Genomic DNA, 127,038 nt, shown 5'->3' on the forward strand with positions numbered 1-127,038 from the left:
GCTGGTACTCTGCTGCAACCACGGAGGCCAATTAAAATAATACTGTAACACACAGGAGTGATACATCCAGTTCCCAGGTTCCAGATAAGAGCAGTCATGCCCATATAGGAGGGGATCACCCATCCCCATTGGGTAAGGCCTTCGGTTTGTTGCCCTCAGAGTAGAATAAAACACTGTGTTCCCACGGACAAGGAACTCCACAAGAACCCATGGTCTACTTTTGGACACGGACTTTAAGGACCACACGTGCCAGGCACTTCTAGAAACAGGACTGGCCTACGGCGGTCACACTTGGAGATGCTTCTGTTTTGGCAGCACAAACTAAAAACTTCTTAGTGTATTCTGGTTTTAGTCTCCTCTCTTGAGTGAAGCAGCCAGCGACTGCCAAGTTCCACAAGCCCTCAGTCTAATGCTCAGCATTAATTTTCTCCATGGTCTTCTTACAGCCAGGCTACAATTTTCCCTTCCCGTCCAGCGATGGCATCATCATCGTGGAAAGCCTCCTCCTTGACAGTGCCAAACTCGGGATCCAGTGCTTTGATGTGATACCGATGATTTCTCTCCCGGTCAACAGCTGCTTTAAAATCCTTCAGTGTCACCTCCCTCAACCTCTTCGGTATATTGACCATGAAGGGCGTAAGTGGTCGGTCAGTGAAATAGAGCACCTTCGTGCAGGCGCTGCTGACAGCTGGAGAGCTCTGTGGGTGAGGCAGCTTTGAATGCGGGGGCCAGGACTCCCGGCATTCACTACCTGCTTGAGTTCTGGGTGACTTGCCCCGAACCCTTCTGTCCTGTTTCCTCTGGGTCTCCATGGCGCGCGGGCGCTCCATGAGGCTGGAGATGCCCTGCTCCAAGCTGTCGATGGTGTGGTGCTGAGGGTCGTGGCCACTGTTGCGTAGGCTGCGGAGGGCAACCCGAACGAGCTGCAGGTCGCTGCTCCCTCTGTGAGCGACGGAAGCAGAGCCTTTTCCTGCCACTGGAAGGAGAAAACCGTTGCTTTGAGGGCTGTGACTGCTGCAGTGGGTCACCTCCTCTGCCTCTCTTCATACAGTGAGTCAAAAGCATGTCTTTGTGTTCCAGCTCCCGCTTCAGATCCACCTGCTGGTAAATGGCCTCAGAGAGTTTCCGAAGTGCTTCCTCCAGCTTGGCCTGGTACTGCTTCAGGAGGCGGTCCTTCTGCCCCAGTTCTTTTTTATATTCTCCCGAGAGCCGATTCCTCTCGTCTAGCTTCCTCTGCAGATCCACGTTCTGGTTGTGCAGCTCATCTTCTTCCACATTTGCCCTCAGCAGTTCTTGTCTGAGCTGAAGGACGGACGTGTCCCGCTGAGTCAGCCTCTGCTGCAAGGCATCCTTTACCCCCTGTAAGTTTCTGGCTTCTTGTTTATACTTCAGCAGCTCCTTCTTTAGGTCCTGATTCTCCTCCATACTCTGATCCAGACGACTTTGGATTGTAATCAGTTGTTCCTCGGGATTGACTCCTGGTTCACAGAGGGCCAAGGGCCTCTCCCGTTCATCTTCGGGTAAGGATCCGTTGAGCAGTAAGGCCTGTAATCCTGATATCATTCTCCCGGCTTCCTCCATTTCTTTTTCCAAATGTTCTTGTTGTTCCAACAGCTGTTCTTCCCATGAAGTCTCCAGATAGGGCCGGGGGCTGCCTGGTCTCCAGTCCCGGGATAATGAAGAGTCTGTCTCCTCTGTTTTGTTCTCTATTCCTTCAGAGGGAATAATCACGAAATCTGCCTTCTCCTCCGACGGGGTTATAATGGAGTCGCTCTTTGCACTGTGGGTAGGACTGGGGGAAGTCAGGCATTTGACTTGCGTCCCTCCCATGGTCCCCCTTGTGGCTCCGGCTTCAGCAAGTCGGCTTCCCGGGGTGAAGTGGGAGGCTGAAAGTCACAGCGCTCCCGAATTAGGGCATGTCTCCCCGCGCTGAGGCCCGAAGAACGACTCCATGGGCAGGCCAACTACCAGAGCCGCTCGCCCCGGTCCCGAGAGGGAGGAGGGAGGACAGAGAAGCAGGCATCTCGGCCCCAGGGACGGGGATGCTCCCAGCTCTGAGGCGCGCTGTCCTGGCAACTCAGACACTGCAGCAGCCCGGCCTCGGCGGAAGCCGCCTCCCCTCGCAGGCTGCGGTCCCCGGCAGCGGCATCGTGGTCTCCGTGGCCGCGCGGCTCCGGTCGTGCCCACGGGCACAGGCATTTAAACCTATCTCCGGAGAAAACCAACATTCAATATTTTAACTACACTATGCACATCCCCCGTGCCTGGCTTCTTATCGCTAGGAGCCATTGCTTCTTTGAAGCTGGGAACTTACTGGTTTCTAAGGGCATCTAACTATGGCTTACCCATCTCTCAGTAACTAAACACACTCCAGACATTCACATACAACACGTGATTTGGGATGAGCTGCCTCAGAGAGCCTTTGCAGGTGGAAAAATGGAGGGAAGTTGTGTGGTGATGGGACTTATCTCTGCCACCTAGACATGCAATAAAAAGTCCATTAAATCTCTCTCTCTCTCTCTCTCTCTCACACACACACACACACACAGAGAGAGAGAGAGAGAGAGAGAGAGAGAGAGAGAGAGAGAGAGAGAGAGAAACAAAGCATTCACTGAACACTGGCTGTGGCCCAGCCCTTATTAGGGACTGGGAAAGAGTGGATAAAACAGTGCCACTTGAGGCTGACTTTGCACAGCTCTCGCCTATAGCAGCTCATATTCACACAGAGGAGATATGCATCGACAAACATTTATTTCTTTTCCATTCTTGAAATTTGCAGAACTCTCTCAGGGAAAACACTAAACCTATTAAAATATGCAAAAAATGAAGCAGCAACTTTGCTGGGTAGCAAAAACCCCAAACCTCACAATCCCTCAGTGACTGGAGGCTGGGACACCTGCTTCAAAGGCAGCCCTTTCCTGGTTACCCTGTCTACTGCACCAGCAGGGTCCTGCCCACTGCTGCTGGGGACACCACACTGGAGAATGGCATAGAGGTCCAAGGACAACAAAGTTTGGTGACTTTTTATGGATTAAATATATATTTATTGGGACTTCCCTGGTGGTGCAGTGGTTAAGAATCCGCCTGCCAATGCAGGGGACACAGGTTCAATCCCTGGTGTGGGACAATCCCACATGCCACAGAGCAACGAAGCCTGTGCGCCACAACTACTGAGCCTGTGCTCTAGAGCCCGCGAGCCACAGCTACTGAGCCCGTGTGCTACAACTACTGAAGTCCACGCGCCTAGAGCCCGTGCTCCACAACAAGAGAAGCCACCGCAATAAGAAGCCCACGCACCGCAATGAAGAGTAGCCCCTGCTCACTGCAACTAGAGAAAGCCCGCATGCAGCAACGAAGACCCAATGCAGCCAAAAATAAATAATAAATAAAATAAATAAAATTGAAAAAAAAAAGCACTTTGTGGAAAGACACTTTGGGACCATGTAAGTATCCTGATCCTCACCAAACTTCCTCCACGAGCATCATTGATGTTTCTTGGTTTAATTATTACCATGATGGTTGACAAATCCAGGATTACTTCTACATTTATTAGTTGGCATCTTCTGTAGGGGAAAAAAAAACCCTTTCTCTACTCCACATTTATTTATTTATCTATCTATCTATCTATTTATTTATTTATTTATATTAGTATAGACTCAGGGATCCCTATTTTATTTATTACTTATTTATTTATATTAGTATAGACTTGGGGATCCCTATTTTATTTATTATTTATTTATTTGTTTATATTAGTATAGACTCAGGGATCCCTATTTTATTTATTATTTATCTTGAGGCTCAGATTATCTCAGCTTTGGCCAGTGGGAACCCCTTCAAGCTGGCTTCTGTGTCCTTTTGATATAGTCCCTCCATCCTTTAAGCACTTCCCAACTTTCTGGAACAAGATGGTCCTGACTCATCTTGTGATTTATCTGTCCCAGCCCTAGAATTTGTCATTTCTCAGAGGCAAATTAGTTTCTTTTAGTGGAGGATGGTATCTAGAAACCAAGATCTGGGCAGTAGTTATGCTTACAGCTTTTGAAACGTTGTCAGTGATTTTCTGACTCTTAAGCCAGGAACAGAATGTTACCTTCAAGCTTTAACTTTCTGGACTAGTGACTGCAAAACCTGTTCAGGTGGTGGGCAACGTGGACATAATGAGACTTTTTTTTTTTTTGCGGTACGCGGGCCTCTCACTGCTGTGGCCTCTCCCGTTGCGGAGCACAGGCTCCGGATGCGCAGGCTCCGCGGCCATGGCTCACGGGCCCAGCCGCTCCGCGGCATGTGGGATCTTCCCGGACCGGGGCACGAACCCGTGTCCCCTGCATCGGCAGGCGGACTCTCAACCACTGCGCCACCAGGGAAGCCCCTGGCTCTTTCTTGACAGGTTTCAAATAAGAAGTGTCTAGCTAGGCTGAGGAATTGCTGACCGGAGAAATTCCAGCTAGAATGTTTGGCTGCTGTATGTTCCATGAAGTTAAGGGCATCTCCTGGAGATGGGAATCTATTTTAAATAGTGTGTCTTCATAAATTCACACAAATATTTTGTCTGTTTGATGCATTAAATGGCCAAAGAACAACTTTCATTGGAACTCTATTAAACCAACATCAGTGAGCACCCACTGAGGGTCAGATGCTGGATTAGACAGTGGGGAAATTTGACAGAGTATCACCTGTCCTTACTCCGGCAGGTCCCACTGTCTACTTGGGGGAGTCACCTGTGGAAAGAAATAAATATGGCAGATTGAACACACATATTTACTCTCCAAAACTCACAAAAACTGCAGTGAAGTTTGTTTGGATAAAAATACAGTTGGTTGTTTTGAAAATGAGAATTCATTTCAACATGATTGATATATTATGGAACGATTTGAGCCTAATGTGAATTTCACATTTGCTTTTGCACAATTTTATATGTAAGGCACATGGGTGAATGTGGATAACTGAGCCACGTAGAAATACACAAAACGCACACAACTCAAACAACTACCACCTGCCTCAGTTCACAACCCACACCCATCCACATTAGCTGTTACAACTTTCCATCAAATTTCAGGTAACCCTCCTCCTGCTAATAACATACAACTCACAAGAACTTCACAATAACTCAAGCTGCAACCCTTCCGATGCCCATGTCCACAAGCAAATGTCAAGTCTTTTTCCAGGTAAAATGCTTTATTTATTGTAGTTGTTATGTATTTCTTAGCCATTTAATATGTGTAAAACTGTGCTACTGTTTTTATTAGGCTCCTATCTTTTTATCGAGTCACTGATGACCTTTTTGAGTATTGTGTCCCTAACCCCTTTTCCCCTCCATGATTTTGCACAGTATGGTGATAAAAAAAACCTTTTGTTTAAATTGACGTATGGTTGATGTACACATAGTACTGTGATTTTCAGGAATGTGTATATCATGTTATAGCAGAACTGTTGTGTGTAAGACAAAGAAAACAGCAAGGGTTAAGGCAGAACACTTCTGGAAGCTAGAAAGTAGAACAAGTTGTAACTAACTGTGAGCTAATAGAAAAATAAATATATTGATCTCTGCCCCCCAACCTCCCATTCCTGGCACAGAGCTCCTAAAACCCTCATAATTCCCTAAGTGATAATAGCCTTAGGAGCATCTTTTGTTCTAATATTTGGTCTTTGACGCTGTCTCTGACACAGGGCTGCTAAAACCCTTGTAAATTCCTAAGTGGTAAGAGCCTTAGGAGCATCTTTTGTTCTTTTCAGGAGGCTCTGGGTGAGCTCCACGATGGCAAGCCATGAATAGAAGCTTGGAATTTTTATCTCCACCCCTGCATCTTCCAGAGAGGGGAGAGGGGTTGGAAATGGAGTTAATAATTGATCACACCTATGTGAGGAAGCCTCCATAAAATCCCAAGAGAAGGGGGTTTGGAGAGCTTCTAAATTGCTGAAAACATCCATGGATGGGGCTGGGGGAGTGATGCAACCCAACTCCATGGGGACAGAAGCCCTTGCTCCTGGGACCCTCCCACCCCTTGCCCCATGTATTTCTCATCTGGCTGTCCACTGTATCCTTTATCACATCCTTTAATAAACTGGTTAACATAAATGTTTCCCTGAGTTCTGTGAGTCACTCTAGCAAATTAATGGAACCTGAGGAAGGGGTCGTGGGAACCTCAGATTTATGGCAAATCAATCAGAAGCACACCTGACCACCTGGAATGTGACTGGTGGCTGAAGGGAGGGGGCAATTTTGTGGGACTGAGCCCTTAATCTGTGGTACCTGACCCTATCTCTAGGTGGATAAGTGCCAGAGTGGAGTAAATTGTAGGACATCTGGATGGTATTGCAGAATTGCTTGGTGTGGGGAAAACTTCCCGTACATTTGGCCACCAGAAGTGTCAGAAGTGAAGTGTTCTGTGTGAGTAGTAAAGGAGACACATGGGAGGAGAACTCTAGGTTTTTAAATACACTATCTTAGACCCAAGAAAGTTGACTCTTAAGCCAGCTGGGAGAAAGAAGGCATCTACAGAGAGAGAGCTTCAGAAATCTGCATGCATTCTCCTTGGGTCCATGGTTGAGTAACCAGTCTTGTATGCGTAGAGTGATGCTCCATGAGGTTAGGCAAAGAATGACTGGGGAGTTGTAAGCTGAACGATTTTCAGAGCTCATTCAAGTTAGAACCAATCAGAGAGGAGAGTCCTTAATAAACACCCGGGGCACTCAGCAGAGACCCCAGAAGGATCATGTGCTAGTGGAAAGCCCAAGGTAGTCCAGAGTAAAGACTACTCTGAACTTACCTTAACAGAGCTTAACGCTGGGGCACTTAAGATACCTAATTCCAAGACTTAATATAAAGCTACTGTAATTAAGACAGTATGATATTGGCAAAAGGATAGACACATAGACCAATGGAATGGAATAGAATCTAAAAATAGACCCACACATATATGGTCAATTGATATTTGACAAAGACAAAAAGGCAATTCCATGGAGAAAGAATAGTCTTTTCACCACAGGGTCCTGGAAGAACTGGGTATCCATTAAAAAAAAAAAATGATGCAGTGCACAAGAATGAACTATAAATGGATCATAGACATTAACATGAAAGGTAAAACTATATAACTTCCAAAAGAAAACATAAGAGAAAATCTTTACAATTTTGGGGTAGACGGAGAGTTCTTTGCTAAGACACAAAAAGCATGAAGCATAAAAGAAAACATTTGATAAACCGGACTCCATCAAAATAAAACCTTTTGCTTTTCAAAAGACATCATTAAGTAAATGAAAAGTCAAGTCAGCCTGGTAGAAAATATTCATAGTTTATATATTTGACAATAGACTCGAATGTAGAACACAGAAAGAACACTTACAACTTGGTAAGAAGACAAATAGCCCAGTTTAAAATTAGATTATTTGATCATACACATCACAGAATAAGATGCATGAATGGCTGGTAAGCACATGAAAATATGCTTAATGTTATTAATTATTAGGGAAATCAAATTAAAACCACAGTGAGATCCACCAAACCCCCATTAGAATTATTGATAATATCAAGTATTAGTGAGTGTGTACAGCAACTAGAATGCTCATGTGTTGCTGGTAGAAAAGTAAAATTGCATAACCACTTTGGAAAATCACATTGCAGTTTCTTATAAAGTTAAACATATATTTACTTATGACCCAGCAACTCCACTTCTAGGTATTTATTTACACAAGAGAAATGAAAATGTATGTCCATAAAAACTGCATGTAGAAGAGCTTTCATATCAGGTATTCAATATAGCCCCAAATGGGAAAGAACTCAAATGTCCATAAAAGGCATGGATTGTGCTCTATTCATGTGATGGGGTGCTACTCAGCGATAAAAAGAAATGAAGGCTTACCCATGCAACAGCATGGATGAATCTCAAAAAATTTATGTTGAGCAAAAAAGCTAGACACTAAAGAGTACTTACTGTATAATTCTATTTATATGAAATTCTAGAAGAGACATCTATTCTGTAGTGACAGAAAGGAGATGAGTGTCTGCTTGGGGACTAGGGTTGTGGGCATTGATTATAAAGAGGCACGAGGAGATCCTTTGCGGGTAACGGGTATGTTCTATATCTTTATTTTGGTGGTGGCTACCCGAGTGTATACCTTTATCAAAACAGATCCAACTGTACACTTAAAATGGATGCATTTTATTGTATGCAAATTGTACTTCAATAAAATTGATTTAAAAAATCTAGAAGATTGGTTGAAATCTATTTATGAGCCATTGGACCTTGGAATCCCCTCCCCTCCTCAGAACAGCCAGACACTGTTCCTCCCCACCTCCACAGAGGACTTCAGTTTTATTCTCTGGAGTTGGTTAGACAGAGGGTCCTTATAACAAGGCACAGTGGGGCATAGACACCTTACTGAAAAGATGGTGAATGAAGTAAAGTTTACAAGCAAGTGCTGAGACCCCCAGCCCTCTTCTCTCATTTGGTTTCCAGAATGATAGAAGTCAGACTTACAGATTCCAGGAAGGGGTTTGGAAGATTTTTCTGACCAGCTGCAAAGGAAAGACCCAAAACACTGTTACTGGAATCTTTCCATGTGAATAGCTTAGCTAGCTCACTCTACAGAGAGCTTAGCATTGACATGCTTCATGCATGCTCATGGAGCTGTTAGTGCTGCCTCTGGAAATGTGAGTAATCAGTCACGGACCGATAGTCATCTGAGAAGAGCCTCCAACATAAAAACTGAAGCTCAGAAAACAAACAGGAAAAAAAATCTGGAGGAAGCAGAGACTAACTAGGGAGATGAAAATATTAAAAATAAAAATCTCCCTTTTATTAATATTTTCAAAGAAAAAGAGAAGATAGATTATTCTTGAAACAAGAACAGGATACAATAAAAAATGCCTAGTTAGAAAAAAAAATCAGCCCTTGGAAATATAAAAACTATGATAGCAGAAATGAAAACTTGTGTAAATTATTTTGAAAAGAATATGAAGGAAGTCTAGAAAATAGAGAAAAAGGGTAAAGATAAGGGAAATAGGACATCAAAGATAAGAAAGTTAGGGAACCAGTTCAAAGAGGTCCAGCATTTAAGTAAGAAGAGTCCCAGAAAGAGAGAACAAGGAAAATATAAGGGGAGGAAAGAAAAAGAAAGAATCCCAGAAAAACTTCCAGAACTGAAGGACATAAGTTTGCAGGTTGAAATGGACCACTAAATCTCCAACAGATAACAAATCATTTTACTGGGAACAGAGAAGACTCTACAAACTTACAGAGAGGAGAAAAAAGTTTCATATACAGAATCTAGAATCAGAATGACTTCAAACTCATCAGCAGTAATATTAGCAGCCAGAAGACAATGAAAACCGTAAAAATTTTGAGGGAAAACATTTTCCAACTCAGAATTCTATAGCTGTACAAACTATGAATTAGTTTGAGCCCATGTCCCCTGCATCGGCAGGCGGACTCTCAACCACTGCGCCACCAGGGAAGCCCTCAATTACTTTTGAGTATAAAGAATATTCAGACATGCATTTTATCAACACATTTACCTCACCTTTCTCAGAAAGCTGGAGGATATGCTCTATCAAAACTAAGGGGTAAACTAAGAAAGAGGAAGAGATAGAATGCAGGAAACAGGGATTCAAGTGCAAGAGAGAAAATAAGGGGTCCATCCATCTTTCGATCTATCTATATCTGGGGCATACTGGGAAAATGGTGGCTGAAGTGGGGAAGGGAGACTTTCTTTTTCCCATTGTCCTGCTGGGATACTCAACCAATAGGATGAAAAGCTAACCAGCTAGGGCTTGCCTGGTGGCACAGTGCTTGAGAGTCCGCCTGCCGATGCAGGGGACACGGGTTCGTGCCCCGGTCCGGGAAGATCCCACATGCCACGGAGCGGCTGGGCCTGTGAGCCATGGCCGCTGAGCCTGCGCGTCCGGAGCCTGTGCTCCGCAACGGGAGAGGCCACAACAGTGAGAGGCCAGCGTACCGGGGAAAAAAAAAAAAAAAAAAAGTTAACCAGCTAATGAGTGGTTGGGGGAAGTTTGGTTTCTTGCTGGACCCCAGAGGAGATACATCAGAAGCTTTGAGTTCTTTGAGTTCTTAGAACACTAGACCCTGGTGAAATTTCAGAACTTAAAAAAAAAAAAAAAGAGTGAACATCCTAAAAACGCCCAGACATAAAACAATCAACAACAAAAACAGGCTATCTGAAAGGAAAGAGAATTATACTGGCACTGAAGTTATCATCTGCAACTTGGAAAGCCCGAGGGCCATGGAAAAGACTCACAGCTTCCAGGGGGAAGGAATCTTGGCCAAAATATTGTTAAAGTATTAGGGTAGGAGGCAGACATTTTCAGATCTGCAAGATCCGTGAACCATTTCTCAGGAACCTATTCAAGAAGGTAGTTAAGACAAATGAAAATTAAATTTGAATGAAAACAGAGACATCTCAAGATAAAAGAAGACCAAAAGCCTATCAAGCAGTGGAGAGCAATAAATCTAGTAAAATCTATAGCAAGTAAATGGATGACGATAAACTGACTTTTAACTATGTTATAAATTAGAAAAGATCTTTGAAATAGAAGACAAGGGGAAAAATCCTTAGCGGAAAGTTGAAATTAAAATGACAGATTATTTCAACCAACCCCAGGAGATGGGATGGAGAGATGATGGTGTTGAGAGGAAAGAGGGGATGAGGATTTGGAAATAAAAAACAAAATAGGTGGAGGGTGTCACATGACTATATACTTTTGGTATGTCGATGGGGAAGTACTGGTTCAAATATAACTTGAAATCCGAAAGTAATTATTAGTAAACTTGAGATAGACAGAAAAACTGCCAAACACCAGAGAGAACAAACATGAATTAAAAGAAGAAACAACCATAAGGACACCCACTAACATAGTGACTTACAGGGACAGGTAAGGGGACTGGGATTTAAGGAAGTGAAGGGAGAACTTTCATTTTTCCCTCTATGTTCTTCTTGAATTTTTGAATTCTTTTAAACAGGTAAGACACATTGATTAATTGCCTTTATAATTAAAGACAATGACGTAAGGAACTCTGAAAAGTTAACGGAGGTCAAAAATCAAGGTGATACCATCTGCAATGTCGTTGGAGAACTGCTCTGCCCTGACTCTCCCTTTCTTTCCCAGCATAGTTGTTCATTTTCTACAAATGATTAATGCCTGTTGCTTGAGGAAAGGGCTAGAGAATGGTATGTAGATAACTCCTGAGGCCCCAAGGTGAAAAATGAAGAATATATGCTATAAATGAAGATGGCTATCTGCGCACTTAACGCGTTCTCATTTGTTGCAGAAGGGAGACGCTCTGGCAGCCCTCCGGGAGATTCAGTGTTCTCATCGTTAGAAAATTGGAGTCTGTGATGGGACTTAGGTGACCCCAGGTTGGAAGCCACTAGAGGGATGGCTTGGTGAGATCTCTGGCCTAGGTCTTCTTAACCTAGAAGTTAGGGCACCTGGATTTTTGTTGTGTCTCTGCCATTTTTATGAGCCATCTGTCTTTGTGCGAGTCATTTAACCTCTCTGAGGCTCATTTCTCACCCCGGAAAGACAGTGCTGCTACAGAGTCAGCATTCTTTAAATGTTTGTTGAATAGATCAATGATCAAAGGAATGAATGAAGTGGCTTGTCTAAGGCCCATGGGAGCCGTACCTGAAGCCCACAGGCGTCTATGCAGCCCGATGCTCTAGCGGCTTAACACGCAGTGAAGGTGGTCTCTCCCTACTCACGCCCTGCACTCACCGGCCTCCATACTCTGCACACGTCCTGGAGGATCCGCTCCTGGTTCTTCACGGAGCACAGGACCAGTGTGCAGACCACCACATCCACGGAGTCGTCGGCCACCTGGTGCAGGTCCTCCCCGGCAGCCACCAGGAAGTGCTCAAACTGCAGGTGTCGGTTCTCAGCAATGCTCTTGATCAAGAACTTCTCAAAGTTGGGGTTGGGATCAATGCAGGTCACCCGGCATCCAGGCGGGTAGAACTTGAAGTTGGGCCCTGTGCCGCAGCCCAGCTCCAGCAGGGAGAGCTTCCCGGAGGGGCCTGCGAACTCCTGTAGATTGCTGAAGAGCTCCTGCTTCTTGCTCGCCATCCGTTCGTTGTACATCACAGTAAACCTTGCCAAGAAGTAGGGGAGCGATTTTTTGCATATCCGGTTCCGCAAGCCCAGGAAGTCCAGCAGGTACATGGGAAATGCCAGGATGCAAACGGAAAGAAAGAGAGGGTGGGTGAGGACTGCCAGGGGCAGCGTGCAGGAAAGAGAGCCATGGGGACGGGGGATGGAGGAATGGGAGCGGGGTGGGGGGTGGCGCCGCCCCCTCGGGGAATGGAACACCCTGTAAGCCCCCCAGTAGCACCGAGTCGTCAAATGAAGGACACATCAAGGGGAGTGCTGTCTCAAGTCTCAACCTCCTTGGGCTCCTACCAGAAAAGACACGGTAGGAACCGCCACGGGCAGGTGCTCCAACTCCCGCTTACTGAGCCCTTAAGTACATTTTCCACATTATCTTCTTCAATGCTTGAAAGGACTCATGAGACAGACACTCTTAATCCCCCATTTTACAGAAGGAGGAACTGAGTCTCACAGAAGGTAGCTGCAAGGTCGTGTGGCTGGGAAGCGCAGCGAGTCAGAGTCCCCACCTTTCACCTGGAGCTGCCTGCTTTCCTTGGAGACTGCTGATCTCCTTCAGGGAGAGTCACTGTCACGCGGACTGAGATCAGAGAAAGTGCGTGCATAGGATGATTGGGTAGAGCATTTGGTGAGAAGAGCCCCACAGAATGTTCTGGAAGCAGAAATAGCCATTCTCTTAGAGTCTAGAAACGTCTCTGAACTAGCCTGCTCTGCCCACACCTTGGAATATCTAGATCCTTGTCCACCCTTAGCCGATTCCTGCCATAGACGAGGGCGTTTGTCCTCTACGCCAGGGCGGGATACCGCGCAGCCCACTCTTAAATCCATCTTCCACCTCCACCCGCCCCGCTCCCTTAATTAGCTCCGCCCCCCTCTCATACTTAACATCTCTCTTTGCGGCCCTTCTCCTTCTCCTCTGCCAGTCTGCCTGCTCAAGTCTCTTATCCTACAATAATCCTTTCCTTGAGTTTTCTTTCCTTTCAAGCTAATTTCCCGTCTCGCTTCCTCTCACTGCCAGGCTCCGTTAGAAATTGTGTTCAGCACTCACAGTTTCCGCGTCCTTACCTCATTCAGACCTCAGCCCACTGACATTCGGCTTCTACCCCTACAGCGCCAATGAACGTGCATGCAGACAAATGGAAGGCCGTCAGAGGGAGGGGAGGGACAGGGGAGAAGGAGAGGGTGACTGTGCTAGGGAGTGGTGGCCACGGAATGGAAGCCTGTATCTGAGGAGGTGCGGGACGCTGGCATCCAGGGCGCAGGTGGAGAGACAATCTGTCCTCAGAGCCTGGAGGCAGAGAGAAAAGATGGGTGGAGGTAAGTTCAGGTGGGGGAAAGAAGGTAAGAGAGTTCCTTTTGTTTGTTTGTTTGTTTTTTTACATCTTTATTGGAGTATAATTGCTTTACAATGTGTGTTAGTTTCTGCTTTATAACAAAGTGAATCAGTTATACATATACATATGTTCCCATATCGCCTCCCTCTTGCATCTCCTTCCCTCCCACCCTCCCTATCCCACCCCTCTAGGTGGTTACAAAGCACCGAGCTGATCTCCCTGTGCTATGCGGCTGCTTCCCACTAGCTATCTATTTTACGTTTGGTAGTGTATATATGTCCATGCCACTCTCTCGCTTTGTCACAGCTTACCCTTCCCCCCCCCACATCCTCAAGTCCATTCTCTAATAGGTCTGTGTCTTTATTCCCGTATATATGGTAAGAGAGTTTTTAACCAGAGGGCTTTGATTTTCTCAGTGAAGAAGAAGGCTATGATCTATTGCTGAGAACGAGGGTGTAGGGTACAGGGTTGGCGATAGGAAGAGAGTAAAGAAACTTTGCAGCAGCAACCAGGGGGACTGGGAGAAATTGCTGACCGAAGGCAGAGAGAAGCCTTTAGTAGCAAAGAGGATGCAGGTGAGCCTGGGGACTGTGAGTCAGTGGTGACACCGGATCTTGAAGATATGGTTTTCTTCACGAGGCATTGCTGTTTAGAGCAGAGAAGGTCAGCATTTAGGCTAAACAGGGCTGGGGGTCTATCCAGGTGAAGGAGACTGAAGGGTAGGGGCCAGAGAAGGAGGGGTACAAGGAGTCCAAGCTGGAAAGAAAGTGTGAAGGAGGGTAGGGGGGTTAGAAAATGGAATGATTGGGTTCAGGACTGGACGAGCTGGTGTGGCTGAAGAACCCAACGGCTGAAAGTGAGAGAGTTTTGAATGGTACCGTGGTGTGAGATCAGAGTTTGAAACTTCAGAGATGAACCAGTTTAGGGTCTAGAGAGGGGACAAGGGCAGAGACAAGAGAAAAAGGATGAACGTGAAAGTCACTGGAACTGAGGAGCTAAGGAATGATCAGGCTAAGATGCTGAGTGGGTCACGTGCCTGGAGATGAGGGTGCCAGGGTGAAGAGGATCACACAGGACCAGGTGCCAGAGTCCCTGGTGAGAGTGAGGGAGTGGCCAGGGTATTAGGAGGTGACTGTGGGGCCCGCAGGGACCAGCCACAGGGGAGGGGATGGACGTGGTATAGCATGAGCCTCCTGGGACATTTTAAAAATTACAGTGATTTTGTACAATCAATATACAATGGTAAAATTTCAATCAGTATATAAAGGCTTTTTTTTTCAATAGATAGCATTCCTCTGAATGTATGTAGCCCAATGCATTGAATCACATCCCACTGATGGGCATTTATGCTGTTTCCTGTTTTTCTCTAGTATAAAATAATGGAGGTACAGACCACATGTATGTGTGCACTTTTGGTGAGAACATCTGTAGGATAAGCTCCTGGCAGTGAATGTACTTGATCAAGGACAAGTGTATTCATTTTATTTGTTTTGTTTATTGAGGTAAAGGCAAATGTCTTTAATTTTGATAGCTACTGCCAACTTGCCCTCTAACGAAGGTGCGCCAATAGATGACCCCGCGCACAAAGGACAGAACGCTCTGTTACCCGCACACTTTCCAGCACTGTTAGCAAACTAGTCTTTGATAATCTGACAGGTGCACATGGCTTTTTATTGCTATTCTGTGGCATTTCTTTAATTTGAATGGAGTATTTTTTTTCATATTTACTATTTGATTTTGTTTCTTTCTTTTCTTTTTTAATAAGTGACCTAGTAGTTCAAACTGCCAATGTTCAAATCCGGCTTTTCTACGTACTAGCTGTGTGACCACGGGCCATTTCCTTAAATTCGTTGTGTTTCAATTTCTTCTTAAAATGAGATAATAACATACACTATGCGAAGTGCTTAGAACAGGGCCAGGCACATGCTAGGTAAGTACTCTATAAGCATTGGCTGATAATATCCACGTCTGTTGCCCACTTTTCTGCTGCGTTGTCTTTTCCTTATGGATTTGTCTCTTCTGGAAAGCCTGTTGGCTGTCATATATGTGTTTTGGCATTTGACTTTATTTTTTTTTAATTTTTTTGTGGTATGCGGGCCTCTCACTGCTGTGGCCTCTCCCATTGCGGAGCACAGGCTCCGGACGCGCAGGCTCAGCGGCCATGGCTCACGGGCCCAGCCGCTCCGCGGCATGTGGGATCTTCCCGGACCGGGGCACGAACCCGTGTCCCCTGCATCGGCAGGCGGACTCTCAACCACTGCGCCACCAGGGAAGCCCCCTTGACTTTATTTTTAAGATATTACATTCCATGAGAAAATATTACATGGCTTTTGTTATGATTGCAATCACTGGAATTCCAAGACAATGAAAACACATTATGCCTTAAATATTTTATACTTTAGGAATTTGAGGAGGTGTTTTGAGGGGTTGGACAACGAGTAATGGAGCCAGAAAGAATGTCTCCCCCACCTCTCCAGAGAGGACCAGCCACTTCCAGCTTTGAGGGCTGCAGGACCGTGGTATCTGGACAGGTTTAGTGACACCAAGCAGGGCTGCGGAACTTGGGCTGCTTGTTTGTTCACAGCTGGGTCCAGAGGTGCAGGGGAGGCCAGGCGGGCAGTGGGAGGACAAGTGATGTGCATGGCGGGTGTGTGTGTGTGTGTGTGTGTGTGTGTGTGTCTGTGTGACAGAACACTACAGAGATGGAAGCGAGCCTCTGGATTACGGAAGGACAACTGCGAAAGGCTTTGGAAATGAATTCAGCTCAAGATTATGCCCGGAATCTCCTAACAGGGTCTCTGTGAGGCCAGCAGAGGCATGAGCTGGTGGGAGACTGGGTTTAGATGAACCAATGGACGGGGCAGTCTTGTGGGGCAGGAATTTGATCCTCGGCCTCTTGGTGTTGACACTCCTCGTGAAGCCCTCCAGAGGGCGTTTCTGTGAGCAGCCTGGCACCCAGTGGGCTCATGGCGTTGGCCTAGGAATGGAGAGACAGGAAGAGACTGGTGAGGGCTGGAGCCACCAGGAACGCTTGGGGGAGGGGATGGGGAGGCGATGGGCGGATCCTGGGTGGGTCTGGAATGGGGAAATGTGGCCGGAGGCGAGGCTGCATCCTGGGCCTGAAAAGCCCACAGACCGTTTCCCCTTTGTAGTGTCCTCCCAGCTCCCTCTCCCCACGAACCTGAGGATTTCGTCTCTGGTGAAGAAGCTGTGGCCCAGGGTGGGGCAGCGACTTATTCAGGGTCACCAACATTGCCCTGCCAGAGTTCCCAGGCCAGGCTCTAGGGAAGCAATGGGGTGGCGGGGAAGGGAGGGATTCCTGGCATGGGCAGGGCATAGCCTCCAGAGGGCAGATCCAGGTTGGGGGGGGGGGGCAGCTGTGGAACTTGGGTGGGTTTAGGGGGTGGAGGGCTAGGGGGCTGGGGTAGGAGGTAGTGGGGAAAAGAGGATGAGCGCTGAAGGGTAAGGACTTTGGAGTGTATGAGTGTGTGTGTGTGTGTGTGTGTGATGTGGTATATATGTGTGTATGTGTTCATGTGAGTGATGTGGTGTGTGTGTGTGTAAGTGATATGGTGTGTATGTGTATGAATGTGTGGGAGTGTTTATGTATGCATATATGTATGTGTTCATGTGTGTGATGTGGTGTGTGTGTGTCTCTCTCTTTCTCTCTCCCTCTCTCTCTCACACACACACACCCTGCAGCAGACACACTGAAAGGTCTCCTTGGGCATCCCTCAGCCTCTGGCCTGAGCTGTCCCAACACCAATATGGAAGAGAGGGAGGGGAAGGGGCCTGGGTCTCCACTGTGATCCCTGAGAAGGGGCTTCTGTGCGTTAGTCCTCCTTGTCTAACTGAAATGGAAACCAGGAAGGGCATTCCATCCCCAGCCTCCTCCACTCAAGCCCCAAGGGCTTGGTCTGAAGTGACAACCTGGCGAGCTCACTGGGCGGGACTAGAGGTGGACTAAGGGTGACAACAGTCCTGTTGGCTGTCTTTTCCAAAGGCTCCTCAGGCTGCCCCTCTAGCAGAGCTAACAGCACATTTATCCCCATCTTGGGCTGGGTTTGAAACTGCTGGGAATTGTTTGGTGGTGGCTTCAGGTGGGGGAGATGACGAGAGCTGGGGACGTTTAAACAGGCAAGTGGCAGGGGTGGGGAATGGGGAGGAGTGTCTGAGGGCAAATACAAGCACGTTGCACAGACATTCGTACAAAGGCGTGCAAGCGTGTATTCACAGACACACCTATCCCCCTGCCCCCCACCCGAACATAGAAGCCCACTTGTATAAGTACATTCACAAACATGCAGACACATATGTAAACACACATGCCTAGGGTGTGCACACAGCCAAGCCCAGGGCAGGTGCGTACACACAAAAGTGTACAGACATTCACACAAAGTGTCTCAAATACACACAGGTGTCCCCTTCCTCTCCAGGGACAAATAAACTAAGTGGACAGGAACGTGATCTGGGGCGGGGGCAAGTGCAGGCCCAGAGTAACCACCACCAGAAGATGTCTCTACTGGAGTGCGGAGGAGAGGGGCGAGAGTGGGGTCATGCCCCACTTGGCCTGGTCTCTGTATGCAGAGGAGGCGTGGGGACACGTGGCCAGGGAAACCAGTTCACCCAGGCCCACCTTGGGGTCAGCTTACTCAGGAGCCGAGCTCTCTCAAGGAGGAGCTGGACTTGGGACGGAGGCTGTCGGGGAACGCCTTTCTGGCTCTCAGTAGCTTGGGGAGGGGACTGGGGGCTGACTCCTGGGCTAGAGCGTTTTGACTACCCCTTCCCCCAATCTTTTACCGCTTGATCTTTCTGCTCTTGTCTCAGGAATCTGGATCTTCTTCACTCCATCCACAAGCCTCCTCCAGGGAGCCTTCCCTGACTGAGCCCGTTGCAGATCGACTGGGACCGCTGTCTTTCACGGCTCTCTGCGTCCGCCTGCATCAAGGGGTCTGAGCCTCTACGGCCCTCCTCCCCACTCTGGACGGTACAGGCTTGGACCAAAAGCCTGGGCCTCGGAGGGGTGGACGGCGCGATGGCGGAAGCGCGGCCCCGAGAGGAGCTGGCGGGCAGAGAAAGGTGGCCGGCGGCCAGCCCCGCCCCTACCTGTGTTAGCCTATCCGCCCGCGCCTAGAGGATAAAAGCGGCCAAGTCGCCCGGAGGTCAGCGAATTCGGCCCCCTGTCCCTCGCCGCTCGGTCCAGCCCGGCCCAGCCAGCATGTCCATCCACTTCAGCTCCCAGGTCTTCAGCTCGCGCTCCTCCGCCTTCCCGGGGCGCGGCACCCAGGTGCGCCTGAACTCGGTGCGCCCCGGCGGCTTCGGCGGCAGCAGCAGCAGCCTCTACGGCCTTGGCGCCTCGCGGCCGCGAGTGGCCGCGCGCTCATCCTACGGGGGCCCAGTGGGCGCCGGCATCCGCGAGGTCACCATCAACCAGAGCCTGCTGACCCCGCTGCAGGTGAACATCGACCCCTCCATCCAGCAGGTGCGCCAGGAGGAGCGCGAGCAGATCAAGACCCTGAACAACAAGTTCGCCTCCTTCATCGACAAGGTGAGTGGCCCGCGCTGCCCCAAGCCAGGATTCAGGCCCCAGCAGCCGCCCCGCAGCGCACGTGGGCCAGGGGCTGGGAGGGCTGCTGCCTGCTCTCTTTCCGCTGATATCTGGGACTGTACCCTCTCCATGAACCCTGTAGCTATTTTTGTCCCCCTCGGCCTCCAAGCCCTCTCTTGCAGGTAGCTACCCAAATCTCCCTGCTTTTTCCTCCGGGAATGTGTGTGTGGGTCTGTCCGGTTGCCCTGGTGAGCTGTGCCTGTGAGTCGCTGGGGTTCTTGGGCAGCTTTTGTCATCCGAGTCAGGTTGGGAGCTCCAGACGCCAAGGCCAGGACTTCTTTCTCTGGGCCCCCTTCTCTGAGAGGGGGCTGTGTGGAGTCAGAGATGGGGCAGGGTGAGATTCTCCCCTCCCGCCCCACTTATTATCTAGCAGATGCTGGAAATAAAGGGCTGGAGGGAGGCAGGCTCCTGGTCCCATCGGCCCCACCTAGCTGGTCCTCCATCCTCCTTTGGGTGGTAGGAGGTGAGGTTATACTTGCCCTTGGAGAGAGCTCATCTGGGGGCACTGAGGGTCACAGGGAAGGGCCATTTAAGAGGTGTTTTTCCTCTTATGTCCCAAAGGCGTGGGGCATAGAGGTGGGGAGAGCGCACTTGTGGGGCTGGACCCAAGAACTAAGGGCTAGCCCCCTGGGCCCCTCTGGCCAGGGCCTCCTCCCTGGGCATAGAGCAGGCTTTCTCTTTCCTGCCTTTGTGTGCCTCTCTGCTTCCCTGGTGCCCCATGTCCTCCTCTCCTTCACCCTTCAGACTGTACACATCCTTCAAGTTCTGGGACAGCCTCCGCAGGAAGCCCCAGGCCCAGGTTCCCCCTGCTGAGGCTCGGCTGCAGCCCCCAGGTCCTGCTGCCTGAGTTGCTGGTTTTGAGGAGGCCTGCTTCCCACACCAGTCATTTTGGTGCTCCTTAGGGACTCATTTTACATTGGCTTGATTATAGCATCCTGTCCTGAAGCCTTGTGGGAGAAAGAGGGAAGGGGAGAGAGGATACTGAGAGAGGAAGGGATGAGGTCCCAGCCTGAAGGGAGGGGGCCCGAGTCGGGCTCAGGACACAGACAGGAAGTGGGCAGCCCTTCAGACAGGGAGATGGAGGCCATCGCCTGTGATGCGAGGGGAAGCAGAGGAGGGAGGAGACTCTAGAGCACAGCACTGGCACATATCAGTGACCTGAGCCCTGGACACACTCTGAGACAGTTGAGACAGAGAGTCCTGGAGGAGAGGCTTGTTCAGGGTGGGCTTCCTGGAGGAGAGAGCCAAGGGCTAGGGGCCCAGGTTGGGGGAAGAGCCAGTGCGAGCGTGGATTCTGCTGGATGGCTGGAGACCCTCTCAACCGCACTGTGGGTGGCACGGTCTGCCTCTCCTGAGTTTCCTCCTCCCGCCCCTTCTAGGTGCGGTTTCTGGAGCAGCAGAACAAATTGCTGGAGACCAAGTGGGCACTGCTGCAGGAGCAGAAGTCGACCAAGAGGAGCTGCCTCCCGGGCATCTTTGAGGCCCAGACTGCTGGCCTGCGGAAGCAGCTTGAGGCCCTGCAGCTGGACGGGGGCCGCCTGGAGGTGGAGCTTCGGAACATGCAGGACGTCGTGGAAGACTTCAAGAATAAGTACTGCCCCGCAGTACGGCCTGCCGGGATCCATGCCCTGGGCCCATGCGCCCCTCTCAGCTCACCCTCTGCAAATCCTCTCTGGGTCAGGGGTCAGGGGGTACAGCTGCTCAGTACAACAACTCCCAGAAGGGAAGACCTTGATTAACACGTTCCCTGCTTCCCCTCTCTCCTATTTGTCTCTGGGGGCCGTTTCCAAGTCGCTCTGGTCCTGTCTTCTGACTTACTCCCAGTGAAATATCTCAGCCCAGCCCTGATCTGCACTGCTCCCTTCAGAAGCCTTACCAAGGCCCAGGAAAGGGCAGGGCAAGAGACGATGTGCTTCAGAACTTGCACGGCCCTCAGATTATTCTAGAACAACTCTGTTTTGTTCCCGTGAGGAATTAGAGTCCAGAAAGTTTCAGGGGCTTGTTCAAAATCGCATAGTAGGTCATTGGGAGAGCTGGGGCTTGTTTTCGGGCCCCTGACTCCCAGGAGGAGACCTGGAACCAAGCTGGGAAGGAAAGAAGCAGAGAGCATGATCATCGTGAGCGATGGAAGGGGCTGCGGAGGCTGCGGGTGGGTGCGGCCAGGGCAGGAACCAGAAAGGAGGCTGTGAGGAGGGGCAGGGAGTGGGAGGCTGGAGGCCGGGAAGGCTGGGTCTTGAGGACAGGCCTTTGAGGTGCCTGCTGAACTCTGTTCACATTGAATAGAAACCAAAGCCAGAGGCTGGGCCGGGCATCCCTGCCCAGTGGGCACTCGGGGTAATGAGTGAGTTCTGTGCTCTGCCTGGGGGCGGGTGTATGACTAAGCCGGAGCAGGGACACTGCCTTTGACTGGACGTAGAACAAACAAAGGCCTCTGCAGGGAGTGTCTCTCCATTCCCATCCCCCATCCCCACCCCCAACTTCCCTAGGGCAACAGTCAACAGGATGAATCCCACAGCAGGTGGAAGGCAGGTGGAAGCAGACGGGTGCAGGACAGGGAAGGCCTGGGACAGCCCGCGAGCCCCTGCTGTCAGGTGTGCATGTGTGCACACGTACTCCCCCAGCCCAGAACCCACAGGGCACTTCCCTGGGGAGCCAGGCTGAGCTCCAGGCTGGGGCTGAAGGAGGAACCGGAAGGGGTCCTGAGTGCAGCTGCCCGGGGAGCTCCTATCTGTACATCCTCTGGGCCCAGTGGCGCAGCAGGGGTGGAGAGACGGCCTCGCAGATATTTTCCTAACTATTCTAGAGGCCCTGGGGGAGTGGGACATTGGGGGTCTGGGCTCCTGGAGGGCCTCTGCCTGCCTGAGTATCCTGCTCCCCACTAAAGTTGCCCCACATTGTTCCTGCTGTTCTCCAGAAGCTCGTGGACACTGCTGGCTTTCTGTTTCTGACACCTATTTTTTTTTTGCGGTACGCGGGCCTCTCACTGCCGTGGCCTCTCCCGTTGCGGAGCACAGGCTCTGGACGCGCAGGCTCAGCGGCCATGGCTCACGGGCCCAGCCGCTCCGCGGCATGTGGGATCTTCCCGGACCGGGGCACGAACCCACGTCCCCTGCATCGGCAGGCGGACTCTCAACCACTGCGCCACCAGGGAAGCCCTCTGACACCTATTTTGAATCCTCAAGTAAATACTGGGTCAGGCCCACCTGCCCTCTTGCTCTGTGCCCTGCTTTGCCGGCATCCTCTTACGGGCAGGGGGCTGGCTCCTTGGGAGAAAGAGGATGGAGGGGGGTACTCTGGGAGTAGCGATGGGGGCTTGTCACCTAGTTGGGGGCTGGTTCTTCCTCCTTCCTGAGTCCACAAGGTTCCTCCTCTTCGGGCCCCTTCTTCACCCTCAGCAGGTGGGGTTAAGCAGGTTAAGGTGTGAGCTCAGGCGTCAGATGGCCAGGCTTCAAGTCCGGGCTTTGCCACTTAGCGGCTTGGTGACTGGACAGAGTACTCAGCCTCTCTGTGCCTCTGTTCCTTTCCCTGAGAATCATAGCACCATTGTTACAGGATTGTTGTAGGGATTAACTGAGAGAATACATGGGAAGCACATAACAGGGCAGGCCCCGTACAGAGTGGTCCAGAAGCAAGGCTGCTATTCGTCTTCTCACTCCCAGTATATGCAGCCTTTGTCCTTTGATCCACGTATGTTCCCTGCTCCCTCACCCCCACGCCTGCCAAGACTCAAAGCCCTAGGAACAGCTGTATGGAAGAGTCAGGGACATTTTGTTTCATAGCTGACACCTGTGTTTTCAGGTGTGTCATTAAGGAGGGGTAAAGGAGATGCACGGCAGACTTTCACACCTGGATTTGGGGGGATGGAGGCAGAGCTGCAGCAACACCGTGCTCCCCTCCTTTACTGCAGGTATGAAGACGAAATTAACCGTCACACGGCTGCTGAGAATGAGTTTGTAGTGCTGAAGAAGGTGAGGGGGTCAGACAGGTAGGGTGGGTGGCATTGTAGGAAGCACAGGGGACAGGGGACCACATGCCTCTCACCTGAGCAGCCAGTAGGGACCTGTGGTCAGGGTCTGGCTGGGTCTATAAGAAGAGAGCGATGGGCTTGGAGAAGGTGAGATATGGAAGCCAGCCATTTATAAGCCTGCTTCGTGTACGTATGTGCACACATGTGTCTGCACGTCTGTGTGTGTGTATTTGTGTGTAGGTGTGTCTGGCGAGTCACTACACTTGTTTCTGGGCTTTTGGAGGGGTTAGAATTTTGACTACAGGATGGAGGTTAGAAGGGACGATTTCAACCCCAAATAAGGAAGTGCTCTATCAGTCAGAACATTGAATTACAGATGAGGGTGGCACATGGCATGCCTGAAATATTTGCTGAATGAATGGGATGGGGTGCCTTGAGGCAAAGTGAACTCCCTGTCCCTGGAGGTGTGCAAGTAAGGTCAGAAGGCCTTAGGAATATCTTAGAGGGGATTGACTTAATCTGATTCAAAACACACTCACTCACTGTTCCAGGCGCATCCACAGAAGTGTAACCTGCCCTGGAGTGCTGGGCCCTTGGAGATTCAGGGATGAGTGGAAGGGAGCCCTTTCCACAGGAGCTTAACCACAGCAAAGGATGGCTCTCAGGGGACCAGACTTGCAGTGTTATCTGTTGCCCCCCTGCCTCATATCACCCATGCTGCTAGCTACATATTTAGGCTAGGGATTTGCCATCCCTGGGAGCGCTGTCCTGGAGTCTGAATGATTTCATGCTCTCCCGTTGACTGATGAGAAGCTGGGGCCCATAAAGTTGAGGTGATTTGCTCAAGGTCACGTAGCTAGTAGGTGGCAGGGCCGGGGGTGTGTCTAAACCACTAAGGCCTTTAGGAACTGGTAAAGCGCTAGGTTTGGGGCTCCAGGCTGCTGTGGGCTATCAGCGCTGCGTAGGCACCTCCAGTCCTGGGGGTGCGTGGAGACGATGTTCTCCTCGAGCCTGGATGGGTCCAGTGGAGGGAACTTCCCACCGTGGGCGTGTCAGGCAGCCTGGAGGAGCTGTATGTTTCTTGGTAGGGGAGCGGTGATTGGTCCTGGGGGTTGGACAGTACTGGCTTGCTCCCACGCCTGCTAAGTGTTTCGTGAACTGAGGACATGGTGTCCCTCTACCCCTTCTCACCACCACCTCTCCCAGGATGTGGATGTCACCTACATGAACAAGGTGGAGTTGGAGGCTAAGGTGGACACCCTGAAGGATGAGATCAACTTCCTCAGGACCCTCTATGAGGAGGTGAGGACCTCAGGGGTGGGAGATATGCCACAACCTGCATGTCCTAGCCAGGGGGCTATCTGGTCCACCCCCTGCCTCTGGGTCAGCTGGGGTGTGTGTTGGGTGCATGTAGGGGAGTTGACCCCTGAATAAAGACCCCTGCTTGTTATTCTTTCTGGATTCAGGAATCCAGGGTGGGTGAGGAGCTCAGTAGGAGCTGGGGCAGCACACCAGGGTGGAGTCAGTCAAAACTGGCCTTCCAGAGATGTGGGATGGTCATTTGTCAGGAAGGGGGATTGGGAGGGGCTGGAAGAAACCAGGAGGATGTTGAGGGATCCGGGCCGTGACAGGGTTCACAGGTGGACTGGGTGGGCTGGCAGGGGAGCCTGAGTCAGGAGAGACTGGAGTGCCTGAGGGTTTATACCCACCACTCAGCCACCCTCTCTGCCTGCCCCTCCCATCTCCCCTCCTGCTCAGCTTGCCCTGCCCTGGGCTTCTGGTTCCTTTCCCTCAAGGGGATTTAAAAACCTCTTCATCCCATCTGTGTGAGTCTCTGGCCTTAGGCAGAAGATAGGGTGGTTGATCATCTGGCTAGTCTGGGACATAGGAAAACGTGAGGCAAATTACAGACCGGTTCTCATTTCCCTTCAGTCTGGTCTTTACCTGAACATCCAGCCTCCATTAGCGTCTCCGAGAGAATTTCCACATATGTTAATTTCAGGGGCTGGATCCTTGAGGCTGACTTTGGGTACTTCTGGCCTCAGTGTGGGCCTTCATATGTCTATCACATGTTATATATATGTGTGTGTGTATGTCTATACATGTATATATAATTATTTTCCTCTCATTATGAAATACATACTCATTGCAGAAAATCTAGAAAATTAAGTAAAGCATAAATTGAAAACGAGTTTCCTACACCTACTCTTATCATCTTGATACCTACCTTTTCAGACTTCTTCTCTGCATATACACACATAGAGATATAGAAATACATATATTTAATAAAATAGAATCATACCTTTTTTCATGTAACAGTATACCACAGATATAGTTCCCTGTCCGTAAATATGGCTGTATCAGCGGTGTTAAAGGCTGCAGAGTGTGCGTAATACATGACTTATTCTACCCACCCCCTAGTGATTCCCTTCACAACAGAGCTCAACTCCAGTAGCACCTCGCAGCACCTCACCACACTGTGTCACTTGTTTGTGATCCTGCCAGACTCTTGATTTCAGAAGGTGCTAATGGGCTTTTCTGGGAGCCAGGGCTGATGGAGCTGTTTAGTGGGTGCTGGGTCTGTGCCCCCTGGCTACCTGGTGACTCAATCCCACTCTGGCCTCTTCTCCCTTTTTCTTTCCCTAGTGTGCGGGGAATCCCAGGATGGGCATGGGGACAGGGATGGGTCATGCCCCAAGTCCTGATGTTCTGTCTGGTCCCTACAGGAGTTGAAAGAGCTGCAGTCCAAGGTCTCAGACACGTCTGTGGTCCTGTCCATGGACAACAGCCGCTCCCTGGACCTGGACGGCATCATCGCCGAGGTCAAGGCCCAGTATGAGGAGATCGCCAACCGCAGCCGGGCTGAGGCTGAGGCCTGGTACCAGACCAAGGTGTGTGGCCGCTGGAGGCATATTTTCTCTTCCTGGCAGAGTCCTCCGTGGCGGCTTCCCTTACTCCTCACCCTGTCTCAAGCCTTTGGGGCCTGGGTCCCACTGTGCTGACAGGCACCAGGGATTAAACCTGTGGTGGTCTCCAGTGTCCTGGGAATGAGAGGAGGAGAAGGCTAGGTCCTTGCCCAGGGCAAGATTCCAGCCTGATGTGGGGGGAGAGGGCAGAGGAAATGGACATGGATTAATAATTATTATAGCTAAATCTGGCAAGTAAGCACCATGCTAGGCAAAGTTTCAAAGGTTTTATCTGTATTGACTCATATAGCTCACAGAACAGCCCTGTTAGGTAGGCACTAGTGTTATCCCCCTTTTACAGATGAAGAAACTGAGGCATGGAGAGGTTAAGCGATTTGTCTAGCTCTGCACAGCTAGCAGATAGAAGAGCAGGGACCAGATCCCGGGTCCAAGGGCTCCAGAGCAGGTTTAATCGTTATATGCACTGGGTGTGGGCAGGGCAGCTGACAGTGCAGTGCCGAGGGAATGGGTGGGGAGGGGGTGTGCGGGGGAAACCAGTGATCTGGGGGAGGGAGCCTGAGGGTTTAAAAGCAGCATAGAGCAATGTCTCTTCAGAGACAGGGAGTCATCCATGGTGTATGTGAGGACACATGTACGCCAATAAGGACTTACTGTGTGACACTGGGCCAGTGCCTTCTGTTCTCTGGGACTTATTCACCTCGTCTGTAAAATGGGTGGTGCTGACAAAGGGGTTAATAGGTGAGGATCTCAGACTTCCAGTGATTCTCCAGTGTTAGGACATAATGGGAATGGGCAGAGCCCCGAGATCAGTGGAATGGGCCTGGTGGGCCATTCTTGTCCGCCCACCCCCCGCCCCGTCCTGGCTGGGAGGAAACTGAACCCCTCCCCCACCCCACTGTCCGGGAGTCTGGCCTCCTGGTATTGGGCAAAGTTTGCTGGGAGTCAGACTGTCCCTCCCTGGGAAGACAAGCTGGGAGGGCTTGTCACTCAGAACCTGGGGCCTTCCTTGGGTCGGGAGAAGACAAGTCACCTGTAATCACGGTCCACCCTTGCCATACTCTCCTGTGTGGTCCCTCCAGTTTGAGACCCTCCAGGCCCAGGCTGGGAAGCATGGGGACGACCTCCGGCGTAGCCGGAATGAGATCGCGGAGCTGAACCGGGCCGTCCAGAGGCTGCAGGCTGAGATCGACAGCAACAAGAACCAGGTGGGCGCCAGCCCTCCTCCTTGGGGCATGTGAAGGGCAGCCAGCTGGGACCCTGCCCAGGATGAGCAGCAGGAGGCTGGGGGTGAGGGGGTCACCCCTGCTGCTCTGGGGACCAGGCTGGTGCGGCTCAAGTCTCTCGGGCCCACCTGCGAGCTCTCTAGGACGAAATGTTCTTGGCCAGGTCCTGCTTGACCGAAGGGAGAACAGGAGTCCTAGCTGGGCATGGAGCTTGTGGAAAGAGCCTCGAGCTGGCTGGCTAGACTAGAACCACCATTCGTTACCACATTGGTACTGAGCCCTCTCCTTGCACCTAGCTCTGGGTGCGATGTGTGCCTGGGGGCAGGGGGGAAGGGGGTGGCGGGCCGGAGGTCAGCAGAGTCCCTCACTATGGCTCCCAAGGCCCCGCCCCACCTGCTGACCTCACTCCTCACCACTGCCTCTCCGGCTGTGCTCTTGCTGCTTCCTGGAGCTTATATTTGCCAAGCATCTTCATGCTTCAGGGCCCTTGCACTTGGTGTTCCCTCTACCTGGAATGTGGTTCTCCCAGCTCTGCACATGGCTGCCCCTTTCTCGCCCCTGGGGTTTAGGACAAAAGACCTCTTCTCAGAGATGGCCAGCCACTCTCTCAGCAGTCTGTGTGAGGTTCCTGAAACACCTATCACTCTCTGAAATTTTCTGTCTTATTGATTTAGTATTGACTTATTAGGTAAGTCTTATTAAGTATAAATAAGTATTGTCCCCTACCTCCACTGGGATATTAAAAATGCCTTAAGAGCAGGGGACCCCGTCTGTCTGGTTCACTGTTCCTCCCTTCCCAGCACCTGACACATAGTCAGGGCACAGGTCTCAGATGACAGACTGATGGGAGGAGGTGCTGTGAAGCTGGGGTGGGGGGTATTGATGAGGAAGGGTCCCCCAAGCCCTGACCAAGGCATGGGGGTGCTCGAGGCAGCTAAGCCTGGGCAGGTGTCTGCAGTGGGGAGGGAGGGAAGCTGATGCGTGGTGGCTACTTTCCAGATGAGCCGGGGGATGGGATGTGGGGGTGATCTACCCAGAAATGTCCTCCCCTTGGAGCCCTGCAGGCCTTTTTACATGAGGGTGAGGGTGGAAGCTGCCTCCCGGCACAGATTCAGGGCTGTGAGTCACCGGTGCGGCAAGCCAGCGTCCAGCCCTGGAGGGGAGGCACAGAATAATGAATGGCGGTTTCCCAAACGCCGCAGCTTCTGCCACATCCGGTTCTCCTCTTACCCAACAGGGCAGAGCCAGACCCCGGAGCTGGGGTGTCTATCACCGTCGGGGGGCTCAGAGGCAGTGGCATGGCCTTGCCAAGGGGGCACCAGTGTGACAGGGAGGGGCACTGACCAGTGGATGGGGGCAGAGGGCATCAGCCAGCCTCCTGGGCAGGACTGGGGGTGTTGTGCAGAGAGGAAGAGTGCATGCTCGGAGGGGAGAGGGTCTGAGGGCAGAGCGCGTTTGTGAGAGGGAAGGAGGACCACTGCGCGAGGGGATGGGGATGGTGGCTCTCGGAGCTGAACGAGAAGCGGCTCAGGACTAAATAGGCCCGGCTAGTGAGGGACGGGCCACGAGAGAGGGAACACTAAGGCCAGGCAGGAAGTGGCAGCTGATGGTCACGCCCGTCCTGAATCACGCCACCCCTGCCCAAACCTGGGGTCCGTTGACTCGGAGTCTAGGGGTGCCAAGCAGCGTCTCTGTACTCCAAGTCTCCCTGTTCTGGGCCTGTTCCAAACTGGTTCCTATTTTGACGGTGTTTTTGGTTCTGGTCAGCTGCCTGAAATTTGAGGACTAAACTAGAATCCCATAGCCTTGGAACTCCTCTAGCTAGGGGTCAGGTGTGTGGGCATTTGTAAATCATAATAGCATTTACTCATAATAGTGATCATAATAGCATTTATTAAATGCTTACTGTATACCAGACACTGTGCCAAAGACTTTTGTATGATTTCGTTACTTGCAATAGCTCTCTATACATACTGTGATGACTGCTAGTTTAGAAAAGGGGAGACTTTTGGCTTAGAAGGGTTGATTCATCCAAGATCACATGGCTTGTAAGTGGCAAAGCCAGAAGTGGAAGGTATGCACTGGGTATCAAAACCCATGTTTGAAACCCCTGGGATTCCCTGGTGCTTGGGAGAGGAGGCAGGTGCCAGTGAAGCCACCGTAAGCAAGGTGCCCAGATGCTCACTGCAGCATGGGGAAGCAGGAAGGCAGTGGCTGGTGAGGCCTGCCCCCCCAGCTCAAAGCCCCACTACCCCCCACAGCGTGCCAAGTTGGAGGCTGCCATCTCCGAGGCCGAGGAGAGTGGGAAGCTGGCTGTCAAGGATGCACGGGCCAAGCTGGTGGACCTGGAGGAGGCCCTGCAGAAGGCCAAGCAGGACATGGCCCGGCAGCTCCGGGAGTACCAGGAGCTCATGAGCACCAAACTGGCCCTGGACATCGAGATCGCCACCTACCGCAAGCTGCTGGAGGGCGAGGAGAGCAGGTGAAGACAAAGAATCTGGAAAGGGGATCCTTTGGGGCTCAGTGAGGCCTGGGGCTTGACGTTCATCCATTTGCAAGCATTTCCTGTGCACCCTCTTCTGCAGGGCACTGGGTGTGGGAAGTGCAGGGAGGGTACAGATGATGATTGCTTCTTTGCCCTTGATGAGATGACTTTCGAGAGGGAAAGACCAGATGCTGTAAGCTCAGTGAGAAATTTGAAGTAATAACAGCGCTTTTGCGCGCGCGCGCGTGTGTGTGTGTGTGTGTGTGTGTCTATTAGCAAGCTTATCTTATTTGATCCTCAGAACACATCAGGTAAGCAAGACAGGTATTATTGACTCCTTAGTGTACAGAGGGGAAATTGTGGTTAGTTTTATTAATTGAGGGGACAGGGCCAGTGTGCGGTCAAGCTCTGTTGATTCCTGGTCCAGGCATCTTCCATGGTGACAGGCTGCTTCTCACCACATAATTGAGGGCTAAGTCACGTGGTATTGACTGAGCGTGGTGAGGAGGTAAATTTCCCCTGTCTCCAGAAGTATTTGCATACTCACCTGCAGCCTGAGATGAAGCTGAGTTGGGTTAGTCTTACAGGGAATTCTTCACAAAAAACTCCACATCTATGTCCATGAAGTTGGGTCTTCATTAGTACCTTGATGGCTTGATTGACTCATTCAGTCAACAGACAAGTGGCCTGGAAGCTTTCTAGTGTCCCCATCTCTTGCCCTTGACCTTTGCCCTGCCCCCTGCCAGGATTTGGGGCTGCAGCTGGGCTTCCCTCACTCCCTCCACTAAATTGAGGCCTCTCCTCCTCCCTGCAGAGTAAACTCATTCCCAAGGCCAAGGGCTCGGTGACAGTGAGACTGTGAGTCACAAAGCAAACACCAGCTGTCTCGGATAGATTTTTAATTTCCAGTGTAAGACCTGTTTCAGCCCCACAGCCTGCTTAAAACAACCCCCTCTCCTCCTTCCCCCCTCAGTCCTGGCTGGAGCTGAGTTCACTCAGTCAACGATTCACTAATTATTTCAACACATATTAAATAATTACTGTGTGCCAGACCTCATGCTAAGGACTGGAGATGCAGGAATCAATACAGCCTTCTTTGAGGATTTTATGGTTAAGAGAGGCAGTCATCTATATAAACAACGAGGACAGCTACCATTTACAGACTCCCGTGTGCCCAGGGCTTTAGGTAACTTATGTTATTTAGCCCTCACAAACCACACTGTGAGGTTGGTACTGAGTTAGGCCCCATTATAGGTGAGGAACTGGAGACTCTGAGACATTCCCAAGGTCATGTGGCCAGCAGGCAGGAGGGCCAAAGTGAAAAGGCTGAATGTGCGGGGACAGAGGAAGCAACCTCAGTTCTGCTCGGGGCCTGGACGGAGGGGTGCGGGAGTGCTTCCTCCAGTGCTGAGGAGAGAGCAGCCCTCACAGGTGTCTCCTCTGCCCCAGGATGACCGGAGCTGGAGTGGGAGCCGTGAACATCTGTAAGTCCTTGGCTGCGGGCCCATCGCCTATGCCGTCCAGACTAGGCTGGGTCTATTGGATGGCACATCGGCCTGAAGGCCTGGCCTTCTGGAGGCTGGGAGCCTCCTTCTCTCCAATAGCTTTCAGCAGGGGCCTGCAGCTCCCATCCAGAGAGGCTCAACAGCCCAGGAAAGCCATGCACGAGGACAGGGTGGGTGGGGCCAGTGTGGAGCAGCCCTCACCTCTGTCTGAGGCTCCTTCTGGGTTGGCCCCTGGCTGTTGGGGGGAAGGGAGGTGGGTGGGAGGAGGGAGACGGGCAGCTATGGCAGGAGGGCGGGGGCGTCGGGTAGTGGGCCTCACGCCGATGGAGACCTCCTCCCTTCTCTCTCAGCTGTGGTTGGTTCCACGGGCGGTGCTGGCAGCCGGCTGACCTTCGGGGGAACCATGGGCAGCGATGCCCTGAGATTCTCCAGTGGTGGAGGGCCTGGGGCCCCCAAGGCCTATTCCATTAGGACCACATTTGCCCCCGGCAGGTGCACCCGCAACTGAGCCTCTGGTGTGGGGAGACACATACCCTCTCCTCCCATCGTCACAAGAGGACCTCCATCCCTGGTCCCATCCCTGGTCCCAAGACTGCAAGGCAGTCTGAAAAATGATGTCAGAATAGCTTCCAATAAAGCAGCTGCTTTCTGAGGCTTGGGTGAGCCCATGCCCAGCACCTGGTATCCTGTCTTCATTAGGCTGGGCGGGGAAGGCGGTGGGGAGGGGAGGGCTTGAGAGACCGCAGGGTCTGCCCTGATAACTGGGACAGCACTTTGGTGACATGGGGGTGCTGCTCTATGGAACTTGACTCTTATCCAGAGTGAGGCCTTGACCTCTCCCAGGGCTGGGCCTGATTCCAGCTCCTCTCCTGAAGAAGCCCAGAAGCCCCTGGAAGTTCTGGCTCTGCCAGTGCCCAGGAAGTGGGCACTGGAGTCCTCTCCTGCTGAGGGCGTGGGAGAGCCGTTTGCACCCACTCCCTCCCCCAGCCAATGCCCTGTGCTGTCCGAGAACATTCCTCAGTGGTGAGAAGACCACACGTTTAGCTGCCCTAGGCCTGGGTTTGGGGTGGACCAACCAACTGGCAAATCAGTCCTTCCTGGGAGAGAGAGGGAGTCAGGCGGGGCATAAAATTGTGCCCTGGGAGACGCAACCTCAGTCACTGTGGGAGGGTTTAGGAGGCAGGGGAAGCAGCAGCAGGTCCACACTGGAGGGGCCCTGGGACCAATCTGTCTGTTAGAAGCCACAGGCGTCCAAGCCTCCAGAGCAGCTACAGTCAGGGTTGACTCTTTGCCCAGGGCTGGGGGAAACCAGTCATTCAGACTCTTGGGGATGGAGGGGAGCTGCCAGAGCTGCGGGGGCGAGGAGCCCTCCCTCCCTGGAGGAAGTGAAGAAACAAGCGGGGAGAGAGATGCAGGAGGAGGCAGCAATTGGGCAGGTCAGGCCGGCTGGTTCCTGCAGCCCTTCCACCGCAAGCCCAGGGGCTCTCCGAGCTCTGGGACCCGCCGCCGGAGGCAGGGACGGCTGGCTCGCAGAGCGGTGTATTTACGAAGCAGAAGCCGCCAAGCAAACCACACCAGGTGGCTGCCGCCACCGCTTTGGCCGCAGGGCGAGCACACCGGTGCTCACCCCCAGGTTCCCGCTGCAGCGGGCGCTGCAGACGCTGCCCGTCGCCGGCCGGGAGCCGGACACACAGAGGTCCCTGCAGACGACCCCGCCCCGGGAGCTGCTGACACCTGCGGGGGGCCGGGGAAGGGAGAGAACGGGGCTGAGTCGCCTCGCAAGGTCGTCACCAGCGGCTCCTGCCTAAGGGCCAGAGTCCCCCCACCCCCTCTTCTCTTCCTCAGAGCTCCTTCCCTCTATTTCTATTCCCCCTTCCCCCTCAAACAACCTCACACCTGGGCACTTCTTCCAGTAGTCTAACCTCAAGCATCCCCGATAAACTGTCAGCCCAGGCCCTCCCTATAGGCTGAAATAGCTATTTAAGTTATCATAATCATTCACTGCCACATCCCCCTCCTTCCTTTCAGGGTCTTAAACTGTGCCCCCCGTCCCCACCCCCCGGCCCCCGCCTCCTGTCTTTGTAAATAAAACTTTATTGGAAGCCAGCCACACCTATTCCTGAAGTATTGCTATGGCTGTGTCTGCTTTCACATTACAACAAGCTAAGCAGTTGAGCAGAGACTGCGCGACCCGCAAGCCTAAAATATTTACTATTTGGCCCTTTAAGAAAAAGACGGACCACCAGGAGCCCCAAGCTCTTATTTCAGAACCCACAGTATAGATAACTTACAGACATTTACAGCACCAATGCCCTTAAACAACCTTGTGGGGAGAGAAAAGAGTCAAAAATTAGTTGGGGGGAGCAGAACTTGCAAATTCCCTCCTCCAAGTAATCATGATGAAAATTAGATGCAAATAATATGCAAACATGCTCCTAGCTCTAAGCACAGCTTGGAGGATGAAGAGACACCATCCCCACAGATGTGGTCCTCACCCCTGCCCCTCGCCCTCCAGCAGGCGCCTGTAGGTGGCGATCTCGATGTCCAGGCCCAGTTTGGAGTTCATCACCTCCTGGTACTCCTTGAGCAGGCAGGCCATGTCCCGCTCGGCCTTCTGCAGGGCCTCCTCCAGCCCGGCCAGCTTGCAGCAGGCATCATTAAGGGCCGCCTCGCCCTGCTGCTCCGCCTCGGGCATGGCAGCCTCCAGCTTGGAGTTCTGGGGGACAGGGGAGGGTTATTAAGGCTCCTTCTTCTGGATTTAGGGTCAGAGACCAGGTATCCACTGACCATTGACTATCAGAGGAAGAAGGGGCCTTACTCGTTTGTTAGGTCAGGGGTTGCAAATTAGTGCTCTTGGGGAATGTTGGCAGTGTCCTTAATTTTTGAAATTTAATGTAAAAATCCAAATTCCTGGCTTCTCTTGAAAAACCAGAGGATCCGGCCACACTGTACCTGCATTTCTGTAGGGCCTGCCTCAGTTGGATCTGATCAGCTCTGCCCGTTTGTTTTGTTTTCCAGTTCACCACACCCTAGTGCCTTCGGTACAGGCTGCTTCACTCACTTACTAACCTCTGGGGACATCTAAGTGTGTGGTCAGTGATCTAGAGCAATGGGCCAGAGAGGTGAAATGGCTTCCCCCAAATCACATGGTGAGCTAGTGGCAGGGCTGGTTGGAGAGCCCAGGTTTCCTGCCTCTCAGACTGGTGCTATTTCCTCTGCCCCATTCTGCCCCTGGGACCATGAGAGCCCTGGTCATTCCGTTCCCCTCCATAGCCCCTCCCCTGCGTCCCCCCATTCAGCGGGGACGGAGAGCGTTCTCCGTGGAGAAGACTTGCCTGAAGTTTGACGTTGCTTCTTCCCCCACACTTTGGCAAGGTGTCTGACTTAAATCTCCCTGCTCGTTGATCTCCTCCTTGGTGCGGCACAGGGTCTCCCCAGGCTGGATCACCGTGGCCTTGATCTCCTCGCATTGGGGGAAAGCACAGATGCTCATGGGACACAGGATATGCCATCACATTGAGCCCCACGGTTTGCACATCGGCCACCCCATCCTGAGAGCTGCCTGCCCTTCCCTTACCCATCCCACCTAGACAAAGGCCAAAGCCCTTTTAGCATCCCTCCTGCTAATACTTTCAGCTTTTAGCATCCCTGTTCTGGGAAGGGGGCACTGGACCACTCACCTTGCTGCGGTACCAGGACTCAGCCTCGGCCCGGCTGCGGCTGGCCATGTCATCCTACTGAGCCTTGATCTCGGCGACAATGCAGTCCATGTTCAGGTCCCGGCTGTTGTCCATCTTGACGATGGCTGAGGTGCCTGAGATGTGGGCGTGGAGGACCTGGAGCTCCTGCGGGGAAGTGGGGGAGTGGTAAGAGCTTCCTGGACCATAGTCCCACTCCCCGAAGCCTTCTTTCTCATGGTGCTTCCCTGTCCCCTGCCCTTGCTTCTTCCACAGCCTCACTGTCTGAAGCCCCAGTACAAAGGTGACATCTCCCCTTCGACCCTGGAACCTCTCAGTGCTCCTCAGGACCAACGTCCCAAGGCTGAGAGGAGCCCAGCTCGGAGGCTTACTGCCTGATTTCAGTCAGGGCCTCTGAAATCAGGCAGCAACTTACAATTTGTGCCTGATGTGTGAATATACAATTTGTGATAATTATCACCACAGTAGCCAGGGCAACAGCTTGTTTGGGTTTGGTAGATAAGACAAGAAGCTATACTTTTTCATCTTCTGACAGTAAATCTGCCTCGGGTCCCTCGACTCTGCCCTGTGCTCCCCTCACCAGGGGTTTCAGAAGCCAAGTGGTGGAAAGTCCTTTCCAATGTCCAAATACCATCCTCCTTGCTGCCCCACTGCTCTGTGGCCCCTCACCTCTTTAAACAGCTGCTGCAGGAAGTTGATCTCCTGGGTCAGGGCCTCCGCATTGGCCTCTAGGTCTGACTTTTGCAGGTAGCCGCAGTCCACAACCTAAAGGGAGAGGGTGGCACAGGAGTCTCACTGGGGAGACAGCACAGAGCTCTCCCCACCAGGGAGGGGCACCCCATCAGGCTGGGCACACTCCCTGGGCCCTCTTTAGCTGTTCATTCCAGTGCCTGGTGTCATGGTATTGATGAAGTCCTTTACTCAGTTCAAGGGGTCAGAAGCAGGTCTGGGTAAGGGAGGGGGTCCTGAGGTTTCCAGGCATCTCCTCTGGTACCCACTAGGATGATCGCTCTAGAATGCACAGCTTGCACTATTGTGAAACTTAGGATCTGGTGTAAATGGCTGTTTTTTTTTTTTTTTTGCGGTATGCGGGCCTCTCACTGTTGTGGCCTTTCCCGTTGCAGAGCACAGGCTCCGGACGCGCAGGCTCAGCGGCCATGGCTCACAGGCCCAGCCGCTCCGCGGCATGTGGGATCTTCCCGGACCGGGGCACGAACCCGTGTCCCCTGCATCGGCAGGCGGACTCTCAACCACTGTGCCACCAGGGAAGCCCTATAAAATATATTCCTTATTTTGAGTTGTGGTTATAAAAAAAAGTTTGACAGCCAGTACCCTGAAGAACCTCTTGCCAAAGTACACCAGCAAATATGTACCCCAAAGTTCGGGGCAGCATTGTTTATTATAACCAAAAAAAAAAAAGCACACGTATGTATACCCCTAGGAGAATGGAGAATAATTATACACTGGAATGCTCTACAGCACTGAAAAATAAAGAAAGCTACAGGCATCAAAATGGGTGGATCTCACAAATAGAATGTTGAGGGGGGAAAAGCAAGTCAGAGGAGCGAACATGTAATTCTATTTATAGAAAGCTTAAAGGCAGGCAAAACTAAACAATTGCTTAGGGATTCATACTCATATGATGCAACAATAAAGAAAATCAAAGGAGTGCTTAACACGAAAACCCAAGATAGTGGTTACCTTGGAGATTGGATGGGGTCAGAGGGGGAGGATGCTGTGCTCAGGAAGGGTCCCACAGGGGGCTCTGAAGGTACTGCTGGGTACGCAAGGATTTGTTTTTATTACTGTTGCTATTTAAATCATTAAACGTATGTTGTATATACTCTTGCACGTATGAGAAATTTATAAAACAAAAGAAAATGCCGATCAACTTGTGTTCTCTGATCCCTGTTACTCCTTCAGTTTAGAGTCTTGTCTTACCCCAGATTTCTTACCTAGTCGTGGAAATGGAATCCCCAGCCTCAGTCTCTCTGCCTCCTATCTGTCTTCCACGCTGCTGCCAGACAGGCCTTCCAAATTGCATCATACACCATGCTGCTGGCCTGCTCAAGCACCTTCTGTGGCTCCCATCGCCCACTCCATAAGCCTGAAGTCCTCAGCTCCACACGTTTCCCCCACTTGAAGCACCTTTCCTTCCCCCTCCCCCTCCCCCTCCACCCCTTTCCTTCAAGTCCCTTTCCAGCCCAGAGACCACCACGTTCCCATCTGGGTTCACAGGATGGCTGCTTCCACACCCCCGTCAGAACTCTGCAGTTGTAACAAGATGAGCTCACAAAGCCCCCAGGAAGGAGAGGTGAGCATTCTGGAAGCTCTTTGGGCTAGAGCTGAGGTTCGGTGCCCAGGGAAGGCTTGGAGGAGGTGACAGCTCTGTTCATCATGGTGAGACTTGTCCACACGGCTCATTAGCTCACACAGGATGAGACGTCTTGGACTCCAGATCTGTTGGACCCAGCCAGGCACAAGCTTGTCTGCTGTGTCTTTGTCTTTTGGGAATGAGAGCAGGAAAGTGTAGGCAGTAGGAATAGGGCAGAGATTGGTGGGAGATGGAGTTTTGCGGTCTCTTTATATCCATTCCCCCCCCACCCCATCTGCCTTGGAAGGAAATTTGCAGTGGGCTGGCGTGAACAGTTCCTATTCTCTGGGTTGAAGGGTGTGTGTGACTTTATCTGTCCCTCAGGGTATAGAGCAACATGCATGGACTTAAGATGAAGCCTGGCTTAGCCATTGACCGGCAGGGTCACTCACGTCCCTCTGGGTCCCTCTGCCTTGCACAGTGGATGAGCAGCAGCTTTTGCCAAGGAAAGGTAATGGAGAGAGTAACATCTACGTGGCCTACTTTACAGGTGGTCATGAGCCCCAGTGAGGTGGTGGAGGCATCGTGAAAGCGTCGGTCCCTGTGCCCGGCTGGTTGTGTGTTGGCGTGTGCAGACAGGATGCAGGAAGGGAAAAGGCCCACTGATTTTGTCCCTTGTAGTCCCGTAGTGTTGTCCCAGAGTGGCCTTGGGTTTGGGGAAGGAGCTGGAATCTGGATCTCCTGTCACTGATTAATAGCCTTCATCAAGTTAGGGAAGTTTCCTCATATTCTTAGCCTTTAAAAAGTATTTTTAGAATTAGAAATTATTGTTGAGTTTTATTAAATGCCTTTTGTATTCATTTCGATGATCCTATGTAGCGAAGGAAGATAATTGATCTCCTAGAGTTAACTACCCTTATTCCTGGGATCAACCCTGTGTGATCTCAGTTCAAAGACTCAACAGACTGCCGCCCTGCGTTGTTGCCCTTTGTGGCTGAGTTCACGCTACCTTTGGCATCTCCAGGCCTGGTGGCTCACCCACCATTGTGCCAGCCAAGTGCATTTCATTCTCTCAGCAACCTTTGGGGTTAGGAAAGATGATCATCCCCATCTTACAGATGGAGAGATGGAGGCCCAGAGGAGTTAAATGCTCGGTCTTCCTGGCCTCAGTCGAGTACCCTTGCTGCTCTCCTCATCTCCCTGATCCTCTCCCATGCTTGGCTGCCCCGACTCCACAATGTGAGGAGATAAAGATAACGGTGCAGAAACACAGGCAGAGCTTGCGCCACAGCAAGGAGGAGCTGAACAGGCTTAACTAGGCCATCCAGTGGCCGACAGTGGAGGTGAACAGCACCAAGAGCCAGGTGAGGGGTGGGAGTGGGGGCAGCTGGGTGGTGATGGTGGAAGGGCATTGACTATTTAGGACAACTAGGTCTTCACACGGTCTGGACTCCAGACAAGGCCTGCTTCTGAGCTGTGTGGTGTCACAGCACAGAGGGCTGGTTAGAACAGTTGCATGTTCTGGAACTCTCTGAGGGCTCTGTCCTCAGAATTCCATTGGAGGGTGGAGGGGACACATTGGTTGCCAGGAGACCTGGAGTTAATCCTATCTTTTAAAAGAGCCAGTGTCTTTTCACACCGCTCACTTCTGATCTCTCAATATTATCAATTTATTTCTATCACACTTAGAGGTGGGGATGGGCACTTCCATTTCTGCTATAGTTTCCTGGGCCCGGCACTGGAAGTTTAGAGATTCACTCTGCTGTACAGATGTATGTTCAGGGACTTGCCTTGGCCTATAGTGAAGCTGAGGGGCCATCGCTCCACTCCCACCAGCACTTGTAATATCTTCATCAGTGTGGCGGGGATGGTTTCCTGCGTGAAGGAGCTTGATGGCCTGGAAGACGTGGGGTTTTCTTTCTGTGCTTGCAATCTCTGATCATATAAGTGTAATGAGAGGCTGCCCATGGCCCTGATCCCAGGAGGGATTTCTACTTTGTATTCTGCAAAAGAATACTACTGATGATAAATGAATATTGTGATTATTTCGTGGCAGGCACTAAGTATTTTATGTATACGAAATTCCTTAATCCTCCCAACAACCCTAGGAGGTAAAAGAAAAATGCTCTTTTTCTCATTTTCACTTTAGACATATAGAAACGGAGGCACAGAGAGGGTAGGTAAACGGCCCGAAGTCACTCCGCTAGGAACAGAGTTCAGTTTTGGACCCATGCAGTTTGGCTCCAGGGTCTGTGTGCTCACCTCTACACCACATCATCTTCTTGCCACGTGCTGTTTTCTAGCTTTGAGGCAATTTATCAGCTATGGAAGGTCTCCAAACCCCAAAAGGACTCCATTAAAAAAAGACAGCCATGTCAAAGGCTTTTTGAAAGTTTAAGTCATCTTCATGTATTCACCCCTTAAAGAATTCTTGTAAGTTACTCAGGCTTGAGTCTTCCCCACCAAACAGGAGTGATGTTTCCTTAAGCTTTGAGTGACTGGTGCATCTACCCATAGGTTTACAGATGTGCACAGATACGTTCTCTGGGAGGCAGCTGTGGTTTAGTGAAATGAGCACTAAACATGCTCACGGGGTTCAAACCCCAGCTGTGCCACCGAACTCAGGGTGGGACCCTGCCCTGGCTACTGCGGGTCCCTGAGCTCTGCAAGAGATACTGTGAAGGTGGTATGGATAAAATTACAGGGTGGAGCGGCGTAGCACAATCCTTAGCAAAATCTGAGAGTGCTGTGAGCCCAGGGACAAAAGACTAGTGGAGACCCCACATCTAGGGCTTTTCTGCTCCATGTGACTTTGGGGACCCTCCCAAACCTCGACCCCTGAGGAAGATAGCAGAAGTGCAGACAAGGCCCAGCGTTGGCTATATTGATTTATTGGAAACACAGATCAAGGAGAGGAACACGGCAGAGAAGGAAGGGGTGATGCTGGGACAGAGTGGGAGCGTTGGCTATTGGCCCCATAGCAGCCCAGGTCCTAATCCTGGTCCCCCCTGCCCCGGAGTCCCCTTCCTGTGATGGCCAAAGAGACTTCTTTCTAGGGTAGCCTTTCCCAGCGTGGGCGGCAGAGCCCGGGAAGAGGGGATCACACACAGGCTTGAGACGTTAGGAGTGGGAGGGACCTTTCAAAGAGCCAGCGAAGTAGCCTAGGGCTTGCTCCGCCCAGAGGTGGGCGGGGCGGGGCCAGGCAAGGCGGGCCCTGCCGGGCTGCGCGGAAGGGTTGCCCGGCGCGGGCCTGAGTTGGGGCGCTTAACATTTGCGGCAGCTGCTGGCGCGGGAGCCCACGCCGCAAGACGTGACGGAGCTGCAGGGGCCGTAGGGCCCACACAGGCCGGTGCTCACCGCCAGGTTCCCGCTGCAGGGGACGCTGCAGACGCTGCCAGTCACCGGCCGGGAGCCGGACACGCAGAGGTCCCCGCAGACGACCCCGCCCCGGGAGCTGCTGACACCTGCGAACCCCAAAGGCTTAGTCAAAATTCTGGGGGGCCAAGTCTCCCGCATCCCCGACGATGCACCTCTCCAAGCATCTTTACTTAACAACTCTAGTCCCAACGAAGTGGTCCTTGCTTCTTGTCTAACCCAAATCCCTCCTCCTGTGATGCCAGCCCACTCTTATATTTAGGTCCAGTGGAACTCCTCCTTCCATCCCTTACAGGAAGAGAGTAAATTCATCCACACAGGGCCTAGGTTACTCACAGACATTCACGGCCCCAACGCCTTCACACAGTCTGAGAGGGAAGAGGAAAAAAGCAACATTAGCGACTGAGCCAGAGTTGCCGACAGAGCTCTACAAATTCCTGGGGTGGGGTTCACAAGTGGTCAGGAAGGAGGGGGCAGAGGGTCAAAAGTAATAGTCCTCACAAACCGCCCCCCACCCCAAAGTGATAAATGATAGGTTTGTCCCAGATCCCTGGCCATTGCTCGGCCAGGATCAAGGGTGGTGCTTGTGGAAAGGGTGGGAATGGGCAGCTCAGGGCCAGGCTGGGATGGGCCCCACCTGTGCTCCTCGCCCTCCAGCAGGCGCCTGTAGGTGGCGATCTCGATGTCCAGGCCCAGCTTGGAGTTCATCACCTCCTGGTACTCCTTGAGCAGGCAGGCCATGTCCCGCTTGGCCTTCTGCAGGGCCTCCTCCAGCCCGGCCAGCTTGCAGCGGGCATCATTAAGGGCTGCCTCACCCTGCTGCTCCGCCTGGGTCACAGTGGCCTCCAACTTGGAGTTCTAAAGGCCCAGAAGAGAACAAGGTGAGTTATGGTCCCTGGGTCTCTGTGTCCACTTCCTGGACACATCCAGTCTCTCCTGGCCAGCTGGGATCACCCCAGGAACAGGTCTCTCCTCTTCATCACCTGGGTTTCCTTAAGTGACCACAACCTGGGACTCAGGTCATGCAGATGGGCTGGAGAATGAAAGGTGAGATCCAGTTGGGTGCACACACTGCCTGTGGGACCCTGGGTGGGCCTCAAACGACCCCTACCTGGCACTTGGCATTCTCGACCTCGGCCGTCAGCCTCTGGATCACGCGGTTCAGCTCGTTGATCTCCTCCTTGGTGCGGCGCAGGGTCTCCCCATGCCGGAGCACCGTGGCCTTCATCTCCTCACACTGGAGGGAAGCAGAGAGGCTCATGAAACTCAGGATGGGACATCCCACCCACTCAGGACACCACAGATGATTTGCAGATTGTACAGTACTCAGCCTGTGCAACCATACGTGGCAGCCACGTCCTGCTACTATAACCTGAGAGGGGTCTGCACTTCTTTCACCACCTCTAGGAATCAGAGTCCCCAGGCAAAAGAAGCCTTGTTAATATATACCACCCATCCCTCCCACCGTGTCTAGGAGGCAGGTGCCCTGAGACACTCACGTTGCTGCGGTACCAGCTCTCAGCCTCGGCCCGACTGCGGCCGGCAATGTCGTCATAGTTCGCCTTGATCTCGGCCACAATGCTGTCCATATTCAGGTCCCGGCTGTTGTCCATCTTGATGATGACCGAGGCGTCTGAGATGTGAGTGTGGAGAACTCGGATCTCCTGCAGATGATGGGGTGGGAGGATGCGTGTGGTTTATACCATCCCCTCCCTCACCACAGTGTGTACCCAACCTTCTCAGCCCTCCTTGGTCTCTAGCCCCCGCCCTCTCTGACAGCCTCACGGACTGCAGCTCCTGCCCAAATCCCTGTCCCACTCTGATCCCAGACCAACGCCCTCTCTTCCAGGCCAGCTGCTGGTTTTGTGCCTGGACCACAGCCCCTCACCTCCTCATACAGTCGCCGCAGGAAGTCGATCTCCTGAATCAGGGCCTCTGAGTTGGCCTCCAGGTCTGACTTGCAGAGGTAGGCGCAGTCCACATCCTGGGAAGGTGGGGAATCTTTGAGTTCAGAGGACCTCTGGTGATCACCACCCCACATTCCTCTCTCCCTTCACCCATTACATGGAGGTGAGGGGGAAAGGATTCCCAGTGCTACTATTCCCATGCCATCTCCGTACCCTCTGCCCTTCCCCAGAGGCACCTCACAACCTCCTCCCCTCCTAAGAACAAACGCCTCGTGCCTTGGAGATGGGTCACCAGCCTTTCACTCCTCCTACCTGAGACCTCTTACCTCCCAGCTCTCCTTCTTACCCTCCCCTGTACCAGGAAGCCTGCCAGACTGGCTCCCTCACTCAGCCACCTTGACACTTCCCTGTCCCCCAGCAGTCCTCCAAGACTCCACCTGGCCTCTCCTGGCTCTGCTCCATCCTCCCCGAGATCCTGAGACTGTGCCCCTCTTCCTAATCAGACTTCCTGCAGCAGTAGACAGGACACCGTCCCTCAACAGCGAGACTGGAGCTGCCATGCCTCCATGGGACCCCAGCCACAGACCACCACCTCTGGAGCAGCACAGAACATCCAGAGCTCAACTCAGCCATCCCGCTGCTTCAGGGCAGGGTGCTAGTGTATGCTCCAAGGGTAGTGCCCTTCTCAGAGCCCTACATGGGCCTTTCATGACCTAATCTCTGGGAATTTCCCATCCTGACTTGGCAAGGTCGCTGCACCCCGCACTGAGGTTGAGACCATGGGTCTCCCCAGCAAGAGTCTGTCATTCTGAGATCCCTCGTGTCTCTGCTTCCCGATCCCACGTGACTCACCTTCTTCAGAGCCACAAACTCATTCTCCGCTGTCACTCTCAGAGCGACTTCCGCCTCGTACCTGAGGCAGAAGAGGGCAGAAAGGGAGGTCATGGCAGGGCAGGTCTCCCCAGAACCCCCTCCACTTCATACCAGTGAAGGAGGCAATGTTAGGGACCTGCCAACACAGCCCGCCCCCTGGCAGCCCTGCTGGGGTCCGCTGTGGTTGGATTTGGGATGTGTTTGTGATTCTCTCTCCACTTTGCATTGAGGGGTCCAGGGGGCCACTCTTCTGGGACCTCACAGCCCTGTTCCCAAAGCTGCTCTGAGGTCCTGTCTGGAGAATAAGGACTCAACACCAGCCCCATGCTAGGAGTGGACAGCAGCACATGTGGGGCACTGCAGCCTCCGCTCTCCTGGGTGTCCATCCTAGCTCAGCTGTGGGAGGGCCCATGAGTCCCAGAGGCCCTCAGCACTCCGCACCCTAGACGGTGGGACACCAGCAGCCCCAGGACCTGGCAGCCCTGAGTGACACTGGGACTCATATCACGTCCAGGTGCTACAGGTGGGAGCCTGAGAGGCCGGGAGGAGATGGCTTGGGAGACTGCAGAAGCCCCCTCCCCACAGACCGCAGGGCACAGCTGCTGGGTGATCAGGCTCCAGGAAGTGAAGGCTGAAGGAGCAGAGAGAGACCTCCTGGGGAATCACGGCCCTACTCTTAGGCATCTGATCGATGACTGCCTGATGTGAAGATCCTGCTGCCCAGCGCCCACCTGCCCTGCAAGGGCACTGGCCCTTCTCGGAAAGTCTTCTCCAGTCTCATCCAGTAGGCTTTAACTCAATCCATCCCTGTGCCCAACATCATCCCTGACCGCACTCACTTCTGCTTGTAGCCCTCCAGCACCTCCTGCATGTGGCTGAGCTCCGAGGCCAGCCTCCCGCTGTCGGCCTCCACGCACTCGGCCTCCCTCCTCAGCGTCTGGATGTAGGCCTGGAACAGGGGCTCCAGGTTGCTCTCGCAGCACTGGCGGTTCTGGTAGAACTGCCACTTGGTCTCCAGCAGCTTGTTCTGCTGCTCCAGGAAGCGCACCTGCCATTTGGGGTGGGAGGACGGGTCAGATGGCTCCCACTGCCCCAAAGCCTACTTGGGGCATGTGGGGATGGGGGAGGGCACTGATTGCTTTAAGGTAAACTCCCAAACCAGGAGCTCAGCAGAGATTACACAGGGCGCTGTGGAAGACAAGGCAACTTCTGGATTTTGGGATTGGGATTTATGTTTGGATTTTCCAAGTTAGGGGTGAGAGCAAGGGGCTGGGAACGACCAGTCCCTGCTCAGGTGAACTGAGTTATCCTGATGTGCTGAGCCTAGGTGGCATGTGGTCAGGAGCCAAGTAGAGGTCTTTTTGCCTCTGACTCCCCCATCAGTGCCCAGCCTGAATTGAGCATGGGTGGGGTCAGGAAAGGTGTGATCAAGGACACCCACCCCAAGGCTGACCTGTGGTCCTCTTCCTATATCTTATGTGCATTTCTTGTGTCTTGTTTGCATGTATGGCCTTCTTCCTCCGACATGCGGTTCCCAACCTGTCCTTGTCTGTCTGTGGGGACCCTGCCTGTCTGGACAGAGGTTGTGTATAATAACAATTGCCTCATCAGGAGCCCCTGCTCTAGACTCATCTCTCTGATCTTTCTGTGCCCTGGATATGTGTCCGTCTCCTCCATCAGACTCGGGGCTCACCTGGGCCACATCTCTCCTGCCCCCCGACTACCCCTTCAGTGCCTGCCCAGGAAGGGAGGGTTCAGGAAGGGTGCGATCAAGGACACCCACCTTGTCGATGAAGGCAGCGAACCTGTTGTTGAGACACTTGATCTGCTCCTTCTCCTCGTGCTTCACACACTGCACGTTGGGGTCGATCTCCAGGTTGAGGGGCGCGAGGAGCCTCTCGTTGACCGACACGGTGGTGATGCAGGGCGGGCTGGGGCCGCACACGCCGCCAGAGCGGTACCCGAAGCTGCGGCCGCAGGAGCCGGTGCGGAAGCCCTCGCAGAGGCTGCGGCTGCCGAAGCCCCCGGTGAGGCCGCGGTAGCAGGAGATGCCGCGGTAGGGGGCGGCCGTGATGCTGCAGCGGCTGGGGCGGGTACCGCAGGCTGAGAAGCAGCTGAAGGCGCGGCCGCCGAATCCTGATCCGTAGGTCATGATGCTTCTGGAAGTTTGGCTTGCGTTGTACAGGATGGGAGAGCTGGAGTCTTGTGGGAACTCTAATGTCCTCCTCTAGGAGCCTGGGTCCTATTTATGCTCGGGTAGGAAGTGCTTGGCTATGCAGATGGGGTTTTGCAATTTGTGCTTTATGGGCTTGGGTGGCTAGCTGGGTCCAACGCCTCTCTAGAATGTGCTTTAATAGTGGAGAGGCCCGCACCCTTCTCTGAGTAAAGAATGCCAACCCCTGGGCTGTAGGGGAACTCAGCATGTTTCATCTTCAAAGTGCCTCGACAGCAGGGCACGCACACATCTGAGAGTACTGGAGAGAGAAGGGCAGGGCAGGGGAGGGGAGAATGGGGCCAAGAAAAGGGGAGGAGAAGGGAAGCCAGATGGGGCAGAAGCAGGCAAACTGTATGTGTGTAGGGTGTGAGTGGGGGACCCAGGAAAGACTGCGATATTTACGAATAACTTCTAGAAGTTTCCATCCCAGTAGTGGCCAAGGCCCTACTATAACATAAAGCTGTATTTCCCCCATCTGCAGAAAGTCCAGTTGGCTGCTGAAATACACCTGACTTCCTGTCATGGCAGCAGCCAGCAGATTATTAAATATTTGTGTTTTATGTCTTCTTCCACTTTTATTATGAGAGTTTTCAAACATATAGAAAAGTTGAAGGAATAGTACCTGTGTAACAAACACCCTGATGTGTTCCACCCAGGTACCCAGATTCAAGAGTTGTTAACATTGTGCCGTATCTGCTTTCACATTTGCCCAATTATTTGACGATTACAGAAAGCATAACACGGAGCCCTTAAATACTTAGGCATATGCATTTCTTAAGAATAAGGACAGTACCATTTTCACATGCAAGAAAAAGAACGATAATTCCAAAGAATCATTTACTATCCATTCCATATTAAAATTTCCCAATTGCCCTAATAATTTTTAAAAATAGGTTTTCTTGATTTAACTTATCGCTCTATCTCTTGTATTTTCTGTACACTGAAAATTAACTCTTGAGCTAGGCTGGTCAGTATGGTAGCCAATAGACACAGGTGGTTATTTAAATTAGTTGAAATTAAATAAATTCAAAATCTAGTCCCTCAATTACATGCCACGCATGACTACTGGCTGCCTTATTGAACAGCACAGCTACAGAACAGTTCCACCATCACACCAGCTTCTATTAGATAGTGCTGGTCTGGAGGCTTGACTGGGTTTAACTGAAACATTTTTGGGCAGAATACGTCATAACTGATGCTTTATAACTCTTACTGTATCACCCCAGGAAGCACAAAATGTCAGGTTGTCCTGTTACTGGTGATGCTAAATCGGGTCACTTGAGTACATTTTCCCCTTTACAATTAGAAAGAATTCCATAGGGCAACATAGGTCCTACTTTCTTTTTATTGGCCGCCTACTATGTGACCATCATTGTATGCCATAAATGATCTCTAATTCTCACATCAACCCTATGAAGTATGTATCATTATCCCCATTTTGCAGATGAGGAAACTGAGGCTCAGAGAGGTTAAATAACTCAACCAAAGTCTCCCATCTATTTTTTTTTAAAGATTTTTTTAATGTGGACCATTTTTAAAGTCGTTATTGAATTTGTTACAATATTGCTTCTGTTTTTTAAAAATATATATATATTTATTTATTTATCTATTTTTGGCTGTGTTGGGTCCTCGTTGCTGTGCGCGGGCTTTCTCTAGTTGCGACGGGTGGAGGCTACTCTTCGTTGCGGTGCTCAGGCTTCTCATTGCGGTGGCTTCTTTTGTTGCGGAGCAAGGGCTCTAGGCACAGGGGCTTCAGTAGTTGTGGCACGCAGACTCAGTAGTTGTGGCTCGCTGGCTCTAGAGTGCAGGCTCAGTAGTTGCGGCGCATGGGCTTAGTTGCTCTGCGGCATGTGGGATCTTCCCGGACCACCCCAAATCGAATCACATCAAAAGGATACAACTACTGCTAGTGTTGGAGGGCCTTCTGCAGAGGTGGGGGGTGGCTGTGGCTCACCGGGGGAACAAGGACACTGACAGCAGAAGTTCTGGGAAGTACTCCTTGGTGTGAGCCCTCCCAGAGTCTGCCATTAGCCCCACCAAAGAGCCGGGTAGGCTCCAGTCTCCCATCTATTAAGTAGTGAAGCTCAGGAGATGCAATGCCTTCTCACCTATAGGCTATGGCAACCCCTGGATTTCCTAATCCCTGCAAACTTTCAAGAGGGTGGAGCAGTTGTTAGAGAGAGGATATCTGTGGATATAGGATTGGGGAGAGTCAGTCTAAGGAAGGTGGGCAGAGTCAGAGGAGGCTGGAATGGTTGCAACCAGGAGGGCCAATGGGCATGTATGTGGCACAGGGCAATGAGAGGCTGGGGGCGGGGTGGAGATCTGCAGGACCGTGTGGCTGCGAACTGAAGGAAGGGGATGGAGAACAGCACTTTTAGTTATTTGTTTACCTCTGGTATATTGTAAGTACCTATATAGGTTATACTGTGTTCTATGTACCCGTGAAGCACCCCATTCCAATAGAGCAGGTCTAGAAAAATGATACCATAAAGTACAGGGGTTTGCATTAAATGGAAGGGAAAAAAAGAAGTGAAACGCCGCAGCTAGCAATCTTCCCCGTCCTCCCCGCCGCCCCCATAGCTGCTGTGTCTTAGGGGCAAAGGCAGGCAGATCAGCTTAGGGCAGGAGGGAGGTGGGGGGGTTGGTGGGCAAAGAGAATAGTGTGTCCGTGCAAAACATTCAGGAGTGGGGCTTGTGACAGGACTGACATGGGGGCACGGACTCCTCCTCCCAGAGGAGGGCGTCATTCCTGATACTTTATGTGTTTGGGGAGCTGGGCCAGCTCTTCTGAGGCCCTTTATGCCCTCATCCGCCACTCTGGGCACTGCCCACAAGGCAGCCGTGGTGCTCCCAGCCAGCCAGCTGGCCGGGTGTCCTGAGGAGAAGCGCTGTGAGTCAGGGTGCAGCTCACACACGCTTTGCCTCTTCTACCAGTGTAACTCCCTATAAAAATGCCACGCGTAAACATGAGCTAATTACTAATGGCTGGTCTTTGCTAAGCAATTTGAAAGGAGCAGCAAGCAATTTAAAACAAGATATTAAAAAAAATTCAGATGTAACATTTCATTTAACGTCAGGTATTATTAATGGCTGCTAATTTTGAAGACCTAAAAAGACATTCAATCTGTAGGTTTTCTTAGAGTAAAAAAGCTTGTGGTGGGGGAAGAGAAGAGGGGAGGGGGGAAGAGTTGGCAGAATGACCACTCCGTGGTCTTGGCTCTGCCAATGGCAGCTTTATGGAAGTTAAAATTGCTTTTATGGTGAAATATACCACCCCCAAAAAGAAAGTGTAGGTGGTGTGCCTACCACCTGTAGGAAGAAATAGAACATATGTGTAACTTAGGGGCTTCCTCTGAGCCTCATTCTCACTGTAACCCCTTCCTTCCTGATCCAGGGTTGGCTCCTCTCTGGGATTTTGTGTTGAATCATTCCCTTGCTTTTCTTTACAGTTTAAGGACCAAGGAATGCATCCCTAGACCATATATGATTTAGTTTTCCAGTTTTTGAACTTCGTATAAATGGAATCATAATGTGTGTATTCCATTGTTCAATGTTGCTTCCTATATTGTGTTCATTTTCACTGTGGACTGTATTCTTTGTATGAATATGTCACAGTTTACTCATCTTTCCACCCTGGTAGCCTCATGGTTGCCACCAGAGTTTGTATTATGAACAGAGCTGCCATGAACTTTCTTTTCCATGTCTTCTGGTGTATTTGTGCAAGAGATTTTCTAGGGTATGGGGTTATTTAAAAAAAAAATATTCAGGTAGCATATGCTTAGTGTAGAAAACTATTTTATGAATATTCTTCCAAACTTAATAACAACATCTTTTGATGTTCATCTTACTTCATAGTAGATACTATACTGATTGCCCAACTTTCGTTAATGCGTTTAATTTTTACAATTACCCTCTGAGGCAGGTGTTATTATTCTAGTTTTACAGATGAGGACCCTGAGGCCTAGAGGGTTAAGAGATTGCTCAGGTTGTGTAGTTAGAGGCAGAGCTGGCACTCAGAGCTTGGTGTGTTTGATCCCAGTGGAAGGGATGAGTTTATCTCACTGCATTCCTATCCATCCACCATCTGTCATCACTAAAGCATCACATGGTAGATGGTGTTTGTATAGGACACAATCATACACACTCGCTAATCCCTCCCTCCAGTACCTCTTCAGGGTCCTTCAGTGTGCTCTCAGGGTTCAGGGCCAGAGGATGAACTCACCCTTATTTGATGTGAACTTCCAGTTCTAAGAGAAAAGCTGAACATATACCTAGATCATGAACAAAAATGCAAACCCTGCCGCACACCAATGGGTACAAATGTTTCGTTCATGGCTATATTCCAAGGGCTTGGCACATAGTAGGTGCACAATAAATATTTCTTGAGTGAATGATATGAATACCAGCTGCATATTAAGTGCTGAGTAATGGAGCCATAAAAACTTGATGGTTAATTATGCAAAGCTTTTTGGTAAGATGGGGTGGGGACCAGATGAAGCAGACCCGAGGGCAGCCATTCCTGGGGCTAGGGATGGGGTGGGGAGAGATCCTGGCTGGGGCCTGAAGGAAAGACGCAGTGAGTAGATGTGTTCTTTACCTGAGTCCTTGACCTGAGTGATGATGTGGTGGTAGGGAAAAGCAACCAACAAGGGCAAGAATTCTGAACGCCACAGGTCAGAGTAGAGGTGGGGTAGGGTTGGGGAAAGAAAGAGAGAAGTGGATGGAAGGTAGATTTCTAGATAAAAGGAGGAAGAAGATGCTTGGTGTTAGACTATTACTCTCCAGGGTCCCTTGGAAGAAGGATGGAGACTGGCTGGGGGTTGAGGAGAATGGGAGGGAGGGGAGATTGGGGGAGACAGAGAGGAGGGGAGGGAAGTGGAGGACAGTGGAGGAAAAGAGGGAGAAGACCCATGGGAGAATGGTGGGGAGACACTCCAGGGGTGGAAGAGCAGAGGAGGATGAGGTTGATGGGGGAAGGGGCACAGCACTGAGGACAAGGTGTAGACCTACCTGAAGGGGTGGGCAACCTCGTCTCCAGCTCTAAAGAAATAAACCTTCATGGGGCAGAGACGTGGGCTGGGGGAGGTGCAGGGGCTCAGCCTGGTTAGTGGGAATGGACCTCGCCAAGGGTGGAGCTCCTGAGTCAGGCTTCATCCTCTGCCAGACTCTCCAGATGGCCTTTGGCCCTTCCTCCTCCGGTGAGTTCTCATGGATAATTGGCCACTGTCTCGGGCTGTCTTGGTGAGAAGGCAGAGCTCTGGCATGACCTCTTGGATACTGCGAGCCTAGGGTGCAGTTTTGGTATCTTCCAGATGTAGAGTCCACAGGCTGCTTCCCAGCCTCTAGCCGTGGGGCAGAAGAATGACATAGGCCCTGCTTCTGAGGTCTCTGTCTCAACTGGCTCTCTACTGTCACAGCATCTCATGATCCCTTCCTCTTCTGCAAGGTCCCTCAGCTGCCCCTACCGTCCACTCTCTGAAATAGCTCCATGTACATCTTGTTACCAACACTGTCCCTCCTGCTGCCTTACTGAAGCCAGTCCTCACCCTTTCCAGGGAGCCTTTCTTGCCTTTCTCATCAGACCAGCTGTATTTCACATTGCCTCAGCATGGGCACTCTCAGTAGGCCTTGCGCTCCTGAGCATCTGATGGTGTAGCTAAAACCCAGCCCTCTTCAGACTTCTGGACTTTCTCAGGAACTTCTGGGTCTGTCTTCCTCATCAGATCAGGAGCTCCAGAATCCATGTCTCCTTCCTCTTAGTGTTTTCCTGCCTCCCTCCAAAATTAAGACACGGTTCAGCATATTGCAGGGACACATCAATCGCAGAATCCCCGAATCCCGCAACAAGATGTTACCTTGTTTAAGCCATCATCCATTTTGGGAAATCTGCCTTATAACATCCTCCAGAGGAGCAGGATGGACTGAAGGGAGTCTTGAACAAGAACTTCTCAATGTTAAAACCACCTGATTTACCCCTTCTTTCCAGGCAACCCTTGAAACAAGATCTACTTGGGCTAAAAGAAGAGGCTGTCATCTCCAGATATGAAGGTCTTTTGGTTCGCCCTGTCTCCACAAACGTGATAGCCACTCCAGAATAAACAGTGTTTCTCTTTACATAAAGCTTCCCTAAATGGGAGACATAATGCAAGCTCCTTAGGAAACCATGACTACTTGACCCCCTCCGGCAAGTCTTTCCTCAAATCCAACTTCTGTCTTTCCAGTCGCAGCGAAAGCCTGACTTCTCTTGCTCTCTTCGGAATTCCATTATACTCGGATGGATTATCAATGGCAAATCCCCCACTCTCAACCCCATGGTATCCCTGGGCTACTGACCAATCAGGAGTTTTCAGAATCAGGCAAAAAAGCAAGATGAATGAGCATGTCATTGATTTATGGCTGAGGACTTCCAATAAGGCCAAATAAGACACACACATTTATCAGTTACTACAGAGAACAGACTTTTTGGACTGTCCAAGCTTTTCTTTTCATTCAGTAGTGTGGTTGCCCAAGGATTGGTGACATTTTCCCTTTGCCTAAGAGGAGAGATTCTCATTGGGCCATCCCTGGGGCAGTTGGGTTTGAGGATGGATGTTTGATTTGGGGTTCTTTTCCAGGATAAAGGAAGTGACGATGGTCAAAGGTGTCCAGTCCTCCCTGCCCCTTGGACTGACCTCCATGGTAGAATAATAGTTGATAACATTTATTGAGCACTTGCTATGTGCCAGGTGTTGAGTTAAGCATTGTCCATGTATTTTTAAATTTAATCCTTCTATTAGTCTTTTCAGATAGGCACCATTAGTGGGAATCTTACATAGGTGGTTTAGGAATGTGGGTAGGTATATTCCATCACACCTGCTGATACATCCACGGCAGCAGCAACAATAACACGTATCTCTGTCTCCGCGTCCAACCTGCCACTACAACTACAGCAGCAGCACCAATACCGACCACTAATATGATTACATACTTAGAGTGTGTCAGGCTCTGTTCTAAGTGCTTGACACCGATTAATTCTTTTAATCCTCATAAGAACTTTATGAGGTGGGTACTATGATCCCCATTTTACATATCATGAAATGAGATACGGAGAGGTTAAGTAATTGCCTGAGGTTACACAGCTAGAAAGTGGCAGAGCAGGACTTTGAAACTAGGCAGTTTGGAATCTGGGTCTGTGTTCTTAACTGATAAACCATGTACTTAAACGTTTTAGTTTCAACTATATTAAGAAATAACTTTGCATAATGACTAAGTACACCCATACATACATATCACACGCTATTGAAACAAAAGATCCTGAAATGTTACTTTTACTACAGAAGTTACACTGTAATATTTTCTACCCCATTCTACTCTACTTGATTTTGTCCTAATCTGTCTCATTAAAATTCTGGTCGTTCCTATTGGTGGGTCACAGTGTGAACTCTGAAAACAGAAATGCAGTCCCAGAGCCTGCTGCCTCTTAATGATTACGGTAAACACATCTGCTCTGTGCTCTGGGTCTACTGAGCACGTGCACACTTCTGTAATACTCCACGGCAGCACTAGGAAGAAGAGGCTTAATCCATTTCCCAGAGGAGTGAACTGCTTTGCCCCTAGATCACACAGAGCTATTCACGGCAGAGCCTTGGTTCCTACCCAGCCTTTTACCGTTCAAGGCCCAACCGATCCACGCTGGATGGATGGCACAGACCAAAATGGATGTGTTCTGACGTCTTCCAAGGCTACCGACAAACTGGAAGCTTAGGTCTCTCACTGTGGTGGGGGAGGGGATGGTGTAAACCACACGCATCCTCCCATCCCACCATCTGCAGGAGATCCGAGTTCTCCACACTCACATCTCAGACACCTCGGTCATCGTCACGATGGACAACAGCCTAGACCTGAACATGGACAGCATTGTGGCCGAGATCAAGGCGAACTATGACGACATTGCCGGCCGCAGTCGGGCCGCGGCTGAGAGCTGGTACCGCAGCAACGTGAGTGTCTCAGGGCACCTGCCTCCTAGACACGGTGGGAGGGATGGGTGGTATATATTAACAAGGCTTCTTTTGTCTGGGGACTCTGATTCCTAGAGGTGGTGAAAGAAGTGCAGACCCCTCTCAGGTTATAGTAGCAGGACGTGGCTGCCACGTATGGTTGCACAGGCTGAGTACTGTACAATCTGCAAATCATCTGTGGTGTCCTGAGTGGGTGGGATGTCCCATCCTGAGTTTCATGAGCCTCTCTGCTTCCCTCCAGTGCGAGGAGATGAAGGCCACGGTGCTCCGGCATGGGGAGACCCTGCGCCGCACCAGGGAGGAGATCAACGAGCTGAACCGCGTGATCCAGAGGCTGACGGCCGAGGTTGAGAATGCCAAGTGCCAGGTAGGGGTCGTTTGAGGCCCACCCAGGGTCCCACAGGCAGTGTGTGCACCCAACTGGATCTCACCTTTCATTCTCCAGCCCATCTGCATGACCTGAGTCCCAGGTTGTGGTCACTTAAGGAAACCAGGTGATGAAGAGGAGAGACCTGTTCCTGGGGTGATCCCAGCTGGCCAGGAGAGACTGGATGCGTCCATGAAGTGGACACAGAGACCCAGGGACCATAACCCATCTTGTTCTCTTCTGGGCCTTTAGAACTCCAAGTTGGAGGCCACTGTGACCCAGGCGGAGCAGCAGGGCGAGGCGGCCCTTAATGATGCCCGCTGCAAGCTGGCCGGGCTGGAGGAGGCCCTGCAGAAGGCCAAGCGGGACATGGCCTGCCTGCTCAAGGAGTACCAGGAGGTGATGAACTCCAAGCTGGGCCTGGACATCGAGATCGCCACCTACAGGCGCCTGCTGGAGGGCGAGGAGCACAGGTGGGTACAGTAGCCAAATTTCTCTCTCAGCCCTGCCTGTGTTCTCAGTGTGCTGTCCCTCACATTCCTACTTGACTCCTGTTTCCAAACCTCCCCATCCTGCAACTGGAAAGGTAATTTGAGTTATTCATTAGGTATGTTTCTAGCCCCATTTGAGTCTCTCATGCCCACTTAGGTGCCCATCTGAGATTGGTGCCTTTTGCAAATCTGTTTCTCAGAGCCCGGAGTCAAGGCCATAGTCGTTGCTTTTCCTGAGAAGCCCTGTCTGGGCTGGACCACCTTCCCTCTATAGTGCCTCTTCCGTCCCGGGCCCTCGTTGCAGATGCCCCTCAGGGTTCCAGCTCTCTTTTCAAGCCTGGTCCTGGCCCCAGCCCTGGGAGTTCAGATTTCTCCCCAAATGACAGCTTCAATAGGGGGTTTTATTAACACACACTTATATATTTTAACCACAGTGAGCACCCCTAAGTGGTCGTTCATTGCAGCAAGCGGGACTAAGGATAGACAGACACAGGGACTGGTCTCTTGAAGCAGCTGCCCTGGTCTGGGCATTTTTGCTTGTTGCTTGTTTTGGGGGCATGGGGAGACCCACTGGGCTTCAGCCTTCTATGTTCAGCTGGACGGGGGCGGCTGAGCAGCTCCTATGAGGACAAGAGTCCCGGGGTGTTGCCCTTTGGTTCTTTCCCCAGGTTAGTCAGGTGCTCTTACCCTGAGCCTTCCTCTTCTCACATCCAGCCAGGCCCTTGGTCCTGGGCAGAGTCGAGTGAGGAGGCAGAGGGAGCGTCCTGTGTATTGGGGAAATGAGGACACAGGTTTGGTAGCTGGAATCAAAGCGATCACATGTGAGACCCGCAACAGACTCAAGTAATTGCCTTGGAGATTTCAGAGGCACTGGGGCTCTCTGGGCCTGGGTAGGTTCATTGGGGCAGAATTCTAGGAGGGAGAATTTTTCAAGACTGAGTTTGAATGCTGGAGAGACACTGGAAACAGTAGCACCGGAAACAGAGGTCCACCCCTTTGCCACAAAGCGCTCTTGGAATGAACTCCGAAGCTTTGGTGTGGGTTCCCTAGGAAACCTGGGCATGGGACGGTAGATGGTGGGCTGCGGATTCTCCACATTTCTGAAGCTGATATTGACAACCCTTTGCCACGGTCCCTCAGAGGGACTCTGTGTGTTTTCCTTAAGGAGAGAGCGTTGTGTGGGAAGGAAACACGGGCTGGGTGGAGTTAGGTGGCAGGAGCGATATCCCTGCCTCCGGCACTGGTTATTTCCTCTCTCTGGGCCTCAGTTTCTCCATCTGTTAAGTGAGGGAATTGGTGTAGCTAGTCTCTGAGCCTGCTCTCAGTGGGTTCTAACATCCCATTCATTCATGCAAGTTAGTTATCGAGCCAAGCATCGTTTGGGGCACTGTCTGCAATGGGGAAAAGAATAGACAAAAAATTCTGTCTTCCCGAGACTCACATTTTAGTGACACCAATCAGACCAGATTCAGGAATTTTAATTTGCTGCACCTCAGTTGCATTTACAAGTCCATAAGAACCGAAACAAAGAGGAGCAGCTACCGTTTTTGAAGTGCTTACTCTGTGGCAGGCATTGTGCACTTGTAGGCATATTCTGAGTTCATTCTCACAACAGACTAGGGAGTAGATTTTCCCCAGGAGGAGTCAGGCTGAGGGAGGGCATTTCTGAGGTTGCTCAGCTAATAAGGGGTGGAGAGCCAGCACACCAGGTGATCTGTTTCCAGAACCCGTACAGTGACCCGGCTACCGCTAAATCGCCCCTTCCCCTGGGCAAGTGCTCAGAAGGAAGGTGGGGGACCTCACCTTTCACCTTGGCTGTGTGTGGTCCAGCGGCTTTTCAGGGCACTGACCTTTCTCTTTTCCTTTCCCCGCAGGCTGTGCGAGGGCGTCGGGGCTGTGAATGTCTGTAAGTAGCCGCCCCGCCCCCTTCTCCAGCTGGGTGGTCACAGTGCCTTTGGGGAGGGGGCATTTTCGCTGCCCCAAGCCGCCTGGCTGTGGCAGTGCCTGACCCGCGTCTCTGCCTGTTCTCCCCCCATCCAGGCGTCAGCAGCTGCCGCGGTGGCGTCGTCTGTGGCGATCTCTGCGCCTCCGGCACTGCCCCTGCTGTCACCACCAGCGTCTGCAGCGCCCCCTGCAGCGACAACGTGGTGGTGGGCACCGCCGACGCCTACGGCCCCTGCTCCGGGCTGGGCTGCAGCATCGTGGGCTCTAAGAGGTGCTAGGGTCGCCCTCCGCCCAGCCAGGACCTCTTGCAAGCGGAACGCCCCTTCCGTGGCCCCACGCGCCGCCGGCTGCTGGCCTCCCGAGAACAGGCTCCAGATGTGTACCTTTTGCCTCTCCTGCTCCCTAGCTGCTCCCTCTGTGTGCCATCCCCCGGCACCTGAGCCCCACTGAGGCTGGGGCGCACCTTGGCTTCTTTCTGTAGTCTTTCCTAGTAGTCGTTTTGTTGTTCTGAGGATTCATCCTTTCTCCTGCCTTCTGTTTTTTGCTGGATTCATTGATCTTGCCTGATCCCTTCATCTAAGCTTGGAGGAACAGGACAGGCCCCAGAATCTCCCCATCTGTGCACCCTGGGGAATCTGCCAGTGTGCTTGTACCTATGGAATGGAGGTAAAGAACACTGATGGTGGTTTTCCTGTAACTCTGTGAGGGATGCGACCCATTGGAGGGGAGACCATCACCTTCCAGGGATGCCTGCAGAGGCGTCTATAAAAGCCGGTGAGTCAACTGCCTGCAAGTTTGTTTGCCTTTATTTCACTCTTTGTTTCCAATAAACTAATTGTAACTAATCCAACCTGGTGCCTCAGAATCTTGCAAACGCCAGGGCCCTCCTGTGATAGGTGCTCCCTGCCAGAAATTTCTTCAGGACCTCTCATGCACTTAGTTATTTTTCAGTAGGTGAAAATGACTGCAGTAGAAGCTGCCCACCTGGCCTTGAGCAACCTGAGGCTTGGAAGAACAAGGGAAGACCCAGGGAGGCAGGGAATCCCTCCCTGCCTTGTGTGGTTATGGGTTTCTATAGACCAAGGTTTCTCAACTTCAACACTATTGACATTTTGGGCTGGAGACTTCTTTGTTGGGGGGTGAACGTCCTGTGCATTGTAGGATGTTTAGCAGTAGCAATGGCCTCTACCCACTAGAAGCCAGTAGTACTCCTCACCTCCAATTGTGACAACCAAAGGTGTCCCTAGACATGGCCAGATGTGCCCTAGGGCTTCTCAACCAGGGTGATCGTCCTCTCCACCCTGCTGGGGACATTCCTGGAGGGGGAAAGTACATGAGGAAATGGGTGAAGGAAGGCATGTGGGACGACAGTGTGAGGGAGACGAAGAGCTTTGGGTCAGGAGAACCAGGCTTCTAGTTCAGAGTCCCGATTCTGCCATTTCTTAAGTGGGTGACTTTGGGCAAATTGCTTCCACCTTCTGAGCTTCAGTTTCTTTGGCTATAGAATGAGGGATGTTGGACATTATTCCTAAGGTCCCTTCTGGCCGCCTAAGTGAGATTATGTATTTAAAAGAGTTTGGTTAATACAAACCTATGTTTGAATGTTGGTTCAGCCACTTACTAGTTCTGTAATTGTGGGCAAGTCATTGATCCTCACTGAGCTTTAGCTCAGTGGAATAATGGAATAATGATACCTCCTGGGGTGTAGGGAGGTTTCAGATATCTATTGCACATAACGAATCACTCCAAAGTTTAGAGGCTTGAAACAATAATGCTTTATTATTTCTCATGATTTGATGGGCTTACTGGGCAGCTCTTCTACTTTATGTGATGTTGTTTGGGATGCTAGGATGTCTGGATGGTCCAAAATGACCTCATTCCATGGAGCTGGACTTGGTACTAGCCACCAGCTATGAGTTCAGCTGGAGCTATTGGCCAGGACGTGTCAGTCAGGGCCTAATCAGGAGACGATAATTTGAACAGATGAAGTTTAATATAAATAATCATTAACTATAACAGGGGATTGAGTAATGAGAGACTGGCTAGTAAGAAGCAAAAAATCTAAAGCATACAGGAGCTGCTGGACTTCCCTGGTGGCGCAGTGGTTAAGAAGCCGCCTGCCATTGCAGGGGACACGGGTTCGAGCCCTGGTCTGGCAAGATCCCACATGCCGCGGAGCAACTAAGCCCGTGCGCCACAACTACTGAGCCTGCGCTCTAGAGCCTGCAAGCCACAACTACTGAAGCCCGCGTGCCTAGAGCCCGTGCTCCACAACAACAGAAGCCACAGCAATGAGAAGCCTGCGCACCGCAACGAAGAGTAGCCCCCACTCGCCACAACTAGAGAAAGCCCGCATGCAGCAACAAAGGCCCAATGCAGCCAAAAATAAATAAATAAAATAAATAAATTTATTAAGAAAAAATAAAGCATACAGGAGCTGCAGATATAAGGAGCAGCCCCTACCCCTAGGCCTGAGAGAGTGCACCCAAGGAAGTGGACCCCCTGTGGCCAAGATCTGGACCTCAGATCCAGGGAAAGCTAGGGAAACCTGTTCAAGAAGACATGTCTGCACCTCAAAACCACCTGAGAAGGATATTGGAAGCTGCTGGCCCCAGGATACTGCTGACTACTGTGCACTGCAGCAGTGAAGCCACTGCACGGCAGGAGCAGTTCTGGAGAAACTGTGGGTGCGGCCAGAATCTGCCAGGAGGAACCTGGAACGAGGAAGGAAAGCCCCTTCCTCCTGCAATATCTCTCCAGCGTCCTCTACTGACAAAGCTTAATATTGTGCCAGCGAACAAAGGAAAATGTTGAAAGGGCCCCTCTAAACGTTCACAGAGCCGGCAATGACGGGTGAGGCCGGAGCTGAGAGAAAATACATTGACCATTGGCATCCAGAGACTTGGTTGTCCTCCATATGAGCCTTTCTCATGTAGCTGCTTGGGCTTCCTCACAGCCTGGTGGCTGGGTTCCAAGAAGAAGGAAGGTGGGAAGCAGAAGCAGCCAGTCCTCCTTAGGCCTGAGCTCAGACGTTCACTTCCACCATATTCTATTGGGCAGAGCACAGGGCCGGCTCAGATTCAAGGGGAGAGGAAACAGGCTCCTCCTTGTGATGTGCAGAGAGGGAAGGAATTGATGGGGCCACGTGTGGAGACTAGATCCCACAGTGCACTCTCTGGTCACAACAATTCATGTCCCTCCCACAAACAACATACGCTCACCCTTCCAGAGATCCCCCCAGATTTCTCCCCGTTATTATACCAGCTTGAATTTCAGGATCTTGCTATTTGGATTCAATCCAGTTACACGTGAGGCTCGTGGGATAGGGTTCTTTTGTTGCAGCTCCCCCATGATGGTCTACCTCAGTCTGAAGTCCTGTGAGTTAAATGGAAATTATCTATGTCCACCACACCTATCATGCAATGGTGAGATGGGATAGGATAGCCATAGTCTGCACTCTCATTTATTTTTAAAATGTTTACTTTTATTTGGGCTGCGCCACATGGCTTGTGGGATCTTAGTTCCTTGACCAGGGATTGAATCCGGACCCACGACAGTGAAAGTGCTGAGTCCTAACCACTGGATAGCCAGGGAATTCCCGCACTCCCGTTTAGAAAGAGGAAAAGCTCGAGGCACTTGGAAGTCCCTGATTCATAACAACTCTAAGTATAGTCAGGCACCCACTGCAAACTCCTCCTGTTGTAGTGGCAGAGGGACTATATCTGATTCACACATGCCTCTTATGTGGGGATCCAGAATTAAAACTCAGACTTCTGGTGGGAGGACATGTGCCCTGATGGCCTGGACAGAGACAGTTGATTGGGGACCTCTGTCTCCGGCATATTCTTGAATTGACAGTCCTCAAGAAGTCCCACCAGGGAAGTCTGTTCAGAGTCCCCTCAGATGCAAAGGGTGTCCCCCCTGGATGTGATAAGATGGAGAGAGGGGTTTCTGGTGGACAACATTCTTTCACTTGTTTTATAGGAAAAACTCTTACTTCTCTCACCTTATGTTATTTGGGATTTATAAAAAGGGATAGCACAGGGAGATCAGCTCGGTGCTTTGTGACCGCCTGGAGGGGTGGTATAGGGAGGGTGGGAGGGAGGGAGACACAGAGGGAAGAGATATGGGAACATATGTATATGTATAACTGATTCACTTTGTTATAAAGCAGAAACTAACACACCATTGTAAAGCAATTATACTCCAATAAAGATGTAAAAAAAAAAAGGCCTGATTTGGTAGAAGATATTTTGTCACAAGAATACATATTTGATCTGAAGATATAGAAAAACCTTTGAGTAGTTCTCCCTGGCAATGCCAGGGTTGACTTCAGAAGGTGTCCCCAAGGGGCACATTGGTCCCCTGGGACTCTGGGATCTTTCTCCAGATCTTTCTTCATGTGGTGTCCACCTAGTCTCTGCCTCCTGGGCTTAGAGGGTCCTGCAGGGGCTGCATCTTGGGCATAGCATGGTCTGGATTCCACCAAGTTTGAGCTGGGGAGAAAATCAGGTTCAAAAGGCCGCTAGATCTGCTCTGCGGAGGGAAAGATGTTGTACCAGGATGGAGCTGGGGAAGGGGGGGGGGGTAGAAATGGGGGAGGGTCTACCTCTCCTTTCTGATGGTGGTGGTGGAGGGTGTGTATATGCATGTTTGTGCCGCTAGTGTTTCCTCCATATTTAATGCAAAAGCTCACCTTCTGAATGCTCCCTTGACCCGCTCCCTTCCCTGGCTACTTGCCTGTCACCACCGCTCTTCAGTCGCACCAAGGGTATAAGAGCGGGGTAGCCAGACAAGAGGTGATTCCCAGACGGTCATTTCCAATGTCCCTGTCCATTCCAAAGAGGGTTACACTTTGTGATTTCCTTGATCACGTGATTACCCTGCATTTCTCACCATGCTTGGTTCCGGTGGGTAACGGCTCCAGTCTGTAATTCCCGAGATCCCGAGGACTGAAGCAGGGAACAGTTGGCAACAGCAGGGCCGGGAGAAGGAGAAGCCTGGGTGTGGGTGTTTGTGAGGATGGTCCAAAGCAGAGGGCATTTGAGACTTGCTGGAAGAGCACTTGTGGCCTCCGAAAGGAGCAAAGAAGACCCCAAAGCCCGAGCTTACCCGATTTTTTGAAAGCACTATAATCCACACTTCTTTATCCTTTGCAGATCCTGTGTATTTTGGGGAGGGGCATTGAATGTTTGCATAGGAGTAGAATGTGGATAGAAGGTCTGATTTTCTCTCGATGGGGGTCTCAGCTTGGTTTGTGGAGTTTCAAAAAAAAGAGCCCAGGAAAGAGCCCTGGAGCCACCAACGTGGGCCTCATTGTCTGGGCCCCTCGCTCTCCTGGCCTGTTCTTGACTGAGAGATTCAGACCACTTGTCTTCTCCTTAAAATTTTTGTTTTTCCTAATGAAACTTTAATCCTCAGTTACTCTCGGAGCGTGCCCTTGGCTTTCTGCAGGGAATAGCTCTTTTCTAAGGAGAGAGCTGTGGGAGACCCAGAATCCTTTGCAAAGAGAAGAGCTTGCTCTGCATTTTTGCTGTTGGCTGCAAGGAGGGTGGTGGGGAGAGGTTTCATCTTCATAAGTCGATGGCACCTTGGGCTGCCGTGCACGCAAAACATGGAAACTTATTAAAAAGCTTATCGATATCTCCCAGCTCCTGGTTGTTTGACTTTTCCATGCACGGTGTCATATTTTTGGATATCAGATTTGGCATTTTAGTTATGCTTGGCCCAGACCCAAGGTAACATCAAGGTGTTTTCCCCAAGCACAGACTCACTGCACAGGCCCCCAGGCTGACGCCCAGAGCATGGAGGCCACTTCCTGCCCAGCGTCTCTCTGAGACATGGCAGAGCTGATGCTCAAATTCTGATCTCCTGACGTTTCAGCCCTGGAGACTTAACCTTTCCTGTGGATGAATGATGTGCCTTAAACTGAACGTTGGCCTATTGTGAGTGTGACCATGCCCTTGAAGCCCAGAGAGATGGTAGAAAGAAGGAGAGGGGGCCAGAAACTTGGAGGAGGCCTGTCTGGTGTCAGCTGGCAAACCTCAGACAGCAGCAGACTGAGCACTCGGGAGAGGCCTCCAGTGGAGTCACAGTTCTTTGGGTCTGAGATGAGGATTCATCAGAATGCACAGGCCCTTAACATCGCCTCCCAGGGACAGGCTGGGGGATGGGGCAGCAGAGGAGGCCGGCAGGGGGACATCTGCCTGGAATAGCGATGGCCAGTCTGTTCTCCTAATGGAGAAATGGAGGCGAGCCCAAGAAGGCTGATGTCTACACCTCCTGCCCTACCAGCTGCCTGAGTTCATCCAACCATCTCAGGCCTGACACGTTCTGGAGCCCCATCCTGGGACTTGGTTGGGGGTCAAAGCCAGGGGGAGACACTTCCTACTCTCCAGGAACTTCCAGCTTGATCCAGTGTCCAGACATACGCAGTGACATCCCTGGCCACGAGCCACAAAGAAAGAACCAGAGATCCTCAGGGTCTGAGACACTGTGGGGCAGGAAGCGGGGGATGTGTGTGTGTGGGGAGGGAGGGGAGGGAAGGGGGGCAGAGGGAGTGCTGAGCAAAGGCAAATGGGAGGAGGGGTGTGGGGTAGCCTATGTGTCCACGTGGGATAGAACTGGGAGGCCTCAGGCGGCGGACTTGTCTCCATCGGGTAGAGCCTGCATCTGGGAAGGTGAGCGTCTGGGTGGAGGGGTTGCACAGGGCTGACGAGCAGCTGGGGAAAGAGGAGATGGAGGAGCCTGTGTCTGACATAAGGAGCGCATGCATATGCTGGGAAGTGGTGTGAACCAGGCAGTGGGGGATGAGAGCTATGAGTCTGGGATTCTGGCTGCTGGGGAGGGGGTTTGTGGGGTGGGGAGAAAGAGGTCATGTGGGGATCTGGAGCTGTGGTCCAGGCCTGAGGGGTCTGAGCTGGAATCAGGCTATGGAAGTGGACAGGAAGAGGCAGAATCACTGGAGGGCTGGGAAACACTGCATGGGGTTGGAAAGGACTGGCCAGCTGGAGATGGGGCCAGAGGGCTCCGAGTGTCGGACTTGTTGCAGGTATAGAGACAGTGTTGTTCACAAGATCCCATGTCTTTGCATAGCAGCAGCATTTATTGAAACAAGGCTTGAGACAACCCAGAAGGCAAGGCATCCAGAGACAGTCATAGCAAGAGGGAGACCCAGGTAGTGGCCTCACCTGCTCCATCCCACCCACTCAGCACTGGACAGATCCCTCCTGCACCGGCAGGGGGTGACCTTGGAGCAACCATGGTGTTTTCTTTGAAATGTATAAAGGTGTATTGAATAGCAAGACCTGTCCGAAGTCAGAAGAATTTCCCCCATAATGGGCCTCTCAACTGGGAGGTCACAGGAGGAGTTTGGCTGGAACAGGTTAACCCAGAAGAAGGCAGTTGGTTAGAGAGACAAGCAAAACACAAACAAAAATGACCAAGGGGCAATTCTTTCCTGCAGAGACCTTCCCGGCCAGGAGAGGGGAGCTGCTGGAAGTGGTGGGGTGCTGCTTCCTCTCTGATTCTCAGGCTGTGGGAGACCAGGCTGTATAGTTAGGCTTATTCCTTGTGCCAGGAGAAGGTCAAATTTTCACAATGTCCAGCAGCCCTGGGTGATGGGTAGGGTCCCAGAGAGCCTGGTGAATAATACAAATTGGCCACTGGTATTTAGGAGTCAAATCGGAATTGAGTAAAAGGGCTGGGAATGACTCTCTCTAACGGAAGCCTGTTGGAGAACCAGGAAACAACTCCCTAAAATGAGAAGGTGGTGGAGAGCAGTGGAGGGTCTTTCCCTTGGAGGAACACGTGGAGGATTCTGGCAGCAAGCACACATTTTCCATTCACACACCATTCCGTGCCCGGGGGACGCAGGCGGGGCCTCGGACTCTAGGGAAAGCGGATGGACCTGCTCCCGCAGCGGAAGCTGGAGACGCGGGGCTGACGGGGGCGCAGGACTCGGGCGCCATCACTGTGATGCTGCCCCCAGTGGCCACGGGGCCAGAGGCAATCTGGCAGCCCGGGGTGGTGCTATACATGAGGCCCCCCAGGTGACTCCACCACGGGAGCTGCTGACGCCTGTGGGAAGAGAGGGGACAGGAAGGGCTGAGTGGCCTGTTGTGATGTCACCAACCCCAGGACAGGCCCTAAGGGCTTCTGCACCGCAGGAGCTTCCTCCTCCTCAAAGGGGTTTAGTGGTTCATAACTCAGATCCTGTTCTCCTCAGCATCTCAGCCTTCTAGGGCAGGGGTCCCCAACCCCTAGGAACCGGGCCACACAGCAGGAGGTGAGCCGTGGGTGAGCAAGCGATGTTTCATCTGCTGCTCCCCACATCACTCCACCATCATCCCCCCGCACCCCGCCTCCATGGAAACATTGTCTTCCACAAAACTGGTCCCTGGTGCAAAAAGGTTGGGGACCGCTGTTCTTGGGCACCTGGGTGAGAAGGAATCGAGGACCCCTACACTCAGAGGGGCAAAGCTTCTGTGCCCTTATTACCCTGGCCTGCAGTGGCCTCGCCACCAGTGGATGGCGCTCAACTATGCCTTCGTTTAGTGCCTCCAGGGAAGAGTGGGGCGGGAGGGGGGCATGAAAGTCCCCCTCCCTCCCAGGCCCGGAACATTCCGGGTTTAGTGGGTTAGGCTGTCAGGTTCAGATCTGCCCATCCACAAAGCCATTTTTCTAGGGGTGCTTCAAGCGGGTACTTACAGATATTCACAGAGCCCACACCTTCGCACAGCCTAAGGGGAAAGAAAACTCCGTTAATTCTGGGCACTGAGCTGGATTCCTTGAGGCAGATGGTTGCTTGGCCACAGAGAGGGCCTTCCTCTCTGTACAGATCCAACCCCCAAGAGGCAGGAAGTGCTCCCCCAAAGTCTCTATTAAATGCTCACTCTCTTTAACTATTCTCTGACCACAGAGACAAGGCCTTCTGATTTTCAGCAGAGGTGAGTGAGTTTACGAACTCCACCCGTGGCCTCCAGTCTGAATGGCGTGGCCCACCCTGGGTAGTGCCGATCAGGCTCAGAGAAAGGAGAGTCGAATTGAATGCAGCAGCGTGTGTGAAAGGGCTTGATGCCAAGGAAGAGCTACAGCCACAGGGTGCGTCATCCTTATAATGCACCCGCCTCCGGGGCAGGCCAAGCTTCAGTCTCCTTTAGGAAGCTACTGGAAGACAGTGGATTTTAGAGCCACGTGTCTTGGGTGCAGGTCCTGGCTCTTGTGCTTGTTAACCGTGTGGCCACGAGAAAGTCACTGAACGCTGGGCCTTCTTTCCTTATCTTTCGATGGGAAAAATGATACCTACCTCACTGGACTGGGAGGATTAAAAGGAGCACCTAGCACAGGCCTAATAAGCATTCAGTAAATTATCATTATTATTGAAGCTTGAGCTGTGCTAGCAGTGGGCAGAGATACAGCTCACATTTGGGCTCAGCGGAATTCACTGCCAGAGGACCAGGGCCTCCCCCTTCTAGACCCCGAGGTCTCCCTTAGCCCCACCTGTGCTCCTCGCCCTCCAGCAGGCGCCTGTAGGTGGCGATCTCGATGTCCAGGCCCAGCTTGGAGTTCATCACCTCCTGGTACTCCTTGAGCAGGCAGGCCATGTCCCGCTTGGCCTTCTGCAGGGCCTCCTCCAGCCCGGCCAGCTTGCAGCGGGCATCATTAAGGGCCGCCTCGCCCTGCTGCTCTGCCTTGGGCATGGCAGCCTCCAGCTTGGCCCGCTGTGGGGAAGGAGATGTGAGGACGAGCAGGAGAGAGAGAGAAGGTGCAACTTGGCTCCCCTGAGCGGAGGGAGCTGGGGCAAGGGTCCCAGAGAAAAGGTAGGTTAACTACCTATAAACAGGTAGTTAATGGGACTATGAACACGAGGGAGGAATGGGCACTTTTCACCACCTCTCCTTTGGTGGTGTTGCAGGGTGGACAGGGAGGGGGAACATCAGTGATACGGCTCATGCCAGCTCCGGTGCTGTGTGATGTGCCAGGGGCCCTGCCCTCTCTCTGGACCCCTGCTTCCTCACGGGCACACTCTGAGGCCTGATTAGGGCCAGGCCTTCGCTCTCCTGCTGGCAAAGGGCCCGGTGCTGCAGTCTGCCTGTGCTGGGTATTCAAGCTCTCCCGGAACCCCTACCTGGCACTTGGCGTTTTCAACCTCGGCCGCCAGCCTCTGGATCATGCGGTTCAGCTCGCCGATCTCCTCCTTGGTGCGGCGCAGGGTCTCCCTGTGCCGGAGCACCGTGGCCTTCATCTCCTCGCACTTGGGGGAAGCAGAGAGGCTCCTGAGGCTCAGGATGGGACATCCCATCCATTCAGGACAACACGGATGATCGTGCAGGTTGTACAGTGCTCAGCCTGTGCAGCCAGACATGGCAGCCCCACCCTGACGCCCAAATTGAGATCTGTCGGTCCTTTTCTTACCATCCCTAAAGATCAAAATCCCCAGACAAAAGAATCCTTTTCTAATATACACCTCGCATCCTTCCCAGTGCCGTGTCTAGGAGGCAGGTGTCCTGGGCCACTCACCTTGCTGCGGTACCAGGACTCAGCCTCGGCCCGGCTGCGGCTGGCAACATCATCGTACTGAGCCTTGATCTCGGCGACGAAACAGTCCATGTTCAGGTCCCGGCTGTTGTCCATCTTGACGAAGACTGAGGTGTCTGAGATGTGGGCGTGGAGGACCTGGAGCTCCTGGGGGGCCGAGAGCCAACGCATTTGGTTCTGGTGCCTTGTCTGGGCCACGTGCTCCACCCCTGGGGGCCATGTCCACTCCCTGGAGTGGGCGCTGGTCATGTATGATACATGACTCCCACTCCCTTTCATTCACACACAGGTACATCATAAGACAGTAAAGCTGGGAGGGGCTTTGGGGGTCAGCTGGGGGCAGCCCACGACTTAACAAAGGGGAAACTGAGGCCCAGCATTTGAAAAAGGCCTGACTCAAAGTCATTCAGCGAGAGAGCTGGGGTCTGAATGCCGGGACTAGTGATCTGTCCGGGAATTAAGACTCTCTCTCTAACTGGAAACCCATCCTTCCCCCCTCCCACATACACTCTTTCATATCCATGTAGAGACCAACACGCACAAAGGCCAGCACACAGGCACACACGCTGCAGCACCCAGGGGCTCACCGGCACAGACAGGCCCAAGCACACTCGAGCGCCGCCGTCCTTGGGGCTTACCTGCTCGTGTCTGTGACAGCTCCACGACAGGCCCCTCTTGCCTGTGCGTGCACGTTCATTACATGCTTCCATCACTCAGGGGGCAAATGTGCACACAACACCTCCCCCCAGTCCTCACGCCTTCCCTCCCTGCTTCCTGGCTGGTTGGCAAGGGCCTCCTCACCTCGTCATAGAGGCACTTCAGGAAGCTAGACTCCTCCACCAGAGCCTCCACGTTGGCCTCCAGGTCTGACTTCCGCAGGTAGGCGCAGTCCACGTCCTGGCAGTGGGCCGAAGAGGAGGGGGTGTGCATGTGGGAAGAGGCCCCCGGAAGGTGCCTCTGGGTCGGTGTGGTGACCCACCACGGTGCAGGCTGCACAGAGGGTGCCCCTCCCTCCCTGCCCTGTGACCAGCCCCTCACCTTCTTTAGAACCATGAACTCGTTCTCTGCTGTGGCCCTCAGAGCCCCCTCCTCTTCATACCTGGGGGTGGGGGAGACAGGGGCTGGAGGTGAGGGGTCGGGGCTTGGCAACCATCTCAGCTCCTGGCCAAGCTCTTCCGGGGCTCAGAAGGGATGAATTGCAAATGTCATCCTGTCCTCTCCTTGGTCTATTTGGGGCATTGTTCGTGGGCTAGCCCTGTCCCAGCCTGGCTTATTCCACCCTGCTCCTGCTGCCTCTGGATGAGTAACACTCCATCCCCCAAATCTAAAATCATCTGTGCATCCTAGATCCAAAGAGAGGCGGTGCCGCGGGCAGGAAGGGCATGGAGCCCGTGTCATGAAGGTGAGCGGGAGTGGAGGAACGAGAAAGCTGTAGAACCCCAGAGTGGGTTTCCTTCCTCCCCTGAAAACGGCTCTGAGACTCACGGGCCTCCACGGGGTTGAGGTGGAGACAAAGAATCTGAAAAAACCTAGGCTCCTCCTGACCATCCCCTTGGGTCCCAGGCAGCCCCTGTTGACAGACAGGCAGGAACCTTAATGAGGCTGCTTCAAGAGGCTTGTGGGTGGAGCTTTCCCACTGCCCCTGTTATTCTGGGTCGGGCGCACTCACTTCTCCTTGTAGCCTTCCAGCACCTCCTGCACGTGGCTGAGCTCCGAGGCCAGCCTCCCGCTCTCGGCCTCCACGCGCTCGGCCTCCCGCCTCAGCGTCTCGATGTAGCCCTGGAACAGGGGCTCCAGGTTGCTCTCGCAGCACTGGAGGTTCTGGTGGAACCGCCACTTGGTCTCCAGCAGCTTGTTCTGCTGCTCCAGGAAGCGCACCTGCCGCCCAGGGTGGGAGAAAGAGACTCAGGAGGAGGCTGGGGAGATGCCTGCCTCCCCAGAGCTCTCTCTCCCTCTGCTCTGATGTTCTCTGAACAGCCAGGGCCAGGCGAGGGCTGAGCCGTGGAGTGTCTGCGACTCAGCGGGCCTTGCTCCCAGCCCCCAAGGGAGGCACTGTGGGTGTGAGTGCCCCCGGCTTGAGGCTAAGGGTCTGATTCAGCTCCCAGGTCTGCCACTGTAACAGCAAGTTGTCTAACCTCTGGATGCTTGGTTTTCTCATTTCCAAAACAGAGATGATAATAGTACCTTCCTTAAAGTTGTAAAAATTGAACAAGTTACTATATGTAAAGTGCTTAGAACAGTTTCTGACACACAGTAAGTGCTCAGTCAGTTGAACTATGACTTGTTAATTACAGTCATTCTTCATGTATTCATTTATGCAACAAACATTTATTGAATATTTACTATGTGGTGCCAGGACTTGTGCTAAGATACACACACACACACACACACACACACATCTTTGTCTATGTCTGTACCTATCAATCAATTTTATTCAATTCTCACGACGCTTTGGGGGCAGATCTTATTTCTCCTATAGTACAAAAGCGGAAACAGAGACCCCAAGGTATGAAGTGACTAACTGATTGTCTCATAATTAGTAAGGAGTCAGGATCTCATGTCCCTTGAGTCCCCTTCACTTGCCTGTCACCATAGTCTGTCTAAGCTGCTCACTAAACTCTCAGCTTCAATTTGTTATTCAAAAAATGAAGATGATAATATCTACTCCATTGAGTCATGTTGAGGATTAACTGAGATCACTAAAGAGAAAGGGATAATAAGAAGGTACCCCTGTTGCCCCCGATCCCAGACCCCAGAGCCGGGTCCTCCTTCCTCAGCTGGAGTAAGGCCTCAACGACACAGTAGGAGCCGACATGAGGGGAGATGCAGAGGTGGCCTTTCTGAGAGGCAGCCTCAGGGCAGTTCCGGGTTTCTCACACTCTGCACTGGTGGGCCTCCTCCCGCCATCCTGGCGGCCTTGCCTTCCCCATTCCCAGCTCTGCATCCACGAAGGAGGCTGCCAAGCCTGCTTGGTTAACTGTTACACCTCCTCGCCCACTACTGTCCTTGGAAAAGAATGCTAACAGCTAACGTTTATCAAGCACTTATTGTGTGCCAGCACTGTCCCTGCATGAACCCCGTGAATCCTCACACCAAGCATGTGAGGCCAGACAAGCAGCCCGCATGAGGACTCGCACGGCGGAGGGGCAGAGCGAGGGTGGGGAGGCAGTGTGGCTCCGAGCAGCACCCTAACCACTTCCGGAGCTGCAGCACCCTAACCACTTCCGGAGCTGCAGCACCCTAACCACTTCCGGAGCTGCAGCACCCTAACCACTTCCGGAGCGGCCCCACCGCAGGAGTCTCCTCTCCCCACTGTCTCCCGCTCTTCCGGTACCCAGTGCCCTGTGTTTCAGCAGCAGCTCTGATATTCCCATGCTGTCTTGTCTCGGGAAACACACACACTTTAGACTATAGGCTCAATTTCTGGACCACAATGGGTGTCCGATATACTTTGCAGGAATTAAACGAGAAGACGGATCCTTCCGCGCATTTTGGTCTGCATTTCTCTCCCGCTGCTGGCTGCCATGCTGGCTCCCCTACAGATCCTCCCGAGGGGAGGGCAGGGCTGGGGCCGTCTCTGGACCATCCCAGGCCTCACTGACCTTGTCGATGAAGGCAGCGAACCTGCTGTTGAGACACTTGATCTGCTCCTTCTCCTCGTGCTTCACACACTGCACGTTGGGCTCGATCTCCAGGTTGAGGGGCGCGAGGAGGCTCTCATTGACCGACACGGTGGTGATGCAGGGTGGCCTGGGGCCGCACACACCGCTGAAGCGGTACCCGAAGCTGCGGCCGCAGGAACCAGCGCGGAAGCCGCCCCCCGCTATGCAGGGCCCACAGGAGCCCAGGGCTGAGACGCTGCGGCTGCCGAAGCCCGTCAGCCCCCGGTAGCAGGACACCCCTCGGTAAGGGGCAGCGCTGATGCAGCAGCGGCTGCCAGTTTTGGGGGCCACAGCTGAGCACGAGCTGAAGGTCCTGGTGACCCCACGTCCTGGGCTGATCCTGTAGGAGCGGCAGGTCATGGTGTGGGTCTGAGCGGATGGAGGCTGAGCGCGCTGGGGTGTCGGGGGTGGCGGGTGCACTGCTTCGGATGCTTCTGGCTCCTCTGATCCTGGTCCTTTTATTGGTGGGGAGAGCTGGGCTCGGCTGCATGAAAGGAGTGAAAAGTCATTTTATGTTGTTTATTGGCTTGGGGAGTTTGCCAGCAACTCCCCAAGGACTCATCTTAAAGGTGAGCTCAGCGGTGACTCTGGGCCTCCCTAAAAGTATTGAAGATGTTATTAGGGATACCGTGTGTTTGCACTTTTCATCTTCAAAGCTCGTTTACATACATTAGGTAATGAATTTTCTCGCAGTCTCCCTGTGAGATGGCCGTCACCCACACCTGGAGGCGGGTTTGAACTCCACAGCAGTCTGAGGTGGCTGGGCATAGAGTAGGGGCTGGGACCACTGTCTCCAGGGAGAAGTTCTAGGGTCCCAGGTTGGGTGAGACCACCAGCGGTCATCACCTCTGTCCTCTTGGCTCCACACTGAACACATTCTCAAGTAAATCGATGTGTTTCAGGGGCTGATAGATCAGGTGAGTCAAACCCACTCAGGCAGCGTTGCTTGGAGGTGGTTCAGGTCCAGAGGGGCCATTTTGACCATGCTCCCTGCAGGACAGAGGGCTGGAGCACGTGGTCCCTTAGAACCTTCTGGATTCCACCCTAGCAGTTTCTGTTCCAGAGCCTTCATTTCTCACCCGCAGAATCGCAACTCTCAGTGGCCACAGTGACGGCCCCTTGTGGATAAGGGGCGCCTCCCTTTAGCCGCTTTCTCCCACTTGGCTGAAAGGATGGCAGAAGCCGGGATAACCTCGCTGCTACGGACTTGCTCTGGACACTGTCCCTGGGTTCTTTAAGAAGAAACAGGTCCTGTGAGTCTCACTTCCTTCCAAGACCACCAGCCAGGGCAGGGGCAGGGGCTCAGCCTGTCAGCCCCAGAATTGTCGCCCCTAGAAGAACATTCAGAGGCTGCTCTGCACAGAGACGGGGGCGGGAAGGTGGCTTATTTTTTGTCCAAGGACACTGTGATTTCTGGCTCCTGGGGGATCTGAAATCGTCGTTCCTGCTAACATCCCTGCATCCCTGTGTGTCCCGGGGCCATTTATTAGGATAATGATGGGTAGTCTTTAATGTTCATTGAGCACAGACCTAGGGATGTGGTCTGTGCTGAGGGAGGATAGCCAGGCCCCTGAGGGGTCAGGAACTTCAGGAAGAAGAGCTGAGGAACTTCTTCTGAGGGTGACAACCCCTCCAGGGAGCCTCCCAGAACCGAATGCTGTCCCTGTGCCACGGTTCCCTGAATCCTCCCTCAGATGCCCCACGTTCTGTCCTGGGTCTGCCCTTGTCTTCACAGCCAGATCCACTGCAGGTCTTTGCCCAGCACCAAGCTGACTGGTTTCTATCTCCACATCCCACGCCTGTCCTTCCAAGTAGGGCAGAGACTTTGGGTGGGCAAGGAGCAGGAGACCCCACTAGCTGGCCCTAAATAGTCTTCAGATCATACAGTCACCTACGGTGAAGCCACTGGCATTTAGCAATCTGGGCAATGGAATCCAAACTGGAGGACCTGGTATAAATGTCAGCTTGGACACTTCCTAGCTGTGTGGCTTTGGGGAAGCTCTTAACCTCTCTGAGCTTCTGATTCCTTGGCCGTAATGTGGGATTCATTCTTATCTTCTGGGGTTGTTGGGGGGATTAAGTGGATAATATACAAGAATGTGCTTTGGGGACCAAAAGGGTCTGTATAAAGGAAAGGGACTCTTGCTTCCTATCAGAAACTCCCCTGCCACCCCCTGCATCCCCCCACCCAGCAGAGAGTGGGCCTGCTCCTTGCCCCGTCCACAGGCTTCACCTCCTCTGCAGATTTATGATTTCATTATCCTTTCAAGTTTGCTTTTAATGTTTTCTTTAACCTGATCTCACTAGTGTACAAATTTGGGGTGGAGTCTGGGGTGGAGAGAGGAGACTATACTGGGGAGCACGGGGGATGGTTTCCCAGCCCCCACCCCTCCAGTGGGGCCCTGTGGGCCTGGATCCAGGGATGGATTCTTGAGCCTCGGACAGTGAGCTCACTGACTGACGGTGGTGTAGACCTGGATGGTGTGTTGTGGCCAAGAGGGATTCGGACCCTTTGAAAGTGAGGAGGGTGGGGCCTGAGCATGGGAGGTGGAGGAGGCACGGGCCCTCCGCTCTGCCAGCCTGGAAATCCCATAAAACCTCATCCGCTTCTCAACTCCTGTGAGCCTCTGCTCTCCTTCAGCTGATTGAAGAGGATGGAAAACCATGTCTGCCTCTTGGTAGCAGGAGGGAGCGGAGGCTTAGCCCCAGAGGGAGGTTCTTGTGTCAGCTGTCCCCTCAGGCCCCCAGCACACACACACACACACACACACACACACACACACACACACACACACACCCCGCAAGCCTCCACCTCAAATTGGGCCTAGGCACTGAGGATGGGGAAGGAGAGCCAGGGGGCTCAGGAGACCGGGAGATACCCCACTGCCTTCAGAAATGAAAGACCCATCCAGGACCAGCAGGACTATTCAGAACCAGGGTGTGAGCCCCTGGGCGGGTCTGCCGGGAGTGAGGGCAGGCCCCGCCCAGCACAGGGATGTGCTCGTGGGTGCTGGGTGAAGTTCGCATCACTGCAGGTGGCAGCAGAGCCCAGGGCCAGTGGGGAATGCTCAGGAAGACCGTCCACATGCTTCGGATGGAAGGGGCTGGGCTGGAGCGGGAGGCTGAGTCCTTGTGGGGCTGTTCCCAGTCATCCTGGGCAAGTGAGAAACTCACAGATCAGGCCAATCTGGCACAACGCCCTGGGGGGTTTGTGTAGACCTATGGGACCTGGGTCTTTGCCATCTGGTTCTACCCAAGGGAGGCACAGAGAACCCATAGAGCCATGCCCCTCTCTACCCATCACCCAAGCACACTGCTTAGTGAGACCAGATCCTTGTCTGGGTGCTGGGGTGGGAGCTGGATCTCTCTTCACTGGCCTTCTCCTCATTTACTGCCCACATGTGCCCTGTGTGTTCTCCGGCCCCCTCTCCCTATCCCCAAGGCTTCTCCCTGGTCACACCTTTGCCTGGAATGTCCCGGAAGAGCCGGCCACCTCTTCCAGGAAGTCTTTTTGGACTAGTCAGAGGAAGGCTGTGATTTCTCCTCCTCTGGCTCAGCAGGCAGCTCACTAAATGCCCTTTCCAGGGCTGCCCGGTTAACTCCAATTAGCCTCCTCCACACCCGCTTGTCCTGGGTGCTGGCATTCATCATGCTCTTTGGTCCTGTCCCATTGTGCTCCCCCCACCTTTTGAAAGCCACACCCAGTGTCAGAATGTCCACTCGAAAACCCATGGCCCTCCCATAATTTAAAATACTCCCGAGAGGCCACTTTTTCCAGGAAGTCTTCAAGCGCTAATTGGCTGAGAGAGGTTTCCTACTCCACCCTGGCAGCTTCCATGACTCCCTTTGAATCTGCTCCATTCCTGGAGTCCCTCTCCTGCGGCTCCCCAGAGGCCTCACCGCTCATACTCACACCCACGGCTGATGCTCCATCCTCCTCCCGCATGTTGCCTAAGCTGGGATGCCTGCTGGGGGCACACGTGCTCTTCCACCCACCAGGCACTCACTACCTGCCTTCCCTTCTGCTCTCTCTACTGTGCTTAAAATCCCCCTGCCCCTAGGAGAGCTTCCTGGATTTGTCCAAAGATGGGAGAGCGCTGATACCTTCTCGTCTTGCCCTACGTGTCCTTAGAGCTGCCTGTTGACCCGGCTGACTAGTTCTCTGGGATTGACCCTGAGAGCTCCCGTGGGCCTGTCCTGATCAGGGCCTTGGTAGCTGCCCACACAGTTCATTCAAGTTGGGCATCTCCCCTCATCTCTGCCGGTCTTTTCCACAATTTTATTATGCGTCCAGATCTACGCCACCTCCTGATGCTGGGACACAGTTCTTGAAGGGTCTTTTAGCCCCGTGACACTTCCTCTGACTTTTGCAAGACTTGGGTGTGACTCAGAGACCCTATGTGAGAGGAGTGAGGTCAGAGCCACAGAGAGGCGTTGGATGAACACCGGACCCTCCCAAGCGCATCCGGGGCTGGGCCCCTCATCCAGCTGGCAAAGCTGCTCCCTGGGCCACCCCATCTTTCCTCTCATGGGCTTCCCTGCCAGGAACTCTAGACTCTCCTCCCGAACCCTGTCCACATGCCTTCCTGCAGGCAGCTTTCTCTCATGGCTTTGCTGTTTCCTGTGGCTATTCTGGGCCAGAGCAGATGCTCAGTAAATACAGAGCCTCAAATTTCAAAATGGGACCATACTAGTGGCTTTGAAATTTTCTTCCTCTCCTCCTCCTCTACCTCCTCACCCTCCCTTCCCCTCCCTCGTCTTCTTCTCTTTCTTCATCTCCTTCTCTTCTTCTTTAGCAGTAGAACCATTTCCCTAAATCTTAGGAGGAAAACAGCTATATAAACCTGCCTGTCTATCTGTCTATCTGTCTGTCTGTCTGTCTGTCTGTCTATCTATCCAGCTATACAAACAGATAAGATGGACATGATGGGGCTTCTCTGGTGGCGCAGTGGTTGGGAGCCCGCCTACCGGTGCAGGGGACACGGGTTCGGGCCCTGGTCTGGGAGGATCCCACGTGCCGCGGAGCGGCTGGGCCCGTGCGCCACAACTACTGAGCCTGAGCTCTGGAGCCCACGAGCCACAGCTGCTGAGCCGGCGTGCCTATAGCCCGTGCTCCGCGGCGGGAGGGGCCACCACAATGAGAGGCTCGCGCGCAGCAATGAAGAGTAGTCCCTGCTCGCCGCAACTAGAGAGGGCCTGCGCACAGCAATGAAGACCCAACAGCAGCCAAAAATAAATAAATAAATTTATTTTAAAAAAAAGATGGATATGCTGGTCTTTGCTTGCCCTGCCCACCCCCACTCCAGTGATACCCTTAAGACACTGAGCTGTGTCACTCGTCTGCTCAAATGCCCCAATAATTCTCCATTTCACTCAAAGTAAAAAAAGAAAGAAAAAAAAAGTCCTAATGATGCACCACCTGTCCCTGTTGTTACAGTTCTCACCTCATCCCCTTGCTCTCTTCACCCACACCGGCCTCCCTCTGCTCCTCAGACACACCTGGCCCACTCCTGACTCAGGGCCTTTGCACTGACTGGCCCTTCTGCCCTGAATGCTGTTCCCTCCACCACATGGCCCGCTCTGTTGACACCTGTGGCTCTTTGTCCAAACGTCACTACTCAAACAGGCTTCTCTGGCATTTCTTTTAAAAATGGCAACCTGCCTTCTCCCTCCCAGAGCGTTCTCCATCCAGCTTATCCTGCTCTGATCTATTTCTTTGTTCCATAACACTTAACACCTTCTAGCACACCCTATAATTGGCCTGTCTGTTCTATTTCTTGATGATTATCAGTCTTTCCTCTCACCCCAAAATAAACTCCATGGAAGCAGGATTTTTGTCCATCTTGTTCATTGATGGTTCCCAAGCACTTAGAACAGTGTTGGGGATAGAGTAAGTGCCCAGTAAATACTTGCTGACTGAATGACTGTGTAAATGAATGGATGTCTTGGATACTTTAAATGTTTTATGTGTGGCATTAAATGCCACTGATGGGAAACTCTGGCCCTTGAGTCCTGAGAAGCGCACTTAGTTTGAGAACCATGGCGCTCAGAGCCCTCCATGGCTCTTTCCTGATTCAAGCCTGTGGTTTTCTGAGCATCTGTGGGAACCCAGGCTGACAGAGACACAGGATGGTGAAAACAGTGCTGTGCTGGGCTGGTGAGTGAGGGGGTGGATTTCTTTTCCTAAAGTTGCTATTCAGTGTTGCAATGTTTGTGTCCTAAACACAGTTTTGGAGAAAACAATTTGTTTTTAAAAGACTCCCCTCTCATAGCACAGGGAACTGTACTCAATATTTGGCAATAAACTATAAGGGAAAATAATCTGAAAAGGAATATTTATATATATATTTGTATATGTATACAGAAATGAATCTCTGTGCTGTACACCTGAAACTAACACGATATTGTAAATCAAATATACGTCAATTAAAAAAAAACTTAGGGAAATTGATTAAAAAAAACAAAAGGAAAAAAAACGAAACAAAAAACTCCCCTCTCCCTCCGCAAAATCCTATTGCGGGAGTGCTTTGAAAATGCCCTGGTGCGGTGTCTCCACGGAAGTTGGTGGCCAGCAGAGGGCAGCAAAGCCCCACAGGCAGCCCCGCAGAGGCTCAGTCCTGGTTGCCGGAGCTGGAAAGGCTAGGGAGTCGCCTGCCTGCGGATCAGAGTTGGGGCTTCGGTGCAGGTGCAGACGCTGGAAACAGTCCGCTGACACTTCGGTATCAACCCTTGTTTGGTCCTGGAGTGGCTGAGCTGCTGAACACAGCTCTTCTCCATTAGTAGTAAAACTAGAACCACCACCACCATCACCATCAAAACAGTAGCAACCGTTTGTTGTGCATCACTGTGGAGGCAAGCTCCCCCGTCCCCAGTGTGATTGGGAAGGAAAGGCCAGAGTCCTAGTGATGCTAGCTTGGCAAGTTTATTGAAATCCCAGCAACACAAAGAGCAGTACAGACAGGCACCCACCCCAGCCCAGGCCTCCCTGGAGCACGCAGACATAAACCCCCCTGCAGTGAACAGAGCTGGGCCTCCCTCACACCACCAGCAGGGGCGTGGAGTGTTGCAGGGTCCATCTCTCTACCAGCACTCACCGACCTCGTGGACTCGCATGCCAGGGTTACACCAACACCCCAGGAAGAGAAGCAGCTAGGACCTATGCCGCTCAGAGAAGAACCATCTCTGGGATCGCTTGGCCCACCAAAAACGGTGGATCCTTCTGGGTCAGGAAGAGAAGGAAAGGAACTTCTCCTGCCAGGGAAAGGAAGGGGAGGGAAGCAGAGGACGGTGGCTTGAGGACACCTGCTGTGTGGACAGCCAGCTCTCCATTCTCTAAGTTAATCCAAAGCTAGGACCAACATGCTGATTTTTGTAATTGTATTGAATCTGCATTTCTTGAGGTCTTTGGGCTGGGTGGTGAGGAGTGACCCAAAGGAAGGAAATTGGGAGTCAGGGAGAGGCCAGTCCGCTGGGGCTGTGGATGGAGCGTTTAGGTGGTGAAAAAAAATCCCCCCAGAGGACACAGGCCAGGCAGAGCAGCCCTCGGCTTCTTGGCAGGATGGGTACCTAGAGCGCCCTCGGCCCAGAGTCCGGGCACTTTGGGGACAGAAGCAGAAGCCGTGGAGATGGTTCTTCCTGGTTGGTGGCTGGTCGGCGCTCGGCTCGAGGTGGTGGTGGACACGAAGCGGACGCTGCAACCGCGGCTGCTGAAGCCGCCCTCGGTGGGCAGCGGGCAGGGGACGCTGGGGGCGCAGGTCTCTCCCACAAGCACGGAGCTCCCCTCCCTGGAAGCCCGCGCTCAGCGGGTCCCCACCGCCCACGACCTGGGCCCCGCCCACGTTCGAGCTGCAGAAGCCGCTGGACCGGTTGCTGCTGCGGCCCGAGATGGTGACCCCGCCGCCGGAGAGGCTGCAGGTGGTGACCAGAGGCTCGGGCCCGCACACCGGGCCGCCCCGGGAGCTGCTCACCGCTGTGGGAGGATGAAACCCTCAGTGAGGCTGCCTCATCCTCCCCCTCCCACTGGGGGTGGGGGGAGGGACGGGCGGTGGCATTAGGGGAAGTGGCCTGGGTCCGAGTAGTTCCTACTGTCTACATAGTCAGTACCCACTTTTCCCTTCTCTTGTCTGGGTGTCTCAAAGGCTGTGACTCCACTGAAGTCAAACATTCGGACTAAAATGGAAGAATTCAGCCAGTTCCCCAGGTGTTGGCCTATAGCCATAAGTCCACCACCATTTATATACGGCCAAAGCCAGGTTGGGTTGAGTGAGGCGGGTAGCGATCTGGATTACCCAGCAGCTGCGTCAGTAGCTTCCATGAAGCCACAGGGCTTCTCTCTTCCAATGATATCATGCTCCTTGGCGGTCCCCACATTGCCCATCAAAAAGGTAGTCCTGGGCTCCCCTGGTGGCGCAGTGGTTGAGAGTCCGCCTGCCAATGCAGGGGACACGGGTTCGTGCCCCGGTCCGGGAGGATCCCGCATGCCGCGGAGCGGCTGGGCCCGTGAGCCATGGCCGCTGGGCCTGCGCGTCCGGAGCCTGTGCTCCGCAGCAGGAGAGGCCACAGCAGAGAGAGGCCCGCGTACCGCAAAAAAAAAAAAAAAAAAAAAAAGGTAGTCCTTCGTTCCTCCTGACCCACTGATGGCTCTGCTCTCTAGCCCTCTGGTCTTCACTGGGCACACCTCCATGACCCAGGACCCTAATCTGATTAAACCTTGCTTAGACCAGCCCCCAGGGTGGACGGCCTCCCTATCTTCCTTCTCCTTTCACCAGAATCCTTCCTGCCATCTGTGACCCACCCGGTTTAGCATACACAGCTGTGTATATTTGCGCTTTTGGATCAGAAATCTCGGTTTGAATTCTGGCCGTGCCACTGACTACCTTTGTGATTTCTGGCAAGTCCTGTATCTTCTCTGATCGAGTAAAAGGGGGTTGCGCATGCCTATTCCTCCCCCCGGGGTTTTGAGGATTAGCTTGACGGTGGATAGGACCCATCTCAAGAAGATTATAATTCTGGAGAGGAGGGGCTGGGTCTCACCTTCTTTGTGTCCCTACCCTGCAGAGCCCAGCACAGGTCCTGAGCGCTTTGTTTGGTGGCTGTAGCCGCAGCAGTAGCAAGGGGACTTGCGTTTAGCCTTGCCATCCCCTGCCATCAGGAGGTGAGGGAACTCCCTGGCGTAGACCTTTCCATTCCTCCTCTGGTCTTTGCCCTTGAAGGACAAGATCACCCAAAGCAAAAAGGCTGACTCTCTTCTGGAACCCTCTCCCACCTACCAGGCCCTGCAAACCTTTGCGATTGCTTGGCTCTGGGGAGGAAGGCTCTGGGGGTGTCTCAGACCTCAGCTAAAGGGATGCTGTCTGTTTAGGGGCCAGATGGTCCCTGCTCCCCTGGCTGTCATGGCCAGTCTGGCATGGGCTCCTGACCCCAATGTGGGCTTGAGTTTAAAGGACATTTGAAGGGCCCCAGGAGAGAAGTGTGTGAAGAGGAAAAGACTGAAGTTTCCTACATATGTCTACTGGTCCAACACCTTCATAGATCCTGGAGAGAGAAAGAAACAAGTTCCCAAGGTGTCATTCCCTGAAAACCCAGGTGCTACCAGAGGGCTCAGTGGACCAGTGGTTCTCGCCCTTGGCTGCACAAGCATCAGGGAGCTTTGAAAAATGACACGTTCCTAATCCCTGCCCCAAAACTGTTGAATCAAAATATCTGAGGGAATGTCTTCTTCTTTTCTTTCTTTCTTATTTTAAAACAAGCTAACCAATCGAGCAGAACTCCCTGTGATTCTGGTGCAGCCCGTCTACAGGCTTGCACTGAGAGGCACAGATCTAGAGCCATCTTCTAAACCCCTGCCAAGGACAACCCGCCTAAGGTTTGCAGAAAAAATAGTTACCCCTAGAGGGTGCCCATTTCAGCAATTCTTCACGTAGTTCCCTCCCCCGCTTAGTCTTTCTAGAAGCCGGAAGTCTGACCCCACTCCCACCTGCCGCACTGAGAGCACTTAGTGGCTCTCCTCGCCTTCCAGCAGGCGCTTATAGGTGGCGACCTCGATGTCCAGGGCCAGCTTGACATTCATCACCTCCTGGTACTCCTTCAGCTGCCGTGCCATGTCCTGCTTGGCCTGCTGCAGGGCGGCCTCCAGCTCCGCCAGCTTGCACTTGGCGTCGCTGAGGGCTGCCTCGCCCCCCTGCTCTGCCTCGGCCACAGCGGCCTCCAGCTTGCAGTGCTGGGGGGAGGGCAGTTTGCAGGTGGGCTTTGGCAGGGACTAGGGGATCCTCAGGTCAGACTAGAAACTCTGCCCCCTGTGAGTGGGCACACAGCATGGTGCTAAGCCAGGGGTGGAGCCCGTGGAGGAGGCTTTCCCAGGGATTGTCATCCTGTAGTTTGACGTCACCAGGGACCAGAACATGGCTTATCTTCCATTTCTAGCCTCACTGATTTTGCACTTACTGATTTCTGCTGCTCTAAGACCAATGGGGTCCAGAGAGTAAAGCCATTCTTTCTGCCTCACCTGCCCCTCTAAGTCAGCCCCAGGTCTTTCCTTCTACATGGGAGACTCTTTCCCTGGTTCCACATTTTCCTCCCCCAGGAAGTCTTCCTGGACTAATTCTTTTATTCCTCTGTTTCTGGGTCCTGGTGGCCTCCCCCACATCTTCAGACTTGGGCTCCCCAAAGCTTGGGGCCCTGCCTGTCCTCCCTGTGGGGCTTTCTCTCCTTTCTTTCGCCCACCTGAGCCTTGGCGTGCTCGATCTCTGCCTTCAGCCTCTGGATCAGGCAGGTCAGCTCATTGATCTCATCCCGAGTGTTACGCAGGTTGTCACAGTGTTGGCCAGCTGTCACCCGCATCTCCTCATACTGGTGGGTCGGGGAGAAAGGGGTATTCCGAGGGCTTGAAGATTGGGTCAAGATCACAGCCCACTTTGTCATCCATGAGTCTGACCCCAGGGCTGCATACACCCTTTCCCCAGTGCTCTCCTGCCCATCTTGGTCTGGTACCAGGCCTCTGCATCAGCCCGACCGCGCCTGGCAGTCTCTTCATATTGGGCCTTGATATCGGCGATGATCCCATCAAAGTTCAGGTCCCGGCTGTTGTCTATCTTCACGATGACTGAGGTCTCAGAGATGTGTGACTGCAGCAACTGGATTTCCTGTGTTGTAGGATCAGCGAGACAGATGGGTTCAGAGTCCCGTCAGTGGCCGGGGCTCTGCCACAGGGTCCCCAGGATGCAGAGTCGGGGGAGAGAGCATTGCTTGTTTGTTCAGAGCACAGCAATGGGGCAGATCATCCAAACCAAAAGCAAAGAAAAAGAGGTGGCCCAGAACCGTTTCAGTTTGACTTTAAACCCTTGTTATACACTAGGAGACATTCCTTTAACATCTTAACTTCTTAGGTGACTATTAAAACCATGGGAGCCTAAGGACTTGGCGGAGAGGAGACCATGCTAAAGCTTAAACTTTCTTTGGTTTATCCACACAGTGGCTGTGCCAGTCTGGATCACTGAGAGCTGACAATATTTTAGAACATGGTGGTCTAGGAATTCCTATATCCCAAGTCCTTAATAGAACCAGGGGTGGGGCTGGGGGAGGGCTGGGAACTGGCCTGCAAGGTGAGGGCCCCAGGGGGAGCTTTCTTCAGCCTTTCCACTCAGAGCCAGCCATTTAGCTCTGATTGGGATCGTTCCAGACCAAACAGAAGCAAAAGATCGCTAGTTCATTTGACTAATTAGGTAACACAATTTTTCTTACATCTCCTAGAAAATCAGTTTTCCAGGGTCTTCTCATCAGTAGATAGGAAGTGACATTCCTAGACCCCAGTCTTTAGATTGGTCAACAGAAGTTGGCTCATGGATCCAAGGAGCTGATTCACAGACCTGAGTCAGGCTGCCGAGAAGCCTGCTCCCCTTACCTTCTCCGCTTGTACATGCATCAACTATAGAGGATATAGATTTGATGGGAGGAAAGAGGTATGATACCAAAGGTTAGAAAATACACTAGTCCAGTGAATCCCCCAGGGAGTCCAGACCACACACTGAGCTCCTTGGATAGCTCAGAGGGGATGACCCCTTACCGCCATGTGTAGGGTTTTCAGGAAGTTGATATCCTGAGTTAAGGTATCCACGTTGGCCTCTAGATCAGACTTATTTGAGAAAGCTGTATCCACATCCTGTATCAAAGAGAGAAGGATAAAATGTTCATTACTTGCGCACTGTTTAACCTCCCCGCCTTGGCGGGTTCTGGAGGTGGGTGGGAAGACCAGGCCAGTTCCCACAGGGCCAGGCCAAGTGGGACAGATGGGAAAGTCATTGGGTGGAAATACAGCTTAGTGACTCTTGTTCTTCTCCCTTATATAGCATGAAACCCCCAGGGATGCTGGACATTTTCTGATGCTTATTTAGAGGCAAGAAGAGTCTGGATAATCCAAGACTCTTCAAATGTCATCCCTTCAGACCTCTGCTCTCATGAAGACCCAATCCTAAGTCACTGGAGGCCAAATCAGAACTTCGAAGGGAAGCGGTTGTGACCTTAGGGGGTCCACTGTGTGCGAGTATTCACAGGTCTGTCCGGGCAGTGTCCTGGAGTTGCGAGAACATTTGTCTGTCTGGAGGAGAAGTTTGCCTGGGCCTGTTGCTCTCCTTACCTTCTTCAGAGCCACAGACTCATTCTCAGCGTTGGCCAGGAGTTCCACCTCCTCTTCATATGTGGATGATAAGGATGAAGAGGGTGAGTTCTCACTCTGAACTGAGAGCCGATTACTCCCAGCTCCCCAGTTATCACCTCTTGTGACCTCTCTGCTCCGTCCAGGAGCCTGGCTCCCTGCATGTTTTCATCCACTCTGTCCCATCTTTAAGACCTTTTATGAGTCCACAGCCCTTGGTTTCTCCGAATCCCTTTTACTTTCTCAAATTGGATGTGGGGTCTGAAAATCTGGACCTTTGCTGTGCTCCTCTGCTGGAAAAGCCTTAGGGTCATTGCACTTAGAGGAAGTAGGACCTTATTTGTGGCTGGACTTAGGCACTGTTCTCAAAATCAGAGAGTTTCTTTTCCTGGGGTCAACTCACCCATGCTCACAGGCAGGATTAGGGACAACCATGCCCAATTCCAAGTCTCCTTTCTCCTCAGGACCCATGGAGGGCCTCCTCCTCCCATACATATCACATCCCCACCCCTGTCTTCAGGCTGGGAATTGAAACCAGCATTCAACCCTGATCCTTCCGGCAGCTCTCACCCAAGCTTGGCCGCTGCTCTGGGGACCAGCCCGTGCCCATCCTAGGTCAGTGCAGTCCAGCAGCCACTCACTTCTTCTTGAAACCCTCAGGGACATCCTGCACGTTGTTCCTCTCAGCCTCCAGCCGGGCCCGTTCGCTGTTCACTACGTCCAGCTGTCTCTGCAGGTTGGTGATGTAGTTCTTGAAGAGGGGCTCCAGGTTGCTCCTGGCATATTTCTGATCTTGGAGGAAGTTCCACTTGGTCTCTAGGAGCTTATTCTGCTGTTCCAGGAACCGCACCTAAATCCACAGGGGCAAAGACATGGCAATTGAAGTGCTTGATATAGTCACCTGTATGTCAACGTTGCTCAGATGGCCAGAGGTGACTTAAACCTGTGGTGACATCGTTCCCCCCTCTGTTGAATTTAGCTCCTCCTCTAACTCAGTAGAATCTGCAGAGCAGGTCTGCGACCCCTCCTTGTGCTCAACCAGGCTTATCTACAAACAGAAGCTTTGGAACCAAAGCTCTTCAACCATTTCCCTTTCAACCCTCTGAGAAAGGTGAGGGCTGATTCACTGGGAAGTTGGAGATCGATTCTACCTGAGCTGGGGTTTGCCTGTATCTGAAAACTGATTTCAGCCATCCCTAGCAGGGAAGGAGGAGCAGAGTAAAGTACATTGGGCTGGGATGTGGTATTAGGAGGTGGGAATTCTCAGGTCATAATTCATACCCATCACCTCAGAAATTCCATCAGCTGAGACTTATAGAGCTGGAGGGGAACATAGAGGCCATTTGCTCCAACCCCTCATTTCGGAGTGAAATGAAGCTCACAGAGGTGAGTTTCCAATCTCAGACACAATAGAGCATCCCCACTTCATGGAGACACGGTCTGGGGTTTGGGGCTGTGTCAGTTCCACCTCTCTGTTCCTCTCATCAGCCTGAAGACCAGTGACCACCAGTGGTCATTCCCTACTGTTTCCCTCAATCTAGGTGACTCAGCTGAATCTGGATAACCCAGGTGGGGGAGGGGTATGAATTCTTTGCTTTGTACAAAAATTACTCAACTCCATTCTCCATTTCTTTAAGCCTGAATAAGTGTGGCCACTCAGCCTCAGAAACCATGGAAACTTCAAAGAGAGCATGAGGATCTCAAAGGATAAAACCTCTTAAACCTGTACCAGCCAACACCTGGTGGAGGTGTTAGTGTTTCTAGCCTGTTTGGGAGATATTTCTAAGCGACTAGGTGGTAGGTCTTAGTTTGTTCAGATGCCTTCAGATTTGGCTGGATGTTCCTCCTTCCCCCAGAAGACACCACCACTGTCTTAATCTATCCTTCTATGCAGTGCTTCCTTGGGCTCGTCCTGGCTCCGCAGCAGAGTGACCCGGAAATCATACAGCCATGCCTTTGGCTGGTGCCTGAAGGATCTGGGGTCAAGGTCGATGCCCTAGGTCTGGACCCGTTCTTCTTAAGGGAAAGAACATCTCAGTGCATTTAGCTCGCATCATCCCAGACCCAGAGGTTGAGCTGTCGTAAGTACCTTGTCGATGAAGGAGGCAAATTTGTTGTTGAGGGTCTCAATTTGCTCCTTCTCATCCCTCTTCACCCTCTGGGCATTAGGGTCAATCTCCAGGCTGAGGTGGGTCAGCAGTCACTGGTTAACAGTCACTGCTGTGATGGACGGGGCTGCTGGCACTCCAGCTCCTCCAACTTGGTAGCCAAAGCCAGGGCCGCCGAAGCCATGGCCGAGGCCACTGCCAGCTCCAAACCCCAGACCAGCACCACTCCCATCACCAAAGCCAAAGGCCATCCCACTGCCAGAACCAAGGCCAACTCCGTAGCGGATGGGCCGAGGGCACACAGCTACTATCCGGGGTGAGCACGATCCAAACCTGATGACACGCCGACTGCCGAAGCTGCTAAGACCCTGGAAGCGGGGCCCACTCCTGCAGGAGACAGAGCTGGCCCGGAAGTGGTTCAGGTTCTGGGGGGGCATTGCTGAGCAAGAGCTGAAGCTGCCCACACGGCGACCAGAGCTGACTGTGTCGGAGCGGCAAGGTGTGACGGTGTCCTGGGTGAGAAGCTAGCAGCGACTGCAGAGCAGGGGAGCCGGAGCTGGGAGGCCCTCTGAGGCCGGTGGAGCCCTCTAAGCACTTTTATGTGTGTGGGGATTTGAGGATTGGCCCCCTAAAAATGGAAAAAGCCCTTTGGAAGCATTTATGAGCTTGGGTAGTTAGCAGAAAATCTTCCAGCCTGTAACCTCCTTCACAATGAGCTAATCTCAGACACACCTATTTTCCTCAGAATCAGGGCCATAACATCGAACCTATAAACATTAAAAACATATAAACACGTAAACATTATGGTCCTACTTTTTCCACAAGTCCACCACTGTTGCCATTATGGGGACCTTAATTTGCTTTGGTCATAAATCCAATAGACTTTCCACAGTAAGTGTGGCTAGCCACCAGAATGTTAGGATGGTAACTGCTCCAGCAAGAGGCTGCAAGGGATGCAGCTATACAGATAACCCCCTCAACAGATGGGGGTGTGCAGAAGACAGGCAGGGTTTTCATAGCTCTGAGTAAGAAATGATATGGTGAGAATACAGTTGGTTGCATTCCTGGAGATGGATTAAACAGTCCAAAAACATTTTGCAGTGTTTTATCTAACCTTTATGATCTGATTTGACTGTTTACATAAAAATTGAATCGTCACTAAAGCTCATTTGGGGTAGTGTAGATACATGTCTGATCTGAGACACTCAAAGGAGATCCATTCATTCATACGTTCATTTATTCATTTGACAATTACCAGTTACTCTCTCTCAGGTAATGTGCTTGGTGCCGAGGGTACAGAGATAAAAAGATGGTCTCTATCCTCCTGGTGTTGGGGGGAGATTAATCTTGAGGACTTCTACCAACCAATACTTTTGTGGCATAGTTTGAGGCCAAAATTTTGTATGATTTGGCCGTGTATCTGTGTGGAAAGTTAACCACATGATTTTGAGCCCCCAGAATACACATTAGGGCTGATCTATAGTCCTGCCTATGCAGGTTCCTTGCATTATTGATGAATCCTTGGTTAGGAGGGAGAGAAACCAAGAAATAAGCATCTGGGTAGGAAATGAAAAGTTCTAAGTCACTGGCTATCATTATCATTGTTAATCAATATCGCAAGTATTTCAGGACCCAGAGACAGATGTTTGCCTTTTCTATTCTAGAGAGTGACATGATTTGTCCTACTCGTCTGTGCCTGGGGAAACTTGTGCTTGACTACATGCTCACTTGGGATTCTACTTGGAAGGGGATATGTGCTTTTCTCTGGAGCTAACCATCTCAGGTCTTCACTATTTTCTTCCTTCCCAATCTCTATATCTTTGATTTCTTTTTCTTGTCTTACTGCATTAGCTAGGACTTCCAGTTTGATGTTGAAAAGCAGTGGTGAGAGGGGGCATCTTTGCCTTATTCCTGATTTTTGGTGGGAAATCTTCAAGTTTCTTACCATTAAGTACAATGTTAGCTGTAGTTTTTTTGTAGCTATATATATTTTTTGTCAAGTTGAGGAAGTTTTCCTCTGTTCATAGTTTACTACTGTTTTATACAGCCCCAGCTATCAGGTGTATGTCTAAAGGGAGAAGCAGAAAAATAATAATAACACAATACTTCTTGTGAAGGTTGCAAGTGACCTCCAGGTTGCTAAAATCACTGGTCCATTCCCAGCTCTCATTTAACTTAGCAGGATTTGACATAGTTGATCATTCCCTTTTCCTTAAAACAATTTCTTCTTTTGGTTTCCAGACACCACATTCTCCTGATTTTCTATACATATTACTGACTGCTTCTTTTCAGTTTTCTCAACCAGTTTATCCTCATATCCCCGACCTCTACACACCACAGCATCATTGGGCTCAGCCCTTGTACCTGTTCATGTCTTTATCTATACTTGTTCACTTCATGACAGCATACAGCCTCATGACTTAAATACCATCTTTGCACTGATGACTGCCAAGGTGTATCTCTATCCCGGGCATCCCTTCTGTGCCCCACATGTGTATATATATATATATATATACACACATATATATATATACATATATATATATGTGTATATATATATATACACACACACACATATATATATATATTTATGGTACGCGGGCCTCTCACTGTTGTGGCCTCTACCTTTGCGGAGCACAGACTCCGGATGCGCAGGCTCAGCGGCCATGGCTCACAGGCCCAGCCGCTCCACGGCATGTGGGATCCTCCCGGACCGGGGCACGAACCCACGTCCCCTGCATCGGCAGGCGGACCCTCAACCACTGCGCCACCAGGGAAGCCCCCACATCTCTACTTGGATATCGATTAGTATCTCAGCCTTCATCTATCCAAAGCTGTTCTCCCGATTGATTGTTCCTATGAAATATGTTCCACTTGCCAGGCTCACTATCCCTGTAGTGGCTCAGGCCAAAAATCTGGGAGTCATCCTTTATTCCTCAGCTTGTTCCATATCGCACATTCAATCCATTGGCAAGTCCTACCTGCAAAATATACCTGGACTCCTACTACTTCTCATCACCCCACTGCTACCATATTGGTCCGAGCCCATCACTCCTCACAGGGTCTATTGAAGTCTCCTTCCAGCTAGTCACCCTGCTTCCTCCTTTGCCCCTCTGACTTTCCTTAACACCATAGTCAGAAGGGTCCTTTAAAAACATGTCAGATCATGCCATTTCTAAGCTCATATGCCTCTGGTGGTTTCCCATCCCACTCAGAGTAAATGCCATACAGGACTCTACCTAGTCTGCTCTCCTCTTTCACTGACCTCACTTCCCTCTATCCGTCTTACTGCTCACCCTGCTCCAGCCACCCTGGCCTCCTGTGTGTCCATCAGACAGGCAGGAAAACTCCTACTCAGAGGCCTTCCCATTTGCTGTTGTTGTTGTTGTTGTTTTTCTGCTGGGAACTCTTTTCCTGCAAATGGCTACATGGCCGGGTCCCTCAACTCTTCCAGTTCTTTGCTCGTGGGTCGCCCCCTCCTTAAAGCCCCTCCCCTGTGTACTCTCTATTCCCCCTCCCCGCTTCCTCTTCTCCTTAGCAGTGCTTACAGTCTGAGGTCCTTTCCTGCACGGGTTTGCCTGTTTATCACCTGTCTTCCCAGGCTGGAATATAAGCTCCAGGAGGCAGGCACTGTTGTGTGTTTTTTTCCTCCTCTGTATCTCCTGCTTAGGATAACGGGGACATGGAGGAGGCATGCTATATGGTTTTGTTGAATGAATGAAGACACCGCAAAGATTAAAAGCAGGAGGAAAAAGGGAGAAAGGACAGGGGTGAAAGAAGAGGAATTTGGGCATTTGGCTTTGTAAGTATTTCAGGAAGAGGAGACTCTAGTCTCCAAAATGGACAGGAATGACCCTGAGGAGGATGGTGCAGAAATCCAAGAGCTCAGTTTGCCCTCCAGCTCCAGCCTCTTGGGGTGTGAGCCTGGCTGCTTGGAGGAAAGGGCATCCCCCTCCACTGGGGCCAGGCAAGGGGATCCAGGTGACTGGGAAGGGGATGGGGGACCCCTGTGGAGGAGAAAAGGGGAGGGGAGCAGGAGGGATGGCATAGAGGACACCAGTGAGTGTGCCAGGCCGGGAACAGAAGACTTGACACAGCCCTTGGAGTCAAATGGAACTGGGTTCAGTCCCAATTTTGCCATCAGTCAGCAGTGTGACCTTGGGCAGTGGCATGGGAAGGGCACGGTAGTGGCACACCCTGGATGCAGGCAGTCAGGGGTGCGTGTCTGTAGAGAACTTAAAAACAACAATACACCCAACTAAAAGTCTGCTTGCCTTTTATTATCACTGTGCAACATTCGCCCTCCATGGTATACAAATGAGCTGGGGAAATTGTTTAACCTCTCTAAGCCTCAGGTTCTTCATCTGTAAAATGGAATTATACCTACTGCACAGTATGTGCGGGTTACATGTGAAAATGTTTGGGGTGTATGCTGTGTGGAGCCTGGTGTGGTTATTGTCATCCATTTCTTTCCCCCCTCCATCCCCCTCTTTTTCTTTCTGCCCCCTTCCCCTCTCTTTTGCACAATCCTCCTTTCACTGGTAAGCCGTCATTTCTGTTCCCGTCCAGCACCCCACCTGCTTCCCACTCCAGTGGCTGTGGCATCATTACCCCACAAGCCATTCCCGGGGTTGTCCTGTGGTTCAGCTTCCTTCAACCTTAACAGCCCAGGCGGGGTGGCGGTAATTGAGACCAGTCACGCATAACCCCTTTTCTGAGATGGGCTGTTGCCATCAGCAGTTTATACTTCTGAGGCATTATTTCATCAGACAATGCAAAACACAGTCCTCAGCAGGTGGGGAGAGGGGAGTTGTCCTGGAAACTCCAGGCTGGGGCTTTTGCTGCTCTGACAGTTTCTGCTTCCTGTTGGGAGCTGGTCTGGATGTAATCCTGAGATCTGCTGGCTGAGCTAGTGTAGGCAGTTTGCTGGCTCATCTCGATGCTAACTGCCTGGGGCGGAGGGGGAACTGCTGATGAGGGCTTGGCAGGGAGGAGGGGATGGGAGGGGAAGGGGCCATCCTGATTGGCTGAGCAGAGCCTGTGAACCCTGGGTGCACAGTGACTGCACTCTGTGTGTGTGTGTGTGTGTGTGTGTGTGTGTGTGTGTGTGTGTGTGTGTGTGTGTGTGAGATTGTGTGTGTGTGCGCGCATGCCTGTGGGAGGGGAGGAGGGTGACAGGGAAATCCAGATGGTGAGAAGGCTTTGCTAAAGCCACCTTCTTCAGATGTTTCCGTTTTGCCTAGGGACAAGTTTGCACAGGAGAGAGGCACTCACCGGGAGGTGTTCACGCTGAGACCTGCCCTGGTGGGAAGGGAAGCTCAGGGGTCCCCCAGCAGAAGGAGGGGGGCGATGAGGAGAGAGCCCTCTGCCCTGTCAGACTAGTGATGCTAGGATAGAATCCTAACACCTCCGAGGAGAGTCAAAGCACCCCTCTTGCTTGAGCCCGTCCCCACCCTTTCAGGCAGAATGACTTTTTTCAGGTTTAGCCCAAATTCTTCACTTGCCCACAGTTATCACCTGTCAGGGTGAAATGTGACAGGTGACCTGCTCGCAGGCGTGCAGGTCGGTTTGCTTCAACAAACCTTTATTGGGTGTGATGTAAGCCGACATCAAGATTAGGTGCTGGGATGCTTGCTGGGTGCAACCCTCTTCCTTTTACCAGACTCAGTGATCCTAAGTTCCCCTTCTCTGCCCCCAGTTCCATTTCTGCAGCCATTTCCCCCAATCCGAGCCCCAAGGGGAGAGAGGCAGTAGTGGGTCCACCTGGGGCCGCTGATGGGACTTGGATGAGCAAGGGATCCTGGGGGACCCAGGGGAAGGGCAGAGGGCATCTGAGGGAGGGCACAGTGGGGCAAGGAAGGCTTTCCTAGAGAGAAGAGGGACAAGAAATGGGAGACATTCGGGGGGACAGACACGAAAACAAGGGGCTTCATTCAGGGTCCTCCCACCTGCCCCAGGCCTCTTTGGGCTGTTCCCCACCTGTCCTCACGGGGGCGCTCTGGGAAGGGCTGGGATTTGGATTCCCGAGGCCGAGTGGAATGCAGGGAGGCTCTGGCTTCCAGCAGTCAGCTCCCCCTTCCTTCCGAGGGCAGGGCGGGGCCTGATCCTCCCTATAGGTGCAGGGTGGGTCCTGGGAGAAACTCAGATGTTTGCCCAGGTAATGGAGGTGAACCGCCCAGGGAACTACCGGGAGGCACTTTTGTCCTGCCTGCCTAGAGTCACCTCCTCCCTGGAGAGAGGGGGAGAATGGGGGCATGGCTGCACAGCACTGAGGGGGATGCGCCGGGGCCTGTAGCTCATGTCCAGGACTGAGCTGGGGTGCCCTCACTACTGGGATGAGTCTGCCTAGTGGACGGTTCCAGACAAGTCTCCCTTCCCCTGGGGCCTGGGCCACTCTAGGATGGGAATTCCCAAAGGGATGGTCGCCAGGCTCAAGCCCACCTCATTGTGAGGGTGGGGGAATCTTCTCTCCTCCTCCTCCTTTACTCCACTGGGGTGCATCCTGGGCCTTGGGTAGTCATCTTTGGGACAGAGGTGGGTGGCCTGTTGTCATCTCTGTTTCTGCTGACTGCCGGCCGAGCATTCCTGTAGTTTTCAGAGCTTTGAGTGCTTAATCAGCAAGGAGCTCAGCTGGCTCTAGGGCCAGATCCAGAGTGACAGGGCTTCAAGTGGGAATGGAGGCCATGAGGCCCCCGTTGTCCCATCCCCTCCTTCCCGGGTGTGGATGTGCATCCCTAAAGCCACCGGCCCTCACCCGTCTGACGCTGCACACTCTAGTTCACAGCTGCTGATCCCTCAGCCTGGAGCCCCTGCTGGGCTTCCTTGCTTCCCCTCAGTCCTGCTGGCCTTTGGGATCCAGCTTGCCTGCCCCCTCCTCTGGGGATCTTTCCGAGGCCCGTGACCAGGGTAGGACCCTCAGTTACGTCCTCCTTCACAACAAGCCTGACATCTGTAATTTCCTGTTCCAGGTCTGTACCCTCAGGGAGGCTGTAAGCCCCAGGGGCATGGATTGGGGCCAGGGCCCCATTTTTTAAAAACAGCTTTATTAAGATATAATTCACATATCATATAATTCGCTCATTGAAAATTACAATTCAGTGGTTTTAGTATATTCCCAGATAAGTGCACCCGTCACCCCAGTCCCTTTTAGAATGTTCTCATCGCCTCAAAAGAAACCTTTGGCTGTCCCCGCCACCCCATCTCCTCTTCCCTCCAGCCCACCAGGCAGCCACAGATCTGCTTTCTGTCTCTGTAGATTGCCCTAATCTGGAATTTCATATGAATGGAATCATAGAATGTGTGGTCTCTGTGTCTGGCTTCTTTTATCTCCCTCATGTTTTCAAGGTTCATCCATGTTGGAGCACGTATTAGTACTTCACTCCTTTTTATGGCCAAATAACATTTCATTGTATGGAGAGACCAAATTTTGATTATCCATTCATCCACTGATGGACATTTTGGTTGTTTCCACCTCTTGGCTCTTGTGCATAGTGATGCTATGAACATTCACGTACGAGTTTTTGTGTGGACATGTTTTCATTTCTCTTGGGTATCTACCTAGGAGTGGAATTGCTGGGTCACATGGTAACTCTGTGTTTAACATTTTGAAGAACTGCTGGACTGTTTTCCAAAGTGGCTGCACCAGTTTATGGTCCCTACCATGGGCTCTAGGAACTGTGTCTACTGTCCCTCCTGGTAGGTCAGCCCTGACTGGGGCTGCCTTGTTCACCACAGAGACACCAGCCCCTGGGTGGTCTGACCCATGACAGGTGCTTGATAAATATTATATTGAGTGAATGAAAAAGCAAGTGGATGGGTTCTTTTTAATATGCTGCCCATAAGTCAGTAACCCTTGTCCGTTCAGACCCTGTCCTTGTAATCTTCTCTGTGAGCTTCTCTCTGATCTCCTTGCCTGGCATAATCACAAGTTGCTTCTCCTTGTCGTTTCCATTCTCTCTGGCTGTCACTGCTCATGACTCCTCTGTGAGGCTGAGAGTCACTCTAGGTTTCCGAGCATGTTGTAGTCACCTCTGTATCACCAGCTTCTAATGCGGGGCTTGGCACAGAAGAGATGCCCTATGCGGGGCTGTGGGGGAAGAGGAGATGCACCCCAGCGCTCAGGAGAGGGGAGCCACAAGGGGGCATCTGTAGTGGGGGGATTGTTACAGGGGATCAGTGAGGCAACGGGGAGGGTATCAGGGTCAGGCAGAGGGTGGAACCGCTGCCACCAAGTCTCATTTCCAGGTCTTGGGGCTCCCGAGAGGGAGAGGAGGCTAGGGGGTGCCCCTCCCTAGCCAGTCTGCTGCCTATCTTCCCTGCTTTCCCCAGGTCTGCACCTGCCCTGCCTGGGGACCTGGCTGGGGAGGCAGAGCCCAGGCTTTGAGGCTGCCGAGTACAGACATGACAGACTTTCTCTAGGACGTATGCAGGGGACCATGTGGTGAGGAGGTCTGTGGGGAATAGGGCTGTGGTTTTTAACGTGGCAGGTGACTTGCAAACTATTGGGGTGTGATGTGCAGGTTTTAAGGGGAATTTGTATGGCTCCACACTCACTCCACAGGCCACTTGCCAATCATTCATATGTAGTTTTCCCTTTTGTATAATAACCTCTCTTTCCACTCCCAACCCTGCACTCCGCACCAGCCCCCAGTTCCCCAAAGCTGCCCATCAGTTCCCCTTCAGCCTCATTGCCCTCCACAGAGCAGGGCCAATACTCCTGATTCCCATAGCCTGGGAACAGTCAGTTGATTGGCAATAGACAAGCCCAGAGGCTCATGGCAGAGACGTGGATTCTTGGGTGGGCAGGGCTTCTGCAGATGCAGCACAATTCGGGAGGAGGGGTTGTGCTCTGGGGAGGTGGGGTCAGCTCAGCCCCTCCCCTCCCCTCGCAGCCCCTGAGTCAGGGCCTCCAAGTGTGCTGAGGCAGCCCCGTATCGCTGCAGCCAGGAGAGCACATTCATATCCGACCCAAAGCAAGAGGAACTCAAAGGAGAGGGAGCAGGGCAGGGCTGGCTACGTGCAGAGGGTAGGGGTGGGGCTGATTCCATTGTCCCTTTGTTCAGTAAACACTTCATGTCCCCTTGCCTTTGTGCTAGGCATTTCTTAGCCGTCAGCTGCCACTGTGAGCTCAGGAAAAAATGTATTTTTATAGCGCCAGTTCAACACACCGGAGCAGGTAACTCTACTGTCCAAAGACCACCTCTTGATTCTGTGTGCTAACTGAGAGGAGCATGGACAGGTCCCGAGCGAAGCTGAAATCCTGGCACTTGGCTTGGGAATTTGGAATGGGATTTGGGGGTATTTTGATATTTGTAATAGTGCGTGGATTAGGTGGGTGTTAAAAGTTCACTTTTTAGGCGCATGACAGACCGAGGTAAGAGAGGAGGGGAATGTCCCGGGGTCGGGGGAGGCTGGCTTTGCGGGGGAAGTTCCATGGGACGATCCACAAAGCAGAGCTGTGAGGTGCCCATTTGGCCTTCTCATGGGGAAGAGAAGTGTTTGGGGGCCATTGCCATTCTCTTGGCCGCACTAGAGCCTGACTGTCCGTGGTCCAGATATACGGCGGATGCATTTTCGTTCTTTGCATCCCACCCCCACCCCGGGACCTAGCGCAGGGTCTGCACACAGCTAAGTGAAAGGTGACTCTTGAAGATACCTGACGGGCGGCTCACGGAGAAAACCCAAGGGAAAACTTCGATCAGTATAGGAAGGTGGGATTTTGGAACAGCCTTGTCTTCAACCCTGGGGGACAACATCCAGGCTGGGGGCTGGTGCCCCGTCCCCTGGGCTTCTAGCCTCTGGGGCTGTACTAACACTTGTGGCAGGAGGAGCCACCCCCAGCCCCTAGCTTCGTGCCGAAGCTCCACCTGCTTCCACAGCCCAGTAGCCCCCGGGGCTCACAGGGGATGTAGATTTCACCGTACCCATGATGCTGCAGCCCCCGCTGCTCTTGAGGACGCTGGTGTCCCCTGGACAGTACACGGGTGTGCTGACCACACTTGGCTCGTAGAGGATGTGCCTTTGGAGCTGTTCACAGCTGCGGGAACAGGAAAGGATACTCAGGGCCCTGCCCTGAAACATCTCGGCCAGGCCAGGCCCCCACCTGCTGCAGCTCCCTTCTAAGGACATTCCCATCCCAGCTACCAACTTCCATGTCTCTCACTCTGGCCACATAAAGTGCTTAGCAGTTCCCCACGTGTCTCTCCTCTTGCCCCAGAGCCCTATCTTCTGCTTCACCCTCTCTGTTTCTATTTGTCTGAGTCTGCTTCAAATCGTCTTTCTCCAGAAAAACATCCCCTTGTCTATATGGTTCCTTGCAGCTTCTGGGCCCTGAAGCACTGGGACCACGCTGCATGTCTGCCCCTGATTCTCACTCCCATAGACTTGGGTAGCTCTGAGGGAGAGCCTTTCCATCTTCCAGGAGCTCCAGGCAAACAGAACTCTTCCTTTGGGGTGGGGGAAGCACGCGGAGGTTTGGGCAGGGGCCAGCGTGGTCTATTATGGGTTGATCAGCTCCCAAGATCCCAGAACCGCTGGGGAGGGCTCTTCTACTCACAGATATTCACGGGCCCAACGCCTTCATGCAGCCTGGGGGTGGGAGGCAAAGGAGACACAAGGGAACTGCATCAGAGAATGAGGCCAAGAAGCACGTGGCACCCCACCACTTCTGCCTGCTCCATGGACCCTGTCAGCGAGGAGGGCCTGTGGTCTGCGTGCTGTTTTAGATTTTCCACGACTGTGGGATGGGCAATGGCAGCAACAGCAAGCAGAGGGCAGGAGAACAGACATACCTGGTGCCCATCCTTGACTGACCCGTGCTCCTCGCCCTCCAGCAGGCGCCTGTAGGTGGCGATCTCGATGTCCAGGCCCAGCTTGGAGTTCATCACCTCCTGGAACTCCTTGAGCAGGCAGGCCATATCCTGCCTGGTCTTCTGCAGGGCCTCCTTCAGCCCAGCCAGCTTGCACTTGGCGTCGTTGAGGGCCGCCTCCCCCTGCTGCTCCGCCTCGGGCATGGCGCACCCTCCAGTTTGCAGCGCTGGGAGGAGAGGGCACAGAAAGGCATTACGGGGCGCCCTGGAGAACAGAGAACACGGTCGTTGTGAGGCAATTAGAAACAATATATATTGGTCTCTTCCCCCAGTTTCTGGACAGAACGCCCCCAAACCTTGCAATTTCCTAAATGATAAGCACACTAAGATCATCCTTTGTTCTAACGTTTGGTCTTTGACCCTGGTTTCTGACACAGAGTCCCTAAACCCCTTAGAATTTCCTGGGTATTGGCAATGTCTTTTGTTTAATTAAGGTGACTCTAGGTAGGCTCCTGGATGGGGGCTGGTCACCAGAAAGACCAAGCCATGATTAGAAGCTGGGAATTTTCAGCCCACCCTGCAAATCTCCCGAGAGGGGAGAGAGGCTGGGAACGGAGGTAATAATTGATCGTGCCTAGGAGAGGAAGCCTCCATAAAATCCCAACAGTAGAGGATTCAGAGAGCCTCCAGGCTGGTGACCAGGCGGAGGTGTGGAGAGAATGGCACGCCTGGAGAGGGCATGGAAGCTCCACGCCCCTCCCACATACCTTGCCTTATCCATCTCTTCCACCTGGGTGTTCATCTGTATCCCTTATCATATGCTTTTATAATAAAGCAGTAGATATAAAGGAATCTATTTTCCTGAGTTCTGTGAGCAACTCCAGCAAATTAATCGAACCTGAGGAGGGGGGTCATGGAGACCTCCAATATATAGCCGATTGCTCAGAAACACAACCTGGACTTGTGATTAGCATCTGAACTGGGGGCAGCCTTGTGGGACTTGGGGGGCAGTCCCTAACCTGTGGGATCTGATGCTATCTCCAGGTAGGTAGTGTCAGAAGTGCGTTAAGTTGTAGAACACCCAGCTGGTGTTGCAGAACTGGTTAGTATGGAAACACCCTTCCCCCATATCTGGTATCAGAAAGTGCTGTGAATGTGATAGTGGGAGGGTAAAGGAGGGACACAGGAGGAAGAGTGAGTTTTTCCTACAGTCATGGTTATGTGTCAGATTCAAATCTGCTGTGGGTTTCATCCTAGGATTGCGACATCTGGTTCCTCTGGGGGATGGGGACCAGTTCTCTTGTCTATAACACCTCAAGGAGATCTGTGAGTTTCCTCTAGATAAGCCAAACAATTTCTTTGTGACTAATAGATTTTAAGTGTCTGCCTGGTCTTCACTAGCCTAGGAGAAGAGAGTGAGTCTGAGTTTATGAACTCTGCGGGGTCACCTTGAATTTCAGGATCATAGAATTAGAGTCTTTGGTTGGAAGGGGCCTTGGAGAACATCTTTTCTATACTCCCATCTAGTGAAGAATCCTTGCTATTCCATCTTGATGCAGTAGGTTGCCTAGCTTCTGTTGGGGGCCTCACTGTTTCCTGAGCCTGCTCATCCTGCTGTGGGTCAGCTCTTCTGTAGAAAGGGCTCGCTCCCTCTTGTGGCAAACAGCGCAAGTTTATTCCCTCCTCGACTGGGCCCCCAGGGAGGATGGACTCCCCCATCACGACCAAGACCAGATGGCGGGTTACCCTGTGATGGCCTCATCTGGGCTTTGACATTCTCAATGTCTTGCTGCAACCACTGAATCAGCTTGTTTATTTCCAGAATCTCGTTCTTGCCGTTGTGGAGGTTGTCACAGCGGGTCCCGGCTGTCAGCCGCAGCTCCTCATACTACCACACAGGGAGGTCAGAACCTGGGCACCCACACTGTTGTCCCTCCCAGCCCCCTTCCCCACTGTCCCCCGTGTCTCCTCTCCTAACTTCCTGGGTCAGGTGCTTTTGGATTCTTATACTTGTTCTGTTCCCCATCCCCTATCCATTTCTGGGCTATTCCTTATTCCTTTCTCATATTCCAGCCCTGAATCTTTAGGCTTATTAAATTCTCCTCTAAGCTCCAAACTCGCCTCCTCTCTGTTTAGTGATTCTGTGTCTTGTCCTTTTCTCTCCGCCCTGGGATTTCCCTCCTTTTTTCTCCATCCCTGCTCTGGACCTTGGAAAGAGATTCTGTGCTCAGCCTGGGGTACCTAACCGACCAAGGCCTGAGAACACAGCACATCTGCCCCCGCCAGGGTGAATATGTTTGTATATTCTCCTTCAAAACAATTGAAAACAAAATGCAATATTATTTCCTATCTTGGTTTAACACTATTTTATTAAACTTTTGTACATCGAATCTGATTTCTGAATAGTGTGTTATAGATTACATTAATAGATTAAACATTTAGCCAACTTTGTATTTTCTGCATATAATGGATGGGAGCGTTTTGCATAGAAAATGCAAAACAAGATAAGCACAAGTCAGTCTCTTTGGTTATTGTGAAAAGGCTTGTAGTTGCCCAATCAATACCCATTCTCCTCTTCTTCAAACAGAAGCCCAGATAAGAGAATATTTCTCAGCTTTCTCATCAACGAGGTGCACGGCCATTGCTGGGTAGGTCTTCTAGGAAAGCTGTTTAAAGTCAGAGATGATTCAGTTGTCATGTTCCTTTTGCCCTCTCTTCTTCTGCCTGCTTGGAATGAACATGTGAGATTGGTGGTATCGCAGCCATCTTGGGACATGGGGCAACCATGAGGATTAAAGCACTATGCTAAGAATGACAGAAAAGAAAGCTAGAAGGAGACTGTGTTCCTGATGGTGACACAGAACCCCAGAGTCATCTGTGGGCAGTCTACTTCTTTACTTTCAAATTATTTGAGAAAAAAGTAAAAATCAAATTTGTTTCAACTGTCATTATTATTATTGATTTCTGATCCTCACGGCTAAATACAATTTTTAAATAATAGAGTTATCTTTCTGGTTCTAACTTAGGAGGATGGGAAACTGTGGTTATCTTTCCTGAGCCCACCTGACTGATGAATGGCCCGGGAGAGCAACTGGAGGAGGGGCCGGCCAGAGCAAAACCTGGCCGTGGGTGAGCCACAGACTGAGTCACAGGGAGCTGACGCCGGGCCGGGGTTTGATACCTTGATCACCATGATCTCCAGAAAAAGGGTAGAGCATTGCTTGGGACACTCCCTGGAGATTGGTGCCCATTGCCTTCAGAAAAAAGTCCAAAGGCCTCAGTGCAGCTCTGCAGATCTGCTGTGATCTGGCCCTGTGTCTCCAGCTGCATTTCTTTCATGGTGCTTCCTTTCATGCCTCACCTCAGCCAGACGTCCTTTCCCCCATGCTTATGGAAATCATACTTGGCCTTCGAGATCCAGACCACACCCCAGCGCCTCCGCCTTTCCAGACACAATTTGTTACTTGCATCATCATCCTATTCCCTTGGCCTGCAGCTTGACCTTAGCGGTCACTTCATGCTACCTCGTATCTCAGTTTGGCTGGTTACACGTTTCTCTCCCGTGGACTGTAATTTCCTTGAGGATGGGGATGCTGTGACTCTTAGTATCCTCATGGTTCCACACACCCCAGTAAGGCCCTCCTTCCCTGGCCACCCTGTTGCAAACCGTATTCACACCACACTCCCTACGCTTCACCCTGATTTATTTTCTCCATAACACGTGTCCATCTAACATACATCCACTGTACTTATTCGTCTTGCCTGTCCCGCCCCTGCCCCTGCCTCCGGAATGAAAGTGACACGAAGGCAGGGATTGTTTGTGCTGTTCCCTGCTGGACCTCCAGCACCTAGAACGGTGCTTGGCAAACGACGGATGCTCAATAAATGAATGAATGAATGAGTGAATAATAATGGTGCCTTTCACAGATAGGGTGGGCAAGACTGAGATGATAATATTTGTTAAATCAAATTGCCCTCAGGGACACCAACTGCCCTCCCAGCAAGGCCCTAATTACCTAAGTCTGGGGCCACCTGAATCACGGTTTCTGCTCCACTATTAGTAACCACCCCATGCCATTAGCCTCTTCCCATGCCCGGAAGCCCAGAGTCCTCTTTGTCATCATTGCCAATTAGCATTCCTTGCCAGTTAGCATTCCTTGCCACACCAGGGCCTGGGTGTGGCATGGCCCTCAGTCTCTCCTCACCCGCTTCCTGGGGGATAGTGGGCCTGGGGTCCCCCGGGCCCCGCCTGGGCCTCCCCCGGCTCTGGTACCAGGCCTCTGCTTGTGCTTTGCTGCGGCTGGCGATTTTGTCGTACTGGGCTTCGATCTGGGAAACGATGCCGCCCGCCTGCAGCTCCTGGCTTTTGTCCACCTTCACAATGATGGAGGTCTCTGAGATCTGAGACTGCAGCAGGCTGATCTCCTGGGTGTGGGGACCCTGGGAGATTGGCCCCTGGCTGACCACCTGTGGGCAGCATGGCTGCAGGTACCTCCTCATATAAGCTTTTCAGGAAGTCGATCTCCTGGACCAGACCTCCACATTGGTCTCCAGGTCAGCCTTTATCAGGAAGGCTGTGTCCATATCCTGCAGCCAGAGAAATGACAGTCGTAACCTGGGGCCACCCCTCTGCCAGCTGGGCCACGAGGCAAGGTGGTAGCAGGTGGCGGGTGTGGGACCCACCTTTCCTCACTTAGGCCTATGTGGAAGGGAAGGGGTGACAAAGCCAAGGATGGAGTGAGGGGTCCCCAGCCCCAGGACCCCATGCCTGGGCCTGGCATTCTGATGGGGAAGCATCTGAAGACAATGGGGTTAAAGGAGCCTTGAATGCATTCCTCAGAGCTCCCTATGGACCTCAGGCCAGAAAATACATCGCTATCTATGTGAGGGATCAACAAGATGATTTTCATCTCTGGGAGTTTGAGTCAGAGTCTTTGTTTTGGCTTTGATTTGGCATTTGCAACATCTCCAGCTTCTTGGGCAGGTGTAAATACAACCCTTAACATGAGTTGGGAGGTGGAGGCCAGGTCAGTCCCTGTCCTTCTGCAAGGGGCGGGGGAGGCTGGCCTTCCTCTCTCCCAGGGTCTGCGGGGTGGGCGGGCTGCAGGCACATTCGGACACGGTCCAGGGGCTGAGTGTCCCCAGGCCCAGTGGGCCAGCTCAGGGGGCCTTCTCCTTCCCTGGGCCATTCTCCCTCACCTTCTTCAAGGCAACAAACTCATTCTCAGCAGAGGGCTGCAGGGAGAGCTCCTCTTCATATCTGGCGGAATGGGCAGGGGAAAATGTTTTAGTTGGGCTTGTGGGGTTTGGAAGGGAGTTGGTATCAGGCCTGAGGGTAGGAACCTCTGGGGGCAAATCCGTGTCTCACCGACTGAATGCCCTAGGGAGGCACCAGGTCCAGCCCCATCTCTGGACACGTCTGGCTCCTCCATCCACTCAACACAGACGACTTTTATCATTGCTTCTCATTAGCAAGTTTACCTTCCATGCCACTGCCCAGTAGCCTGTTCCTGTGTCGAATCATTCTCTGGGAAGTCCTTCTTAAAGCTACCTTTATTCTATCTTGCTGCTGAGGAAGCTTACATCATCTAGGCGTTCCCTCTTGGAGGGCAGTGAAGAGTTGGCTGCCTGCTGCTGGCACAGCTGTCTTTTCTGAGTTGTTCTGAGAGTTGGCTGTAGTCACTGAAATCCCAGCTGACCCCGAGCCCCTCCTCACCAAGAGAGTTCTGAGCCTGGCCTCTGCCTGCAGCTCACTTGCAGAGACAGCAATTACTCACTCTACCAGATCCTCAGAGACAGCCCGTCTATTTCCTCTAGGCCCCCAAGGAGCTCCTCACCCACTCACTGCCCCCGAAGGCAACGGAATCAGGGTCAGGGATTTAGTCTGGCCGAATGAGTCACTTTGATGAGTGACATCGATGTATTTAAAGCTTCCCCATGCTTCCTAATGCCTGTCCTTCCGTTTTCCAGCATAACTCTGGCGCTGCGCAGGCTCAGGACACTGAGCCTGCCACCTGGGTTTCAACCCCAGCTCTGTCCTGTGCTAGTCATGTGACTTTGGGTAAGTGACTGGGCCTCTCTGGGCCTCAGTTTCATCATCTGTAGAATGAGGATAACACTGGTCCTGCCTCACAGAGCTGCTGTGTTACAAATATCACACTAGTTAACGTCTGCAAAGCACCACGCCTATGCCTGGCACAGGGTACTGTGTATTTGCTATTATTGTTAAAATACCATCTGGTCTCATTCTTCTCCCATTGCCCCACTTTTAAAATCAAAAGTCCTGGGCTTCCCTGGTGGCGCAGTGGTTGAGAGTCCGCCTGCCGATGCAGGGGACACGGGTTCACGCCCTGGTCTGGGAAGATCCCACATGCTGCGGAGCGGCTGGACCCGTGAGCCATGGCCACTGAGCCTGCGCGTCCGGAGCCTGTGCTCCGCAACGGGAGAGGCCACAACAGTGAGAGGCCCGTGTACCGCAAAAAAAAAAAAAAAAAAGAGTCATGTACCCCAATGTTCACTGCAGCTCTATTTACAATGGCCAGAACATGGAAGGAAACTAAGTGTCCATCGACAGATGAATGGATAAAGAAGATGTGGCACATATATGTAATGGAACATTACTCAGCCATAAAAAGAAATGAAACTGAGTTATTTATAGTGAGGTGGATAGACTTAGAGTCTGTCATACAGAGTGAAGTAAGTCAGAAAGAGAAAACAAATACCATATGCTAACACATATATATGGAATCTAAAAAAAAAAGTTTCTGACAAACCTAGGGGCAGGACAGGAATAAAGACGCAGACGTAGAGAATGGACTTGAGGACAAGGGGAGGGGGAAGGGTAAGCTGGAACGAAATGAGAGAGTAGCAATGACATATATACGCTACCAAATGTAAAACAGATAGCTAGTGGGAAGCAGCTGCATCTCACAGGGAGATCAGCTCAGTGGTTTGTGACCACTTAGAAGGGTGGGATAGGGAGGCTGGGAGGGAAACGCAAGAGGGATGGGATATGGGGATATATGTGTACATATAGCTGATTCACTTTTTTGTACAGCAGAAACTAACACAACATTGTAAAGCATTTATACTCTAATAAAGATGTTAAAAAAAAAGAAAGGTGTGGAATTCGGGGAGGTGGGAGGTGCAGCCGATGGCTCTTCCAAACCCATGCAGAAGGATTACATCAAACCTCCCATTGCCCCCTCTGTGGCCCCTCTCTCACTTGCAAAGAGGTAAGAATGGTGACTTTAAAGACCCTCCTAATACAGCTCTTTTTAACGAACTCAGAACCTCAAACCTTCTCAAAATGAACCCCCTATAGATGGGATCCCCTCCAATGCCCCCTGTATCCCTGCCACCCTCCAGCATGCCCACCAGCTCCCCAGACCCCAGCCACATACACTCCAAACGATACAAGAGGATGTCATACTCACAGATGTTAACTGGAGAAACACCCTCTCCACTCAGCCTGATTGGGGGGGAGGGGGGAGAAGGAAGGTTACTGTGGTGTCCAGCAGCTTACAGCCATTGGAAGCGACGTTTTTGCAATTGTTTTAAATGTATTTAGAAAAACCTGAATTATTTTTTATTGCAGAAGTAATGGAGGTTGAAATTATTTAAATACTAGTAGTATTAAAAATAATAATCTAATGAATGAAATAATGCAGAGTTTGGGGTTCATAGGAGTCAAACCTGTAATCTCAGAAACACATTTTTTGGTGTAAATGAGGTAGACACCTTAAGAAAATTAAAGCTAATCATATGCTACTGTCAGCTGGAAAGGTAGGGGTATCATAGAACAAGAAGAGCTCTCTTTCAATAATGGACTCTTGTCAGGCACTGAGGCTATTACAGGTGTGGAGAGGAGTCTGAGTCATAAGTGTAACGATAACAATAATAAGTCTATCATTGTAGCAAGTAGAGTAGTTTCGCTTTAGCATCTTGAGGACAGAAGTGGCATTCATTATAAACACAGACAGAACACTAAAAAGGGCTACCTACCTACTACCTACATTATGCCACTTAATTCTCTCAACAACCCCATTAAGTAGGTTTTATTATCTCAGTTTTACAGATGGCGAAATTGAAGATCAGAGAGGTTAATTAACTTGCCCATGATCACAAAGCTGGATTTGAGGTCAGATTCATTTGACTCCAAAGCGCATATCTTTGGCCATTAAACTGAAAGATAGCTAACATTTATTGACCATTTGCTGTGTCCCATGCATTGTTCTAAGAGCTTCATATATAGTCCCTCACTTTGGCCCCCTTAATAACATATAAGATAGAAACTGTGGTTATCCCCATTTTACAGGTGAGGACTGGAGAGATGAAGTAATTGGCCCTTGGTCACACAGCTGGTAACTGGGGAGCACAAAGCTCCCATGGGGCTTTGGGGATCATGTGACCTGGCCTCTTTATTCCATCACTAATGAAATTGAAGGCTGGGGTTGGGCAGGGGAGGGGATACTGAGTTTCCTAAGCTTACATAGCTAGTTAGTGGTAGACCTGTCAGCCCAAATCCTAGGACAATTTATTCTCAGTTCATACCACATATCCAGACCCACCGTGTAACCAACTTTCTCCTTTGATAGAAGTTGATTACGGAGATCCACTCAGCTCCTAAATTTCTACGGGGTGCTAAAAGTAGTTACACCTCAAATGTGGGAATCTGCTCATGATTTCCCTGGAAAGAAATTGCACCTGTATTCTTTGTCATAGTCCAATTCCACGTGCGTTTTGCTCCCTTTTCCAGGCAAGGAGGGGCCTGCAGCACCTGAGCCCCTAGGAATGCCCAGGCAGCTGGGATGGAGTTGGTGCATCTGCCCTCACTTGCACTCCTCGCCCTCCAGCAGCTTCCTGTAAGTGGCGACCTCCATGTCCAAGGCCAGCTTGATGTTCATGAGCTCCTGTACTCACGCAGCAGCTGTGCCATGTCCCGCTTGGCCTTCTGCAGGGCCTCCTCCAGGTCTACCAGCTTGGCCCGTGCATCCTTGAGGGCCAGTTCTCCGTGCTGTTCCGTGTCGGCGATGGCTGTGTGCAGGCTGGCACACTGTAAGGAAAGGAGGAAGCCGTGAGCCTTACTGCTAACCTCTGGAGATCTGGTGCTTCTTGGGTAGGAGTCCTGTAAGAGTGGCAGAATGACCCGGAAGAAATGAGTGTGTGGGGAGCTCTGGGCCCTGCCAGAATGTACCTGCATCTTGACGTTGTCGATCCCGGCTCTCAGCCTCTGGATCATCCGGTCCGTCTCAGAGATCTCTCGTTTGGTGTTGCGGAGATCATCGCCGGGCCGGCCTGCCGTGACCTGCAGCTCCTCGTACTGATGCCACCAGAGTAGAGTCAGTCACTCCATCAAACACTGGCAAGGGCACTACCTGTGCACCCAGCCTGGCCCTCGGTGCCATGAGCGGGCCCATCCATTCACTGATCGTTCGCACATTCCCTCGCTTGTTTCTTGAGCACATCTACTCGCCAGGTGTGTCCTGGGCTCTGGGAATATCATGAAGAGCATAATCAGAGCCCTGCCTACAGTTTTCTGGCAACAATCAAACAAGCATATTATCGAGTTTATGGTTCCAAACTGAGATGAGTCCCTTAGGAATTGAACAGTGGCTTATGGGGGTGTGATAAAGGAATCTGACCTAGGTATGGGAGTGGCTGGGGGGATGGGCAGGGAAGTCCTTCAAGAGATGGAGATATTTGAGCCGGGCACTGAAGGCTGGGAAGGATTGACTTAAGTGACCGGCTTGCGGGAGAATATTCCAGACCGGGAAACAGCCTGTGTGCGAACACCCTGGGATAGGAAAGCGCACGCAGAGCTCTAGGAGTAACAGGTGACTTGGCATTGTCCTTGGGGGGGTGGTTCTTGGTCACGGGGCATACGTCCAGACCAACTGTGACCATGAATTTTGGTGGCCCTCCTGACACAGGTGTTGGGGAAACAGGGAGGAGATGCAGGGGAACGGTGTTGGACGGTGTCCAGACTGTAGAGTACCCCGTTCTGAAGACTTTGTAACAGAATCCTCCATCTCAGGTGGCTCTCTGTCTAATAGTGCGTATCCAGGACACACTCATTTAGGAGAAATAAATGCACCCTATGTCCTCCAGCAGCCTGAAGAAAACCCACGCCCTTGCCCAACAGAAGAAGAGCCCCTGCCTGAGTGAAGATCTGTCCAGTTTTGAAAGTGCTGAATAGTTCACCTTCTTCGTTTCTAGACACACACAGTTAAAGGGAACAGCAGCCTTGCCAGCAAAGGGAATCGTTCACTATACATTTCAACCATCCCACCTGGAGTTAAGTGCATCCCACCTCCACTTACCACCAAGGGGCTGCCTCGCCCTTGCACCCCTGGCACCTGACACCCTGCTTCCTTTCTACCACGTTGCAGTGGTACGGACTAAGTCCATGCCCAGATCAGGGCAAGGGATGGGAGCCAGTTTGTAGGTGAGCAGCTGCCCCAGAAAAGCACCTGCATTTGGCAGAGAACTGATCTCATGGGTTGGACCATCCACGCTACTACACCCCTCCAAAGCCAAACCTTCTGGCCATCTGCGTCTTTGGATAGTAGCTCTCCGTGGTTATTCCAACCTCCCTCTTCCCAGTACAAACTCTTTTGTTCAGCAGTGTTCATTTCTGCCTTGCAGCCCCACGGGACCGCTTGCTCAGCCTTGAACCCCTCCCTGCTCCTTGGCAATCTTTTCCTCTCATTGCTTCCAACACAGACTGAAAACCCACCCTTCTTGGCAGTGTTTTATTAGTGCTTTTTCCTTTCTGTGACTGTTCATTCACTTCATGGCCTCCCAGACCTTGGATTCCTTTTGTAGCTCATTCATTTACAGCTTTGTAACCCTGCTTGTCATATAGTAGGAGCTCCGTAAATAAACAAGCCCTTTAGAAATAGTTTTATGACCGTTTCTTGGTTGGTTGAGTCTCATCCAACCCCCAACCAGTTGTAAGTGGTGTGGGGACTGTGACTGTCCTTTTGAGCACCCAGCATTTCTTGACCACATATCAGTGTGTGTGTATTAGGGTTTCCGCATGCATTTCAAGCTTAGTTTTCATAGTTTTCAACTTGGCTCCTGCCAAGTTGAAAGAAACAGGAATGCTCACATGATTCCTGAGGCTTGTGGCTAGCAGTTAAACAATGATTTGGGGCTTCAGAGAACACTAGCCCTGGAGCCTATCACGGAGGTGCCCACGCTCACCTTGGTCTGGTACCAGGACAGAGCATCAGCCCGGCTGCGGTTGGCGATGTCCTCATACTGGGCTTTGACCTCGGCGATGATGCCATCCAGGTCCAGGCTGCAGTTGTGGTCCATGGACAGGACCACCGATGTGTCGCTGACCCGGGTCTGCATCTGGGACAGCTCCTGCAGAGCCAGTTAACTCAGCATCACTACAGCAAAAAAAGAAGGGGTCTCGAAATCATGCAGTTGACCTCCCATCTAAGTCAGGAATCCTTTGGCAACCCCGGCAGGGATTTCCCAGCTCTTCTTATGCCAGTCATTTGATGGAGGGGGAGGTCCCATGTCAACCTCTGAGGAGTTTCTGGGTCATAGATCAGTGTGATGGGAGTGTGTCCTCAGCATCTCTTCTCAGGGCTTCCTTCTGTGTATTTTCCCTGAGTATGAAGGATGAGTAAGTGTTCTCTGAATCCAAATTATATCAGGTTGAATACGACTTACGTGATTCATATGCCAACATTAAAGGTTTCTTCGGGATTGGGTGATTTTTCGGACCCTGCTCTCCTCCCCCTGCACAGTGTGAATTCATCACTCTCTACCCCTCTCTCCCCTTCCACAGACCCAGGTCTCTGCCATCAGAGTGGCAGTGCCCAGAAAGAGGCATCTTCAGGGGCCAAGAAACACCCTGACCGAAGGGCTGAGGGGCAGCTTGCCTTATGAACTTTCTGGGATGGGGAAGGGAGAGGTGGGTCTTAATTCCTTGGAAATGTTACCCAACGACATGGGATTTTAGGAATCAGCACTCCCTCCTTGCTAGGCCATGGGGTTGGGGGCAGAAGCCTCAGAGGTGGGGTGGGGTTGAACGTGGCAGGATTTCATGCAGTTCTTCCCAATACCCATGACCTCCTAAGCCCTCCATCCCGGGTAGAGGCACTATATGGATAACACCCTGCCACATCCTTTTCTTTTCAGGGTCCAGACATAGGAGGGACAAACACACTTGCAGGCTCTTACTGCCTCAAAGAGCACCCGGAGGAAATTGGTCCCTTTGGTCAGAGAGTTGACCTTGGCCTCCAGGTCCACCTTGTCCATGTAGGGGGTATCCAAGTCCTGGAAAGACAGCACAGAATGCTCCTCTGAAGCCCTGGCACCAGGCAGCAAGTCCAAAAGAAGCTGGGCAGACTCTTCCTCCATGGCCCTTACAGTTTGGATTTTAGCAAACTCTGTATCTGGGGTTTGGGGTTGGGGGTGGGTGATTGCTGGGAACTGCAGGCTCGAATCTCCTGGGCTAACCGAAACCCAAGCAGGGTCATTGGGGCCATAAATACAGAGGGAGGATTTTGGCAGGTTTGAGCTATCCAGATATTCTCAAGGTTGAAGTCACTTTTCTTGGGCGGCCTAAGGGTCCATCACCCCACACTCCAGGATTCGGTTTTGAATTTTCTCCTTTGAGAGACATTCCCAACCACTTTCTTCAGAGCCGCAAACTCATTCTCAGCAGCCGTGTGCTTGTTAACTTCATCCTCGTCCCCGTAAGCACAGAGGAGAGAGGGCGTGCTTGTGAGTAAGGGTTATTTTTTGTTTTATTTTTTAACATCTTTATTGGAGTATAATTGCTTTACAATGGTGTGTTAGTTTCTGCTTTATAACAAAGTGAATCAGTTATACATATACATATGTTCCCATATCTCTTCCCTCTTGCATCTCCCTCCCTCCCACCCTCCCTATCCCACCCCTCTAGGTGGTCACAAAGCACCGAGTTGATCTCCCTGTTCTATGTGGCTGCTTCCCACTAGCTATCTATTTTACGTTTGGTAGTGTATATATGTCCATGCCACTCTCTCACTCTGTCACAGCTTACCCTTCCCCCTCCCCATATCCTCAAGTCCATTCTCTAGTAGGTCTGTGTCTTTATTCCCGTGTTACCCCTAGGTTCTTCATAACCTTTTTTTTTTCTTAGATTCCATATACCTGTGTTAGCATACGGTATTTTTTCCCTCTTTCTGACTTACTTCCCTCTGTATGACAGACTCTAGGTCTACCCACCTCACTACAAATAACTCAATTTCATTTCTTCTTATGGCTGAGTAATATTCCATTATATATATGTGCCACATCTTCTTTATCCATTCATCTGTTGATGGACACTTAGGTTGCTTCCATGTCCTGGCTATTGTAAATAGAGCTGCAATGAACATTTTGGTACATGACTCCTTTTGAATTATGGTTTTCTCAGGTTTTATGCCCAGTAGTGGGGTTGCTGGGTCATATGGTAATTCTATTTTTAGTTTTTTAAGGACCCTCCATACTGTTCTCCATAGTGGCTGTATCAATTTACATTCCCACCAACAGCGCAAGGGTGTTCCCTTTTCTCCACACCCTCTCCAGCATTTATGAGTGAGTGTTTGATTGAACTCTTCCCAGACTGAGGAGGACTGTACTGGTGCAACAGGAGCTAAGAAACCTTAAGTTCTTCCCAGCTCTTCCGCTGACCTGTGTGTGACTTTGGGTAATTCACTTAACCTCTATTTCTCCCCCTGTAAAAGGGGAATAATTTCTTCTGCCAGAGTTTCTTTTTCCCTTTTTTCTTTTGTAGGACTAGAAGGTGAGCGTGCAACTGATAGGAATAGAAATACATATTTATGCAACTCCATCCTCTTAGAGATGCACAATTCCAATCTTTAAAAAATTTTGCTGGGCTTCCCTGGTGGCACAGTGGTTGAGAATCTGCCTGCCAATGCAGGGGATACGGGTTCGAGCCCTGATCTGGGAAGATCCCACATGCCGCGGAGCAACTAGGCCCGTGAGCCACAACTACTGAGCCTGCGTGTCTGGAGCCTGTGCTCTGCAACAAGAAAGGCTGCGACAGTGAGAGGCCCACGCACCGCGATGAAGAGTGGCCCCCGCTCGCCACAACTAGAGAAAGCCCTCACACAGAAACGAAGACCCAACACAGCCAAAAATAAAAATAAAATAATAAAAAAAAAGGCAGATGCTTGCTTTACAAAAAAGAAAAAAAATATTTGCTGCCTCAAGTGCCTGCTGGAACTGTGGGGTAAACTTTGTTCAGGACACTGTTCTGGTCGATTTTGATATATTTTCACTGAACCTCAGGGCAGTCATTTAAGTAGTGTGCTTTTAGTGAGTAGGTGTTGCTCTAACTCAGAAACCAAGGGTGAGCCAGCTAAGGGATTGGCGAGGACCATCCTTTCTGTTAGATACCTCACCTACTGTAGCCTGGGTGATGGCAAGTCAAAATTGCCTCCCCTGAGGAGGATCAGATGGACTGGTTTATACTCTAGTGTGCATCTGGGAAATGCAGGTGTCTCAATAACAGAGCCCATGTCCAGCAGAGTTAAATAATAAGCCGATTATAAAATAATATATTGCTTTCCAGAGTCGGAATCTTTTGTGAGATGACGCAGATGTCCCTTGGCAGTCATGGAGACAGACAGAGCAGGCTTCTTGTTAATAGTGATGCATGAGATGAGGGTCCCTTGGTTACCCCATACTTTGCTGTCTTCTTCTCATGAGATAATGACTGCAAGTCCAAACCTCCCTGACACGGGCATCTGCTCCTTCTCACCCCTCTGGTCCTCATAAAGCGGAGTTCTGGGATGACTGCATGTGATCTAAGGGTCTCCCACTCTCACCTGACTTTGAGATCTTCCACGACATCCTGCATGGTTCTCAGCTCAGCACCCAGCCTGCCCCTCTTGGTGGTGACGCTGTCCAACTGCCACTGGAGGTTGATGTAGGTGTTGAAGATGGGCTCCAGGCTCTGCCTCACGGTCTTGGTGCCCTGCTCCTGCAGCAGGCTCCATTTGGTCTCCAGGACCTCGTTCTGCTGCTCCAGGAACGGCATCTGGATGGGGGAAGAAGAGAGTGAAGTCTGGAGAAACTGGGGAAACAGAGCCAGACACCTCAATTAATACGGGAGAGAGGAAAAGTATGCCCATCTGCCAGTGATATAACTGACAACTCCACGTCAAAATGGAAAAGCCCATCATGCCACCCCGATGTTCTCTGGGGCTCCACAGAACTAGTGAAGTGGGCCTTGGAGGCCTCCATTCCTGGGGTAAGTGTCTCTACAACACCTGCTCTGGGTTAAGTTAGTTTGCCCAGGGAATTTAACAGCTTCACCCTTCCCTCTGTGTTGACTGAACCAGCTGGCATGGCTCCCAAGGAGGATGAGGGGGAATTCCCACAGGTCCTGCGGGGCCCCACCTGCAAATACCTCTGCCCCCGGGATTGCCGAGCGGATGCGCTTTCCCACAGGGAGGTCGTTGGGTGACTGCTGCGCTCTGGCCGGGGCCTCTCCAAAACTTCCTGCCAACCCAACCGCATGGACGAGATGCAGCCCCCGGCTCACCTTGTCAATGAAAGAGGCAAACTTGTCATTGAGGGTCTGGATCTGCTCCCGCTCTTCTTTCCGTACCCGCTGGATGGTGGGGTCAATTTGCAGGTTGAGGGGAGTCAGGAGACTGGTTGATGGTGACCTCTTGGATGCCTCCAGGGGGACAGACGGAGAAGCCAGGGCCCCCATAGCCCCCTCCAGTTCTGCCCCCATAGCCGAACCCACCACTGACCTCAATCTCTCTGCTCGCCCTGCCATCAAAGCCACTTCGGAAGCTGCTGCACCCACTGATGGAGACCCGCTTGGTCCCCCCCAGGTTGTAGAGGCTGAGGCTTCCACAGCTGGTCCCAGCACCGCTGATCCTTCCCATCCCTCCCCTGCCCACCCCGGGGAGTGGGCCACAGAGACGGAGCTGAAGCGAGAGCGGCTGGTGGCTAGGGTGGTGGCTGAGGCCATGCTGAAGCCCCTGCGGCTGCCTGTCTGGAAGGTGAGAGTGGACTGCCTGGACATGGTGGCTGGGAGAGGCTGGCGAGGAGAGCTCCTGATGTGGGTACGTGTGGAGGGGGATGGAGGAGACAGGGCAGCTGGGGCGCCCTGCCCCCTGGGCTTTTATGGGCCTCTGGGAGGGGCGGGGTGTGCTCAGGCAGGCCTCTGATGGCATCTCCTTGGCATCCACCAACCTTGAGCCCACACTCAGCTCCCCTCTGGAAACAGTGTAAAAGCCACTGGTTGGTTCCCTGACATCTCTCCCACATGTGGAAACTCCTTTCTAGTCGCAACTTGATCAGCAGATGAATGAGAAGCACGTAAATAGCTTTCAGTCACGTCCTAATCATGATCTTATAATGGACTCAGAAAACACTGCCTCATTTCTAAACCGCTCTCTTAGGCCTGGGACCAACTCCCTCTTGTCCAAACATCTTGTGTCAACCCCAGTGACTGCGGTTCACTGTTTCCCGTTCCTTCCTATCCCTTAGGTGTGCATCTTATTCCTGAGCACTTTCTGGGCAATTATCCCCCCTCCCGACCCCGTCCCCAGCTCAAGCAGTCCCTGCAGATCTTGAAAATCCTGCTCTACACTCACCTTTATCAGGAATCCAGCCATTTTGATTGCCTCTTTGTTTTACTCCGAAGCTGCCAACTCTATTGCATGGGTCGCACACGACATTCTGGGGCGTCAGTGTGTGCGTCCGTGCACGCACGTATGTCCTGTCCATTCCTGTATAACGTGACCCTCAAGGCCAGGTCTTCTGCCTGCGTGGAGAGCAGTTGAGAGAGTGGGAAGATGGGTTTGAATCCCGGCCCTGCCGCTTCCTAGTGGTGACACATGGGACCAGTCATGAAACTTCTCTGGGCCTCGGTGTGGGTGTCTGTAAAGTGGGGTTTGTGATGATTATTCACGGCAAAACAGCTTCTGCAACACTGAGGACATGTAAATGCTGAGCCAATGTTTGTTGTGTCTTCTTTCCTGATATAATCACGCATGTGTGAAGGAAGTGCTATCAAGGCGTCTGTCCTGAGCAAGTCCTGTGGGGATTCGAGAGAAGCACAATGCACGTTCTTTTTCCTTAATAACAGGCTTGTGGTCCTGTTGGGAAGACAAAATGAAAACACACTGAGTAACTTATGAAAAGGTGGTACGCAGTAAAACACCACCTCTTGGCTCTGTTTCAGGTCGCCTTATTCCAGAAGTCTCCCTGACTGGCCGCTTTTCCTATAGATGGCCAAGGATCCTGACCCTTTAATCCTTCATCAAAAAGCCCCAGTGGCTACACTGAGTAGAGGACTTGCTTTTTGTTTTTTTCCCTGTTAGTCTTAAAAAAATTTTTTAAAATATTTTATACAATTTTAAAAGGTTACCTTCCATTTACAGTTATTACAAAATATTGGCTATATTCTTCATGCTGTAAAATACATCCTTGTGGCCTATCTTACACTCAATAATAGTTTGGACCTCCCACTCCCCTACCCCTATATTGACCCTCCTCACTGGTAACCAGTTTTTGTTCTCTATAACTGTGAGTCTGCTTCTTCTTTTGTTATAGTCACTAGTTTGTTGTATTTTTTAGATTCCATGTATAAGTGATATCATACAGTATTTGTCTTTCTCTCTCTGACTTATTTCACTTAGCATAATGCCCTCCAAGTCTATCCGTGTTGCTGCAAATGGCAAAATTTCAGTCTTTTTTATGGCTGAGTAGTATTCCAGTGCATATATGTACCATATCTTCTTTAACCATTCATCTGTTGATGGACACTCAGGTTGCTTCCATATTTTGGCAATTGTAAATAATGCTGCAATGAACATAAACACATGGAGGTTAAACAATATGCTACTAAGCAATCAATGGATCATGGAAAAAATTAAAGAGGAAATCAAAAATTCCTTAGAGACATGGGACTTCCCTGGTGGCGCAGTGGTTAAGAATCTGCCTGCCAATGCAGGGGACATGGGTTTGAGCCCTGGTCCAGGAAGATCCCACATGCCACGGAGCAACTAAGCCCGTGCACCACAACTACTGAGCCTGAGCTCTAGAGCCCAGGAGCCACAACTCCTGAGCCTGTGTGCCACAACTACTGAAGCTGGCACACCTAGAGCCCATGCTCCACACCAACAGAAGCCACTGCAATGAGAAGCCTGCACACCGCAAGGAAGAGTAGCTCCCGCTCGCTGCAACTAGAGAAAGCTCACATGCAGCACCGAAGACCCAATGCAGCCAAAAATTAAAAATAAATTTATATTTAAAATATACCTAAAGACAAATGAAAATGAAAACATGATGATCCAAAACCTGTGAGATGCAGTAAAAGCAGTTCTCTTTTCTTTTTTTTTTTATTCTTTAAAAATCAAAGTATAGTTGATTTACAATATTTCAGATATAGAGCGAAATGATTCGGTTTTAAGCAAAAGCCGTTCTAAGAGGGAAGTTTATAGTGATCCCTGTAGGTCTTGTTGACTGTGTCCTCCAGCCCCTATCCATCTAAATTGATAAGGAGTCTCCAAGGCTTCTCGTTCCCTTTTGTCTTCATCTCGCATCCCGGGGGCGGGGGTGGGGGCGGAGTCAGACAGAGAAATCCTTAGATCTTCTTTTGTCTTGCTGACTTCTTGCTTCTTGCAGTGGTTTTGGAGGATGGGAGAAGCTGAAATGTATTCCGTCTCTGTTTTGTTGATGAGGAAACTGAGTCCCCACTTGGTAAATGAAGGAGACCAACATTGCCGAGCTAGAGAGAAGCAGAGCCCCATTCCGTGGTCTCTCCACATAGGGGTCCTTTCAGAGGTGCACGTGATGGGTTGGCAGACGCTCGCCAGCCTCAAGCAGCAGCTTGGCCCCTGGAGCGGCAGTTCTCTGTTTTCTGGGCTATTTCCTCCCTGGGGCTGAGGCCAGGGAACGGGCCTCTCCTCCATCGAGAAATTGCTTGAGAGTCTCATTTTCCACAGGGAACCCGTGAATCATAGCTTTTGTTGATACAGACCAGGAGGAGCACAGGAGTTCTCTTGCCTGGTTGCCAACGCGTCCAGATCCCAGCTGGCGTGGTGAATGCGTCTGCAGTGGAAAGAATAATCGTCTTTGCTCTCTGTAATCATGGCATGATGATCTTTCTCCCAGAAGGGACACTTGTTTCCTGAGCCATGCTGAGGAAACTCTTCAGAGCTTTCCAGGGAACAAAACCTTGTGAAGGGTCAAGGCTGGGAGGGCCTTTGTTGGCCCGTCCACGGGAATGGGGGTCACCGCAGCTCTTGCCCATTAAGCTTCCTGTGTGGAGGATGCTCCAGGCTGCTTTCCCTCCTGGGTCATGCCTTTCTTTCCCAAACCCTCTCCTGGGAGCCTATTCCAGGCATTGCCATATCATCTTGTTTCCAATCTTGTTTCCCTTGGCCATCACCTCTTGTCTGGGGTTTCCCACTTCCTTCCTTCCCTCCCTCCTCTCTCTAATTTTCCCACCTGGACCGTTGTTTCCAAAGCTAGATTGTCTTACTCGTTGACTTTGGTGAAGTAGATGGAAACAGATATGTCTTACCTCTCTTTCTCCTTCACTCCCCCCTCCTGTGACCTTTGACCTTCACTGTGACCTTTACCCTGGTGGACAATGTCTACCTGAATGCCTAGGACACCCTGGCGTCCCACTTTAAAACCTCAGAACTTAGAGACTATGACATCTCTGCTTTCCTTCCTGCCAACGAGGTTTCTTTTTCGATTTTTAACCTCCTTTATAATTCTGCTTTGAACTCTCCCTGCAAGAAGCCTTCTCAGATAAACTGTGCCCAAGACCAGCCCCTTCACACCTGTTCCCTGAGCAGGCCTGTGTGTGGCTTGCACATCGGCGTATTGTTCCTCCTGCCTTGGTTTCCTGGTGGTCTGGAGGGTTGGGGTGTGTCCCCTTTCCCCTGCCCTGCCTCGTAGCACCCTACAGAGAATTGTGACTGCAGCTTACTGGACATAGGTTGTCTAATTTAAAGAAGAGCTTTAGGAACATATTCCTTTCTGTTCTCCAGATCTCCTGAGTTTCTCCAACACTGTACTGTTGGGTCTGTCTGGGAGGAGTTTTCTTGAGGTTTGAGGAGTCGTGGATGCAAAAGCTATAGTATGGGCTCTGGTGCCCAAGGCTGGAAGTTTCAAACTCCTCCACTTCCCCGTTCCTGCACCTTCTGCTCGGGTTGGTATCTCCCATCCTTAGAGGGATACTGAGGCTTTTGGTTGTGGTGGACTTCAAGGAGACTGACCCGAGGTGGCAACCAGGGCTTGAAGTCAGGGAAGAGGGGAGGAAAACATGGAGGCACACCTCCCAAGGCCATGGGGGTTGGGGGCACACCAAGGAGCTTTGGCTTCCAACCAGGCCAGGGCCAGAGTAGGGCAGGCTGGAGGGGGCAGAGGGGATTGGGTCATTCTCTAGAGCATGCTGGCTGATGCTCAGAGCCAGGGTCCCTGGGTACAGTGTCCGAGTCCCCAGGCCTCAGCCACCCACCCCCAATCCCTCAATATGCTAGATGCATCCCAGACAGCCCTCTCCTACTGTCTCAAGGAGTTCTGCTTGTAGTTAAAAACTATTTATTAGCACTTGCTATACGCCAGGTGTTCACCGATGGAGGTACAGGAGATATAGCAGTGAACAAGGCAGACAACTCCTTCCCTCCCGGAGCTCACATTGAAAGAGAAAGGGGGGTGGGGCCATCTGGAGGTTCAGTCACAGCCTGAGTCTCACAGCTTCTGGGGACTGAGCACAGTGATGATAATTCTGTTGCAGTGGTACCTGAGACATCCCACCAGAAACACTTTTCAACCTTGACTGTTCCTGCCGGGGCAGCCGACTTCCTCAACACTTGGCATCTCTAACAGGTACCACCCAGCCTGCCTGTACAGGGGTCAGACCTTCCACCACATGGCCCCTTTGCTCCTGCATTCAGTGGCAACAATTCCTCTCCAAAGGGACTAAACGTGCCAATTGACCACAAGAAGCCACTGAGATTCAGGACTTGGGATGTGTACTTGCACACGGCCAGAACTTACCTGATCTGCTTCACTCCACTGCCCACATAACCAGGGCTTTCACTCAGGTCCAGATTCAATGGGCAGGTACAGAGCCTGGTGCAGGTGGGCAGGTGGCCCTCAAGGCCCTTTCCTCAATTTTAGCAGCAAATTGGGGTGCTCTTTCCATTCAAGCTTGTGCTTAAGAGAAGCGAGATGGAGCAGCCCCTTCCCTCCGTGATCAAGAGCTTCAGACACACCCAGCCGACGTGCATGTACAAAGCGTGGATGGACACATGGACACCCACGTCCTAAGGACATTCACGAGACGATAATCTACACATGAGTGTAGTGTTGACTGGGTGCGTCAGGATAGAGAGGTGAAGCAAAGGAGCAGAGTCAATCTTTAGAGCTGAGGGAGGCTCAGAGAGGACGAAACCAAGGATAGGAACCACTGAAGTCCACACAATCATCTGGTAGACAAGCCAGAGCTCCCGATCCCTTCTGATGCCTTTTGCCCCGGACGTCCCTCAGGTCATAGAGCCAGTGAGAAAAGCCGCCTTTGCCTGGGAAGCACAGCTGGGGCTCTTCCTGGAGGGAGGGGGTGGTATGATGCCAGCGTCTCAAGGGCTGTCACAGTGTCCCCCCCCCAGAAAGCATCTGGAAGGATTCAGATGTGTCTTGGCCATCTGCCTCTGACCATCTTAATGTCCTCCCATGTCCCCAGGAGGGGGCGCTTCACCAAGTCTCTCTGGTTGGTGCTGAGGAGGAGCTGCCAAACGGGGATGCTGCTGGGAGAGGAAAGTGGGGGAGCAATGGGATGCCCCTGGGCTCTTCCTGGGCCATCTGTGAACAGAGGAACACACTACCTAGGAATCCCGGCGAGGTAAACGTGCAACGTCGTCATGGTCTGTGGGCACAGGCTGGGTGGGCTGGACGATACCCGAGCACCCAGGGAGGCTCTTTACACCATCCCATTGGCTCGTTACTGGGCTTGGGGGTAGCAGTTGAGGGTGGGTGTGTGTGTCACCAGCTGGGAAGAAACAGCCGGATGTGTCAGCCTCACGCCTGTGCTGGGCTGGGCACTGCCCAGTGTCTCGTGGGCTTGGATGTCATGGAAACGCTTTCTTCCTTCCTGCTTTCTAGTCTCATCCTCTCAGCCCCAGTTATTTTGACCTGAGCCTTCAGACAAGATGCAGTTGTTCATGTTTTCGTTCAACAAATATCTGTGGAACTTACATTGTACTCAGCACTGGGATACCAGAGTGAAGGGGGTCCCATTACCAACCCATCCAGGGAACAGACCATGAGGATAGTGCCACCGTATGGATAGGAGTAGGCATAGGGTGTGCACGGGGAGCTCTGACATAGCTGCCACGTGTCTAGGAAGTCAGGCCATGACACTGGGGTGTAGACCCCAGGCCCTTGCTTTCACCTCAGCTCCAGAAAAGTTCATGAAGTCCATGCTACAGAGGTCCCTATTTTATGGATGAGGAGAGTGAGGCCTAGAGTCCCACAGGAAGTTGAGGGTAAATCTGGAGTTAGGACTCTTTTCCCCTGTCCCCTAGCACAGGACTTGTGCCCATGTCACCCTGATCCCTGCTGGATAAAAGGTTCTGCACGATTCCCACCCCAAGGGGCTTGCTGGGCTGTGAGGAAGATAAAATTGACGTACTTATATGAAACAATAAAAGTCATATAAAGTGGCATACAACAGAATTTAAAAAGGTGAAATTCAGACAGTGAGCGGCATGACTGAATGCAGGATAGACGTTGAAGGCTGCAGATGAGCCTTGCTCTCCCTGCTGGCTCCGAGGACCACATTTTGGGTGCACACAAGAGGACGCAACCTCCTGAGCGTGGCAGGAGAGTCTGGGGGAGCTGGGTTGGTTTAACATTTCTCACTGATAAATCAGAGTGATTCCATTCACAGATCCTTGAGATGGGATTGCACTGATCTGCTGAATGCACACGTACCTTGTCTGTAACGTTGCATTACTGTCTAAAACCTTTTGGTGACACATTATTTACCTGGGTATTTCTACGGACAGGAGTTTATGGGTGGGGAGCTGTGTTCTCCACCATCCCCTGGAGGGCCGGGCCTGCGGAGCATTCCGCCTTGGCCTCGGAGTCCCTGTCTCATTCTGGACTGCCTGACACCCAGCTGACCTGCGGGCACCCTGTGAGCATACGCTGTTGATGAGGATGGTGACAACGATGATGGTGTTGGGAAACCAAGAGCCATTAAGCTGGGAGCGATTGGCCCCAGGTAACTGGAGAGCAGGTAGCTCTCCATGCTCTGCTTTAAGAGGGTAAATATTCAAACGCCTAGAGACAGAGGGATGAAAAATTAAGATCTGTGAGTTGTTACCGCAAAAGAATTTTTCTCTTTGAAGAAGGACTCAGCAGAGGACCCTTCCCACTGGTCAGCTCTTCTTGCGTGCACTCAAAGTGTGATTGACTGATACGCAGCTTCCCTGGAGGGCTTCTAGGAAAAGCCCTCTGCAAAACCACGTGTATTTCTGGGATCTGATGGGATGAAATCGTTTTCACGAAACGACCAGCGCCATGTCTGTGCTGCAGGTTACACTGAGCGGCCAGGGCACTGCTTTCACCTTACTTCCGGGATAAGGGCTAAAATGGTGTATGATCCCACAGCCAGACGCCTCAGTGCCCTCTGATGATTCTCCTCCGGTGGACATTCTGGATATGCTCCCATCAGGCCAATGAGAGACACTAATTCCTTTTAAAGGAATGTTTCAATGTGCTTTCCACTTGCCCCGAGCGCTGGTTTATTAAGCAAGAGCTGGCCAGCCTGGAGTGAGCCCAGAGGTGAAAATGATGAAGGTATTGGGAAATAGGAGGTGTGAGGGGAGGGGAAAGGCATGATGCAAGGAGGCCAATCTGTTTCTTTGGCTTTGTTGTAGCCACCAGGGAATAGAATACACTTAAACTCAGCAAGAGGAGTTCAACTCAGTAACAAAGCGCTTCTACTGTCCAATGGTAAACAAGGAAATCCTCTCTCCAGGAAGTCATGAGATTTCTGATTCTTTCTGGAATGATTGAGAGGGTGTGATTCTGCAATAAATGGAGTTCTTTTTGTTTGCTTGTTTTGTTTTGTTTTTCTGGAGCATTTAATGTCTCTGTGAGATTAGTACCTATACGCTGTACCCTGATAAGGTTGTTTAGGTATCATGGTATTTTATGGATTTAGTTCTAAAATGTGGTTTCCCTACATTTAAAAAGCTGCCCTTCACTTGCAGGAATTGACAGTCACTCAGCCTCTCTGATGTTGGACCCGCCACTGTTCACGTACCTTTATGCTTTGCATGCATGCACAACTCTTGCCTCTTAATTTACATGGTGTGTGTGTGTGTGTGTGTGTGTGTGTGTGTGTGTGTGTGTGATTATGGGTGTAGTTCTGGCTCTGTCAAGTGAGAGGGATTTTTCTTCAAGGGTAGGCACATCATTCAGTTGAATCCAACATGAGCTTAATAATGCACCTACCTGCCTTTCAATTATCTGCAGTGTCTAGACTCTGGCTCTGCCACAGGTGACCTGACACTGTATTGCTGAGTGACTTTGCTGGGTGGCTGAGTGACATAGAGCATATATGAGCAAATAATGAGGTTTGGAAAACATGTTTTTAGATGAGGGTAATACAGGCTAAAGACAGTCATACTCCACTCATCACTCCTACATCAACAAGGAATAGACGAGAGGTCAGAGTGGGGAAAATAAGGCTGCAGAGACTGGTAAGGTTCTCAGGAGGAGGAAAGACAAAATAAAGCTTGGATGGAGTCCAGAGCTGGGGGAGGAGAGAGGGGGATGCTGTACCAGCTTGGGCAAAAGCAGTCATTCCTCATCCTCCCAGTGTGGGCTGGCATTCTCAGGCTCAAGGGCAACACTCCTTGGTGTTTGCCCTCGGTGTGGGGTATGTGACACCAGCTGATGTCATGAGCCAGCAGATGTCCCACTGAGGAGAGGAGACCACTCCTGTGTTTACTCTTAGCACCCTAGCACAATGGCATCTCCACCGGAGGGCAAGCACAGCCAGGAAGGGCTGGAGTGATGGAGGAGACCAGGTCGGCCCCTCCTGGTCCACACCTGCACCTCTCCCCATGGCCAGAGGGGGAACTGATGGAGCCAGAGTCCAAGGGTGAGATCGCACCGCCCTAGCACTGGGGAAGAGCGAAGATTACGAAAGGAGGCAGGTCGGTCCTTGCATCCTGGCTCTGCCTCTTTCTTGTCACTTCATCACTAGAACTGGGATAAAGTTTAGCAAGGTGGTTGGTACAGGAATCAGTAACTCTCATGCACTACCTTCCAGTGATTAGAAAATATGACAGAAGAGGTTCTAATTCACAACAAAAAACTGTAAGATCCCTAGGGGAACCTAATAGCAACAGCAACCACAAAACAAAATGCACAAGAATAAGAAGAAAACATTGAAAACAAACAAGCAATGAGTGGAAATCACTGTATCAGAAACATCATGGAATAGAAAGCTTTAGTAATGACAATGGTGTGATCGCACAAAGAGATGACTGGATCAGGACAGAGAATGTATGAATTCAATGTAATAAAAGTAGTATTTCAATGGGGGAAAAGGAGGATATACTTTTATGCAGCAAAAAAGTACAAAAGGGAAAAGAACATTGACCCAAATTCCCACTCTTCAGAAGCAATCACTATTAATATTTTGACGCATGTATTTGCTTTCACCCTTTTCTCCGTGTTAACATCGTTTAATAAATCACATACGTAATAAATAAGCACAATGTCCTTTAGAATCCATGGCTTAAGTTCTGTCTAAAATGGCCAGCCAGGTGTACTGCTGTCTCCTTCTCCCAGGATCAAGCCTGAGAAATTATAGAAACATGGAAGTCAGGGATACTAGGAATCACCAGCGATGACACAGCTCTGAGAAACTCCAGGGGATCTCAAGGCTGTTTGAGCTGACTTATGCGGGGGTTTGGTCCTTGCCCATTGTCTGCCGCTTTACAATAGAAATACGGAGCAGCAGCCCAACCACCAGTGCCCTTGTCTGTAGTTCAGTGTCTGTCATTCAGTATATCTGTAGTTCATAGGTAGGGTTGTCATATTCAGCAAATAAAAATATAAGATGTGCAGTTCAATTTTAAATTCAGATATAACAACAAATAATTTTTTAATATAGTTGGGTTCCATACAATATTTGGGGCATGCTTATGTTAAAATGTTTTTGTTGTTTATGTGAAATTCAAGTTCCACTAGGCAGCCTCTATTTTTTCTGCTGGCCCTATTCATAGCTGACTGGGATAGTAATGCCTGCCCTGAAGGTCAAGCTGCTGGCATGTAGCTGGCCTCCACAGGACTGGGGACATATCTGGCCTTCATCCCAGGGTGATGAGAGAAGCCTGTAAGTAACCTGCTGTCATGGAGCTTTTCACATGGGGAGGGGGAACCAGAGTCTGTGCCCGGCTCATTGGGATGTTTCCCCACCAGCTTTTGGGATTTTGTACAGCTTGGTAGTTGTTAACCTCTGCTTCCATCATTCCCTTGACTCAAACCCTACAGCTGCGTAATAGTAGGGTAGGGAGGTCACTAATTCTCAGAAGTCTTCCCCAGATCCAAAACTTCTGCCTAGTGACCTGCTCAGCTGCAAGACCCTTGCACACCTGTGGACCACCATGGCATAAGGCTAGATTGCAACTTGATCTATGATCCAGGGCAGAGGGTCTCTGCTGTGGCTCCAAATAAGCAACAATTATTATAATTGAATTGGTAATTGTTGTTCTTATGGAATTTTTCCTTGCTTTTTATTCTTCTGCATACAGGTAGGATCTGGTTGGAAAGCCTGATGAGCCAAATTCTACAAAAAGCTTGTGTAAACTTGGCCTAAAAATCTGTTTCTGTCTAAAAGTCAAAATCATAACCCTGACACTGATATCTGGGAAGATGTGAATAAACCTCTAATGTCTGTTTTGCTTGTCAAAACTTGTATAGAATTTTACACTGAAAATGGTTTTTGGATATCCTATCACAAAAGGAGAATGTTCCCAGCCATAACCGCCTCCATGCTAATCTGAGTGTCATCTGTTAACCGGGACCATCTTTCTTTTTTTTTTAAATTAATTTTTATTGGAGTATAGTTGTTTTACACTGTTGTGTTACTGTCTACTGTACAGCAAAGTGAATCAGCTATACTCATACATATGTCCCCTCTTTTTTTGATTTCCTTCCCATATAGGTCACTATAGAGCATTGAGTAGAGTTGTCTGTGCTATATAGTAGGTTCTCATTAGTTATCTATTTTATACATAGTATCAATAGTGTATATATGTCAATCCCAATCTCCCAATTCATCCCACTCCCCCCTTTTCCCCTTTGTATCCATATGCTTGTTCTATATTTGTGTCTCTATTTCTGCTTTGCAAATAAGATCATCTATACAATTTTTCTAGATTCTACATATATGCATTAATATACAATATTTGTTTTTCTATTTCTGACTTATCTCACTCTGTATGACAGGCTCTAGGTCCATCCACATCTCTACAAATGACCTAATATCGTTTCTTTCTATGGCTGAGTAATATTCCATTATATATATGTACCACAGCTTCTTTATCGATTCCTCTGTTGATGGACATTTAGGTTGCTTCCATGTCCTGGCTGTTGTAAATAGTGCTGCAGTGAACACTGGGGTGCATGTGTCTTTTTGAATTACGGTTTTCTCCGGGTATATGCTCAGTAGTGGGATTGCTGGGTCATATGGTAGTTCTATTTTAGTTTTTTAAGGAACCTGCATACTGTTCTCCATGGTGGTTGTATCAATTTACATTCCCACCAACAGTGCAGGAGGGTTCCCTTTTCTCCACACCCTCTCCAGCATTTATTGTTTGTAGATTATTTGTTGATGGCCATTCTGACTGGTGTGAGGTGACACCTCATTGTAGTTTTGATTTGCACTTTTCTAATAATTAGTGATCTTGAGCATCTTTTCATGTGTTTGTTGGCCATCTGTATGTCTTCTTTGGAGAAATGTCTATTTAGGTCTTCCACCCATGTTTTGATTGGGTTGTTTGTTTTTTTGGTATTGAGTTGCATGAACTGTTTGTATATTTTGGAGATTAATCTTTTGTCAGTTTCTTCATTTGTAAACATTTTCTCCCCTTTTAAGTGTTGTCTTTTCGTCTTGTTTATGGTTTCCTTTGCTGTGCAAAAGCTTTTAAGTTTCATTAGGTCCCATTTGTTTATTTTTGTTTTTATTTCCATTACACTAGGAGGTGAGTCATAAAAGATCTTGCTGTGATTTATGTCAAAGAGTGTTTTTCCTATATTTTCCTCTAAGAGTCTTATAGTGTCCAGTCTTACATTTAGATCTTTAATCCATTTTGAGTTCATTTTTGTGTATGGTGTTAGGAATTGTTCTAATTTCATTCTTTTACATGTAGTTGTCCAGTTTTCCCAGCACCATTTATTGAAGAGGCTGTCTTTTCTCCATTGTATATTCTTGCCTCCTTTATCATAGATTAGGTGACCATAGGTGCATAGATTTATCTCTGGGTTTTCTATCCTGTACCATTGATCTATACTTCTGTTTTTGTGCCAGTACTGTCTTGATTACTGTAGCTTTGTAGTATAGTTTGAAGCTGGGGAGCCTGATTCCTCCAGTTCCATTTTTCTTTATCAAGATTGCTTTGGCTATTTGGGGTCTTTTGTGTTTCCATACAAATTGTAAAATTTTTTGTTCTAATTCTGTGAAAAATGCCATTGGTAATTTGATAGGGATTTCATGAAACTGTAGATTGCTTTGGGTAGCATAGTCATTTTCACAATATTGATTCTTCCACTCCAGGAGCACGGTATATCTCTCCATCTGTTGTGTCATCTTAGATTTCTTTCACCAGTGTTTTATAGTTTTCTGCATACAGGACTTTTGCCTCCTTAGGTAGGTTTATTCCTAGGTATTTTATTCTTTTTGTTGCAATAGTAAGTGGGACTGTTTCCTTAATTTCTCTTTCTGACCTTTCATTGTTAGTGTATAGGAATGCAAGACATTTCTGTGCATTAATTTTGTATCCTGGAAGGAGAAATTACAACTGACACCACAGAAATACAAAGGATCATAAGAGACTACTACAAGCAACTATATGCCAATAAAGCGGACAACCTGGAAGAAACGGACAAATTCTTGGAAAGGTACAACTTTCCAAGACTGAACCAAGAAGAATTAGAAAATATAAACAGACCAATCACAAGTAATGAAATTGAAACTGTAATTAAAAATCTTCCAACAAACAAAAGTCCAGGACCAGATGGCTTTATAGGCAAATTCTATCAAACATTTAGAGAAGAGTTAACAACTATCCTTCTCAAACTCTTCCAAAAAATTTCAGAGGGAGGAACACTCCCAAACTCGTTCTATGAGGCCACTGTCACCCTATATCTTTTTGAATTATAGTTTTGTTTGGCTATATTCCCAAGAGTGGGATTGCTGGATCATATGATAATTCTATTTTTAGTTTTCTGAGGAGTGTACATACTGTTTTCCACAGTGGCTGCACCAACTCACATTCTAACCAACAATGTAGGAGAGTTCCCTTTTCTCCACACCGTCTCCAGCATTTGTTATTTGTAGACTTTTTAATGATGGCCCTTCTGACCAGAGTGAGGTGGTACCTCACTGCAGTTTTGATTTGCATTTCTCTAGTAATTAGCCATGTTGAGCATCTTTTTATGTGCCTATGGGCCATTTGTATTTCTCCTTTGGAGAAATGTCTCTTTAGGTCTTCTGTCCATTTTTTGATTGGGTTGTGTGCTTCTTTGTTGTTGAGTTGTTTGCATATTTTGGAAATTAAGCCCTTGTCAGTCGCATCGTTTGCAAGTGTTTTCTCCCATTCTGTAGGTTGTATTTGCATTTTGTTTATGTTTTCCTTTGCTGTGCAGAAGCTTGTAAGTTTGATTTGGTCCCATTTGTTTATTTTTGTTTTTATTCCTATTGCCTTGGGAGACTGACCTAAGAAAACATTGGTATGATTTATGTCAGAGAATGTTTTGCCTATGTTCTCCTATAGGAGTTTTATGGTGTCATGTCTTATGTTTAAGTCTTTAAGCCATTTTTAGTTTGTTTTTGTGTATGGTGAGAGGGCGTGTTCTAACCTCATTGATTTACATGCAGCTGTCCGGCTTTCCCAACACTACTTGCTGAAGAGACTCTCTCAAAGACTCCATTTTGAGAGAAAACACTGAGTGGAAGAGGGCTGAATAGTAGTTGGTAGTAATCCACCCACAGAATAACTGAGTATCACATGATGTTGACTGATAGAGTTGGGTATGAAGCAGGGTAAGTTGTCAGTGGGGCTGAGAGGTGGTTCTCCAAAGATGAGGATCACTGAATGGGATGAGTAAGTTTCAGAACCAGTACATGATCAACACTACAATCTAACACAGAATCTTTATATTAGAAATATGCTTTATTCAACACAACAAAAGAAAGCAAAGAGAGCAGAGAAAAACATTGTAGGGATATAACTGCTGCTGAGAGGGTGGTGTCAATACCATTTAGGGACACTGCATGGGAAGATAACTTATTTGTTCTGTGGGGAACTCCTGAGTCTAGCTAGAATGGGCAGGACAGTTAAAGGGAAGATTCCCTGCTCTGTTTTCATGATCTCGATTGTCAGTTTTCAAGGAGGGCATAGGTCATTTTCTTCCTAGAATCATGGTAGACTGATGACACTGATAATAAGATGGGAACATCAATAGGATGTCTACATATGTTCATGACACTGATTGGTGACCTTCTGATAGTGAGTAATGGAGGCTTGGGTGAAGCCAGTATAGACAGAGGAAATGAGGACTTACCACTTCTGCTCTAACTCATAGGCCAAGAGAAGTTGGAGACAGGAGAGAAGCAGCAACCCAAGA

At 51.2% G+C, this 127,038-nt stretch overlaps 7 protein-coding genes and 2 pseudogenes across 9 annotated transcripts; 1 reads left to right on the plus strand and 8 right to left on the minus strand.

Moving 5' to 3' along the window:
* Window positions 1-419: 419 nt before the first annotated feature.
* On the minus strand, window positions 420-1,830 carry LOC309830022 (dixin-like; the record flags this gene model as incomplete). Its single annotated transcript, XM_082666298.1, is given in 3 exon segments — window positions 420-440; window positions 444-1,044; window positions 1,046-1,830. Coding segments are annotated over 3 exon segments (1,407 nt in total).
* Window positions 1,831-11,707: 9,877 nt separating this feature from the next.
* Window positions 11,708-13,243, minus strand: LOC309829892 (thiol S-methyltransferase TMT1A-like; the record flags this gene model as incomplete). The annotated part of the gene is made up of 2 exons (XM_082666161.1): window positions 11,708-12,219; window positions 13,225-13,243. 2 exons carry the CDS (start codon window positions 13,241-13,243, stop codon window positions 11,708-11,710), a joined length of 531 nt encoding a protein of 176 aa, XP_082522287.1.
* Window positions 13,244-18,589: 5,346 nt separating this feature from the next.
* KRT7 (keratin 7) lies at window positions 18,590-31,840 on the plus strand. The gene is made up of 9 exons (XM_082666300.1): window positions 18,590-18,997; window positions 20,437-20,648; window positions 22,965-23,025; window positions 24,231-24,326; window positions 25,751-25,915; window positions 27,031-27,156; window positions 29,436-29,656; window positions 31,109-31,143; window positions 31,515-31,840. Exons 1-9 carry the CDS (start codon window positions 18,668-18,670, stop codon window positions 31,670-31,672), a joined length of 1,404 nt encoding a protein of 467 aa, XP_082522426.1. The 5' UTR covers window positions 18,590-18,667; the 3' UTR covers window positions 31,673-31,840.
* A 411-nt stretch (window positions 31,841-32,251) lies between these two features.
* Window positions 32,252-38,221, minus strand: LOC309829893 (keratin, type II microfibrillar, component 7C-like; annotated as a pseudogene). Its single transcript has 7 exons — window positions 38,186-38,221; window positions 35,532-35,627; window positions 34,845-35,009; window positions 34,529-34,627; window positions 33,660-33,880; window positions 32,740-32,898; window positions 32,252-32,261 (listed from the first exon to the last, which is right to left on the minus strand). The product of its transcript is annotated as a keratin, type II microfibrillar, component 7C-like (transcript).
* Window positions 38,222-40,153: 1,932 nt separating this feature from the next.
* On the minus strand, window positions 40,154-45,564 carry LOC309830021 (keratin, type II cuticular Hb1). The gene is made up of 9 exons (XM_082666297.1): window positions 45,115-45,564; window positions 44,171-44,379; window positions 43,311-43,371; window positions 42,440-42,535; window positions 42,051-42,215; window positions 41,663-41,788; window positions 41,189-41,409; window positions 40,888-40,919; window positions 40,154-40,640 (listed from the first exon to the last, which is right to left on the minus strand). Exons 1-9 carry the CDS (start codon window positions 45,481-45,483, stop codon window positions 40,441-40,443), a joined length of 1,479 nt encoding a protein of 492 aa, XP_082522423.1. The 5' UTR covers window positions 45,484-45,564; the 3' UTR covers window positions 40,154-40,440.
* Window positions 45,565-64,238: 18,674 nt separating this feature from the next.
* LOC309829894 (keratin, type II microfibrillar, component 5-like) lies at window positions 64,239-70,909 on the minus strand (the record flags this gene model as incomplete). Its single annotated transcript, XM_082666162.1, is given in 11 exon segments — window positions 64,239-64,292; window positions 64,295-64,398; window positions 64,401-64,427; window positions 65,058-65,089; window positions 65,850-66,070; window positions 66,478-66,603; window positions 66,870-67,034; window positions 67,689-67,784; window positions 67,926-67,986; window positions 68,557-68,765; window positions 70,490-70,909. Coding segments are annotated over 11 exon segments (1,515 nt in total).
* Window positions 70,910-78,038: 7,129 nt separating this feature from the next.
* KRT84 (keratin 84) lies at window positions 78,039-91,807 on the minus strand (the record flags this gene model as incomplete). Its single annotated transcript, XM_082666163.1, is given in 12 exon segments — window positions 78,039-78,338; window positions 78,340-78,518; window positions 80,052-80,083; window positions 80,548-80,768; window positions 81,272-81,397; window positions 81,526-81,690; window positions 82,611-82,706; window positions 83,181-83,241; window positions 83,840-84,048; window positions 85,288-85,398; window positions 85,402-85,818; window positions 91,748-91,807. Coding segments are annotated over 12 exon segments (1,977 nt in total).
* Window positions 91,808-95,114: 3,307 nt separating this feature from the next.
* Window positions 95,115-101,702, minus strand: LOC309829896 (keratin, type II cuticular Hb2-like; annotated as a pseudogene). The gene is made up of 8 exons: window positions 101,698-101,702; window positions 101,314-101,374; window positions 100,607-100,701; window positions 100,375-100,539; window positions 97,877-98,002; window positions 96,119-96,341; window positions 95,862-95,893; window positions 95,115-95,342 (listed from the first exon to the last, which is right to left on the minus strand). The product of its transcript is annotated as a keratin, type II cuticular Hb2-like (transcript).
* Window positions 101,703-101,947: 245 nt separating this feature from the next.
* On the minus strand, window positions 101,948-112,168 carry LOC309829897 (keratin, type II cytoskeletal 75-like; the record flags this gene model as incomplete). Its single annotated transcript, XM_082666164.1, is given in 12 exon segments — window positions 101,948-101,958; window positions 103,518-103,585; window positions 104,950-105,026; window positions 105,032-105,169; window positions 105,311-105,436; window positions 107,323-107,487; window positions 108,316-108,411; window positions 108,771-108,824; window positions 110,960-111,166; window positions 111,674-111,785; window positions 111,787-112,040; window positions 112,043-112,168. Coding segments are annotated over 12 exon segments (1,434 nt in total).
* Window positions 112,169-127,038: the final 14,870 nt, after the last annotated feature.

The sequence above is a fragment of the Grampus griseus genome (assembly GCF_964374135.1).
Source record: "Grampus griseus genome assembly, chromosome: 11".
Taxonomy (NCBI): domain Eukaryota; kingdom Metazoa; phylum Chordata; class Mammalia; order Artiodactyla; family Delphinidae; genus Grampus; species Grampus griseus.

What these genes read in the sequence shown, in the direction of transcription:
- KRT7 (XM_082666300.1), top strand. Translation starts at nt 18,668, where the DNA reads ATGTCCATCCACTTCAGCTCCCAGGTCTTCAGCTCGCGCTCCTCCGCC. An exon ending in GTGGAAGACTTCAAGAATAA is followed by an intron (nt 20,649 to 22,964) that starts GTACTGCCCCGC and finishes CCTTTACTGCAG; the next exon opens with GTATGAAGACGAAATTAACC. An exon ending in TCGACAGCAACAAGAACCAG is followed by an intron (nt 27,157 to 29,435) that starts GTGGGCGCCAGC and finishes TACCCCCCACAG; the next exon opens with CGTGCCAAGTTGGAGGCTGC.
- LOC309830021 (XM_082666297.1), bottom strand. Translation starts at nt 45,483, where the DNA reads ATGACCTACGGATCAGGATTCGGCGGCCGCGCCTTCAGCTGCTTCTCA. An exon ending in TCGCTGCCTTCATCGACAAG is followed by an intron (nt 44,380 to 45,114) that starts GTGGGTGTCCTT and finishes CCCAAATGGCAG; the next exon opens with GTGCGCTTCCTGGAGCAGCA. An exon ending in AGAGCTGGTACCGCAGCAAC is followed by an intron (nt 41,789 to 42,050) that starts GTGAGTGTCTCA and finishes GCTTCCCTCCAG; the next exon opens with TGTGAGGAGATGAAGGCCAC.